We start from the raw sequence: 116,217 nt of genomic DNA on the forward strand, positions 1-116,217 counted from the left end.
CACGCCCCCTGCCTGTCCTCAATGCCAGACCTGAAAACTAGCCGGACTGGGCAACCCCTCCAGGTGCTTCTGCTTCCAGGTGTCTGCATTCTGGGCTCTGGAGGAGGGGGTTGGGTGTGGGGCTTGCAGAGCCAGTAGGGCCCTGGGCACGGTCCACAGGACAGATGAGGCCTGCTGTTGTCACAGGCCACGTGGCATTCACACTTCAAGTTGGGAAGCATTGCTGCAGAGCTTACGCTTTTCTGTTCTGTTTCTGTTTTTTCAATGCATTAAAATCCTTTAAGACCACAACTACTATAGGACACCTCTATCTCAAATCAGGCAGCGTAAAATGAAAGATTCAGGCGGCGTAATGCGTTATCAGGACTTCTCAGGGCCCTGCCACATTGCAGAATACATTTCAGGTCTCCACTGTACGGGCCAATCACGAAAATAACCTATCAGAATACTCAAAAATTTCCAGGAGTTGGAGGTAAATATAGATAGTTTTGAAAATACATTTTGGAAAGACATGTTTGAAGTTATAGAATTAGAAAATTGCAAGATTTGTAGACAACATTTTGTTTTAAATTTATAAAATCGGTAGCTAATTAGATAAATCATATGAAGGTGCTTTACTTCTTCAAAATGTCGATTATGTTATTTACAGTGATTGGAAATAGTTTGATTTCCAGAGAAAGCCCTTCATAAATACGGGTCATTTAAAGCTGCCCAGACAATATTTTTACGACTTTTTAAAGCCAACCCCAACCCCCAAAAGATAGTAATATGCCCATACAAGTCCTGAGAGCTCCACTAAGTGGGGTTAGAACTAATATTACTGGTATTTTGGTACTGGGGAGACCAGTGGAGTCCTACTCTGCTTTTTTTTTTTTTTTTTTTTTTTTTTGAAGTTTGACAGTGCTGTAAACTCAAAGTTGTTGGCCAGACCTCAGGGCTTAATGGTAGCGTTTGCAGCCCGGTCCTGTGGGGTCCCCGAGTGGCTCCTTCTGACGTCCCTGCCAGCACTTGGTCCTTTACCTTTGGTCCTTGCCTGAGAGCGGAGTGCCTGGCGGCTGCTGCCACCACCGCCCACCCCAGAAGCCTTTGCTTCGGAGGAATGGATAGGGAGCCCCCCACGTACAATGGTGAGTCCTGGCAGCAGGACTCCGGGTGGGAAGGTATTGGTGCAACTGCGTCGAATCCAATTTCTTGCACGGCTGGGGAAGAGAAAGTCGAGCCATCCGCATGTGCTCTGTCTCCCTCTCAGACAGCCCAGGCTGCCCAGAGAGGCCAAGGGCTCCTCTCCCCTTCCAGCCGCCCCCTGGCAACCTGTCCTGACTGCATTATGGCAGGTCGCTGCGGCTGCAGCCCCGGCTCTGGGGGGGGAGTCAGGAGCTCGTTTACAGGGAGCCCGCTCGGGCCGTTCAGCAGCACTGGGAGCCCCTGCGCTGCCTCAGAGCTGAACTTTCACCGCGTCCTCTCCCGGTGCCCACTTGATGCCCATCTCCCTGGGGCGGCAGCCCCAGAATAGCAGCTGGCGTGTTGCCTCTGAGCCGAAGGGAATCAAGACCTGTGAGGAGTGGTGCAGTCAGAGCCGGCAGAGGCTCCCCCTTTCCAGCCGGGCCAGGGGCTTTGCTTCCCCAAACCCGTTCCCCCCTCTGTAAAGAGGGTTGACGATGACCTCTCTGGGTACCTCTGGAATGTGGTCAGAATAACGTGAAGAGCAGATGCAAAACATACTCAGATTTCTAAGAAAAAGGGTGAGGATGTGGGGCAGTGTCCCCATTATTTACAAGCGATAGAAGCGGCATTCATGAAGAAACCCGTTTTTTCCTTTACACCCAGCTGGGGAGACGGCTAAGGAGCCCACAGAGCTGAAGGGCTCAGCCCTTTCTGACTTGGAACTCACACCTGGGTCCCAATGCCTCCACAGCGCCTTGCCAGCCGTGTGACCCTAGGCAAGTTACAGGGTTTTGTGGGGATTCATAAGAGAGCTCGGAGCACGGTGCCACTTGGCAAGGGTGGCTCCTTAGCTGCACGCTTCTTTGTGGGGGTCGGGGTGGGCATTGCAGGAGGGAGCAGAGAGAAGAGCAGTGGTGACCCAGAGGAAGCCGCGGCTCCGAAGGGTCAAGCCCACCAGCGGCCCCCCACAGGGGGCCCCATCCCTCCACCTGCACCAGGAGCTTAATGAACCTGCAGCTGGCCTCTTTGTCCTCGCTGTGTTTGCCCAGTGCCAGCTGCAAAGCCCCGGGGATGATAGATAACCCCGGCCGGGGCTGCGTGGAAAGGATGTTCTGGTGTTGTCACATTAATACCCGCTGCTCCGGTCAATAATTTACCGGAGGCTGGGGGTGAGAGAGGGGCTGGGTGGGCAGAGCCTGAGCCGCACCTGGCGCTCTTCCTGAGCCCGTGGGTGCCCGGGCTGTACGAACCCAACCGCAGACACCAGGGAGGCATGGCAGTGACCTGATTTTCTCTTATCAGGCACAAGGAAGAAGTCCCCACGGAGTCTTGCCCATTTCCAATATAAATAATGTAATTCCCCCGCCTGCCTGCTAGGGGAGGAAGGGGCAGTCTTTGATCTGAAGGAATTAAGTCGGTAAACAAAAGGGAAGAGGCTGCGGAGGTGTCTCCTTAAGGGCACCTGCTGTGCCATTTGCCCTGAGAGAGAGGAGTTAAATGCAGACAAGTGAAGTGGATCGGTGGGGGCAGCCTCGATCCCTCCCCCCCTCCCCCCCCATCTCCTTGAAGTCGCCCTTTGTCCCCAGCTGAGCCAGGGAGACACCTTCCCACGGTTCCAGCTGTGGCCCAGACTCTGCGTGGTGTCCCCCTCCCCCTCCCTGAACTGGCCCAGCGGGGACCCCGGGGCAATTTTCAATGGAGGATAATTCTGGGGGAAATATGTATGCCAAACCTGCTTGGTCTGGGATAGGCAGTTTAGCCCAGGGACCCCGGGGTTGGAGAAAGGCGCCCCCTCCCTCCCGCCTCCTCCGCCCTGGGGATGAAGGGGCTGTGGCTGGCAGAGCCACCCAGACTGTGTCCCACAGAGCACCAGCCACTCAGGCTTCCAGGAGAGCAGGCCCTGGAGCGTGGTCCTTGAGAGGCTCTGTGCGTACAGCTGTGCGGCCTTGAGTAAGACCCTCTACTCTCTGGGCTTCCAAGTCCTTGGCTATAAAAGGTCAGATTTGGGCCAGAGGAACTCTGAGGCCCTTGTCTGTTCCAATAGTCTTTGAATCTCATGTTTCTAAAGGAATTCCTCAGGCTGGTCTCCCTAGGCCCCTCCAGGGTGAGGGACCCACTCTCCCACCGGGGCAGTTGTGGCCCAGAGCTGGACTAGGACCGGGTGCCCCGCACGGCCAGCCAGCCTCGCCCCTGCGGGTCCCTTCTCCTAGCTCCACGCTCCTCTGGCACAAATGAGGGACTGGCGATTGTGGCGTCAGCCCCCAAGTTAACATGAAGGGCAGCGGGCACCGGGACAGGGCCCCCTGGACTTTCCCACTGCCTCCTCCCGAGTGGTGCCCCGGCTCCTGTCAGCCTCGGGGAGAGGGGATGAGGCGGCAGGAGCCGCACCGCTGCACGGTGGCAGTCGCTGTGCCCTGAAGCCCGCGGGGACCTCCCTTCTTTGCCCACGCCTACATCCCTCCCCCAGCCTTCTGCTCCCAGCCTGAAGTTCCCAAAGCTGAATCTATTAAGTCCTTCATATTAGCCAGCAAAGGGGGAAACAACCCTCTTTCATCTTAACTGGAGTGAATTTGCATTAACACCTGGGGAGTTCTGTTTGCCTTGAGAAAGCACATTGCTATTCTGAGCGGCACTCGCTGCGGAGTTAGTCGCAGTATCCTATTCTTTTATTAATACGGCTTTTCTCTCTCCTCCCTCCTCTTTCCCATGGAAGAGAGAGAGCGGCTGGGGATGCCAGGGCTCCCCGCCCCACGTAGGAGTGTCCAGGGAAGCGCTGGAAGGGGGAGCAGGAAGCAGCTGCCAGGTGGAGCGGGCACCGTTTCCCCACAAGGCAGGCCGGTGAGCTGGCCCCCTGCTCCGAGAGGCCAACCCGCTCCAGGGGCAGCCCGCTCCCCGGGCCAAACCCAGGACCCCCATCCGCCACTCTCTGCTGGAACCAGTCCGGCTGGGCGTAGGGTGGAGAGGCCCAGTAAGGCAGTGGGTGTCTTAGAACGCAAGGAGGAGCTCCTTGGGCGGGGGGGGGGGGGGGGGGGGGGAGATAACTCGGGGCTGGCTCCCACGGGGCTGAAGGGCCCCAGCGGTCACGCTGTGGAAGTCACGGCATTACAGGCAGGCCTGACTCCGGGGCTGCTGCGTGTCTGCCCCAGGGGCACGGGCCGGCCCCTCCAGCAGCAGACCTGGCCTCAGCCACCCTCACATCCTGTCAGCTGGTAACTCAGCCATGCAACTTAGGGAGGGGACACCTAGGAAATGTGGAGTCTAGGTTGGGTGTGGGTCGGACAGATCTTGGTTTGCAGAGGAGGCCCCGGGGGTGGGGGGCAGGGAACAGTAAGTGGTGACACGCCTGCCCTCAGCCCTTCTTGCTTTCTAGTTTTTCAGGAGGCCGAGCTCCTGCTCAGGTCCAGACCTGGAAGGGACTTGTGCCCCGTCTCCCTCCCCACAGCACTCATTGGCCCGCATTCGAAGGCTGAGGGCTGCTGAGAGTCCCAGATGAGCAGTGGAGGAGCCAGGCGGCAGATCACCTCCCATCCCACCTCCTGCTCCCTGGCAATCCCAGGAGACAGGCAAGGGGAAGACCAGGCAGGGCAGACAGGCGGGCCAGGCCCAGCTCCTCTGGGGTGGGGAGCTAGCAGAGGGAGGGTCCCTTGAGGACTCTAGGTGGCACAGCAGAGCCGGAGGTGGTGGTGGTGGGGGGTGGTCCTGCTTCTGGTGCTGCTCGGAGGAGAGGGCTTGGCCTCTCGACCCTCACATTCCTCCCCTGCACGATGGAATCAGTTCCCACTGACCACAGGGTCATCGTGGGAGATGAATGGGGTCACGGACATCAGGTTATGAGCCAGTGGCTGCCGCAGCGAGAGTTTATTAAACAAGACCAGTCACTGGGTGGTTACAGCTATTTGCTATTGGCTTGTTCTGGACTCAGTTATCAAAGGAGACAGCTCAGGGCAGCAGAGGCTGTCATGGGCCAGGAGGGGATCTCCCAGAGGTCAGCCTCCCACGTGTGTGTCCTGGGCAGCCATGCCTCTCTCCAGACCTCCCTGAGCTTACCCCAATGAAGTGGGGGGGGGGGGGTCGGGATGTGGCCAGTGGCAGGGGAAGCTCGCCCAGTGCTGAGCCTCAGGCCCTTTGTGGACTGACGCAGGAGAAGGGCTGGTGGTAGCAAAGGTCCCTGGGTGGGCGACAGCTGCAGCTGGTTGGCACAGACCCTTGGGACCTGGAGGGCCTGGGAACCCTGAGCCAGCATCAGCATTCCACGGGCATCCCCAGTCCCTCTGGCAGTCTGTCCGCCCCCACCCTCGACTGGGCCCATGCCAGGTGCCATGGCTGCTCTCTCCAGTGACATTTACCGGCTGGGAAGTGGCCGCCGAGACGTGAAATCAGTGCCAGCCTGGGGCTAGCCCACTTCATTACGGCCGGCTCTGCTCCACTGGGTCGGTGAGCACAGGCCAAGCACGGCCCCCTCCCAGAGCCCCCCACCTCCTTCCGGCCGGTCCAGCCCCAGGCCTGGCTCAGGAGACCAGGCTCTCAAACCCCACCCAAGCAGCAAGCCTGTGTGCCTGGGGTCAGGGCCACAGGGTCCCCTGAGCACCTGCTCTGGCCGTGCACCGAGGAGTGTGAAAATAATAGCACTGATCTGTGTTTGCTTGGCGTACTGGGTCTCTCTCTTTTATCCTCAGTGGCCCCAGGAGTGCCACGTTCACCACTGTGCATGCCAAGGCCCAGTTCATGGCAGCAGCTCCCAGATCCCTCCCTGGTGGCATCCTGAGGCCCCATGAGAGCCCTGTGTGGTTACCACTGCCCCATGTGAGACGGGAGGAGCCTGAGGCTCAGACGTGCCCACCCTATTCCCCCCCCCCACTCTTGTTCCCCCACCCCCCAGCCTGGGATCATTCTGCTTCTCAGCTTCAGAGGAGAGTCCCTCCCTCTGGCCCAGCTCAGAGTGGAGGGAACAGAGTCCCCCACCCCCCTTCACTGGGGTAAGCTCATGCGGGTGGCCATGTGCTTTCTGAGGGGGCTCAGCAGTGGGGCCAAGTCCAGGGCAGGACAGGCCAGGGAGGAGCTGTCTGGGGGGTGGGATCGGATTCCGGGAGGAGAGGCTCTGGGCCTGGATGTCACCCCCACAGCACAGGAGGAATTCAGGATTCCAGGCTGGGCTTAGCTCTGCTGGGTACCTGTACTTCTTCACTCCTGGGTCCCCCACTGGCAGCTCCTCACTGAGCCCAGCCTGGCCGGGATATGGGGCCCCGGGAGGGTGGAAAGAACCCAAATCCTGGGTGCACAGGTGGGCTCCACCTCATGCCAGCTGGGGGGCTCCAAGCAAGTCCCATTAGCGCTTTGAGCTCCAGTTCTTGAGGCTGGAAAAACAGGGTCACTGATGCCTGTCTTGGATGAGTGAATGAGACAATGCACCTTAAGTTCTCAGCACGGCGCCTGGCCCTGAGCGCGGCTGCCAGAGGGCATGCGCCACCCAGAGGGATGCTATGCTGCCACGTCCTCGTTTATGCAGCACGTGGGATGCAAAACTCAGTCCTGATCCACCTGTAACTTCCAGAATACCTGGGGGGAAGCAGGTGGCCAGAACCTTCTTGCCTGATTTCCCCGTGCCCAGCACAGAGTGAAGGAAAGGGTCTCAGTTTCCCTATCGGTGGAATGAGGATCTTAATGCCCAGGATCTTACCCCACTCCCTAGGCGGCTGTACAATTCAGGTGAAATGCTAGCTCAGAAAGCGTTTGCTTTTATAATTAAAATGCTGAGGAGGAGGGAGGCTGTGACTTCCCAGCAAATCAGCTGGGGGGCTGGGAGAGAGGGCACAATGTCCCCCTGGCCAGCTGGTCGGGTCAGCTGAGCTGTAATCACCTGGGACCTGGTCATCGCTCAGCCACCCCCTCCCCCAGCCCTTCTGGACCAGAGGAGCATCCATCAATGTCTCCTTCTCCCTGACGCCCAGACAATGAGCGGGTCTGCCCGAATCTGCTGGTCCTGTCACTTGCAGCCACTGCTGTCTCCTCCTCCGCCCGTCGGCTGAGGGAGCAGGGCCAGCCAGGTAAGGGGCGAGAGGCAGCCAGGGGGCTGCATCTCCAGGAACCCCCTCCTCTTCCGGGTGAGGGGGCACTGCTGTGTCCCCATTTTATGGATGAAGACATTGGCTCTGAGAGGTCAGAGACTTACCCAGGGTCGCGGAAGTGAGTCCCAGAGCTGTCACTCAAACACTGGTCGGTCTGGCCCCAGGGTCCCTGCTTTAAATTTCGGCCACCCTCTTCCAGACCTCAATTTCCCCCCATGCATGAGAGAGCTCTGCTGACTTCCTGAAGGTTCGGGCCCCACAGAGCCTGCCAGAGGGGGTGCCGCCTGCTCGTCCCATGCCAGCATCCCAGGGACAGCATGATGAATGGGGATCTCGTTGGGGGCAGGTGCGACACACCCACACACCCGCAGACCAACGGTTGGGTGATGGATCTTTTCTTCCTCTCCCCTCCCCAGGGGCTCCATGCCATCTGGTCAGGCGCAGAGCCAGGCTGATGGATAGGCCACCCACCGGGCCACGCTTACTGCAGCCACAGCCAGCACCCCCGCTGCTGTGTGCCAGGGGCAAGAGGGCAGCTCTGCGGCCCCTCCAGTCGTTCAACAAACACACATTTATCGAGGGCCTACTATGTGCTGGAATACAGGGCAGGCAAGACAGACTGGGAAGCTAGCTATCACCCTCCAAGGTGACGAATGTGGTCAGGGGCAAATAGAGGGAGGCCTCTGACCAGACCTGAGGGACCGGGGTGATGGCAGAGGCAGCAGCTTATACAAAGGCCTGGAAGCGAGGAAGGGCAAGGCGTGCTCAGGCCTATGGGACAAGTTCTGAATTTGGGAGGCATGGAGCTGGGATGGGGGCAGGGCGCCGAGGGGAGGTGTGGCGGAGGGAGCCGAGCCAGGTCAGCACTTCCAAAAGACCCTGTCACCTCAGGGCAGGGGGCTACGGAAGGTCTGCAGAAATGCGGGAGCAGCAGAGAGGGTCCTGGTGAAGAGACAGCAAAGGGCTGGATGTGAAAGCTGCCGGAGGAGACAGTGGCCAGTGCTGAAAGCCAGGGGTGATGGTACTGGCCCCACTTCATAGATGAGGAAACCGAGCCTCGGAAATGGGGAAGGGCTCGCCCAAGGTAACCCAGGGAGGGAGAAGCAGAGCTGGACTGGAGATGCAGTTGTGTGATGGCCAATGGCCCACAAACCCCCGGTATCCAGGCCTCGTCCCCAGACCCAGCCTGGCCGAGCTGTGGAGCCCGAGGACACCCTCCACCAGTACAGGCACCTCCTCATTCAAGGAGGCAGCTGTCCCCTTTGTGCTGCCACGGCCCAGAGCCAGGCAAGAAATATCACATCATTAAAATGACAAATCCCTTTACTAACTGAACTGGAAGGCCTGCCTCCCTGCCTCAGATCCCTTCAGTCTCCATCTTCCCTCGCACTGTACCCTCCCCCTCCCCGCCCCACTAGCTCATCTCCCCTCCCAGACTGGCAGGAGAGCATGCTAGGACCACCTGCTTGTCCCTGAGCTGACCTTGGGTCTCAGCCCTCCAGCAGGGCACCCCCTCCCAAAGGAGTAGAGGGGCTCTATTCTACAGGTGAGGAAGCAGCCTCCAAGGAGGAGGGGAGCAAGGCCCTCTAGCTGGGGCCCCCTCCTCTGCCAGGGTCCTGGCCATCGGCCCCCACGTTAGCCACAGAGGGCTGCCCCACGTGACCCCAATGGCCCATCCAACCCTGAGATTCCATGGCCCCCGCCCTGTCTCTACTCAGAAGAACAAGTCCAAAGCAAGCCTCACATTCCAGAATAGGGCCTGGGATCTGGACAGAGCCTTTTTTCGAGGTCAAACCTGTTTCCTACTTGGGTGGGACATTTTCTTGTCTGAGCCCCACCTGGAGGACAGGGCAAGGGTTGTTCTCCTGGATTTACAGGCAGGAACCCCAGTGGCCCCAGACAGGGTGCTGCCCTTGGTTTCCTCACTGACAATGGGAAGTTGACACCGCTCCTTTTGACTGAAGCCAAGGCCGAGCTTGTACAGGACCGTGTGGGTGTTGACTAAGCACATGTCTTTCCTCATACCCACTGTTTTTGTCATCTTCTCATCTACGTCTGAGTGTGCGGAGAGGCCCTCACGTGCAAAGTTCAATGCCCACATAGGTGCGTGCAATGCTCACACTGCCCTGCCCCGGCCCTGGCTTCTTGGGGCCCGGGCATTAAGACCCCTGCACGTGCATATCAACCCCCACACATGTGCACAAACCCAGCCACAGATGCACACGTCTGTGCTGACATGCCCACGTGCACCCATGCACGCCCACACCCCCTCACACCAGACCTGTCTGTGTACATCTGGGTCACATGCCCACAACCGCTGGGAGACCCACGTGAGATCCGGGCTCCTCTGGGGAGCAGGGCAGGTGAACAGATGCCGGGAGACGCCGCCTGGCCCTGCAGGCAGCCCCGGTTCCCAGAATGACCCCCCCCACTCCCCATCCCTCCTCCAGGACCAGCCAGCAAGGACATGCTGTCCGCCCGCCCAATGTCCTGGTCTCCTTGGACGCAGACAGAGCCCATGGCGGCGTCTGGCGCATCCTGACTTGGCCGAAGCAGCTGCACTGCACCCCCGCCCCCCAGCCCCCTTCCCTGTGCCCAGCACTGTCCTGCCTGCCCTTTCTCACCCGCTGGCAGCTGCATGAGCGTCCCGCTCACCGCCCTCCTGGGTCCATGGTGGGGAAGGTATTTCCCTCGTGGTGAGTCTTACAAGCCCTCCTAACTGACCTTGAGCATTTTAGGCACCTCTCTCAAGACCTCAGTTATCCCCTCTGGAAAATGGGAGGGAAGTCGAACTAGAAATTTGCCAAGATCCTGTCCATCTCTGGCTGTGTGATTCTCCCAAAGGCCGGGAGAGAGAAGATGGGGGAAAGGGGTCAGGCGAGGAGATACAGGGAGAAGAAAGCAGAGTTTTAGCGACAACCCCTCCCTGGCCCAGCACGAAGCCTAACAGGGTGGGTGGTTGGTGACTGGAGCACCCCTGAGTCTGGGGACCACACTTGGTGTGTGTTCTCTTGGTGTCCCTGCCACCTTCCAGGGGCTGCTCCACTGCCATTTTACAGATGAGGAAACTAAGGCCTGTAGAGATGCCCTGAGGCGCCAAGAGCCCCCCAGCTTCCCGCACTTCCGCACACGAAGGGCCCCTGCGTGGCAGCTATGCCTGAGACGACTCCGGTACTCCCCGTCCTGCCCTGGGTCAGGGAGGGTGGCATTCCGGGAATGGCTTTCTCTGGAGCCAGGCACCTCCCCCCTCCCTGCTCCCTGCTCTTGGCTCGGAGCCCACCCTTCGGCACTGCCCATCCATCTGCTGTCACTTCCTGGCAGGACCAGTGGGCCATACATCACCTGACGATGCCTGAGGCAGCCGCACCAGGCGGGTGGGCAGAGCACTGCTGAGAGCTCTGGACCCCGGCGCTCGGCCCAAGTGCGAGCCCCCTCGGTGCCAGTGGTGACATTTTAGGCACCATCCCCTGCCTGGGAATGGGGACCTGGGGCCAGCAGAGGAGGGGTCTCCTGGGAGTCCCTATGTCCCCCTCAGAGGTAGCCGCTTCTTGTGGGGGGAGCAGGACAGAGGCAGGCAGAGGCCACGGACAGACCTGGCAGAAAGGGAGTGGAGGCTGGGCTGATGGCCGTCAGGTGGGGGGCACCAACGACGTAGAGCATTTGGCAGGAGGACAGAGATTTGTCTCCCCCGCCCCCACCTGTCTAATTTGCTGATGTAGGTCGCTGGGGCGCCATCTCCTAACTGAGCTACTGCAGGGGTGGGAGCCAGGTCAGCCAAAGGGAAGGGCTCACAGCGAGGGGTACCTCAGCCACCACCCCCTCCTGGCCTCAGCCTCCTGCCCCCTCAACTGGCACACTTCCCACAACCGGCCCTCACCTCCCAGGGCCGCGTCTGACGGGAGCCTCGCATTCTTTATTCATTCATTCATGCATGCAACAAGTATGGATGAGCACCGACTGTATGTCACAACACTAGGGTTGCAGCAGTGAACAGAATCCAGCATCAGGCAAGAAGGAAGAGTCCACGGTGTTACACTGTGGCATGTGCAAGCCTGGACAAGCAGGTGGGAGGATAGGCGCTGTTTGTCTTTCTGTGTGTGTTTTTAAAAATATTTTAAGCTAGGGTGGTCAGGAAAGGCCCATTGGGAAGGTGATTTTTGAGTAAAAAGTTTACGGAGTGAGCGATGAAGATGTCTAGGGGGAGCGCATTCCTGGCAAACAGCACAGCCAGTGCAAAGGTCCTGGGGTAGGAGCATGCCTGGCAATCTGCCAGGAGCTGCCAGGTAAGGCAGCTGGAGCAGGGGAGTGGGTGGGGGCGGGGAGGTGAGGAGGGAGGTATTTGGGGCCCCTTGTGACTTTTACTCTCCCTTGGAATAAGGTGGATGCCATTGCAGGGCTGTAAGGGACCATGCCTGAGTTTAGGACAACCAGTGGTAGGTTAGGGGACTAAGGAGAGGGGCATGTGACAGAGGCCCTTAGCCCATGATCTCCCTGTCCTCCCTCCATCCCTCCCTCTCTTTTCTGTTTTTCTTTCTTTCCTTTATTAGTTAATACAGCAAATATTTATGGAGTGCCAGGCATGGTTCTAGGCTTTTGTGAATTCAATCCAAAGGACACTCCAGCCCACCTCCCCTGTACACTTCACAATATCTGCCCCAGGCGCCTGGGGTGGGGGCTGGGCCCACGTGTCAACCCACATGCCCCCTCACCCAGGTGCAGAACGGCAGCTGTGGAAAACCTACCAAACATTGGTGTTCAGGGCTGGTAAGCCTCACACGCACAGATGAGAGTAGCATGGAACACACACAAAATGTCCTCTCCCCTCCCTGGGCCTCAGTTTCCCCATGTGAGAAACGAGAGGGTGAGAGGGCCTAAGACCCTTTTCTATTTTACATGAAGTCACTTTCTGGTTACCAAGAGTCCTGGGGACCAGACTGCGAGGACGCAGGGCTGTGGCTCTCCCTGTGTGGACAGGGACATCAGTGTGTACAGTAAGCACATGGGAAGTCTGCACAGGGCCACACGAGCTCACATGAGCACAGGGGACAGCATATGAGGACAGGGGGAAGGATTGGGCTTGTGGGAACCCCTCCACCCTGCTCTATTGGGAGCCTGGGTGTGAGCTTTGCGTTCTTTTTGTGGAGTGGTCTCCAAGGCCTTCCTTCTCCTGACATGATGGGACTCTAGGTCTGGGAGGGACAGAAGCAGACCCCCAACTGGGACCGCCCTCACTCAGTAGCCCCAGGGGCCCTGCTGGGAAGGAGCAGTAGCTGAGCAGGAGATCCTAGTGATGACCCAGCTCCAGCCTGGGAAGGGGCCCTGCCTGCTGCTCCCTGCCCCTGGCCCCACATGGCCCCCCAGTTCACCCCGGCCCCCCACAGCTCCTCTAATTACACAGCCATAAAGCACAGATCTCTAACGATCCAATTAGTAACGCCATTACTGCTCTGTCCAGGATTAAAATTACCAATTAAACTGCTGTCGATTTTATCATCACTTAGGCTCGACATGACCAGGGCACTGTGGGCCGCAGAGGCCCATTAGCAGGCCTTTGGGTGGGGGGCTGGCTGGGGGCGGGGCAGGAGGCTTAGTTCAGCCTTGGAGGATAGAGACTCAGAAGGAAGTCTTCCATCCACCCGGGACCCTGCCCCAGCCCCACGTCTCCACATCAGGGACTCCAAGGGATCATAGCCTGCTTCCTTATAGAACTAGCAGGGGTCCAGGGCGAAAGGGGCTCAAACAAGGTGTTCATCTGAAAGCCTGGCCCCCACTTCCCTTGCCTCCTCTCTGCCACCATGGAGCCTTCTTCTTGGCCCACAGGCTTGAGGTGCCCTTCTTACTCCATGTCCCCACTGTAGGGGCAGGGGCGCCACTCTGATGAGCTGCTCCGAGGTCAGTACTGTCTCCCACATGACATACAAGGGCGCCTCTCCCTCAGAACAGGGGAGATCTTGGAGGACAAAGAGCCCAGGGAATAGGCAAGTGTTGGCTTTGCCTCGGGGGTGAGCTTCCCGTCCCTGGAGGTGAGCTTCCCATCCCTGGAGGTGTGCAAACACAAGCTACCACTTGGCACCTGGCAGCAGGTGGAGACAGCAGCTCACATGTGGGGAAGGTAAGCATAGGGCTAGATCATCGAAACCAGGTAAATAACTTGGTCCTCCTGAGAAAGAACTGGAGATGTCAGGGTCTGAGAATCCCTGAGGGCTCAGTCTTCTGTTCTCTACCTCTGCCCTGGAGGTGCCTCCACAGAATGAGAAGGCCAGGGGCCAGAGGAGGGGGCGGCGGGAGGGGTCCAGGCAACCAGAGAGAGATCTGGCAGGCACAAACCTGAAAACTCAGCCCAGGGGGGCGTGCCAAACACTGCCGGTCTGCAGCACCTCGAGGACCCCTCTGCAACACTGACGGAACAGTGATGCTGAGCCCTGGGCCCTGGGCTGAGCACCTCCCGTGCCTTCCTCTGTCCACGCTCATCCTCAGAAACAAATGCACCAAGACCAAGACACCGAGTTCCAATGACTTGCCTGAGGTCACACAGTTCTGGATATGCTCCAGCCCCCTGGAGGGGGCAGGGTATGCCAGGTGAGGTCGCAGACCCCACCCACAGGGTCTGCAAATCGCAGCACCCGTGTAGCTGCTTGTTCAAAGGGAAGTTTACACATAGCTCTTTATGTCACACAGAGAGATGCAGAGAGGAGGGGGCAGGCCCGTCGGGGGATTGCAGGGTCCCGGCCTCACCCTGCTCCAGAGGTGGCAAGACACTGCAAGGACAGGCAACTTCCCCCACCCACCCCCACGATGCCAGGGCCAGCCGGAGACGGAGCCTATTCTGGGCCGAGCAGCCACCCTGGGCAGGTCAGTCGAGTGTCTCATCAGAGGCAACAGACTGAGGCAGGGATCTGGGAGCCCAGAGCAATTAGGAGCTGGCTTGCACCTTGTCTCCTGCCAGCTGCCACAGCTGTCACTCAGGAAGTAGGGCTGGAGCAGGGGCTGGGCCAGAGGCACCCATGACCCACTCCCAGACAGCAGCCTGGCCATACCCTGTGCGTAGGCTCCCACTTCCCAGAAGGGGAGACAAAGGCCCAAAGGGGATGAGGGACAGGAATCTCTGTCATTTCCTGGTTGGGACATCTCCAAGTTCCTCTTACCCCTGCTCACACTCTTTCCCCCTCCAGGCCTTCTTCCCCTGGAGCAGTGGTTCTAACCCTGGCTATACCTTAGAAGCTCCTGAGGAGTATTTTAAAAAGACCCTTGCCCAGGCCCAAGACCAGCCCAGTGGGAGCTGACTCTCTGGGGTAGGGGGGCCTGGGTGAGTGCCCATGCCTGTCTCTTCTGGGCCAGGTTTTTGCATTTACTTACAGCAAACCCTGCCCTGAGGACTAGAAGATTCTCTACTTGTGAGGCCATGCCTCTCTCTGCCTTCTAGACCACTCCTGGGCTCAGGAGAGTCTGGGGGCCAGAGAAAGAGGCTCTATAGGTCCAGCCTTTCAGCAACAGGTCTCAGCACTGTGTGTGCCGGGGACAGAGGCACCGGGTACTGTCACCTTCTTCACCTCATCAGATCTCAGCAACCCTGGTTGTGTGGTGGCTGCATTAACCCCATTTCACAGGAGAGAAAACTGAGGCAGAACTGACATACTCAGGACATAGAACTGGTAACAGCAGTCAGGATTCATTCCAGCCACACCGGACTGTGAGTCCAGGGCTCTTTTTTCACCAAGTTTCTTCTCAAGGAGCAACAAATTCAAGGACTGTCCCCTTTGCTCTGTGTCCCTCTGATGGGCTCTGTCTCCTGCTCTGTCCTGTCTACCCCTGTCACCTACAGAGGCTGGACATCTGAAGGCTTAGAGGGGGTGCCCATGGCAGGGCAGGATCAGAGCAGACAGGGGCCTCTAGATTCCGGCCCACACACCCTCCCAGCTGGGTCGGCCTCTGCAAGTCTATAAATTCCATTATTCATCAAGTGACTGTGTGAGTTTGCCTAGACGATGAATATTTTATTCACCTCCAGACACTGTCCCCAGAGGGTTCTTGGAACAATATTGCTCCCTAGCCAAGGAGCAGAGGCCAGAGCCTCTGCCCTCCCTGGACACCTCCTTCTCCTCAACAGCTCCCAGCCTCTCCCCAGCAGGCCCCCCAGCTTGGAGAGGGCTGTGGTTAGTGGTCCTGGATTGACCTTGAGCTTGGCACTTGCCCTCCCTCCACTTTGATATCCTCTTCTGGACAGTGGGCTCATTTATTGCCTTGTCAGGCTCTCCATCCCTCCAGAACTGCACCCTACATGGCTGGGCCCAGGGCTTTGCCAGGAGCTCTCCCTGGTGCTGAATGTGGGTGGCAAGAGAATGCTGGCCTCGGAGGAGTGGTTTTCCAGCCAGCGAGCGTGGCAAGCCTGCTAGTTTTGAGAGGCGAGGGCTTCAGTCTCTGGGAGGGAGGCACCCAGCCTCTGGACAGGGTGGTCTCCATTTCTCTCCCCATCCTCCCTGCCACTTGGTGGATTCTCCCAGGATCACGGGTGGCTCACCTCTCCCAGTGTCTCTAGCACCCTGAGGCAAGGAGTAGTGGGCAAAGTCTGTGGAGACCCGTCTCCGGAGGGGCCCACGAGTTGAGTCTCCCGATGGCACCCCAGGGAGTGTAGTGTGATGGCGGCAGCACCTTCCCCAGATGGGGGAGCGACAGACATAATTCACACCCTGCAATCACGCCATCTGCTCCCCTGTGACGTGCAAAGGAGAGGACGGGGCTGCAATGCCGAAGGGCTGGTGGGTTGGTGGGCAATCATTCATTCATTCATTCATTCATTCATTCATTCATTCTCTCATTCATCCATCCAGCAGAGAGGTTCATCCAGCCCCTGCCAATTTCCCAAGCCCAGCCCAGCCCTGTGCCAGGCAGCAGATCTAAGGGATACAGATTGGGAGCCCGCCCTCCAGAGCTAAGAGTGGTCCTCTCACACTTCTAAGCTTTTGCTTACCCTGGCTTTTCCTCCTGGAGTTCCCTTTACTCATAGTAAGCACTATCATGTCCTGCGCACTGAACGTTTTACATGCAGGATCTAAGCATTCATTCTGGGAGCTAGATCTGTGCCTATTTAACAGGTGAGTAAGCTGAGGCTCAGAGGTGAGTGTAGCCACTCAGAGGCATATGCCCAGCTTTGGGTTCTCCATGCAGAGCTCGTGGCACTGTCTCACCCACCCCATGTCCGAGACTTTTCAAGCTGGTTTCATGACCTTCCTCTACAAACCTGCCCCCCTCCTCCCCGCTCTTCACCAGACAGTGAGCTGCCACCTCAACCGTGCTGCTCAGCATTCTGATGCTTGTTCTGTCATCGCCAGGGACAAGCAGCTCCCTCTCATCCTCTGACTCCTGGCCTGACTTGCTTGTAGGACCTAGCACCCAGGGGCTGCCCCGGGACCTGAGGCGCACAGTGCCGGAGGACTGAGGAGGTCTGTGATGGTTCCCAGAGGAGGCGGCATTCCTCTGAGCCTGGAAGGATGAGATCAGAATGGCCCAGAGCCTGGCCCCTGAAGCCCTCACCCCTACCCCAACCCAGCTCCTGCCTTGGGCTCAAACCCCAGCCCTGCCTCACAGTGATACATGACCCAATCTGGTCCCTAAGCAGGGGTGCCCTCAACCATGAATGGAGGCAAGAACAAACTGCTTTCAGAGGTTTAGGGGATGATGTTCAGGTTACACGCACAGCCCAAGTACCCACGGGCAGATCAAGGAGGGGGAGCAGTGAGGCTGGTGACACGTGCAAGTCCCCTAGGCCCACAGTCAGCTCTGTGGGTCATGGGTTGGCATCAGGGGAAAGACAGGGACTGGCCTGAGTCACCAGAGACAGGGATAGCCCAAGCAGTGGGGTGTACCGTGACCTTGGGGCTATAAACCCCATCAGGTCCTGTCGCTCTGACCTGGTGGGAGCCTGCCCCAGGGAGTAGCCTGAGCACAAGATGTAGAATCTGACCCCTTGGCCACAGACTGGAGGGAGGCCTGTGTCTCCACGGACAGTCATGCCCTCCCTCAGCACAAACCCTTAGGGCCTGGCTGTGTTGGGTAGGCCCATTCGCTTGAGTTTTGCTTAATTTACTCATGGACTCTTTCTGCCTTTACTTTGAAAATTCTCCACCGCTCAGGCTGGGCGCTACAGAGGACATAGCAGGAGCTGCCCCGCTGTCAGGCAAGCGGCAGCATGCTCTGTAGCAGCCTCTCTAGACGCCACCGGGAGCTGGGTTTCCCATCAGCCCCTTAGCAAGCTCCAGCCCAGCCTCCCTTGGTGCAGGGGTCCTGATTTGGAACTGGTTGGCCTGGCCACTCAGTAAACAGTGAAAGAGGGCTGCTACAGCTCGAGCTCTCAATCAATACACAGCAGCTATAATTATTATTAATTCATATTCCTTGGGGGAATTTTCATGCCAATAGGAAACTCCCAAGAGGTACAGGAAACACTGCCAGGCCCCTCTCCCATGTTACATCACTCCATCCTCACCACTGCCCGGGAGGTTGCATTGCCACCCTCACTTCACGAGGGGGAAACCAAGGCCCCGGGAGGCTAAGGGAGATGACTAAGGTCCCATGGCAGCAAGGAGGTGGTAGATGTAGGAGCCTCAGGTCTGCCTGGCTCCGAGTTCTGGGTTCTTTCCTCCCCACTCCTCTGCTGCACCAGAAGACCTGAGGGAGCTCAAAACACTCTTGTCCGATCGTCAGACCAGGACACAGGTGGATGAGGAGGGCTTCGGGGTAGTGCTTTTTGGGGACCTCTCCCACCCCTGGCCCTTTGTTCTAATGGGCACCCAGGTGATCCGTAGAGGCTGGGGAGACAGACAAACAGCTGGGGTCTTTCCTGGCACCTCTGCAGGTTGTGGACGCTGCTGGGATCCCCCTCCCGAGCCATGCCTGAGAAGCACTGGGGCCCAGGCCTGGCCCAGCCCTGCTCGGCCAGAGCTGGCATCTCTCCCTGAGCCCCCTCTCCCCAGGCCCCAAGATAGGGCTGTGATTAATCAACGACAAAAGCAGAAACAAACAGAAAAATGTAATCAGCTTGGGAAGGGCAGGGCCGGGTAGGGCCGTGGCAATCAGCTTTCCCACTGGGGCTGTTGGCTGATTGAAGGTGGTTCCGGTAAGGCCTCCGGGGACAGGTCCAGCAGCTGGGGCCATGGAGAGGCCAGGGTGTCAACCCCTCCTCCATATATACGCATGCACGTCTGTGCACCCATGCCCATGCCAATCCTAGCCCCTGGGCCTGCACACCGCCCCCCACCCGCCCATGGGCTCCTGCCCAGAAGCTCCTGCCCTCCCCTCCCCTGCCAGCTCACAGCCTTGGCACACGCAGGTTTCCATACACACTCCCAACATGCATCCATCTGCGTGTGGACTCAAAAACACATGAACACACCCTCCTGGGTAACAGATATATGCACACACATGCTGCTCCCACAGACACCTGCCCCCTCACTCTGATGTGCACACATGACTTGGGGCCTGCGTGAGCCTTGCACACTCATTAGGTCTAACCAGCCATGTGAACTGACAGGCTCTCACACCAATCCCTACAGGCACCCAGCCACCTCTCTGTTCTTCAATGCCCTGAGCTGGGGGTGGTGAGAGGCATGAGACAGACCCTTGGCAGCTCCCCAGGCAGAGTGGTGGGGCGTTTGGAAAGGAGCCAGGACTGGGGTTCTACTGTGGGGGGCAAGGTCAGCTGCCAAGTCTCAGCCAGGGATAGGGGAGCCTGCCCCAGATTTGTCCCAAGTTCCTGCCTGCCACCAGCGCCTTATGACCTTGGTCAACGCCCTTCTTTCTCAGCCTCAGTTTCCCCACCTTGGAGCCCCTCCTGGCACCAATACTGTATGATTCTCCTCCAGGACTCAGGAGCCTGGGGCCCATCTCACCTCGCGGCCAGGTCTCTGGTCCTCAGTTCCCTGCTCTGTTCTTGCGGGGTGGGGGCGGGCCAAGGGGCAGGAAGGAAGGGCCCCACCCCCACCTTGGTCCCGGTGGCTGCGGACTTGGGTCAGAGACAAGTGATCCTCCGCTGGGGGAAAGGGGAACCTGGGGCGAAGGGGAGAAGGAGCCCGCAGCGGGCTAGGTGCGACCGCGCAGGGGCCGGCGGCGGGAAGGGGCGGGGGGGGGGGGGTGGAGAGCGCAGAGGGGGCGGGCGGGCGGGGGAGGCGGGGAGCGCAGCCAGCGCGGCACAGAGCAAGCGAGAGAGCGAGCGAGCGAGCGAGCAGGGGAGGCGGCGAGAGCCGGAGCGGCTGGCCGGGCGGCCGCGCCGGCGAGCGGACTAGCGGGTGGCGAGCAGCGCGGAGCGCGCGGGGCACCGAGGAGCGGGCGCGGCGGGCGCAGCGCTCGGCGGCTGGAGCGGAGAGGCCGGAGCGGCGCCGCCCCCGCCGCCCCTGCGGGGCCCCGGCCGGGAGCCCGACGAGGGAGGGGGGCGGCATGGACCGGCGGCCCCGGGCGCGGGGGGGCTAGGCCCCCGGAGGGGCGCCCCCCGTCTCGCCACCGCTGCTGCCGCCGGGCCGCCCTCCGCAGCCGCGCGCCCCGCCCGCTCCAGCCGCCCCCGGGGCCGCCGCCGGCCCATGAGCCCCGACCTCAAAGTTTGCGGCGGGCGGGCGGGCGCGGATCCTCCAAGATGCCGTTCCACCCGGTGACGGCGGCGTTGATGTACCGGGGCATCTACACCGTGCCCAACCTGCTGTCGGAGCAGCGCCCTGTGGACATCCCTGAGGACGAACTAGAGGGTGAGTGCCCCGCTGGGACCCCTGCCCGCCGGCCCTCCTACCTGTGCGCCCAGGTGAAGCGCGGACTAGGGGCGCAGGGGGCGGGGGGCCGTCCGCAGGTGCCGGCTGCCAGGTGGGCGCTCCAGAGAGCAGCTGCGCGGGGAGTCAAGACCAACTCGCACCTCTGGGTGCCGCGGTGGGGGTAGCCAAGGCGGAGGGGCGGCGCAGCCCCTGCCCGCATGGTCCCCCGCGCTGCGGAAACTTGCCGAGCCCCGCAGCAGGGTCACGGGGCCGCGCAGTCCGCGGTGACGGTGCGGCAACGCGACGGTCTGGGTGGGGGTCCGAGCTGAGCCCCCCGCGCGGGCCCGGCCGGAGCACCCGCATCCTGATCCCCTCCGCGGCGCCTGCCCGTGGCTCTGCGCTTGAATTGACATTCCGCTCGTGTCGCTTTTAAAATCCAATCTGCTCGGGCAGCCGGAGCAGGGGAGAGGGCGACTGCCCTGCTCTTGCCGCCTGCGGGTCTGTCCCCAGTCCCTCCTGTGCCCTTAGCCCCTTCAGCACAGCCCTGCGGGGACCCCCAGCCCAGAGCGCTGGGAGAGCGGCCCAGGAGGTGGTGGCGACAACAAGTGGCCAGATTGGGCGGCTTGGTCGCGATAACCAAGCCTGGAAGGGAAAAGCAGAGGCTGGGTCCCAAATCTGTTCCCCCCTGGAGTCCCTCTGCCTCTCAGCATGAATGGGGACGTTAGGCAAGGGGCTAGGCGAGATCAAAGCAGAGGTCAAGGTCCGGGGTCCCTGGACCGAAGATTCTGCAGAGCAGTGAGACCCCTAGGGCCTGCAAGCTCTTTCCCTCCTGGGCTGGGGGCAGGTTCTCGGGCCTTCCATCCCCCAGACCTCCTAGGGCCCCATTTGGAGTGGAGTGGGGGTTCTGGGCTGATAGGAGCCTTGGACCCCTGGGATCCACTTATCTGCTGTTGGGTGAGGGACTGAGATCGCCCAGAAGCTGGGCCTCTCTTCGGTTATCTTGGGTTCGAGGGTCTCTGAGATCTGGGGCGCATCAGGGCTTGGGGGGTGCAGCTGAGACACCAGTGCAGTCAGGGATGATGATGGGAGCACTGGGGGAGGCATGGAGAGAGGTCTTCCCTCATCCCCAACCCTGGAGAGGGTAGACCTTGCGGGAGTCAGACTGGGTGAGGGGAAGTTCAAGAGGGAGAAGGTAGCTAACCACCGCCCCCACCCTGCACCATAGACGATGAGCCACCTGCTCCTCTCAAGTCCCCTGAAAGCCCCCAGAGGCTGGCAGAGCCACAGAGATGGGGTCTGGTGTCTGATGCAGGCAGAACAGAGACATGCGTGCTGCTGCTGGATCTCTGGCCTTGAACCCCAAAGCCCAAGTGTCTGCCCTGTCTGTCCAGGGCCTGGGAAAAGGAGGAGGTGCAATGAGGGCCAAGAGGGCAGGAGATGGGGCACAGGCCATCTCTTCCCCACCATTGTCTGTTCCTGCCCTGGGCCACCCCGAACCTCCTGCCAGTGTCTCCCTCCACGGACCCTCCTCTATCCCCTCCTCCTGGCCACTTGGGCAGGGGACAACGTTGTCCCCCCAAAACCCATGCAGCTTCCACCTCATTCCCTACCCTTGCTTCCAGCACCCCACCATGATGCTGGCAGCCCTGCTATGGGCCTGGCTGGGTCTCTCCTCTCTTGATCTCCCAACCCTGGGATGCAGACCCTGAGAATCTGAGAAGAGGCTGGGATGCAGAGGTGAGCGGGCACAGGGAGGGCAGTGCAGGGGTGAGGAGGCCGCAGGCTCCCCTCGGGCCGCCTGGTGGACACACTGGCAGGAACCCAGCAGCGTTAGTCACCAACCACACCAAACGCACTCCCTGCTTCTCTCCTGTCCCCTTCTACCGGGCCCTGAGGAGCAGAGGGACCCTATCGCAGGGGGCATCTGAAGGGCAGGGCCCTCCTTGGGGTGACCAGGTGGGGGTCGTGGAACAAGCAGATGCCTGGGTGGCCCCAGCCTATCTCCTAGCCTGTGGGCAGCTGTCCTCCACAGCTGACCCCCTTCTTGCCTATAGGCACCCCAAAAGCACTCCTGGGAGCCCACGTCTCTGCAGGCCCCGGTGGTCCTTTAGTGCTGGGGGTGGCTAGAAGAGGTGACACCCCTCCCCCCACCCCACCCAGTGCCCTGCACTTGTGCTCCTGCCCCAGGGCAGTCTGGGTAAGATCCAGGTCCTTTGCTGAGAGGACACCCACCGTGGGGGGGGGGGGGGACCCACATGTGCAGAGATGAGGAAGCCCGGCAGTTTGGGATGAAATGCTGCAGACATTACATGCCTGCCGCAGATATCCAGGGGGCGGTTAATCTGAAGGGGGAGTGGGACCAGTAAGGGAGGTGGAGAGCCCAGGGTGCACAGGGTGTCGATGAGGGCTTCCCAGCTGGGCAGCACCGGGCTCAAATCTCTACACCCTCAGCTCACAGAGTGACCTTGGACAATCACTTGTCTTTCTTGCCTCGGTGTCTCCATCTGTAAAAGGGGCTGCTGGCGACAGAGGACACAGCGGAGGCGCTTGTCGAGGGGCCTGGCACGCAGCGGGAGCCTGCGGACCCAGATGCTGCAGCAGGGAGGCCAAGGAGGGGGGTCTTGCAGGAGTAAGAGCGTGGAGTGTGGAGAGATTGGTGAAGCTCTTGAGTTAGGGACCCAGGATGTTCAAGGGGACGGGCCAGGAAGGTGGGCTCCGCGAAAGGCTGGGTAGAAGAGTCCTTGAAGGTCTGGCAAAGGCATCTGGGGACCTGTGGCCCCAGGGAGCCATGGGTGGCAGTTGGCAGGGTGGACGTGGCTAGGCAAAGCTGGCCTGGAGCCTGTCTGACCCTGGAGAAGGAGACACACAGGCTTTCCGCTTCCCCCGTTTCTCAGCCCCCCACCCCGGCCACGACACACACACCCAGCGAAGCCCCCCAGGGTCTGCAGGAGCACGGAGGCTAGCCCCTAGTGGCATCAATGGACTTGAGCCCCTGAGGGTAGGGGTGTGGTGGCCACAATCCCTAGCTCAGCCCTTTCTGGCCAGAGAGAAGAGGAGGGAGACAGACAGACAGACAGGCAGACAGCCACCAGGGCAGGGTTCTGGGGTTGGCACTTGGCCTGCTCAGTCAGACAGTGGAGCCCGCATTGAGAGTGGCCAAATAGGGCATTCAGAGTATGGGGGGGGATGGGGGAGTCCCCTATCCTGTCCCTTTCCCTGCAAGCCCAGCAGCCGCCTCTGCGCAGACCGGAAACTCAGGGCCGCCAAAGTGGTGGGGCGTGGGGCCAATGCCGCGGAGCATGGCGGCGGCTGCAGAGGACAGACGCTACCCCCCCTTCACGAGTGACCTCCAGCGTGTGCACCCTGTCTCTGGACTCCAGCTTCCCGATGGAGTGCAGATCCCCCTTGAGGCCTGTTGGGCTGCCTCAGGGTCTGTCACCTGCCCACATAATCCAAGATTCACCTGCCCTCCACTGTCTCCCGTCCAGCCCTGTGCGTTTCCTTTGGGCTTCCAGAAGAGCATGAGGGGCTCCAGTTGAAGCAGCCACACCCGGCCCCTGCCAGGGTGGGAGGGACAGCCTGGACCCCAGCTCCTTGCAGGGGAGGGGGCCAGCATCCCCTGCAGTCCCACTGTGTGTCGAGGGTTTTGCCATCCCAACTCGAGATTTCCCAGTGAGCCTCTGCAGAGCAGGAAACTGAGGGACCCAGAAAGAAAGAGTGCTTGACTCCGGGTTCCTCCTTCCAAAACCAGCCCCTCACCCAGAAATCTGGGGATGGTACCCTCAACCCAGCCTTCAGGATTCTCCTCTTCTGTGGTGGCCCGTAGGGTGGGTTGGGGTGGGATCCTTGGGGGGCTGGACAGGGGGACAGCATCCTCCACCTCCCCTCATGCTTCTCGCCTGCTTGGGGCGTGGAAAGCAAACGCTTACTCTTACCAGGATTGTTTGTAGACTAGGAGTAAATGGGCTCTGAATGATGGCCTCACACCAAGTAGCCCGTGAACTTCTGCTCAGCTCTTCTCTCTGGGTGCTCCGGAAGGGCAGGCTCTCCGGATCAGCCATTCATTCGTTTAATCACTAGTTCAGCAGATGTTCATGCTTGAAAGACAGGCCCTGTTCCAGGTCTCGGGGGCCCCGCGGTGGCCCCCGGCCTCATGGCACTCATAGTTCATCCACAGTCCCGTGTGATCAGTGCAAGGGCAGAGCGGGCTCTGTGGGAGCCCAGAAGAAGACCAGAGTCCTCTGGGGCGCAGGGAGGACATCAGGGAGGTGGTGCCGTCTGTGCTGGGAGCCTGAGATGCACCAGCGTTTGCCGCGAGGGGGAGACCTCCCCGGCAAAGGGAGCCCTGTGTTCAAAGGCCTGGACGTGGAGCGATTCTGGTGCTCACCGGGCTGAAAGGGCCCCTCGGGCTGGAGTTCAGGACACCTGAGGTGGCCAGAGCCTGGGGCTGGGTCAGGAGGGCAACACTGCCGGCCAGAAACCGAAGTGTGTGTGGTGGCGAAAGTGGTAGACGGTGTGCCTGTTGCGTAGTCCGAGCCTTAACCCCTACCTAGAGACTTCTAAGCCATAGGAGCCTGTTCCCGCCTCCGTGACTGCCGGCCCCCGTCACGTACCTCTGCTGGTGGGGAGCTCACCACCTTGTCAGTGGCCCAGGAGAACACTGGGTGGGCGTTGGCCTGGAGTTCCAAGTCCAGGGTTTATAGAAACCCCTGGGCCTGGGCCAGATCACCCACTGCGGCTGCTTTCTGTCCTAGGGGCCCCTGGTTAGATCAGATTCTCAGGCCCAGCCGAGGATGGGTGGGGAAGATCCAGAGTCAGAGGGCCTGGGGGCTCAGGCCACTCAGCTGAGGCCACCGTCTCTGTCTTGGCCTGCGTGTCATCTGGTCTAACCTCCAGGCCTTGCGTGCCGACACCAGGTAGGAAGAGCCTGATGAAGTTTGGGGCCTTGACGCACGCTACCCTGCCATGGCCCCTAGTCTGCGTTGGGGCCAGCGGGATGAGGGAATAACCCCATGGCACAGGATTCCACAGTCAGTTTTAGGGGTTCACAGACCTTTAAGGCCAGGCCTGGGCCGGCCAGATTCCTGCTCTCATCAGAAACAGCCTTGACCCCAAACTGACCCTGCACTGGCTGTTTTGCCTCTCCATGCCTCAGTTTCCAGGCCTGCAGTGTGGAGGAGTTTCATCTGTCTCTGCTTCCAGATACACCCACACCCATATCCAGGGGCAGGATTCTGCCTGCTGAAGTCCCAGCCAGGGTGAGAGCTCAGGCAAAGGCCAAGAGGCTGGCAGGTGAACCAGGATGCTGGAGCAGAGAGGGTAGGAGTGGGGTGAGTTTCCCTTCTCAGCCAAAGGAAGATGCTCTTTATGGCTCTTCCTGGGCTGAGTGACCACGAAGGGACAGCAGGTAGAGTGAAGGTGAGCAGGGAGAGGTTAGGACCCCAACAGCTCCTGAACATGTCTGGTAAAACCCTTGTCATACTCAGTCACTCCTGGGCATTCTACTGTGGGTGGGACTGAGTCTGGCCCTAAGTCACTCCCTGCTCCCAGACCAGAGCATTGCTCTCCACCCCTGAGTCACCCAGGTCCTCAGGCCTCCATCTCCCCTTCTGTACAATGCAGGGGACACTCTCCACATCTGAGCAGGCCTGGGCTTTCTGGGGCCCCTCCATCCAGCCTCCGCTTTCCCCCAAACCTTGGGCTGGGGAGGCAGTCTCTGCATGGAGCCATCGCCCCGTTAGCCCCATTAGCCCAGAGCTGGAGCTGGTGGCTGCCTCACGGGGTGCTGGGGTGCCCTTAAGGAGTGCCGGCTGGAGTTTCCAAGCCGAGTCCAGGGGAGGAAGCATGCGATGGGGAGGAGGGGAAGTGGGGGATGGAAGGAGTAAGGGGTGGACAGGGAAGCCTTTGGCAGCTCGAGGAGGCCACCGCTGCCAGGCCCCAGGAGCCATGCTTACCCGCCACACGGGGTCGTCGTGAGCCCACCCTGAGAGGCTGTTGGAGTCCGGTGCTTGGAGAAGACCCCACCCCCCCAAGGGTGCTCTCGGCAGTGCTGCAGGTCTGGGCATACCTTTGCTGCCCGGCTTAGCTGGCCCTGAACTCCCGGAAGGCAGCGCTGTGGTGGGCACTTGGGCCACCTGCCACTGGTCTCTGTAGTGGATTCTCAATGCTGGGCTCGGGCTGTGGGATTGGGGATCCTGGGGGCCTAGGGAGGGGGTGTTGGGGACAGAGGTGAGGTCCCAACCTGCTCTGCTCCCCCCACAGAGATCCGTGAGGCCTTCAAAGTCTTTGACCGCGATGGCAATGGCTTCATCTCCAAGCAGGAGCTGGGCACGGCCATGCGCTCCCTGGGCTACATGCCCAACGAGGTGGAGCTGGAAGTTATCATCCAGCGGCTGGACATGGATGGTGAGCGCCAACCCCTGCCTCTGCTTCCTCACCCCTCACCTGGGCCTCTGAGGCTGAGCCCACCCTGAGCCTCTCCCTCCAGGCACCTCCAAGCCCCAGGAAGGAGGCAGCCAGGTCTGGTCCCATTTCTCAGCCTGGAGAACAGAGGCTGGAGTGGGATAGCCCCAGCCACACCCACACACGGAGGTTAGGGGCTCTGCCTCTCTCGCTCCGCATTCTGACCAATTTCTTTTTTTTTTTTTGAGATTTTATTTGTAAGTCATCTCGACCAGCAACTTACAACCTTGAGATCAAGAGTTGCGTGCTTTACTGACTGAGCTGGCCAGGGGCCTCCCGAGCAATTTTTAAAGGTCCCCTCACCCCAAATAAAAAATCATTTAGTCATATTTGCCACCTGGCATTTTATTAAGGAAAACCTGGTAAAAAAGACCGGTGATGTCCAGTCCTCTCTTCTCAAATCCCCACCCCTGCCACGGGGCTCCAACCCTGTCTCCCCTCCACCCAGAGAGCAAGGAGCGGTCCGTGCGGACTGTGCCCTGAGCTTTAGTTCCTGTCTGTGTGGTGGGAATGTCAGGCCCCACACCTGCTGGGAAGCCACGTTTCTGAGTAAAATGTGAGGCTCTCCCACGTGCTCGGGCCCACCTGCTGCACTCCATCTCCACTTTGCCAGGTGGGGCCTCATCATATTTGGTGGTTTTACTCCCTGAAAATAACTCAAGGCTCAGAGAAGGTGGGACCTGCCCAAGGTACCACAGTGACCCAAGGTGGCCCAGACCCAGCCCAGTTTGTAGGCTGGCCCACTGATTGGACCTGTGCCTGCTCTAGGCGATGGCCAAGTGGACTTTGAGGAGTTTGTGACCCTCCTGGGACCCAAGCTTTCCACCTCGGGCATCCCAGAGAAGTTCCACGGCACTGACTTTGACACCGTCTTCTGGAAGGTATGCACTGGCTAGTTGGGACTTAGGGTTGTGCACACTGTGGAGGGCTGTATCGGGCCAGTGAACAGCCAGGGCCATACTGTAAAGGGGGATGACTATTCCAGGCTTTCGTCTCCTGGATGTCTTACCTCCCAGAGTGCCAAGGGCTCCCTGGAGGAGGCTGGTGTGGTCAAGGACTCAAGGAATGGAGTGAGTGGTTTCCAGTCCTCCAGAGTCTGGAGACATGTCACTGGGCTCGTGCAGGTGGAGGGTGCTGGGAGGCGGCCGTGGTGGTGGCAGTGGCCAAAGCACTGTGTCTCCTCCCCTTCCCAGTGCGACATGCAGAAGCTGACCGTGGACGAGCTGAAGCGGCTGCTCTACGACACCTTCTGTGAGCACCTGTCCATGAAGGACATCGAGAACATCATCATGACGGAGGAGGAAAGCCACCTGGGCACCGCTGAGGAGTGCCCCGTGGACGTGGAGAGTGAGTGACGGGCCCCCGGTACCCCCATGGGCAGGCCAACTGCTTGGGCGGTGGGGGGGAGCGACCAGGGTTTGCAGGGGCGGCTGGGGCTCCTGGCCCGCCCCACACCTTGCGTCCCTGCGTGTCCCGTGGGACGAGCCCACGTGCGGAAGTGCAGGCGGCTCCTGATGCCATGCTTCGCTGTCCCCGTCTGTCTCTCTCTGGTGCTCCCTGGCGGGCGGCCACAGCCTGCTCCAACCAGCAGATCCGCCAGACGTGCGTGCGCAAGAGTCTGATCTGCGCCTTCGCCATCGCCTTCATCATCAGCGTCATGCTCATCGCCGCCAACCAGGTGCTGCGCAGCGGCATGAAGTAGACGTGCGGGGCACGGGGCCCATCCGCACCCGCCAGCGCCCGCAGTCCTCTCCCGCACTGGGCTCCCGGGGCCACCGCGCGTCTATTTCGGGGCCTGGACATCCGGCAACCCCACCCCACCCCACCCGCCCCCGCGGGCCCTTGCATGGCGCCGTGGCCAGGGCCTGGCGGCGGCTCTGACACCAGTCCCCGGCCCCGCCTGCACCTTGCCCACCCCGGCCTGTATGTAGCACTAGCTCTTCCCTCGCACTGTCCAGGGGCCCCTGGGAAATTCAGGAGGCATTTGTACAGGGTTCAGGAGCTGATGCGGTCACTTAGGCAGGAAGAAGTACCCTGTGCCCAAGGCCACACAGCCAACCTGACCCTGGTCCCTGAGACTTGCCCAGGGCTGTGGGCAGGATGGAGATGGGGGCAGGAGGCTTCCTCCTGGAGAGGGGGTGAGCCTGGGGTCTCTGGGGCCCTATTCCCTGGCCAAGTCTGAGAAGGCCCCTGGCCTTCTGTGGGGTCCCCTTCTCTGACCCTCCTTAGACTCAAACCCAGCCTTCCTCCATGCACCTGCTGTGGCCAGAGAATTTGCCCATTTCACAGATGAAGACCCTAAGGCCCAGAGAGCCCCCAGATTCAGTACCCCCTTCAACAGGGATTTTCAGGAAGGGCAAAAACTCATAGCAGATGGGGCATCTGAGGTGGTCCTACAGTCTCTGTGCCCTCTGAGCCCCCAGTCTGAGGCCCGACGGCCTGAGGACCACATTGCCCACCACCCAGCAGAGTCTAGAACTGGAGTGCAGTGAGGAGGGAAGCAGACCAGGGCTTGGAGGCTCCATTTCACCTGAGCAGCCTGTGCGACCTCCCCATCAGCCCCGGCGGTCCTCCCGGGCAGAAGCCTTGGGAGGGGCCCTGTGTCATGCTGGGCTAAGGGGCTTGGTGTAGCCCAGCACTGTCCGCACCAGGAAGCTCAGCTGGGCCACTCCCCCAAGTCCAGGGCCTGTCCTCCCAGGACCCCAAGTTCTCTACACTGTCAGGCCAGAGACACAGCTCCCACCGTGCCCCAGCAGTGCCGTCTCACGTTCGGGCACCAGCTCTGCGTGGGCAGACTGAGTCCTCGAGCTCCTCTCCCAGATCTGGAGCCCCCTTTCACCTGGGTGACCATCCCCGCCACACTGGCGCACCCTCGGCCGGGCCGTGCGAGCCTCTGCCGGCCCTCCCGGGAGAAGGGCAACGGCACCCCTCACCCAGCAGAGGACCTCATCTCAAGCCCAGTCCTGCTGTCCTCTGACCAGGGGCCGAGGCGCAGAGCCGAGGGCGCCAGGAAGGGAGGAAGCCCCACCACCATGGTGACAGACTATCTTTATAAACATCCAGAAGGAAGTTTTCTCACTCATCTTCTCAAGACGTCCCATGAGGGAGGGAGGGTGGAGATGCGTGGAGCAGAGCTAGGACCAGGGCTGCACCTGGCAGGGAGACTCTGGGGCCTCTGCCCAGCCAGGCTGAGCCGGTGACTTCAGAGGCTCCCTAGGACGCAGCAGGTGGGGGCCTCAGAGTCCCCAGTAGGAGCCCTTATCTTTATTGTGACTGACATGAAAGCTGGTTGACCAGATGGGGGTCAGGCGGGGATGAGGGGCTCAGCCCCATTGGACGCTGGGCTGCAGGGGCCATCCCCCGGGTGGAGGTGCCCGCAGGGATGGAGGCAGCTCCTGGACTGGTGGCCAGCCTATGGGGTACTGGAAGATGGTGGTTCTCATGGGTTCGGCCCTAGAAAGAAGGAGAAAGAGAATTAGAATGGGGCCCAGCCCAGGGCACCTCCCCCCAGCGGCCCCTCTTCCCACCACCCCAGCTGCGGGAAAGGTCAGCCGCTCGCATGATCTTTCTGGAAGACAGAGCCTCAAAAACATGCAGACCCTTTGAGCCAGCAACCTCACCTCTAGGAACGAGCCCAAGTGAAACAGCAGGATTGTGGGCAGAGACTGAGCTACAAGCAGCAGAAAGAACCCGTGTCCACCTGTGGGACCGATTAAATCCACACGCACGGGCACAGCAGACAACGCTGTGCGGCCCGCATCAAGCGAAGCAGACTTGTGTGCACTGACAAGGAAAGGTTCGTGATGTACTGTGTGAGTAGAGAGAAAAAGCAGCTTATAAAATAATGTATATAGCATGATACTATTTTTGTTTAAAGATATATAACATATATAAATGCATAAAAAAAACCCTGGAAGACACAGCAAAATGTTAACAGTGGTTCTATCTGCGTGGTGTAGTTATGGGTGATTTTTTTTTACTTCTTTATACTTTTCAAGAAAAGTTTTACAAGCACGCAAGCCTTGGAAATCAGAAAAAAATATTGTCTAAAATGTTTTTAAAAGCCTCATTTCTCATGCTACTCACTCTCCTTCCCCTGGAGGTCTACCCCCCGGAGCTGCCGCCTGGGAATGCAGGGCCCATTTGCGGCATCCAGCCAGGGGCCACCCTGTCCTTAGGGAGCCAACTGAGGGGCAGAGGCAGCTCCCCGCCCCCCCTCATTCCAATGCTTCCGGACTTAATCCCCACTCGGTCCTCTGCTGCAGGGCTGCGCTGCCCTCACAGGCTACAGAGCACTCGGAACTCACCTGAGAGCTCAGGTCTCCCCTATGGGACTGAAGCTCTCACATGGAAGAGACCGGGGGGAGGGGCAGTGTCCATCTGTCCCCCAGGAGCCAGAGCCAGAGCCAGAGCCAGAACCAGGCCTGGCGTGGGGAGGCCACTCAGCGAAGGTCTGCTGATGACAAGTGGCAACACTGAGAGCTCTTACTGACTGGGCACTGCTCTGGGCCTGACACCAAGGTCTAGAGAAACCTCAAGCATCTTCACGTGAACCCCGTTTTATAGATGAGGCAACCGAGGTGCACAGAGTCAGTCATATGTCCAAGTGACAGAGTCTGGGATTGGGGGATTAGGGGCTAACGGGCAACGTACACGTGAGCTCCAGCCATCGCCCCCCAATCCGCAGGCCCAGCTTCCGGTGAAGGTGAGACCCTGGCAGCTTCAGTTAGGCTGGGATCCAGCGGCCAGCCCTCTGCCGAGAGGCAGAGTCCTGAGCCCTTCAGAGAGGCGGAGGTGGCGGCTGGGGTCAGGAGGCCCGGGAATCGGCCTTGCTGCCGCCCCCCAGCCCGCCCAGCCCGGGCCCTGACGTGAGGGAGAGAGCCCACTGGAGGACTTCAGGCAGCCTCCTGTTCCGAGAGGCCAGGGAAATGCCCTGCTTAGCCGCTTGCTGCCTGCTGGAGAGTGCAGAAAGCCGCTCCTGGCGTGATTTATGGCAATGGGGGAGACTTTATGCACTCCTCCGGCCGCAGAGAAGGGTGGAAGGGGGGGAGGCTGTGCAGTTGCTGGAAGGGAGTGCCCCAGCTGCCAGCCAACCCCCGCTTCCCGCAGCGCTAAGGTGACTGCAATTCTCGACAGAGAGAGTGTGATCCTGGAGAGCCCCTTCCCGTGAGCCTCAGACCCTTCTCTAGAAGATGGGGCAGATTCCTTGGCAGCTGGGCCTCCCACCAGGATGAGGGCACCCCCTTCATGTGCTCAGACACGGACACATTCCCTGGGCCCCTGAGCTCTTGGAGCACAGCCCCCCTGCCCTGCACAGAGCACACGGGGACACAGAGGGGCACAAGACCGCTCGTGGCCTCTCTCGTGGCCTGTTTGGCCCCGGTGCAAGGACAGGAGCAGTTCTGTTTTGCTTCTCCCCAGCCATGGTTCTGATCTGAAGAAAAGAGTCCTAGGGAAGCGCTGGGGCCGGAACAGTAGCGCCAGCCCAGAGAGGGGTGCAAAAGGGGAGATTACGAGGGATAAAGTCACAATCTGAAGAGCCAACAATGGAAAACGGACAAGCACTGGCCTTGCCGGGGGATTGGTCTGTGTGTCTGAGGCCGGCCTCTCCCTCTCACCACTGTCTGCTCTGGGCAGATTGCTCAGGGTCGGCTGGCTGAGGAGGAAGGTGCAATGTGCCAGCCTGGGGCCTCACAGGGCCTCCACTTCCCCCTTTTACAAGGAGGGCTGGTCTGGTTCACCTAGAAGGCGTGGCTCAGCCCGTCGGGTTAGAGCCCTCGGGTCTGGGTGGCCCCACGTGGACCGGGCAGCCGTCTTCACCCTGCACCTCAGGGGGGGAAACAGACACCCAGAGAAGAGGAGCCACCAGACTGGTCCCCACAAGGGGTCCACAGCACCAACATCTAGGGACTAGTGCTCCAGGCCAGGGACCCTGCTTCCGCAAACGCTCACACGTAGTCAACACGGCCTGAGCCTGCGCCAAGCCCGAATGACAACCATGTGAGCTCAGCGCCGTGGGGGGGCATCTTAGCTAAAGCTTGAAGAATGAGCCTGCCTTTGCCAGGCAGGGGTGGGGAGGCCATTCCAGGCAGACAGGATAGTGTGTACGTGGTGCACAAAAATCAGAAACGCCCACCACACCCAGGAAGCCGCCAGTGTCCAGTGGGACTGACAGAGGCCAGATGGGAGAGGTGAGGTGACCGCATGGGCTGGGGACGTGGCACGGAAACTCCCTGGGGTCCGTCGAGCTGGGTTGCAGAGTCCAGAGTCCCTGAGGTAGAGGAAGCCCGGGAGGGCTGACACAGGGGTCGGGGCCGGGCCAAGGGCAGGGAGCGTTTTAGAAGCTGGCTGGGGCCGTTCTGTGGAGGACGGTCAGGAAGAACAGGGGGAGGTGGGAAGCCAGGAGGGGCTGCTGTGGCCGTGGGGAAAGCCCGTGTGGGAGAAGGGCACAGAGGGAACTGTCTGCAGGGCTGCCTCCAGGGTAAGTGACTCAGGGAACAGGACAAAGTGGCTCTGGGCTTGAATCCACTTCCCCTGACCCTGCAGGGGCGCGGCAAGGGTGGAGGGGCAGAGCCCAAGTCTGTGGGCTGCGGCATAAGGGGGTTATTTTTCATGAGACCGGCCGACAGGAGAGGGCTGAGGAAGACCGAAGCAGTGATGGCGAAAGTAATCAATGGTCACCTCCCTTCCAACAAGCTTTTGCTCAAGGCCGGCCAGGCTTGCTCTGCCCTGAGCAATCCGTTCTGGCTCTGAGTCCTCCGGAGGTGGATGGAAAGGTACACAGGCGCAGAGGACAAGTGGTTGCCAGGAAAAGCAGGTAATCTGGAAGGGGCCAGGCCGGGTGGCCAGGGGGTGAGAGGCACAAAGGACAGGGTTAAGAATCCCTAGATCCTAGGGTGGTCCCCAGTTGCAGGCTCTACCCCAGAAATAGCTACTGCCATCCCAGCAGCTGGCTGCCGCGACGACCACTCCCAACCTCCAGCTGGACGGGGCTCTTGGTGACGGAGGTGTCCCAGGGTCTAGACCAAGCAGGGGCTTAAGCTCTCTCTCAAGTGACAGCTCAGTGCTGCTGAAGATAGCAGGTGTGTGACCAGGACAGTCACGAGCTCCTGGAGGGGTTGAGATTCCTCAGCCACAAACCAGGGGCACCAATGCCCTAAATGCCCAGGCCAAGGGCCAGGCCCACCACGGCACCAAACGCACCTGATTATCAGGCGCTCACCACCTCTACCTGGAGACTCTGGGCCTGTCATCCAGCCTCAGCTTCTCCACCTCATGCCCTAGTCCTCTGAGTCTCACGGTCACAGGCATCCTGCACGGGATAGCACTGGTGGGGACTTCTGGTCACCTGTCTCTACCCGCTCTTGCACTCAAGCCAGCCCAGGCACTGGGTCTCCCTGAGCCCCTGTGGAAAGCTCAGGAGGTGCCCAGGCTTTAGGTGCTCCCTCCCAACAGAGGAAGCACCAAGTCAGAGCAGGGAGGCGAGCTCGGAGCACAGCTGAGACGCACAGGCGGCCAGGTCCGAGCAGTGGGGGAGTGGAGAAGGCCTTAGAATCTCTGGTGCCTCCAACCAGCCCCAGCCCTCTGAAACAGCAGCCGATGGAGCCCGGGGCTTGGGACGGGGATCCCTGGACAAGTCCCAGAGGGGCACTCCCCTGACCAAAATCACAACCACCTTAGACAGGACCAGAAGGGACGGGGACATCACACTCCAACATATATGTCTGTACTGTACTAAGGTGAGGGGACAAAAATGACACAGATTTAAAACAAAGCTAAAAAACAACTAAAAGTTGGGGCGCCTGGGTGGCTCAGTCGGTTAAGTGTCTGTCTGACTCTTGATTTCGGCTCAGGTCATGATCTCAGGGTCCTGACATCGAGACTTGCATCGGGCTCCATGCTGGGCACAGAGGCTGCTTAGGATTCTCTCTCCCTCTCCCCCTGTCCCATCCCACCACACTTGCGACTCACGCTCTCTCTCTCTCTCAAAAGAAAAAAAAAACCAACACAACAAACCCAACAACAGCTAAAAGTTAATTTTAAAATAGTTTAACAAAAAGCTCTCTTCATGGGGGCACAGAGAAGGCAAGAAGCTTAGCTCCCACCTCCTGGCAGAGCTCAGAAGCAAGGCTTTACCCCCCAACTGTCCAACCAGGCTCCCTGGGCCCAGGCCAGGCCGCTGTCGCGTGAGACCACACCACAGAGACAGTCGGGTCTGAAGCCCCATTGCAAGACAGGCAAAGTGAGGCAGCCCGGTGCAGGCAGCTTTACGAAGTCGCAGGGAGCTCACAAGCACATCCGGTAGCCCCTTTGCTCCCTCTCGCTCCTTCAACACCCGGCGGAAGAGCCCGGGAGCCCTGGGACCGCACACAGTGCACACCTGAGGGCCCCTGACCCAGGTGCTCTACCCACCAGCGAGCATACCGAGTGCCAGGCCCCCACCCAGCCCCACGGAGGCAGTGAGACAGTGGGAGTCACATCTCTGGGCGATCCCAGCTCTGCCTCAGGAGCCACAATCAGGCCCCTCCCTCTGGCAAGGGACATGGTGCTATCCAGTCAAGCTGGCTTGGCCCCCTGCCTCCCCTTCAGCCAGCATAGGTGCTGATTAAGGGAGGAGCCATGCAGGCAGGAGGATGAGGCTCAGGAACCAGAAGCTTTAAACAAGTGCCCCTCTGCCTCTGGCCGGGGCCTGGGCACCCAAGAATCCCCCTGTGGCTCCTCCCTCCATGTCCGGCCCCTGGGCCGCGGCAGTTCATGCAGACTACTCAGCTTCCGGTGAGGGCAGGCTGGCTCGGGTACTCTCCCAGAGGGCACAGGAGACGGGGATCCGCGGGGCTTGTACCTGCTGCTTGGAGCTGAGCTCAGCCGCTTGGCTCTCTTTTCCAACCAGTCTTCCAGATGGCCCTCAGGGAGCTCGACGACATCTAGTGGCCACTCCCTGGCCCGCCTCTCCTCTGCAGAGATGGAAACAGAGGCAAGTGAGGGGCACATTCACCCCTGCCTGGACCCCACCCTCCCACAAAGCAGCCAGAACCTTCCTGGAGTTGAGGGCACAAGCTGGGAGGCCAGGAGCAGAGCCTCTGGGCAGTCCCTACCACACTGCTACCTTCCTACGCCTGCCCCTCTGAGCCTCACTCTGCTTCCTCATTAAGTGGAGATAAAACACTGGCTGCCTCCCAAGCTTTTTGCAGCTGGACACAGGATAAAGCGTGTAGAGAGCCTGGTCCTTAGGAGGGGCCCAGACCTGGGGGCAGAGAGGCACTGTGCGCTGCAGGTCAGGGCAGAGCGGGGGCTTGCATCTCTGCTCTACCGCTCGCCAGGTCTCTCTGACCCTGGGGAGGGGAAGGCCTCAGCTTTCCTGCTTTTCCTTTTCTTTCTTTCTTTTAAATTTTTATTTATTTATTTGACAGAGAGAGAGGGAGCACAAGCAGGGAAAGCAGCCAGCAGAGGGCAGAGGGAGAAGCAGACTCCCGGCTAAGCAGAGAGCCCCACGCGGGGCTCGATCCCAGAACCCTGGGATCACAACCTGAGACGAAGGGAGACGCTTAACTGACTGAGCCACCCAGGCGCCCCATCCTGGTTTTTCTTTTCATAAACTGCCCTGTTAAGAACCTTTGTTCAGTTAAAAGTGAGCCAACATTTCAAACAGTTCAAACAGCCTGCTGGGTGTGAGATAGGTCAGAGTGTCTGGGAGGCCTTGGGATGGGGCCTGGGGCCAGAGGAAAACAATCATACTTGGGGTCCGACAAGGGGGCCAGGGCCTGGGCTAGCACTGCACACACTTCATTCCACTTCACCTTTACAAGCAGTCACGTTCAACACGTCAGGGTACTGCCTCCAAGAGGTTTAGCCACGTGCCAAGGTCACAGGGGATGCGGCAGAGGCTGGACTATCTGAGCTGCCACCGGGGATGGGGGGGTGGGGGGTGGGCACACCTCTGCTTCCAGCCCCCTCGGGCTTCTCCCATCCCTGTCTCCACCAGGCATCGTCTCCAGCTGCAGGCCCACTGGCCTAGGCTCTCCCTGCCATGGGCCAGTTAACTGTTCCCTGAGAGCCCACGGCCAGTGAAGGGCTGGAGATGCCACCCCTGCCGGGACTCGCTGGCGAGGCCTCTGGGGCCTCACTTCTGCCCTGGGAGAGCTCCTGGAAACCCTGTGTCTGTGCCAGGGCTGCGGCTGCATTGCCATCAGCTCCCCGGAGCAGGGCATGGCCCAAGGTTATGACTGGTGAGGCCCCCTGGGGGACGAGGGCAAAGGCCAAGCTGCCCTGGACACTCACTGGCTGCCCTGAGGCTGCCCGGACAGAGGGAGGAGGGAGCAGCAGCACCCTGGGAGGGCAGAAGCCGCCTTTCACCTGCTGGGGCTCATGCGAGGCCCCTCCGCCCTAGGCTAGCTTCAGTTTCTCCATCTGTTCCGTGAGGGGCTTCATGAGAAGACTGATGAAGACCATCTAAGTGGAAATGTCCTTGTTCTCTAACTGGAGAAATGGGAAGTGAATTTCCCAAAAGCAAACATGGTAGTTTCCAGGGGGAGCTAAACTTGTTCTTCCCTGGAATTACCAGGCCTGAGAGTTCTGAGGGCAGAGAGGAAGGTGTCCTCTTCATCCTTTTGTCCCCAGAATGCAGTAGGGGATCTGCCTGGCGCCGAGTAAGGGCTCGAGATAGATGTTGCCTGATGGAGGGAGGGAGGAAGGACATGCACGAATGAGCACCCAGCAGGGCACAGATGAGGCTGAGGCATACCCTTCAGGGCTCCTGGACAGCAAAGCCCCACCTGCCACTTTAAACCCCGCCGAGGACACAGATGGGGGCTCCCCTGTTCCTTCTCCAGTCAAGCCTGCAGCGGTTTGGAGGCATTCCTGACACCCACCCCATCACCTGGGGCAGCCCTCAGCTTATTCCCACGAGGTGACCACAGAAGAGGAGGAGGGGGATGCCTGGGTGGCTCCGTCAGTTAAATGTCTGCCTTTGGCTCAGGTCATGACCCTAGGGTCCTGGGATCGAGTCCTGCATTCCGTGGGGAGCCTGCTTTTCCCTCTGTGTGCTGCTCCCGCTGTTTGTGCTTTCTCTCTCTCTCTCTGGCAAATAAATAAAATCTTTGAGAGAAAAAAAAAAGACTCTATGGGGAAAAAAAAAAGAGGAGGAGGTGGGGAGGCACAGGGCAGCTTCGTGGGTTTCAGATCTGGCACCCCCCTGCAGCCCGCTTCACACCCCAACCCGGGGTCCCCGCCAAACACACCCTCCACCTGGATGCTCAGCTCCTGGAGGTCTCTCTCTGACATGTGGGAAAATCTGCAGTTGGAGCCGAAGTCACACTGGCCTGCAACGGAAGGCAGCGAGGACGGAGTTACTCACCACTTGGAAGAGCTCCCACCACGCGCTGAGGGGCAGCCTGATGCGGGTGCAAAGCTTTGAACTCTACAGAGTAACAACCCCACCCCTCAAAGAAAAACTTGGAGTCTCTGTGGCCCCACCCACACAAGCAGCCAGAGCAACCTGTCTGGTCTACTCTGCCCTGTTCGTGACTCTGGGAAGCAAAGCCTGAAGCCTTCTGTGATCGGGGTGCACAGGGCTCAGTAGGCTTGTCTATTGTCACCACTCCCCTGGCCCCTAGCCCCTGTTCCCCAGCCTCAACAAACCACAGAGGGGGTCCCTGAAAGGGTCATCCTTCCTCTCTCCAATCCAGGCTGTGGCACATGCTGTGCCCTCTGCCTGGTGCCCACCTGCTCGCTTGGCTTGCATGAGCTGCTGGGCTGCTCCCCAGAAAGGGTTCAAGGGTAGCTTCATGAAGGAGGCACCAAAGCCCGGGGTAGCTTTCTGAATCTCAACTGGGGAGGCCAAATTGTGTCTCAAAACAACAGGAGACTGAAGGTATCTTAAGCCAGAGGAACCTACCTACCAGTGGCGTTTTCACCTCCAAGTGAAGTCTGTCGGGGAAGCCCTGACCTGCAGGCCTGGTGACCGTTCTAGGGGCAGCACCATCTGGGGGGAGTGTGGCCATTCACCTGGCTTCCCTAGGCCAACAGCACTCTCCCCAGGGCCGAGCTCTCTTACACACCATGGCAGTCACCATGGTTCTCCTCTTTGCCTCGGCCACTAGGAAGCTCAGGACCAAATCCCTAGAGACTATACAGGAACTCAAAGCAAACATGGAGGAAACGATTCATTCTCCCGGCTTTATTTTTCCTACCCTTATTTTCATCTGTTCTTGGTTCCTTCACTTACTGAGGTTTTTTATCTCTTTGAACTACGTGCACCTTTATTTGGTGGGTGTTAGGAAGTCAAATCAACACTTAGCAATCTTGGTTCTAATTCTAAAGCTTCTCGTCAAACCTGTTACTGTCTCCTCCAGCCCTGCCTGCTAGAGGATGGGCTCCCAGGCTATAACTTAATCAGCCAGTCAGTCACACCCATCAGTGTCTCCTAGATTTCCTTGCGATCTCCCCGTGCTTGTGCTAGGTGGGCCAATAAAATCACATTCTAGGTCCAAAGAGCTGAGGAACAAGGCCCTGGAAGTCAGTCCCAAGGCACAACCCTTGGGAAGGCCCCAACTGACCACCAAGACCACAAAGCGGTCTTCAGATGGTGGCTGGGGTAGGGAAAAGGTTCTGCAGAGGTCCAAGCAGGCCAGATGGGGCATGCTGGTCCCTGGGGGGACCCGAACTGAGGAGAACACATTACCTGTCAGTAGAAACTTCCTGCAGGGCCTCTTGTTCTGTTCATCTAGCAAGATGGCAGCTGCGTCTGCAAGAAGGACAAGGGTCCGGGCTCACACTTCAGCTGCGTATAGGCACTTCCTATCCCTGAGATCAGGACAGGAAAGCGTTCCCGTCCACAGAGGAGTGTAGGAGGGGATGGCCAGAGGTGGGGATGCTGGGAAGACATCTGAGCCTCTGGTGACCTCAACCCCTCCCTCCCCACCCAGACCTAGCCAAAGGCAAGAACCAGGTTTCAGGTCTAAGGTTCTTGGCTTTGACCACACAATGGAACCATCTGGGCAGTTTTTTGTTTCTGTTTTTTAATCCAGGTACCATAGACTTCTCCATACTGTCTTTGCAACTTCCTGTGAATCTGTAATTATTACAAAATAGAAAGCAAAAAAAAAAAAAAAACCAAACCCAAAAAAACCAACCCTCCTGGTGCCCAGGAAGCCCACCAGTAAGTCCCGGGGCTTGGGTGTCGCTCCCCGGCCAAGGTTGCAACCTGCTGCTCTCTGCTCCCCCCTTCCCCCTGCAAGCCACAGGCTCTCGGAGCCAGGCCAGCCGCCGGCCTCCACAGGACTTCCCAGCAATCTTTCCTGACGCGAACCGTAACCTTGGTTTCCTCCGGTTTTTCCGACCTTTATTTTCATCATATATTTATGGTTTAAGTTTTGTGTGTTTCTTGGTAGGTTAGGAATCAATCAGCCAAAATCTGTGAGGAAGACAGGAAGGTGCCCTGACTCAGAGGCCCTGATGTCGCCCTGGGGGCCCGGGCTGGGCACTTTCCCCATTGGTCCACTGCCTTTTCTAGAGGCCACTGGAGTAAAGACCATGGGTTTCGGAGTCCAGGTACACTTGACCCCAGGCGAGCTGCTTCATCTCTTCAAGTCTCTGTTGCACCGTATGTAAAATGGGAGGAAAATTCTCCTGCGGTAGGGCTGCTGTGAATGGACTCAAAGCGCTTAGCAGAGGCGCCCGGAGAATCCCCCCCTGAGGGCACATTAGAATTGCCAGGAAAGTGGGGCTGGGAGCGGCTTCAGCATCACATCCTCGGGTGACACTAACGTGAGGTGACCTGGTGGAGTGTGGGTGGGGCCGGCAGGATAGGGGGTGTCCATGTGTCAGCACTGGGCCTGTCGGACTCAGCCCATCCAGCTGGCGCCACAGACCTTCCCAGGGGAGGTAGGCTGGTGGGGGCATGTGAACGCTGCCCAGCCCTGCCTCCATGTCCCGGAAGGAAGACAGCTGAGCTGGGGCAGGGTCTGAGCCTGAGTCCTAGCCAACGCACCCTGGCTGGGGGACTCAGCGTGGCAGAAAAGTTCTGGGCTGCCCAGCATCTGGCCGGTAGTTCTCAAGCCCAGCCACATGCCAGAATCATCAGGCAGCCTTTAAAATACACGGATCCCCCGGCCCGTCCTTCTCGAGCTCTGCTTTAATTCATCTGAGGGGGAGAACATGAGAATTGTTAAAAGCTCCTCAGTGACTCTGAAGGGCACCCGGGACTGAGAGCCCAAGCCCAGGGCCTGCACAAAGAAGGCATGCTCTTACACCCGGCATTCAAGGCTCCCCGTGATCTGACCCCATTGGTCCTTCTTGCTTCATCTCGCAAAATTAACAGCTGCCCTGGTGCCTGGTGTTTGCTTGCTCACTCAGATATCCATCTAACAAACATTTACTGAGCACGTCCTGTGGGCCAGGCACCACGCCAGGATGAGGATTTAGCGCAGAATAAGTCAGACCTGCTTCTCGCCTCCAGTCCAACAGTCACACTAAGCCATGTGGACATAAACAGGGGAACAGCCAGCATGCAGTCAAGAGACCTGACCTCACCCGGGGATTGGGGAGGGCAACCCTGAGGACGCTTTGCCTGAGTTGAGTTCTGAGATGGAAGGGCTAGGCTGAGGGCAGGGAGGACAGCAGAAAAGGCATGCCCACACAGGGGACAGTACCTGTAATGGCCAGAGTGGCTGGAGCTTGGAGGGCAAGGTGGGCAGGGCACGGACGCCTGCACGAGACAGGGGTTCTGCCAAGAACATACTGTTATAACTGGGAGTGAGGTTGCCTATGAGAGGGACCCTGTTTTATTCACCTGTAAGTCTTCAGAGCCTGTCCAGGAGCCGAGGACATGCCAAGTGCTCACTGAGATAAAGGGCCTGAGGCCAATCCTTTTGTGGACCCACGCTGTTCCTACTGAGTGAACCCTTACGTGCCACACGGTCATCATGAAAATACTGAGCCCGTCACATCCCTGGGAGGTGGATACTGTTGTTACGGCTGTTTTACACATGGCAGAATGAGGGTCACACTGTTCGTGAGTGACACCTTGGGACGGATAGCGAGTCAGCCTAGCTCCAGACCTCATACTTGTCCGGGCCATGGCAGATGCAAGGTCAGCCCCTCTAGGGGTTAGGGGACTTGTCTAAGGCCACGAAGCCGGGAGCAAGGTGGGTGTTGAGTCCGAGCCCAGGCTGGGTACCATGCGCCTCCCCAGCGTCTGTGCTGTGCGGTTGGCTCACGTAAGCTGGAGCCCTGGGGAAGCCTCCGAGAGTGGAAGGAGCTCCTCTGCCAGCTGTGGACCCCCGGTGAGTATCATCTACCACTCTGGATTTTGAAGTCATCATCTTTGAGTAGGGTCGTCCACCCCGCCAGACTCCCTTGCAGAGCTGTTCTAAGGACTGAATGTGCCTGGGGATGTGAAAGGACGCTAGGAATGCAGGGCCCCCAAGAAGGGGCTTATGGAACCCACTCTTTTATCTTTAAGTAATACAAGAGCCTCTGCCAATCAGCCCTAGACCCAAAGACCCACCTGTTCTCAGCCGAGAATCTGGGGCTGGGAGCAAACACCAAGGTAATCTTGAGGCCTGGCTCCCGCCAGATCACAGTTCCCACTGGATTTGGGGGACAGGGAGCCATTGCCTGACACCCTAGTCAGAGGCCTCCCAGGCACCTAGGAGAGCCCTCTGCCCCTGAATTCCCCACTGTCCCCACTCCCAGCCCCTTGCGGCCTCAGCCATGCCTGGCCTGATGAGTGGCCTGGCCACCCTCCCTCGCCCACACCTCTGAGCCTCAGCTTCCTCCTCAAAAAAGTCTGTAAGAGTCTGGGAGAGCTTTGAAAATACCGTATCCAGGCCCCAGCCCAAACCTGCCTCTGGGGATGGGGTCAGGTGACCAGCGTTTTTTATTTCAAGGTCTCTAGGTGATTGTAACTTGAAGGGTGGAGCTCTGCCTTAGACGATTGCTGCTGAGGCAAATGACAAACCGCCACAGGCCCCTGGCAGGCAGCAGGCACTCTGTCAATGCCCACTCCCTTCTGGTGTGTTCTGAGTCTCAGACCAGGGAACCCTGTCTCCCCTTCTCCTCCCTTCTCGGCTGCTGAGACTCAGCCCCTTCCTTTTGCTCTGGGAATCCCGCTCCCCAACTCATGAAGCATTGGCCCTGCCCCAGCTCATTCTAGAAGCTCCGGGCCCACCCCTACCCCACCACCAGCTCCCTGTCTGTTTCATTGGCTCCTGGCTGTGGCCACCCCAACACCTGCCTCGGCGTTCCTCGGTGTCCAGTCTGCTCACAGCCCGGCAGCAGCAGCAGCCCCCCTGTAGCGAGCCGCTGGAAGGTGCCAGGCTCTGTGCTAGGTGCTCATGGCCTGAGCTCAGCTGCTGTGGTAGCGCCTGCTCTGAGCAGCCCTTCCCGGAAAAGCCCTCCCTCTGGCAGCTCGATGATGCATCTGGCCAGCCATTCCACAGCCATTTACTGCACCCCACACTCACGCAGCATCACCGTCAAACATATTCTTGGCCACTGCCTAAAGTCCTTCAAAGGCTGCCCTCGGCCCTCACCCTGGGGACAAACTACCCTCTTTGTGCATATGGCCTCCGCAGACTTCCACAATCTGGCCCCAGCCCAGCCCCCACCTTCAGCCCCTATCACCCTCCTTTGCTACTGGGTCCAGCCGCACCTCTCCTCTGCTTGGAGGCCCCTGATGCTTTGTTCACGGCCACCTGCTTCTGCATACCCTCTGCCCCGAAGTGCTGTGGCTGGCTTTTCCCTATCTCTCCAACTGTTGGCTCAAACACCATGGACAGTCCTTGGACAAGCCAGGGCCTGGCCGAATGGAGCCCTCCTTTTGGTCAGGATTACTGGGGGAAGGAGCTCACATTCCAGCCTGCCCACTGGCCAGCCCATCTGCCCCTAGGGCCTGGTGGCCCCAGCCTCCTCTCCTTGGCTCCTCCAAGAGCCCAGACCAAGACTGTCGCTGGCCCATGGTACTTCCTTGTCTGCCAGTTAGAAAGATCGGCAAGCTGGCCTCCACTGGCCCAGCCGTAGCCAGCCAGCACTCACCTCGAAACATGTCATACCAGACCTTCTTGGCCTTGAGATGCTGCAGCCCGTTCAGGTGCTTCTTGCGGTTGTGGAGGTTGTCTTGGAAGGAGCGGTTGCAGTAGTCACAGAAGTAGTGCTTCCCCATGGCCCTCGCGCCAGCTGCCACCGCCGCCTGGGAAACCACAAGCACTCAGTCAAGAGTAGGGAGGAAAGGCCACACACCAAAGCCCGCGGCGATGAGGGAGCGGAAGGCAAGCTGAGGACAAAGCATAAGCTGACACCCCCCACCCCTGGGTGGGATCTGTGTGACATTCCCCGGGTACTCCTGGCTGCCCTAAAACTCAGGGAAGGGAGAAACAAACGGCTGACAGAGGTCGCTGTCCTGCAGGACAGGAGTCTCCCTCAGTGTACAAATGTCTTAGTGACTCACAAGGAAAAAGCACTCTTATCAGCGGCCTAAATTTCAGAGACCCATAGACTCAATTTCCTGGAGCCCTAACATCACCCTCCCCTCCATCGGGATGTGGGAACCAAGGCAGAAGGGAATGTACATAAAATTACATTTCTTTATAACCTGCAGCCCATTGACAAATACTTGGGATAGGCAGAGTATAACATTCCTTCTGGAAACTCCCAACTTTCTTGACCCAACCATGTTGACATTAATGTCTTACTAGAGGGCAAAACAACCTTAGCTTGACAATAGCCAGGCCTCCAGGATTTCAAGGGTCTTCTTTAGCATACGAAAGTCCTTTTGGACACCTCCCTTTTTCCTTACACCCCCCAGCTCCCAAGTATATAATCAGCCACCCTCACAGCCCCGGGGCAGCAGCTCTTTCTGCCCACCGGTCCTGTCCCCGTGCTTTCATGAGATCACCTCTTTGCACCAAAGACGTGTCAAGCATTCTTTCTTGGCTGTGGGCTCTGGACCTCACCTGCATTCCGAAACTACATCACTCGGCACAGCACCCCAACTGAGCACTCCCCGAAGGCCGGTGTAAGGAAGGCTCTGGTTACACACGCCTCGTTTAACCCCCAGAACAGCCCGGGAGGAACTACACGGGCCGACTTGAGAGGCCTCATTCTGGGATGATCTTTTAAGAATTCTGATGCCCAGCCTCCACCTGGGGGCCAGTGACTGCAGAACTTCCGTGGGTGAGACCCAGGCGTCAGCATTTTTGTAAAGCTGCCCAGGGAGTTCTCCTATGCAGCCAGGCTGGAGAACCACCGCCTTGCACCCTCCAGCCACTTCCCCACCTCTCCCAGCCCTCGCTCCACCTCTGACCTCCTCTCCCCGCTTCTCCCCAACCCTGCCACATCAGCCTCATCCCTGCTCCTCACAGGGCCGGGGCCCGCCGGGCACCTGCCACCTCCTGCATTTGCCCCTGCTGGTCCCTCTGCCTGGATGCTCTTCCTCGCCACCCCTGCTCACTTGATTCTTCAATCTTCACTCAAATACTATCTTCTCAGTAATCTCCTGTGACAGCTTTATTTAAAATTGCAGAACGCTCTACTTAGCTTTCCCCATTCCCTGCTTCATTTTTATTACCTTTGAAATAATAAGCCACTTGTTATGCTTATTATCTTTTTCTCCCAACAGGAATATAAATCCACGCGGGCAGGGATATTTTTGTTTTGTTTACTCTGAAGCCCCAGTACCCAAAGTGGTGCACAGTACAGAGCAGACAACCAATATTTGTTGAGTAAATGGATTAATTCCCATTTTCCTTATGGGACAAGCGAGGTTCAGAGAAAGGAAGTGATCTGCCCAAGGTCACACAGCTGGTGAGCAGAAGGCAAACCCAGATGCCCTAAAAATCCAACTGCTGGGCGTCCTCTCTTCCAGAGCCAGCGCAAAGCTTACAGAAGCCAGAGGGCTCAAGGCAGAAATGCAAACAATTTCCCCAGGAGATTAGCTAAACTCTTAGGTGCCAGGTCCCTGCCAGTCAGAGAGGGAAATGAGAATGTTTCAAGGTCTTAAGACCTTTAAGACCCCTTAGCCATGGTGACCACAGCTGCCACACCTGACCCAGGCGATCTCTAGCCATAGGCAGGGAACAATTCTGAGTCTCGGGGCCAGCCCTTGGGTCCCCCAGTTTGCTGACACAAGACCAGAGGATGAGTGGGTCCACTCTGGGCTGTCAAGCGGGATCCGCAATGAGCCCAGACTAGCCCCTCACCCTTCAGGTCCTATAGTCTGATCCCTCTTCCCAGAGCAGGTTCCAGAAGAGGAAAGAAAGTGACTTCCCTAAGCGACCCAGGCTAACAGCAAAAGTGCGACTCCCAGGACTTGGCAAATTAAAAATATGGCCGGGACCACAGGGCAGACGGATGGGGGAATGCATCTTGGGAAGAAGAGAAGGGGGAGAGAGACAGAGACAAACAAGCCCCCTGGACAGTCCAGGCAGCCAGGTGGGTCGATGAAGAAGGCTGTATCTGCGGCAGGCAGGGACAGCGGCCATTAAGTCAAGGGCTGTAATGGGATCAGGAACAGACAGTCATTCAAAATGAAAACGTATAAAACCTCTCTCCTCCTATTACTGCTGAGAAACCGCATCCCAGACACACGGACTTGATATATTAAATTTGGCAGCTCTAATACACCCCGTCTTGCCAATAAACTTATAGGAATTGGATTGAAATTGTAAGAGATGCACGTTTAACGGCCAAGTGCTTAACCAAGCCATTCACGAAGCCTGAAGCTCTGAGGAGCTGGGGCTCTGGAGTCCCGGGGAGGGGAGGGCGTCCCTCTGGGAGACAGAGATGCAGCGGTGTCTCCGCGGCAGGCTTAGCCGGACAAAACCACAGCGGGCACTGCGAAGCCAGCCGCGTGACCTTGGACCTCTCTAGGCCTCTCCTTTCACCGCGGGAAGGTGAGACAGTGGGTCTGACAGGTTAGCTGACTGCCTGCGGAGCAGTAAACAGAAGTTTGCTAATCCAATGAATTGTTACTGAAAGAGTAATGGAAATACAAATGACACTAATAATGTCCAGCGTTTAGCAAGTGCTCAATGTTACCTCCTATTTGATTTACTGAGCACCTACTATGTGCTGGCACTAGGCTAAAAGCTTCATAATGAATGCATCATCTCATGTAATCCTCAGGACAACCTGTGAGGTAGGACCTACTCCACCTTTTCAGTTGAGGGCACTGAGGCTCCAAGAAGCCAAGTGACTTAGCCAAGGTCACGAGGCTGGAAAGCAGCCAAGCTGGGTTCAGAATCCAGGCAGGATGGCTCTAGAGCCCACAGTCCTAATCCCTGAGAAAAGCCTCCTCCCAACAAATCATACTCCTGACAGCTCTCCTTTCACATCACTCACTACAGCCCGGGGACCACGTGGCCCCTTCAAAACCCAAGAGGTAGGTATTATAATCCCGTTTGCGAAGGAGAAGACTGAGGCTCAGAGAGGTGCTGTGGGGTGCCCCGGGTCACACTTCCAGGAAAGGCAGGGGAAGTCTCCTCGTGCCTACACTCGCACCTGCTGGGAAAGCCTCCATGATGTCACATGACGAGCCTTCGGCAGTGGACTCTGTGTGTGTGTGTGTGTGTGTGTGTGTGTGTGTGTGTGTGTGTGTTCGCGTTTCCTCTTCTCTCTCACATGCACAAACCGGCCTCGGCAGAGAGGCACCGCAGCAGAGCCGCCCACCCACGTCTTCCTTCTTCTGCCCACCCTGCATCTGGCCGGGGGCGGTGCTCAGCTGTCCAGGGCGGGTGGCTGCACCCCGCGCTCTAGTCCCAGCTCTGCTAGGTGAGCCTGTGGCTCCGTCGCTTGCCCGCTCTAGGCCTCAGTCTCCCCATGTGTGAAGGGGGAGGCAGGCAGCTAGACCAGGCGATCTCTAAGGGCCTCTCCAGACAGCCAGGTTTAAATCCGGGTGCCACTGCTTTCTAATTCTATGATCGTGGGCCATTAATTAACCTCTGGCCTCAGTTTCCTCCTATGAAAACTGGGATGGTCACAGTGCCCACCTCAGAGATTGTTCTGGGAATCAGATCATCCACACACACACTTGACTTGGCAGAGCCCAGCCCCCAGGAGCCCCTCAAGAAACAACAGCCAGCATCACCGTCATTATTACTGGTCTCCAAAAGGCCCATATTTCAGAAAACTGATGCTCAGAGCAAGCAACAGGATGTCAGTGTCCAAGTGACAACTGGGGGCAGCTGGTCCATAAGAGAGATGAGGAAAGGTGAGGCCAGGAGGGGGGAAGTGAGTTGCCCAGAGTACACAGCACGAGGCAGAAGTGGGACTGGAACTTGAGCCTTCACGGTGGGCCCAGATGCCTGCCCTGAACAGCTGCTCTGCAGAGCGGCCTGGGGATGGTGTCAGGGCAGCAGACGAGCTCCAGGGCAGCCTGTGTGTCCCACCTCCCAGCAGGCCTGTCTCCAGGGAAGCAGAGGTCCTGGGCAGGAGCTGGGCTTCAGCAAGGTGACCTCCCCCAGGCAGCAGCCAGCTGTGAACTGCCAGCGCTCCTGACCCAACCGCCTCCCTCGCCGGTGCCTTGGCGCACATTAGGAAAAAGTGCGAGGGCAGAATCCTCCAGACAGACACAGTGCCCTGCCAGAGCGTCTCTGGCAATCTGGCAAGCAGAGCGTATTTCACTCCGACTCACCCCTCAGCCAGGTGTCCTTGCACAAGGCACAGCCTGCACCACCGCACTTGGCAGCCCTGAGCGGGAGGTCAGGGAAGGGGGGTGGAGACAGCTGGACATCTCCGATGGCGCCCGGACACCAGCACGGGGTGCTGACTAAGCTGGCCCTCTCGGCCGTGATTCATCCTCATCGTCTGGGGCTGGCGCGCTCAGCAGCACGTGAACAGGGCCCCGTCCGCAATACGAAACCACCCGGCCGCACTCCCTCGCTGGGAACGCAGACAGTGCCACCCGCCCACTCTCAGGGACCAGGTCCATGTTTGCAACAGCAGCTGCTGGCTCCCTGGAGCTTCGCCAGGTGACAAGGAGGTTCCTTGTGGCCTAAGGGCAGCAAGCGAGGCTAGTGGGACAACTGTCTGGGGTCACACAGGTGTGGGTTTGAATCCCAGCTCTGCCACTTACCAGCTAGGTGACCTCTAGAAAGTTATTTCATCTCCCTGCCTATGTCCTTAGCTATAAAATAGGGACCCCCACTACTACTGTGGATTGACCAAGGCAGTAGCATGTTAGGGTGCCTACCATATAGCTAGTGGTCTGAGAACGGGGGGCTGTAACTGCTGGTACTATGACCACCCAGGCGGCTCCCTCCCCCACCCTCCCGGTGGGCCTCCCTGACCGCTGGATTTAAGAGCGGCAGCTGCAGGCACTTCCCCGCCCCCCCCCCCCCCCCCCGCCCTCGCCTGCTGTTTTCCCCAGCTCGTGTCACCTCACCTGCTGCTTCCCTGTCATGTGTGTCTGCCTCCCCATGGAGGCGGAGAGTTCTGTCCGTCCTGCTGCACCCCAGCACCAGGAACAGGGCCTCGCACACACAACTGCTCCTGGAAGGAGCCACCCACAGAACCCGAGGCCTCTTGCCCTCTGCTCACCTACAGCTCCCAGGCCCTCTTCTCAAGTGTGGGTCTACGGAGCAGGACAAGGATGGACAGAGAAGAAAGATACACAGACCCTAAGACAGGTCTCTGGCTGCCACCACCGCCCTCCCCGCACTCCTGTCTCCAGCAGAGCGCTGCTCCAGACTTAACCCACGCCTGGCCATCCTGTGGCACCTGACCTCGGTCCCTGGGCCCACAGAAAAGATCACCTACTAGATGAGACACTGTGGGGTGGGAGTGGGAAGAAAAGAGAATGGGGGTGGGATGGGGTGAGGAAGATAGCATCGGATTCTTGCGTGCTAGGCACCTGGCTTTCATTCTCTTATTGAATCCTCACAGAGCTCCTCAGAGTAGATGTCAAGGTGTCCATTTCACAGACAAGCACAGGGGTTCAGAAATACTCTTCATGTGCTCAAAGCCAAGACTGAGACACTGATGGTAGTAATATCTCATCAGCCTGAGTGCGGCCGGTGGGCCAGTGGCACGGAGGACCGACCCCCACGTGCCCTCGTGGAGAGCCCTCCCCAGGACGCTGTGAAGCCATGTGCCAACGCCCTACAGCCAAGGCGTGGAGAGCCGGCACTGCCCCTGGGGTCCGGGTGAGCCCTGACCCCTCTCTCTCTCCATCCCACCGCTCTGCTGTGACGCTGCCGTGGGGCAGACATTTGGGCTTCATTGATATTCTTGGTTCCTTTCACCGTGTGTGTCTCAGGTACAGCGCTGTCTTTGGCACAAGGCTAAAACAAGCCAACAGCTCGGCCGTGGCCAGGGGCTGGGATGCGCACCGTAATGATCACCCAGCCTTGTGCTCACCACATGCTGCCCTCGAGCTCACCTGTCATCTCTTCTAATTATGGCACCGCCAGACCCCAGGTAAACAGTAAACGGCAGCCAGAGGACGGCCTTACTGCACACCCACTAGGAGCACAGCAATGTCCCAGTGCCGCGTATGCCTGCCGTCTGGAGTGGATGGCATCGGAACTGCCTGGGGGGTGGCCTGCGGACTACCCGCTCAGAGCCCAACTCCAACAGAAGTGCCAGGAAGATCCAGATGTCTTCCCCGATAGGAGCCCCATTATGTGAGGGGTCTCCCTCAGACGCCTCAGTGCTTAGTAGCGACCTCGCACCGCTGTCACCTGACCTTGTTTATGTGTTCCACCCCCTGGGGTGAGGCACATCTATCGTCACACCCCCGGCACCGTAAGGCAGTGGGGGCCCCACCCACGGCAATTCCTAACTCGGCAGGCCTGGGCCAGGGCCAGGATCTAAGGAAACTGAGGCACAGGCCACAGACCACACTCAGAGAAATGCTGGTCTGAGAGAGACGAGGGACTGAAGAACAGAGAGGGTGAGAGCTTACCCACAGTCACACAGACCACCCACGCCAATCCTTACTCGAATCATTCAACCCAGGTCTGAATCTCATCCCTGCCACTTCTAGGTGGTGAAACTCTCAGCAACTATTCACCCTCTGGGCCTCATCTGGGAGACAGGAGTAATAATTCTTATGTAATTATGGAATAAAACTATTCTGAAGGATTACTATGAGGATTGAATCATGGCTACTAGGAGCTTAGCAGAGCGCCTGGCAGGCCGATCGCGCTCAACACGCATCTGTGGAGGTGGCAGCCAGCCTCTGCGGCCCCCACCTTCTGGGGTTTGCACTTTGTGTTGTCTGCTGCCAAACCGTATCAGCACTGGTCTGTGTGACTAAGAGAATAGAGTAGACAGGATGGCACGTCCCTCCCAAAATCAAGTGATAAGACAATATGCCTTCCATCCTGGTGCCTCTTTCTCTGATCACTTACTCTGGGGGAAGGCAGCTGCCAGACCGCGAGCAACCCTGTGGGAAGGCCCATGCGGCAAGGAACTAAGACCTCCTGCTGGCAGCCGTGTGAGCAAGCTTAGAAGTGGACCCTCCAGCCCAGTCAAGCCTTCAGATGAATGCAGCCCCAGCAGATAGCCTGACTGCCACTTTGTGGGAGCTCTGAGTCAGAACCACCCAGCTAAGCTACTCCCAAATTCTTGACCCTCAGAAACTGTATGAGATATTTGTTGTGTTAAGTCGCGAAGTTTTGGGGGTAATCTGTTACGTAGCAATAGCTAATTGATACACTGAAATAAACAAATGAGAAAACGAAATCACTTTAAAATACGTGATGGCCACTGGTAAAAAGTGCCCCATATCCCAAAATACTCCTGAGTTGAGTCACAGGAGCCAGTTCCCCGACCCAGGCATAACCTTCCAGTTCTACGGTTCCCTTCAGCCATTTACTTACTAGCCAAACATTTGCTGACACGTCCACTCTGCCAGGATGGGGTTCACACCTCATGACACAAAGGCCCTGCTCTCACAAGAAGGTGCACTGAATATATGCTGGGATGGCTGGCTGATGTGCCCCCAGTAACAATGCTCGGTGATAAGCTGTGTGCCAGGGAGCACCAGGGAGGGGCAGCTACATCCAATAGGAATTCCTCCAAGGAAATGATCAGACAGGATCTCAAAGATCTATGTATCAAGATGGTCACTGCAACATAACTTGTCCGAAAACTGAAATCTAAATGTCTGACAGTAAGAACGGCTGACAGTTATACTCTGCTCACTACATGCAGGTGGGGAGCTCAGTTTCCCCAACAGGGTAGGAGTGGGGGGTTCAATGACACGACTCATATGACTCACATAAAAAAAACTGGACAGAGGGAGCCCACAGCTGGGAAGGATCAAGAGTAGGGCCTACCAGACAGACATTAAAAATCAAGTCAAAGGAGGGGCGCCTGGTAGTTTAACTCTTGGTTTTGGCTCAGGTCATGATCTCAGGGTCATAGGATCGACCCTGTGTCAGGCTCCACGCTCAGCGGGGAGTTTGCTTGAGACTCTCTCTCTCTCTCTCCCTCTGCTCCTCCCCCCCCCCCAATAATTAAATCTTTGGGAAAAAAAAGAAAAAAATCAAGTCAAAGGAGACTATTCCCTTTTTGCTAAATAAAAAACGGCTCCTTATCACAACAGTTTGTACAACATGATACCACTGTTTAAAGGAGAAAGAACGTCCTGCCCCAACACACCCACACACCTACACCCACATAAGCAGACAAAATATTTATTGTGACTGTCTGGATAATAGGATTATGTGAAGAATTTTTTTTCTCCTTTTTATTTTTCTAAGTTTCTACATTTAGTGTGTATTGTTTTAAATTTTCTCAAAAAATTCCCTTCAAAAAAGTGGGAAATTTGTCAAGCAAGGATAAATACGATCCCATCTCCCTTAGGAGGCTGCTGTGTCTGGTTCCAATGACCTGGTTCACCTGGATGGACCAGTCAGGGCTGGAGTGGAAAGAGCTCTACAGTAGACATTACCCCAGTCCCTGGCTGAAGGCGGACAGGGAGCACCATGATTCCAAGCAGACCTGGCTCAGCACAGGTTGGCGAAACCGGAATCTGGGCTCCAGGGAGCTGCAGGCTGGAGACACAGTTTCTCATCGGATAGTTACAGGTCCCAGGAGGCCAGAGCTTCCAAATAGGAAGGGTAAAAATAGTCTGATGGAGGCTTCTGAACCAGAAACCTAGACTCAGAACTGCCTCTGCTTCCCCGCTTTTCTGTCCCCAGGCTGGTCCTGTCACCGCCCTCACTTCTGCCCAAGTCAGGTCTCACCTTCTAGCACCTGAGCCAACCTCTTCAGTTCACCCCACCCTGGGCAACATCAGATCAACCCTCTCAGAACGACTCTTGCTCAAGATTTTCCCTGGCTCCTGGTGGGGAGCTTAATACAAATGAAGTCTCCTGGGTCAGATCTCCAGGAATTCAGACTCAGAGGGTCTGGAGCAGGGCCCGGAAATCTGCATTTTAATCAGTGAGTCTAGTACCCTCGAGTAGGTACCCCTTAAAATACAAAGGCTGGAGAACAAGCTTCTCCTGCTCATTGACCTCTCTATTCCCTGCATCCCAAAGGCAGCCACTGCTGGGGACAGTCACTCTAGGTAGACACAACCCCTGGGTTCTTGTCTCTGTCAGAAATCCGTCTGATTATAAATAACCTCAGCTCACTGAAATGGTAAACCCAACTTGATTGGAATGCTAAACACAATTCATTAGAATGGATAAAGCTGTTTCTTTAGTAGCTAAGTGTCCCGTCACACTCCAGGTAAGTTCGGAATTGAAAATAGAGGTAGTAAAATAAATCAAACTTATTGATGTTCCTGACCTAAGTTTAGTAATAATCAGCGTATACTTGGTATTTAAAAGTATCTATAACATTGAAAAGAATGTGACATGCTGAGTATGACAGATAAGCATTGTATTCCAATTTAAAATACAGAAGTTAGGAATTGAGAAACACATGGGGGCACCTGGTTAGCTCAGCTGGTAGAGCGTGCAACTCTTGATCTTGGGGTTGTAAGTTCGAGCCCCATGTTGACTGTAGAGATTACTTAATACAGAAGTTAGGGGCGCCTGGCTGGCTCTGTCTGTAGAACATGAGACTCTTGATCTGGAGGTCGTGAGTTCACTTATTTAAAAAAGAAATATAGGGGTGCCTGGGTGGCGCAGACGTTGAGCGTCTGCCTTCGGCTCAGGGCGTGATCCCAGCGTTACGGGATCGAGCCCCACATCAGGCTCCTCCGCTATGAGCCTGCTTCTTCCTCTCCCACTCCCCCTGCTTGTGTTCCCTCTCTCGCTGGCTGGCTATCTCTGTTAGATAAATAAATTTTAAAAAATCTAAAAAAAAAAAATACAGAAGTTCTAATATATAGTTGGGGGCACCTGGGTGGCTCAGACAGTTAAGTGTCTGACTTCTGCTCAGGTCATGGTATCAGGGTCCTGGGATTGAGCCCCGCAGGCTCAGTACTCCATGGGCAGTCGGCTTGTCCCTTTCCCTCCTCCTTTGCCCCTCCCCCTGCTTCTGCTACCTGTCTCCCTTTCAAATAAATATATAAAATCTTTAAGAAAAAAAAAAGATGCTTAATACATATACATATATATAGTTAGGTAATTGATAAAACATGTCAGTAACTGATATTAGATTTATCATTTCAAGTTGAAAGGTCAGCAATGATTAGAAACACTGGCTGCATGTTAGAATCATCTGGAGTGCTGTTACAGCTACTAATGGTGCCCCCCATATCCTAGTTTCTTGTCAGAGAAGGCACCTGTATTTTGTTTTGTTTTGTTTTTAGCTTTCCAGACTGCGAACCAGTGACATAAAAGAATTTAACTAAGTCGGTTAAAAGTATTGGACTGTTTACAAGAACTTGAAATTCATTATGTTTGTAAGTTTATTAGATTTTCTAGTGACATTTAAATATTCTTGGGAAATTATACTTGTTAGGTTATGTATCTGAAGTACTTAAAAAGAAAATCAAATATATTAAATTTATAAGTGAAATAAATGTGTAAGGGAATGTAATTAAGCTGTAAATGGGGCTGATTGTTTAAAGGAATTTAAGGTTAGTTCAGCTTGGGTTCAAACATCAAGGGAAAAGTGAAGGTCACTTTTCTTATTTTTCTAGATGTATATGGATAGAGTAATTTCTAAGTTGAAGTAAGCGGCTTAAAGAAAATTCGGTATTTCCCAATTGCTGCTCCAAAATGAAAATTAACTAAAAAAACAATAAAATAAAATGAGCGACACCTTAACTCCCCGTGGTCTTTCCTAACCCATCTTCCTTAAACCAATTCCTCCCTCCTCTGAACTTCCAAAAGTATTCTATCCTAGAAGCTTCTCACAATTTTCTGTCCCAAGGAGCTACCAGGATGCTCTGCAAATGGAAAATAACCCCAGTCATGGTTAACTCATCCTGGTTTTAGAGCTTCGAGCTTTTCACATTTTTCTTCCCAGTACCCAGTCAGGCGCTCCTGTTGCTTTTCCAAGTCAGATCCAGACCTCGAATCCCAGGCCTCTAATCCCCGGTTTTTAGTACCTATGCTGATGACTTATCTCCGGCTCAGACGTCTCCTCTGAACTCCAGATCCAAATCCCCACTGGCCTCCAGGCATCTCCACTTGATGTCTAAGGGGCAGCTCAAACCTAACATGACCAAACAGAGCTTAAGGTCATCCCCATGGATTTCAAGTTGTTAATGTCAAAATTTGAGAGATGTCATCCTCCATTCTTCTTTCCGGCACCCTCTACACACATCTGTCAGCTTGTTCCGTCTCTCCACCTCCCAAAATACACTGCAAATCTGATCACTACTCTAATCCATATCCTAATCTAAATTATCATCCTGTCTCAACTGACCCAACACAATAACTTCCCCTCTTCGATCTGTTCTCCAGGGAGCAGCCAGAATGATGACATTAAAATGTAAATTGGATCATGTCACATCCCAACTTAAAACCCTTCAGTGGCTTCCTAGAGCAACTGAAAAGAAATAAGACTCCCTACTCTGGGTTACGAGGCCTCATATGAGCTGACCTAAACCCACCTCTTCACAGTCTGCCCTACCGCTTCCCCTCAAGCACTCCAGGACTGCTGCAGCCACTGCCGCAGCCTCGAGTCCTTCGCACCAACCTTTTCCTGTTTGACCGACTTCCATTCATTCGGGTCTCTGACTAAAGTGTCACCCTAGGCACCGCCAGACTCTCCTCAATCAACCTGTCTTTTGCTTTTTAGAGTATTACTTGCTTGTGGTTACCACATCTTCCGATCTGCCCACACACTGATTGAGTGCTCCGCGACAACGGTGACTTGTTCACCGCTAGGTCCCCAGGCTATGGCCCAGAGGCAGCACTCAGAAAATACCAGTGGAACCACACTAGTACACCAAAGCTCCTATTTCTATCCCCAAGAAGGAATGAGTGGTCCCCAGATCTCCCCCTTCTAGGTCAGGGTTCTAGGGGGCGAAGCCCAGGGATGAGGGGAACAGGAGGCACGTGCAGAACCGCTCCTTCCCTAGACGCCCGGAAAAGGGGTTCAAGACCCAGGGCCCCACTTTGCCACAGGCTCCAACTCTAGGCTTGGACTTGGGGTTAACAGAGGAGACAGGCAGAGATGAGCTGGGGACCTGGACGCCCAGGCCCTCTCGCCCTTTTATTCACTCCCCGTTCCGTTAAGTGGTGCGGCCCACAGAGGGGGGAGGGACTTAAAAAGAAGAGCCCATGTCTTCCCCTTGGGGGAAGACGACTAACACTCGCCCCTGCCAAAGAGGGTACCTGGTTCCGCAGGGCCCGACGGCTCCGAGCTCCTCCTCCTTCTGCGCCCTCGTGTCGCGAACTGCTTGCTGGGATTCGTAGTCCTTCCTTGAGTATCAGTCTGCTCTTCCCAGAAACCTTTGGGAATCATAGCTGAGACCGCGCGGGGAAGGGGGAAGTAAAGGAAGCGCGAGGGCTTCTGGGTGTTGTAGTTCGGGATATTCACTCAGCAAGAAATGATTGAGGAGAAACATTGGGTAACAAATCTTACCATACTATTTGGGCGTCCTGATCTAAATCCTATGAGACTTTTCCTGCCCGCGAAGCCATCACTTACCTCTGTAGTTCAAAAAGATTAGCACTGAGCTTCAGAAAAACTACAAATCCCATAAAGCGTTGCACGCCGAGGGCTTTTGGAGCGCACGATCGGCTGCGGCGCAGGCGCGTGCTTGACAGCGGAGAAACATGGCGGCCCCGACGCTTACTGCGAGGTTGTACTCCCTGCTGTTCCGCAGGACCTCCACATTCGCCCTCACCATCGCCGTAGGCGCTTTGTTCTTCGAGCGCGCCTTCGATCAAGGCGCGGACGCGATCTACGAACACATCAACCAGGGGGTGAGGGACTGGGCCATCCCTGACCTTGAGCTTGCCTGAGGGGTGACAGTGGGAGTGGAGATGGGGTGGGACTCAGCCTGCCTTTACTAAGAGGGGGGAAAACCCTGGGCATCTTCTGTCGGTCAACTGCCCTATGTCCTCTCCGCCGGACGTGAATCCCAAAACATTAAATGATCCCACTTTGTGGGGGTTGTAAGTATTGATATCCACACCCCACATACCTTCTTGTCCATTTGCAGGAGCAAAAACTAAAGCCTAGTGAGAGCAAAGGACTTTGCTGCACCATCAGGAAGTCAGTGGCGAGTCTGGAACCCGGACCCACAGTCTCCTCTGAGAGTTTCAAGGGCAGATTTGAACGGGCAAGGGTCGTGACAAGGGCATCTCCTTAGATACTGTGGTTGGTCTGTTCAGATAGCACTCTTCACTTTCCCAGGCTTCCCACGCAGGCGTTGTGGTAGTAATAATGGTTAGGAGACGGGAATATAAAATCAGGGAGCCCTGGATGGGGATTCTGGGCCTTGTCACTTGATAACTGTGGCATTCAGTTGGGCAAGCTTCTTAACCTCTCTGAGCTTCACTTTTATCTGTGATGTCGAGATGATAGTAACTACAGTAGGCAGTTAGCGTGAGGATTTATAATGAGATACAGGCAAGGTGCCACAGTACCTGGTAGGTGGTGCCCTCAAAAGATAACATTTGTTACATTCCTTAGGAGAAAGTGAAAGCGGAAGATAGGGGATAACCACACCTTTTAGACTCGCTGTGTGCCAACGTGGTGCTAGCTGCACACCATGTAATGTCCATCATTACATCGTGGCTCATACTAGAGGAGGTCTCCTGCAGATCGCCCTGTTTACACCATTCACTTGTGTTTTTACTTTGAAGTTGTCTGTCCCTACAGCCCAGGCAGACCCTGTGCACTAATGCTGTACTGCCTGTGGCCAGGACCTCTTTCTGTCCCAATGTTCGGGAAAGCCATTTAAGTACGTTGTCAATTTACCAGTCTGTGCTTTTAGGGATGAGAATCAAGGGCACCTGTCTGGCTGAGTTGGTAGCGCGCACAAGCACCCGGTCTCGGGGTTTAATTTCAAGCCCCATGTTGGGTGTAGAGATTACTTAAAATCTTAAAAAAAAAAAAAAAAAAAGGAATGAGAATCCAACTAGTTCCTGACCCAAGGATCATAGGTTTAAGGAAATTAAAAAATGATTCAGTGTGAAGTATTTGGGGCTGTGCATTTAGGACCTCTTGAGTAATACCTGGAAGTTGAAGAATAAGACCTCTTCGAGGCTCTGTTCCTTAATGACTGTGTACTTTTGAGTAATTACCTCAGTCTCTCTACCTCAGTTTCCTGTAAAAGAAAGATCATCCTTTCCCACTTATCTTTACATGGCGATCGATAACATCAAAGCAGTTTACAAGTGTTAGGAATGCGCATCAAGCCTAGTGTTGCTTCCAGTTTGCCCACCCCAGCTTTCCAGACATGGTACATGTTTTAGAGACCAGGGCAGTGGGAGTCGCTGCAAAATGTGGGAGACAGAGCTAAAAGTTTGTGGTTCTTGTCTTGAAAATGCAGAAGCTGTGGAAACACATCAAGCACAAGTATGAGAATAAGGAATAGTTCCTCGGAGAGCCCTACCCGTGCCGAAAGGACCAGGCCCGCCTGCCAGCCGTTTGCCCAGAACCAGGGCCTCAGCCTGAAGGTGATGCTCAGATGACTCTTCATCGACCACCTTTAGCTGTTGGCAAGAAGCGGCTTCACCTAACAGACTCTCTAACTTCGGCTGTGTTTGACGTATGTTTAGTCAGAGTCATCAGCAAATAAATGTAAATTATCCTTGAGACATGGCTTCTGCATCCAGTACTTTGTTAATGCTGCCTGATCCACACTTGTTGGGTGAGACCACTTCAGAGCCCTCTTCTTAAATCTGAAGGGCGGATTCCATTATTTTGGGTTCCCCATTAACTTTCAGAGAACTGTGGTTTACAAAGCATGAGCTGTAATTGGAGGTGTTACTTTCAACTTTTGCTTCTAAATCAATAATTCCAGTCTTGTTTTTCCCCCCAACGTAAGCTCTGCCTCCAACGTGGGGCGCAAACTCACGACCCCGAGCTATCGAGAGTTGCATGCATAGGGTGCCTGGCTGGCTCAGTTAGTAGAACATGTGATTCTTGGTCTCAGGGTTGAGTCTGAGCCCCACAAATAAAAAAAAAACTTAAAAAAAAAAGATTAAAAAGAAAGTCGCATGCTTTACAGACTGAGTCAGCCAGGAGCCCCAATAATTCCATTTTTTTTTTTAAAGATTTTATTTATTTACGTGACAGAGAGACAGCCAGCGAGAGAGGGAACACAAGCAGGGGGAGTGGGAGAGGAAGAAGCAGGCTCCCAGCGGAGGAGCCCGATGTGGGGCTCGATCCCGGAACGCTGGGATCACGCCCTGAGCCAAAGGCAGACGCTTAACGACTGCGCCACCCAGGCGCCCCAATAATTCCATTTTTAAATCATACAGAAGAGAGCTGACTGGCTTAACCATAGGGAAGCCCTCAATTCAGCTGGGGGAAAGAACGCTGCCCCAGAGTCCCATCTCCATTCTGCCCTTAATTTGCTGAGTGTCTTTGGACAAGTTGGCATACGTCTCTGGGCCACAGCCCATGTTCTGATGATGAAGTTGGACCAGAACTCTGAGCATCCTGCCAGAGTTTAGTTTATTGTTGTGCTTGCTTGGTGGGTTTGAATCCTCTCTACCAGTTCTAGCTGTGTGAACCAAGGGCAAGGCACTTGACCTCTCTGAGCTTCAATTTCCTGGTCTTTTATATGGGGATAATGGGAGCGCCTTCTGTGTGGGTTCTTTGTATTAAAGGAGTTGTTAAATGCAGTTAACACAGTCACAGACCCTGGCACATGGACATAACTGCTGGCAGAGACACATGGGGGGATGTTTAAGGACCTGGAGAACCAGAAGATTATGCCAGAGTCTATGGAGCAGCGGGAATGTGAGGAAGAGGGGTTCAAGGAAAATGGTCCAGTCATTCATTCAACAAACGTTAGGCTGACCACTGTGAGGCACTGTGCTAGGTGCTGCTAGGCTTGTGGTGGCAAACATGAGGCTAGAGCTCCCACAGGAGATACTGTAAATGCCATTCTATATCAAAGATACATGGACATTAAGCAGGGCATGTGATATAATGAGCAGTGGGTATTCTATACGACTGAGGAATCACAGACCTGTACCTCTGAAACCAATAATACATTATATGTTAATTAACTGAATTAAAATAATTTAAATTAGAAAAAAGATCTTATGGGACCATGTACTATAGGAAAGCATGTGTGCACCATTTTCCTGAAGGATATTTAGTACCTATGTATTAAAATCTTTAATGTGCATACCTTTGACCCAAGAAATCCCACTTCTGGCAAATTTTCCTTAAAAATGTCCACAAGAGGGGCGCCTGGGTGGCACAGCGGTTGGGCGTCTGCCTTCGGCTCAGGGCGTGATCCCGGCGTTCTGGGATCGAACCCCACATCAGGCTCCTCTGCTATGAGCCTGCTTCTTCCTCTCCCACTCCCCCTGCTTGTGTTCCCTCCCTCTCTGGCTGTCTCTATCTCTGTCAAAGAAATAAATAAAATCTTTAAAGAAAAAAAAAATGTCCACAAGAGATGTCCGCCATGTGTTTTTTATAATGGCAAAAATAAAAATAGGATATCCAAAATAGGAATTACTACTGGGGTGAAAATGCAGTCATTTAAAACCTCGTTTTAACTAGAAGACAATACCCAAGAAATATGGCAAAGTACCAACCTCACTAATACATGAAGCAGTCTTCCAAATTAACAGGAAAAAGGTGAGTAACTGGGAAGCAGGGAAGTCCACACATGGCCACTGCAGCAATGGTTTTACAGAATATGTTAGTATGATCTATTTTAAATGTTTATTCCTTCCAAAAATACTTTGTGTGCATGTATTAAAATACACATCACAGGGGTGCCTGGGTGGCTCGCTCAGTTAAGCGTCCGACACTTGATGTTGGCCTGGGTCGTGATCTCAGGGTTGTGGGATTGAGCCCCAGAACTGGCTCTGTGCTCAGCATGGAACCTGCTTGGGATTCTCTCTCTCTCTCACTCTGCTCCTCCTCTGCCCCTCCTCGTGCCTGTGCGCGCTCTCTCTCTCTCTCTCTCTCGGTCTCAAAAAAAAAAAAATACACAACAAAACGTGTACACTTCAGTGGTATTAAATATACTCATATTGGGTGCAGCCATCACCGCTATCCATCCCCATCTTGTAAAACAAACTGTACCATTAAATAGCTCTCCAATCTCGCCTTCCCCAGCCCCTGGCAACCACCATTATACTTTCAGCGTCCTGGGATCAAGCCCCCACAGCGGGCTCCCTGCTCACTGGACAGTCTGATTCTCCCTCTGCCCCCTCCCCCCTGCTCATGCTCTCTCTCTCTCAAATAAAAAATAAAAAGAAGAAAATGACCTTCAATAAGGAAGTGGCGAACTAAAGAGGTAGATTATACTAGCACAGACATCTATGTGGACATTAAGAAGACTGAGGTGACTCTGTGTAGGGAGGGGTAAAGAAAGATGAAATGGAAAAAAACCAAGCTGCAAAATTTGTGTTTAATTTGATCCTGTGTATGTAAATTGATAGACATCGATTTGTGTGCACACAGAATACTGAAGGATGGGCACTGAACTTTTCATGGCCATTATCTCTGAGGGGTGGGATTCCAAAGAACTTCCACTTTGTGCCACAGATATTGTCTTTTTCTCTTACAACAAGCAGATATTGATATTCTAATAAAAGATATTTTATGAAAAAGCAAGTAAGGGGCACCTGGGTGGCTCAGTCAGTGAAGCAGTCAACTCCGGATTTCTGCTCAGGTCATGAACTCAGGGTGGTAAGATCGAGCCCTGCATCAGGCTCCGCACTCAGCGGGGAGTCGGAGGCTGCTTGAGATTCTCTTCCTCTCCTTCTGCCCCTCCCCCTGCTTGTGTGCACACTCATTCTCTCTCTAAAATAAATAAATCTTTTATTTTGTTAAAGATTTTATTTATGTATTTGACAGAGAGAGTGTGTGCACAGCAGGGGGAGTGGGAGAGGGAGAAGCAGGCTCCCTGCCGAGCTGGGAGCCTGATGTGGGGCTCGATCCCAGGACCGTGGGATCACGCCCTGAGCTGATTGAAGGCAGACACTCAACCGACTGAGCCACCCAGGCGCTTCATAAATAAATTTAAAAAAGAGAAAGAAAAGAAAGAAAGAAAGAAAGAAAGAAAGAAAGAAAGAAAGAAAGAAAAGAAAGAAGGAAGGAAAGAAAAAGAGAAGAAAGAAAGAAAATGGTTAAGAATGCTTACATAAAACAGTCAAAATATAAAGCTAAGTGAAAAAAACAAGCCACAAATTCATACACGATGCAATTTTTTGGAAAACGTGTGAGGAAAAAATTGGAAATGCTCACAGCAAATTGTTAATAGTGGTTAACTCTAGGCGAGTCATTTTCTGTTGTTATTTCTCTCTGATGTCTAAGTTTTCTGCATCGAGCATGTATTATTCTTATATTCGGGGAGGAATAAATTAAAAGGGAGCCGCCCAGAGAGAGTGTGAACACAGAGAAATCTAAAACGTGAGCCCCCAGCTCTGGCTCCAGGCCTAGAACCCAGCTGCTCGGAGGCCCAGGGTTCCCCTTCCTGAGCTCCCAATGAGGATTCGTCCTTGCCTGGCACTGCCAACTGGGGGCTGGGCCTCCCCAGAGCTCCCTGGGGGGGTGTGCCTCGCAGGTGGGGGAAATGAGGATTAGCACCCTCCTCAGACTGGCACCAAGAAGCTGTCCATTACTGGAAAAAGTTTCCTTCCCAAGCTCAGCCTGAGATATTTCCTGGAGTCAAGAGCTGGGACAGCCTTTGCAGTTAGAAAGCCCCAAGGACTCCGCACCTGCCCCCCTCACACAGGTGTCAGGAAAAGTAAATGCTTGGGTACCTCAAAAAGCAAGTTACGGGAGGCCTCTGAAATCCTTTTCTGGGAAGTTGGCATCCAGTATAGCTCTGCTCTGAGCAAGCAGGACCACGCTGTTGGCTAAGTGTATTTGACCTAATGTCCTGTTCTCCTCGCTTCTCTCTTGTTTTCAAAAATCTCTCCAAACTGATAAAATATTTGTTCAGTCAGTCAGTCTGTCAGTCAACCAATACATCTTTACCAAGTGCCTACTTTGCCTGCTCCTGGTCTAGACCCTGGGTACATAGCAGAGAACAAGGAAGATCCCTACCCTCTTGCAGCTTGCATTCTAGTAGGGGAGACAGATGGTAGACGAGAAATTAAATAAGAACTTCGGCTCATGTTCAGGGCTATGAATAAAGTAAAACTGGGTAACATGTAGGGGGTGACTCAGGTTTAGAGAGCAGCGTGCGATACTCAGGTGGGTAGTCAGGGAATATTTCTCTGTGGAGATGGCATTTGAGTAGAGATTCGAATGGAAATCTCAGCTAGGTAAAGATCAAGAGTATTTCAGGAAACAAGAACAGCCAAGTGCAAAGGCCCTGAGGTGGGTGTGAGTTTGGTTTAGTCGCAGAACTGAAGGAAGTGAGGCAGTAATAGATAGGGTCAGATACTGTGTGGTCTTGTAGGTCATGCTAAAAGAGTTTGGATTCCATTCTAGAAAGAAAGGTAAGCCTCTGGAGGGTTTCTGATGAACAGCTTACATTTATCAAGCAGTTACCATGAGCCAGGCATTGTACTAAGTGCTTTGCAGTTTATATGTCGCTTTATTTGAACAATGATCCCAGAGGTCGTTTTATTATTCCCACTGCACAACTCTAGTGAGGTGTAAAGAGCACTGATTTTAGAATGGACAGTCCTGGGTTAGAATTCAAGCCCCACCACTCACCGGCTCTGTAAATTTAGGCAAGTTACTTACTGTCCCTGAGCCACTTCCCTCATCTGTAAAATAGCCACCATGATATTGCGCAATGGCAGCTATGATTCTTGTTATTTCTGGAGATGTTGTCATCTTGGAGGGGTGTCAAGGGGAGTAAGGATTACTGTGCGGTAAATCCTCACCCAGCTGACTGCTTAATTAACCCAGCCAGGGGCTATCCAGGCTGGCACTCTAGGGCTGCCTGCCAAGGTTCAAAACTCTTCAGCTCTGGGTGGAGTCCAAGTTGTCCTGGCAGCTCAAAGAAGAAAGGTCCGGCCCTTGGAACGTTCTAGGCTTTTCCCCAGTAGACACAAGGATGCTGCCTATCACAGGCTGGGTTCCCCAGGAAGCAGACTCTGGGTTGGGGGTTAGTGGGCAGGAGGTTTATTTCTCAAGTCCATTTAATTTTTTTTAAAAGATTTTATTTATTTATTCGACAGAGAGAGAGAGAGAGAGAGCACAAGCAGGGGGAGCAGGAGAGGGAGAAGCAGGCTCCCGCCGAGCAGGGAGCCCAATGAGGGGCTCGATCCCAGAGCCCTAGGATCATGACCCGAGCGGAAGGCAGACGCTTAACCGACTGAGTCACCCAGGGGTCCCCATTTAATTTTTTTTAATTACTTTTGTTGTTTGACTGTAGCTGACACGCAGTGTTATATTAGTTTCAGGTGTAGAACACCGTGATTCGACAAGCTTATACATGATGCTGTGCTCACCACGAGTGTGGCTACCATCTGTCACCATACAATGCTATTATAATACCATTGACTATATTCCTTATGCTGCACCTTTTATTCCCATGATTTACTCATTCCAGACCTGGAAGCCGGTGTCTCCCCCTCCTCTTCACCCATTTTGCCCATCCCCCCACCCTCTCAGATCCATTTTACACCTGCATCTACTCCTCGAGGCTCTGCAAGAAGAGATTTGCAAAATAAAAATAGCTAGATAGCCTTTTCCTTATTAAACTGGTGAAGATTGTAAAAACTTCTAATACCCAGCGTGAGCAAGGATGCAGGAAATGATCCCTCTCAAATCCAGCTGGCGGAAGGGCCCATTCGACAGTCAGAAAACTTGACTCAGCCATTCTAAGAATTTACCCTGAGAAAATAATCATGGACGTGGACAAATATTTAGCCAGGAGGTTGTTCACCGCAGTTTAATAGCAAATAAGGAGAAACAAACAACACGCGCGGGTTGACCGAAGCACAGTATCACAAGAGAATTCCGCTAAGCCACGGAAGAGGGTGCGGATGCGAAAGGGAGACATGTTCGCAGTGTCCAACTAGCCGAGAAAACGGGGAGAACAGCATGTGCCGTGTGATCCCATTTTCGTGGAAAACGCGTATGTAAAAAAAGAAAAGAAAAAAAGAACATGCTTATGTATAGTCCTTTTTTCTAAAACAACGTCGGAAGGATAAGAGCTAAAATCCTAACGGCAGTTCTTTCCGGATGGTGGAAGTGTTCTTTCTCTTTGCTTACTGATGTGAACCCCACTGAGAAGTGTGTTACCGCTTTTGTCGTAAGAGGGGGGAGGCAATGTGAGTTATTAAAAAGAAATAGATTCCATCCCGTAACTCAGCCGGCTCTTCCAATAACAAGGAGCAAGGACTGTCCTACAAATGAATTTGAAGCCTTGCAAGGAAAGGACAGAAATCAATGAATTTAAAATGTCTGAGCAATGTGCAAAGTTGGAGGGAATACAAATTCCGCAGGCAGAGTGGAGGTTATGGCAGTCGCTTCAGTGTGAGCGAAGGATGAACACTGTAACAGGGGCAGACACTAGCCCACGCAGAGGATCTCTCTCTCTGTCTCTCTCTCTCTCTCTCTCTCTCACACACACACACACACACACACCTGCCTTCTCTAGGCACTCGCGCAGGGCCAGGCTTGGGCCTGGTACCATTAACATAACTTGTGTCACTAGATCCTTAACCCCAGGTGGACACTGCTCTCTACCCCATTTTACAGGTGGAAAATGAGGTTCAGAGAGGTTAAGTATCTTGCCCAGGGTAACACAGCTAGAGAAAGTAGAGTGGAGGTTCAAACACAGGACGGTTGGCCCCAGAGGCTATGCTCACATCCACAGCTCCGCGCTGTGTAAAAATCATTTCTCTCTCTTCACTGGGGCCTTGGCCTGATATGCTTGGATTTATACATAGACTGAATGCCAAGGGCAGACTCCAGCCGGCATCAAGGACAAGGCAATGATGGAATGTAGAGAAAGCATCAGCTGGGAGCCACTTAGGCGACAGTCTGTGAGTACAGGGGTACTGACTGCCTTCCTGCTGCTCCCGGCCTATCCTCCCTTCAAAACTCCCGCACAGAAAACTTCCTCGGCTGCTCTGGACACTTCTTCTCCATTGCACCTTCATAAGACTGCCAGGTCAACTCCCTTGCTCAAATACCTTCAATGGCTCCCCACTACTAAGATCAAGTTCAAATTCCATCAAGATCCACGCTACCTCAAATCTCACTTTACAAACATCCCAAATATGGTCCTTGCCGTGGGTCTCTCTGCTCTCCCGTCTGGTGTCTAGGCATGGGTCATGGAAAGAGCACATGCCTGGTTTTGAATTCTAGCTCTGCTACTCTCTGGCCAGGTGACCTTGGGTAGGTTGCTTTCCCTCCATGAGCCTCAGTTTCCTCCTGTGGAAAATGGGAGAATGACAGGAATACCTCACAGGGTGAAGTAATGCTTATAACGTTCTTAGCACATGCCTACCAGTGGTGGTTTCGTTACGTTGCTACTGTGAGTACATTAAGGGGGGGCCCCCTGCACAGTCTTCAGGGAACACTGCCTAATTAGCATATTTGATCCACAAAATGTGGGCCGAGAGCTTTGGGGATGACTGTTCAGCTGAAACATCTGCCCCACCCCTTGTCCCAGCTGTTTTGAAACCGTGTTCCTGAGAGCCTTTCTTTTTTTTTTTTTTAAAGATTTATTTATTTCTTTATTAGACAGAGACAGCCAGCGAGAGAGGGAACACAAGCAGGGGGAGTGGGAGAGGAAGAAGCAGGCTCCCAGTGGAGGAGCCCGATGTGGGGCTCGATCCCAGAACACCGGGATCACGCCCTGAGCCAAAGGCAGACGCTTAACGACTGCGCTACCCAGGCGCCCCACCTGACAGCCTTTCTATCCGTCTAAGGCCTGATCACTTTCTCGTGCTCCCCTGTGTGTCCTGTGATAATCTCGTTTTCAGTGTCTCTGACACTGTTTTTAAACTCCAGCCGACTTGTGCCTTCTTCTGGCGGTCCTTATCTCTTCCCCACGCCTTTAACCATGTAACGGACTCCTCTCTGCTTTCGTCTATCTTCCTCCTTTCCAGATGTCTGAGCACACTTCTGTCTCGCTCCTGTACAGGCCTCCAACAGAGAGGCTGCTTCCTGCCCCGGGGCTGCAAGTCTGTGTGATGTCTTATCTCCTTGGCTCACTAATCTTTCCTAATGAAACACCTCCTTCAAATTGGACCCTCTAAGGAGCAGCCCTTCCTTCCACTAGCAGGCAGGGAAAACTATGGCAAAGGGGAGATTTGGAAAATACATCCTGCCCAACTTCCTGGTCTCATCTCTGTCGATGGAATGACTTGATTATACGTTGTATTAATAGAAGTAGGGTGTTTAGAACAAAGGAGGTGATAGGTCCTCTTTTCCATGCTGAGCCAACCATGTATGGAGTAAGTGTCAAGCTGTAGGGAGGCAGGAAAGCCAGGAGGCTGAAAGTATGGACTTTGGAGGCTGGCGAACCTGGGTTCGAGTCTTGAGTCAGCCAGTGCTCAGCCATGAGCAAGAGGCCGAACCTCTAAATGAGGCTTATGTAATCACACTTATCACCTGGCTTTGTTTCAAGGCTTCAGTGATTTCCTGTCCCACAAAGCTGAGCAGGGTACCCCCCTTGCTCCCAGGGCACCCGCCACACACTTACCCGGCTGGATCATGCCCATCCTTTTCTCTTGCCAGCTCTTGTTTGCCCAGCTCATCCTGAGCCCAGAGGTTTCTGGGAGGACTGCTGTACAGGAGTCACGGCAGCCATGCTGAGAGGCTGAGAGGTGGGGTGCACGGAAATCTGACTGCGGCCCTGGTGGGAGGCACCTGCCACCCTTCTTGCTGAGCGGGGCCCTGGGAGTTCACTAGCCTGCCAGCACTCCCCACCTTACCCCAGCCATCCTGCCACCATCTCAATGTAGAGACAACTGCGGCTCAGAGAAATGAGGCCACCTCGCTCAGAGTCACAGAGCTTGCCAGCTTGGTTCCAGCCCCAGAGCTCAGCCCCTGCTCTAAATGGCGAAAGCCAAATAGGCCGCTGGCCATTCAGAGGACCCCGATCCCCAAGGAAAAGGTCTGGCATGGCCATTGCATGTTACTCTGAGTTAATACTCTGGGGGAGGAGCCCATGCCTTTCTGTGTAGCCCTCTCCTGAGTGGGGGAGACTGATTTTCCGGCTGTGACAGGCCGCGCACACCCCTGAGGCGGGTCACAGAGCGGGGCTGTTGCCCCTTTGCTGTGATACAGGCCAGCTGGACCTGGGGCTGCGTTCTGCCCATTGGGTCTGTCATGTGGCATCTGGTAGGTCTGTCAGAGGAAAGGGGCAACTGTCTCACCAGCCAGAGGGGTCCCAGTGTGACAGCTCCCGGGCTCCCCTAGAGGCAGGGGTCTAGAGGGGAGGCTGTTTCACGACAGAACTTGCTCATGGAGCCAAATAGCTTTGGATCCAGGCCATTCCCTGATTCTGTCCTTCTGGGGAGAACTGTCAGCAAAAATCCAGACAGAGGCAGCTCTCAAACTTTTCCTGGCCCTGCGACCCCGGCATTCCATTGGAAATGTGCCCGTTGAGAATGGGTGATTTGTGCAAAGAAGTTTCTGGCAGGGTGATAAAAAGAGAGACGTGGAAACTGCCTTAAATGCAGAGTAGCCAGAAAACTCCCATCAGTTTTCTTCTCTCCCCTTTGAACACGATTCACCACTTTCAGAGTGCCCTTTGCCCCCACCCAGCATGATCTCAGGTGAGCCTCACAATTATCCCCGCCCATGAGGCAAGAGAGGTGAGACGATGATCACCCCCATTTTCTATAAGAAGAAACTGAGGCCCAGAGAGGCCAAGGAACCGACCCAACGTTACATAGCTTGTTGAAATCTAAGGGCCTAGACCCTAGCCTCCTGACCCCCCAGACCACTGCTCTTTTCACCACCCTTTATGAACAAAACGACAATAAAAAGAATGGGCTCTTGAGGCCTGCAGATGTGCACATGAAAGAACGGAGTAAGCAGGTTCGACCACAGGATGGTAGATGGGGGCGGGAGCCTGCGTGTAAGCTCTGCACGTAAAATTCCTAAATGGGCAGGCAACCCACTGAAGGGCCCCCTTTCTGCCTGGCTCTTCTGTGAAAACCACTTTAAGAAGAAGAAAACCATAATTACCCCCTTGGGATGGCAGAGCACTTATGGGACCCGTCAGAGTGCTGAGGGTGGGTTCGTGCAGCCAGAGAGAGTATATTCAATGTCATAATTTCATACTTGGGAAACTAGAATTAAGTGCCTGTTGTTTTTGTAATTCAGACCACAGCAAGTAAAGCTCGATGATATAACCTCCATGGCTGGGAGAGCGCCACGGAAGCCCAGCGAATTCTTAAGCAGGGCGAAACTCCCCCCCCCCCCGCCCCAGGGGACGTGGGGGTAGCTGGACTCCCAGCGTCTGAGATTGGGGGGAGGGTTGGGGGGCTAAATAGGTTGAGAAACTCTGGACAAAATGCCCTTTAAGGCTCTCTGAGGTCTGCCAGCTGTGTAAAATTCTCTTGATGATTATCGATTGTTGGGAGAGAATTTCCAGTGTGATGTGAAGTCAGAATTTGATTCTCATTTTCAGACAGACATACCGCCCCCCGGGGGGGGGGCTGGAGATACTAACCTTTAGATTGCATTGGTTACCTCGCTTCGGGCTGTAGAATTGCAACACCAGCCTAGGACCGGCCGGCCGTAGTCAAGGTCCCTTCCTCCTGCCCCAGCACTCAGAGATCTAGCTAAGACCAGACACCAGGCTGACCTGGGAAGCTCCTGCTGGGGACTAGCCTTCCCCCAAGCGGAACTTCTAGAGCCCTGGTGCCTCCCCGGCTCCTTCTAGGCATCCCATCAACATGGTCTGGGTTCCAATTCTCCCTCCTCACCTCTGAGCTCCCTCTACCTCCTGATGCCAAGTTCCTTCAAAGAGGGGCCCACTCTCCTGCCGTCTCTTCCTCACCTTCCATTCTTTCCATGTGTCCCCATCACTTCCTGGCAAAGTGGGGCAGAGCCCCAGTGAGCCTCACTGACTTAGCCTGGTTGACCTCCCAGCTGCTGCCTGACACTCTGACCACCATCCTTTGCTGCTGCTTCTTTTTTTTTAAAGATTTTATTTATTTGAGAGAGTGCGAGCGAGCTAGTGGGGGAGAGGGAAGGGCAGAGGGAGAGGAAGAAGCAGGCTCCCGCCGAGCAGAGAGCCTTACTCACTTGGGGCTCAATCCCAGGACCCTGACCCGAGCCAAAGGCAGACGCATAACCAACTGAGCCACCCAAGCACCCTCACTACCCTCTGCTTCTGCAAAGTCTCTTTGCTCTTGGTTTCCTTCTGTTCACCGTGTCTGTTCATTTCTTCATTCTTTATTATTAGGGCTTAGTACAGCTGTGACTAAATCACTTTCCCAAAATGTCTTAACATCCAGTTCCCACCTTGGAATGTGAACACCGCGAGGGCAGGGGTCCGGTCTTTCTCACGCTGCGATCTTGGTAAAGTTTGCTGAGTGGATGCATTTAGCCTCTCCTCCCTTGGTCCTCCCAACCAGGCTGACCGTCCATGCCCCAAGTCCTGAGGGCAGGCAGTAAATCCTGGGAGCTGCTGCTCTCGACAAAGGTCTGGGCCATGGCCTGGCCTGTGGTCCTAATTCTGGGGCTCCCATCTTCCTTCCCAGCCTTCTTCCATACCCACCCTGGACCCTTTGGCCCCCTCCCAGGCCTCCGCGCTCCTTAGGCTCTGCTGTGCCCATCTCGGCTGAGAGAGCTCTACCCCTGGCTTTTTCTCTGCTTTCCCTAGACAGAGACTGGACATAAAAATGAAGAATCATTCAGTGGGCTTCACGGCAGACTGGACACAGAGAGGAAAGGACAAACGAATCTGGAAACAAAGTGAAACAAAAAACAGGGCATCTGAGATCTGTGGGACAGTATCCGCGGGTATGTGATACATACAAGTGGGGGTCCATCAACCTGTCTGATGAGCGGGGATTTCCCATCCTCCTCTTCTATAGCGATTTGACTTCCATTTTCTCCTTTCTTTGTTAAGAACAGTAGTGACAAGGATGCGAATGCGGGGGAAAGAAAGGAATGGCACGTGGTGTAGGGGTTAAGAGCGTGGGCTCTAGGAGGCAATCCTGCCACCGAAGCCCTCCTTGGTCACGTGGTAAATGTGTAACCTCAGACAGGTCCCCTACCCTCTCCGACCTTGGTTTTCTCATCTGTATCTACCTGGTGAGAGTTAGACAAGATAACACAAGGAAAGAGCCCAGCAGAAACTATGGCCACGGTAAGTACTCGGTAAGCACTTTTATTCTCATTACAAATATCAAGGTCTTACTGTCATTTTCGTTTTGCACATTCCTTTCCAGACTTGGTCTGTATGCAAATTTTTCATAAGTATTTTCACAATCATGGAGCATTACCATCCAGTTTATTCTCTTAAAAAGACAACACAACAACAAACTGACTCTTCAATATTTAGTTTCTCACGTTGCTACCAAGTGTTCATTGACATCATTTTAGAGACGGGGGCTCCACAAGCACCCCCTGCATTTTTGGTGGGTTTACTTTTGTTTGTGGTTTTGGTGGTCTCCCTCCCTGCATTATTTAGCCCAAGTTCCCGGTGTGAGAGGGACAGGCAGTTTCCTGCTAATCGCCTACGTTTCCAGACTGCACCTGGAGCTAAGAAAGGACCTGCATCCAGGCTCTGCTGCTAACTTGCCGCCCTGGGCTCCCGGGTCCCTTTTTATCAATGACAGGCTCTGCCCCTCCCCTCCTCACAGAGGCGCAGAAACACTGTTCAGACTAACACATCTGCCATCATTGCCACCCGTGAGCTAGAAACCATGGCACTCAAAGTCCTAGATTCTCTTGGAGGCACTGGGTCGTAAGAGCTTCCTGGGAAATGCCTGTGATAGTCGTGTTCTCTAACAGGGTGCAGAGAAGGCACTTAGAGATTCCTGTTAGGAGCAGTGGTGGGGTGGTGGGCCCAGTGATCAAGGGAGCAGGGTTTGGGGCTCCCACCCCACTTCACTTGTAACACTTCTGCCATTGGCCATCTTAAACCTTGGGGCCTCCTCGGAGGATTTAATTGGCACCAAGTGAAAACAACTCACCTGGCCCAACATACCCACTTTGCAGATGGGAAAACTGAGGCCCTGAGCGGTGAAGGGATGTGCCTACCAGCACTGCTCTGGATGACTCCTGAGTGAGGTGTTTGCAAAGCATCCCTGAAGGGATGCCCTCAAGATCTGAAACGAGGAAGAATAGAGTTCTTCAAGGGAGATCAAGTTTGACCTGGCAGTACATTCTGGAAAGTTTGAAAAATCGCTTGTCTTCTCTAATTCTTAAAACCGGGATGCCTAGGGGAGGCCTGAACACCCCTCCCAGCGGTCAGGAGGTATGTACGACAAAAGGAAGGCGAGAGGGGCTGTGTGAACAGTAACAGGTAAGGTAGGTAAAGCCCAGAGCGCCCCCAACTCACCTCGTCTTGCTCCAGGGCCAAGAGCTGGGTCTGAGGAGCTCAGGGAGAGAGAAAAGAAATGACCCTCGCCTGTACGGTCCCTGGCAAATGCGTCTAGGAGGAAACACAGGCTTCCCGCTGCCTGTCAGAGTGGCTGACCCCGAGCCTGATCTCCGCTAATTCAGCAGCTCGAGGGGAAGGCACCGCTCCCTTATCTGCTCGGCATCTCAAATGCGCCAAGGGAATGGCGCGACTCAGAGGAATCGCTATTGATTTTCACTTGTGCGGCTGACCTAACAAAACCAATTCGTCAAGGGCCTGTCTGCCTCGCTGCTCCAGACACTCATCCTAACCATGTGCAAAGAAATTACACAAGCATCCAGGGTGATTTGTCAAGGTCCGGCTGGGCAGGGGCCAGGCCGGGGAGGATAGGGCAGCAAAGACCCCACGGTCGATCCTCTGATGATCGGCAACATTCAGGGGGGCCCAGGCATCGGGCTGCCTGGCAGCTGCTGCCACACCGTGAACTGACCGGCCACGCCCGGGGAGGGGTGGTTTGAGGAACTGGGCCCAAGTCCTTCAACAGGGCTTGGCAGGGACACCCTCACTGGTGTCTTCTGGTCTCCGACCCCTTGACTCTGGAGGAACTGACGGACTGTGCACACCACCAGGAGGCACCAAGCTCTGGTATTGGCTCTGCTATTAGACAGATGTCCTTGGGTCAGCGATGAGATGGTGATGACACCACCTACGGGGGTCTATGACACTATCAAGGCCAGGGGTCAGACCGAGGGTCTAATCCTTGTTCTCCCACTCCCTGCCTGTTGTCTGGGCAGGCAGCTTCAGCTCTCAGTGTCTCATCTACACCGTGGGGCTGGAAATTCTCCCCACCTCCGACGGTGGAGGTTGTAGGGACTGATCGAGCACATGGAAAGGACCAGAGGGTCTCACACCCTCATCTCTTCCTTCCATAAGCAGGGACTACAGGTTCAGAGGAGGGAGTAATGTGCTCAGGGCCACACAGCAAAGCCGGGCAACATCAAGAGGCGTTAAAATGAGAGGCAAGCAGGAAAGGCTGAGGAGTAGAGCAGGTGACCATTCTGCTCTCTTGCTCTCCTGATGGTGGCCGTCACTGGATAAGGGGATGTAGGGGGAGCAGGCCAGGGGCACATCATGGATCATTGCTTGAAAGGGTCAAAAACTTTTATTTGCAGGCCTTTTCTGTTTTAGTTTTTGAATTTACAGGTTTCCTGCCATCTAGGCAGGAAACCACCAAGAGAAGTGGCGTCTTACTGCATGAGGTTTTGGGGCTTGCCTTGGGGCTCTCTGTCCCCATCCCTGTCGCCTGCTCGCTGGCCCCAGGGGTTCCTCCCCTGTGGGCTAAGGCACTGTGTGTCTGCAAGAAGGCGCTCACGGCTGGCTGGTGGACGACGAGGCGGCCTTCTCAGGGGCTGCGAAGCTGAGGCTGTTGAGGGGTGGAGTTGAACTTGGCCCTGGCAGGAGGCCAACTGGTGAGGGGACCCAAGGCTATGGTAACTCGGCCTGGCAGGTCTGGTGCTGCTGCCTCCCGGCTGGCCCTGACATGGTGGCCTCAGGATGGAATCATGCCCTTGCTTCTTTTGCGGTCAGCCATGGTTCTCCGGTTGTGGTTGGCTCGTGTTGCCTTGCTGGCTTCCTTCTTCCTGCGTTCCTGGGTTGTCTCACGGCTCTGCCCATGGCCCCGGGGGCTGCCGGCCACTGCCGTCGAGCTGTCATGCCGGTACCTGAGGGAAGAACAACCCAGCCCAGGGGATGGGAAGAGCCCACTGCATTTCTCAGAGGTCCCTGGGAGAGGACACACAGCTTGGGCCAGGACACCCCAGTCCCCACTTCCAGTGGGAGAAGAAATGCAGCCCAGCAAGGGCAGGGCTCTGGCCGGTCCTGTGTCTGGTGAATTCTCTTCTCTGAGCTCTGCCTCCACATAGGTCCCTGGCTTCGCTGCGGGAAGGACCAGCTGACCACAGCCCACAGCAAGGAGAGGAGGGCTTGGGGATGGGGATGGGGATGGCCCTATTTCTTCCTCTATAAAATGAGAATGATGATATAGTGGCTTCATAGGGCTGTCGTGAGGGTTAAATTAACACACATGACGCATTTGGGGTATATGTGTGGGCTTCCCAGGTGCTTGGCTGAGCCTTCCCCAGATGGGTCCCCCCCACCAGAAACAGCTCGTTAAAATGCTCACCCCTTCCTGGCGAGGAAGGCCATCCGCCTGGCTTCTGCCTTCTCCCGCAGCACCGCAGGGTCCTGCACAAAATGGTCGGGCTGTGGAGGGGAGGGGAGAAAAAAAAAATCTAGAGTCATGAGCTGCCCCATTTGCCCAAGCTGTGCTGGGGCTGCACTGGACTGAGTCTTGTTGACGCCTCCAGGCCCGAACTGGGGGAAAGCCACAGTGTGGCAGGGTGATGCCCTAGAATGGAGCCGCCCTTGCTTGGGTCCAAGCTTCCCATTAGAAGCCTCTCTCCTCCTTTAGAAGCAGCCAAAGGGACTAAGGCTTCCTGCACAGGTATGGTGAGGCAGGTGGACCAGAGCCGGAGCATGGATGACAAATGGGGCACAGGCCAGATGGCCACCATGAGAGGCCACACAGAGCCTTGAGGGCCAAGAGAGCTGCCCCTCGGAGCTGCCTCATCCTCACTCTAGGACGCCACCAATGTGCTCTGGGAGTAGCCACTCTTGAAGACCATTTTTTGGCCAATAAGCAAAGGAGCCTGGACTAGCAGCGGGGAGAACTGTGACTTAAGGATCACACACAGGCTTTAGTGGCCTGTACTGTTTAAAGAAACACAAACAAAACAAGTGCAACTGGTAACATTTGTAAACTGGAAGATTTTACAGAAAAATCTGGGCTGACCCCTTGCCTGGCAAGAAGAGAAAGCCCTGGAAGCTCCGAGGCACACGTTTCTGCTGAGAAGCCCCTCGGGCAGGGTGTGTGTGTGCTTTTACCCCACTAGCCTCGGGCTCCATCAGTCTGCGCCACTTGTTTACCTCGGGAGCCCGGCCTGGATACATCGGGATTTGTCACCCTGGTGGGAGGGCACGAGGGGATCCAGGGGTCCCAGGGGTCACTCCATTCAACCTGAGCAAGACTGCCCTAATCTGTTTTATATGCTGAGGTTCTAGTTGAGGCTTCATTTGAAGAGAAAGTTCAGCTGCCGAAAAATAGAATTTTCAAACCCACCAGCCCAGATGACCTCCAAGGGCCCTGGGGTTCCAACATCTCTGCAACATCTCTGTGAGTTCCAGAATTGCCATCCTGAGCACGGTGGCCGAGAGCTGCCCTTCTCTCAGCCCCCAGGCTCCTGGGTCTAATGAACCCAGCAACTCAAAGGCTTGGCCTCTAATCCGTCCCCAAAGCCCTCGCTGGGCAGTGAAGGTGAGTTTGAAGGCAGCAACTCTCCAAGCAGGCACCCTAGGTTCAAAGGAACTCCTCTTCTCCCGGGCAGTGACGCTAGGGCCACCTCAAAGCCAGCGGCAGGCAAGCAGGGGCGCAGTGGTCCCGCTCTGCCTTTCAGAATTGCGCCCTCCCCTTCATCAGCCACCTGCCAAGGAGGCACCTTGGGAGCCTCGTCCTCAGCCTCCTCCTCTTCCTCCTCTTCCTCCTCTTCCTGCCCTTCTCCGGGCACTTTGGTTCTCAGCACCTGAGGGATGGTGAAGGGCCTGAGGGTTTAGAGAGAAAGTGAGATCAAAGACTGGATTAAACCTGGAGAGGGAGCCTCAGGGAGGAGGGGATCGGGCTGGGTGAGAGCGGGGTGTCAGCATGCGGATGGGCTCAGGCAGCTGGAAAACACCAAAGTGCTTTTCAAGCCAGCTTTGCTCCAGCGCCCAGACTCTCTGAGGGTACCAGAGTCTGATGTGGGGCCTTACGGGAGGCTGAGCTGGGGCAGCTGTCCTTTTATCTGCACTGGGAAATCTACCATTGCATGGTGGAGAGTTTTCTGCCGTTAAGAAGAACAATCTGAAAGGACTGCATGAAACCAAATAAATGCTGCCCCACTCAGGACGGGTTGGACCAACTGGCCGAGGGGGTGTCTGGGGGTGGAGGGAGCGCTGCACTAGGAATCAGGAGGGCTCAGTTTGGGCCCTGGCTCCACCACTGACTTGCTCACGTGATCATGGCCTCGGCCTCCCCATCTGTATAAACAAGAGGCTTCAGGAACGCCACTGTGGCCCCCCCCTCCCAAACTCTGCCCTCTCAGCGCCCTGCAGCCTCACCTGCGGCTGATGAGCTCATCATCCGAGTCGGCATCGTTAGCGCCCACCTGGTTGCCATCGTACGTGTCATCGTACTCGTCCTCGTAGTCGTCACCGCGGTAGGGCAGGCCCTCGCCAGGCTGTAGGGGCACCTGCAATGGCAGGAGTGTGGGCCCGAGGGGCCCGGGGTGGCCGGCTCCCCCCTGCCCGGCGGCCCGGGGCCCCCTACCTCCTCCACCACCACGCTGTACTGCTCGTAGCGCTGCCGCTGCTCCGCCACCTCCCGCTTGTCGTTCACGAGGCTCCGCGTGTTCTCCTCCTTCCTGGAGGCGGGGGGGACAGCGGGTAGACAGGAAGGAAAGCCATCAGGCTTTGAAGGCTGCGAGAGCGAGGGTCCAAGGCACCACGGGCTCGGGCTGGTGCAAAGTGCCACAAAGGGTGTCGAGCACCGGGGAGGAGGGGGCAGCGGTGCAGGCAGGTGGGACTCGCCGCTGCTGGTACTCCTGTGACCGGGTCCAGCCGCTCCGGAAGGCATCCCAAACCGGCTGCTGCCATGTAAAACGTGCCCACCCTTTGGCCGCGAAATTCCTCTCGGAGGCGCCCACCCTAGGGAAACGCTGGCCAGGGACATACAGAGGTCTGATGGGGAATTTTCTTTTCAACGTCGTTGTGACAGTGAAGAATGGAAAACAACTAGTGTCCATCACAGGTGACATGGCCAAATGAAGTGCCACATCTATATTAGAACGCTGGGCGGCTGCTATCAAGAATGACATTCATCTATTTTGCTGATGCAGAAAGAATTCTAAGACTTACCCCTGAGGGAAAAAGCAAGCTACAGAAAAATGTATACAGTATGACCCCAACTGTATAAAAAGCAGAAAGCAAACCAGACAAACTACCTGTTCCTTTGAGCACACAGATTATAATTTACATATGTTACCGCACAGAGAGAGCTAGTAAGTCCCCCACCAAATGACAACGGTTACTCCTAGGTAGGGCCTGGGATTATTTGAACCTTTTAAAAAAACAAAAATTTGGGGGTGCCTGGGTGGCACAGTTGGTTAAGCCTCCGACTCTTGGTTTCGGCTCAGGTCATGGTCTCAGGGTCCTGGGATGGAGCCCCTCATCGGGCTCTATGCTCAGCATGGAGTCTGCTGAAGATTCTCTCTCTTCCTCTGCCCCTCCCGCTCATGCTGTCTCTCTCTAAAATAAATAAAATCTTTAAAAAATAAAAACCAAAATTATAAGAAAGAACAAGGTCACATCTGGCCCTCTTACTGAGCTCAGGGGAGCCACAGGAGAGAGCCCTCAGGGGGGTGAAGAGCGAGCAGGGGTGGCCGCCTTCTTCCTCCCGTCCGTTTCATCACGGTGGCTTTCGATCTGTTCTACAGTTCAATCTTCCATGTCAGATTGCACTGGAAGAAAAAGTCCAAAGGCTCAACTCCTGCTATATATCACAGGTGAGGAAATTCGGGTGCGGTGGAGGGAAGGAGAGGCACGTGCTTGGGAGCAGTGAACTGTAGCCCAGCCTCAGTGGGGACTCAGGCCTCTTGACTGTGGCTTTGCAAATCTGTAGAGAAATCTGGCTTGTCAGACACACAGGCCTGTGGAATGTAGTTTCGAGCCCTGCAGGGGAAAATCAATACAAGATGCCGGGCAAGAAAATCCAGCTTAGCTGTGAAATCAGTTTTCTGGAATGTATCAAGGGTGGGGGGGGGGGAGAAAAAAGAAGAAGAAAAAGAGATACAAAGTCATACACAGCTTTCACAGAAATCTATTAACTGGCTTTTGATGCAGGGAAGGACAGGGGCCTGAGTCTCTCAGGCTGTCTGCCTGGGAGCCTGGGGCAGGTCAGGATTTGGCTTCCTCCAACAGTTTTTACTAAGGGCCTACTATGTGCCAGGCAGGGTACTAAGGCTGAGCTGCGGGAGAGATTAAAAAAAGAGTAAGATCTGGATCTGTCCTTGTGGAACTCACAGTCTAGTGAGGGTCACGGGTGAACGGCAGCTAACATGAAATGTGCCGAATGGAGGTAAGCATGCCCTGGGAACAGACAGAAAGGAAACATGACCTGGCTTAGGGGGTCTAGTGGGGTGGGGTGGGAGGAGAGGAAATGGAGGCTCTGTGGGGTGGGGGGCATTGGGTCTAGACCAGGGAAAATTCTTGGTCCAGAGGAAAATTTTATATCATGCCGGAAAAGGGGGCCTGTGACTGTGGCCCTGGCCCTTATCTGGCTCTCTTCACCAGGCCGGGGGCTGATGAGGAGAGAGGCAGGGAGCAAGGGAAACGGGCCCGAGCTCATTCAGGCAGTTGGTGCCACTGGAAGGAGCACATCCCCTCTTTCCACGCACATTTCCTGAGGGCCTGCTAGGTGCTAGGACCTGTGCCGAGCCAGGCATCCAAGGATGAATGAGAGGTGTCACTGTCCTTTCTGCCACCCCCACAGCTCCTGGTCCATCCGGTCCCCAGTTCTTGTGCGTAAGGTCCCGCTGTGGGCCTCTGGTTATGTTGTTCCCTCGCAGGGCTGGAGAAGCCTTGCCAACTCTACCCACGCAGGGTCCTAGAGACGGCACAGGCAGGGACAGTGGAGCCTGGTGCCCTGGGCATCCCATCCAGGGAGGTGCGGCTTTGGCCCCATGACCCCATTCAGAGCCAAGAAGGAAAAGAAAGGTCAGAGGCAAAGCCAGCTAGGAAAAGATCCATCAGAGGGCCAGAACTCCAGAAAAGTCTGGAAACACAGGCAACAATGGCTTCAGAGACTTTGGAGCAGGTGCTTCCTCGGCCTCCTACAAGATGACAGGAAGCTCAGGGAACATGTGGGCTCCCCTGAAGCCCAGACACTTTTCCCCTCCTTTCTTCCAGCGTATCCTTCAAGGCCCAACTCAAACTGACCCTTCGGGGGTGACTCCCACCTCTGAATTCCTAAAGGACCTGTACAGGGAGGAAACGGAGATCCCAAGAGGCAGAGCGCCTTTCCCAAGGTCACCCAGCTTCTACCAGCCAAGCCAGGGCCAGAACACGGGTCTACCACCAACTCAAGTCAGCTCAGATGTTACCTGAGCTGTGCGATCCATCACAAGCAAACCTCTTATCCTTGCCAAGTCTTAATTCCGCATCCCAGGGATGAAATAAGATGATGACTAAAAGTGAACCTGGCACCTGCTGAGCTCAACAAAGTGAATCCTGGTTTTTCTTTTTTTACTGCAGGACTTGTCAGAGCCTTTAATGTGCTAATGTGCTCTGTACCTCTCCAAGAAGCCGAGTGCGCAGACATTTTTTTGGCCACACACCCGTTTCTGAGGGAGAACACTCATAATCTTCCAGGGCGCCTCTGCTCAGTCCAAAGGAGTTTTGGGACCCCACCTTATCCACACGGCCTCCTTCACTTGGCTATCATATACCTGCAGCACATGTGCCTGGCATATCCAACAGCCACCATCCACCTCACCTCAGTCCTAACAGACCCTCATTTGGTTCGGGTCTTTCCACTTTTCCCCCTTCTCCTGGAGCCCTGGACTTCGGCCCTGTGACCCAGCTCCTTGATGAGATGTGAGTGGAGTCTGGAGACTTCTGGGAAAGTCCTCCTAGTCTCTAAGAGAAATGTAGGAAGATCTGGTCCAGACTTCCTCTTGGCACTGTCACTTCTGGAGGTCACGGCTGAAACAGTTGCAGCCAGCCGCCCCGTGGCTTTGAAGGAACTAGCTCTGAGAGATGGCAAGGATGTATCCTTGATGATGAGGCTACACCATTGGTTAACCAAGCCTAGATTGCCCTACCTTGCAACTCCCTGTCATGCAAGGAACAGATTTCCCTATTACTTGAGCCACTAGTGCAACCTATTTGATTTAATCACACACATACCTTTTAACTCAAGTGTGACCTGCCTTGTGCTACTTTTCTCCTGTGCCTGCTGACTGCCCTGCCCAGATTAGGACAGGTGTCCCCACTGAGGTCCCTGTGTGCCCCACCCCAGCACTTCTCCCACTCTGTTGCTATTTGTTTAATGGTCTGAGTCTTTCCCACGGTCTCTGTGCCATTTGAGAGTGCAGCCCGGGTGCCCTGCTCACCTTGTCTCCCTGGGGTCTAGCACAGGATCTGGAGCTAGTAAATCACTCAATAAATATTTGCTGAATGAATAAATAAATAATGAACACATAAATGGAGGCTTTGCCTCTTTGCAATCCCCAGGCCCCAGGCTACCCAGCACGACAAGTTCAGTAAACATTTGCCGCCCGGTCTCTCCTCCTGGCGGTTTGGAATGCCCTAGGAGCAGGGCGCAGCCCTCCTCATCTGCCCCAGGAGCTGCAGAGGGTCATTCTGGTCTGGAACAGCGGCCACTGATGCAGGATAACATCTCTAGCTCAGGATCTGGGGATGTCGCAATGTGCGTGACTAAGCAGTTTACAATTGCTTCCTGTCCAGCCAGCCAGATGGCTTTACAGCTGCCCTGAGCCCACTCCCCCAAGCCCTCAGCCAGCCAAGCTTCCAGCAGCGATGACCCTGGGGACAGCGAGCAGCACGGGGCCATCGCTGAAGCAGCAGCTTGCAATTCTGCCACGGGGGCTCCTATCACAAGAAGGGGGCAGGTCTCCCACCGCCTCTCTCTGAACCTCACTGTCTCCATATGCATGATGGGGGAGAGAGGGGGGCCACTGCACTTGTCCAGCAGTTCCTAGATTTGCAGATTTCATGAACCAATACCATTTATGGGGAGCCTGGGGGCTAGCAGTGTTGTCAACGTCTTACTTTGCCTTTTATATCGAACCCACTTTCATCACTACTGACTCATGGTGCCCTCCCATGGGCCTCTACTCCAAAGCCAGGTCCTCTTTCCAAAGCATAAAATGTGTCAGCTCATGGGACCCCTACCATGCTCCCCACGACCTCGGGCTCACTGCCCTGTTGTTTGCTCTGCCTGGAAAGTTTCTCCTTCCCCCCTCTTGGCAGAATTGGCCCTTTGACCCTTCCTCATCCTTCCACTCTTGGTCCCATTGGCATCTCCTCAGAGGAACCCTCCTGTCCAGGTCGAACGCCCTACCGGAGGCTCAGAGGTCTGCACACCTTCACCTTACAGAGCCTGTTAGATCTGCAATGTTACTTTGCTTGTTTGACCAACTGATTAGTGCAGACTCCACAGGGCCAGGGGCCGTGTCTGTTTCACTGCCCACTACGTCTCCAGCACCAAATAAACCCAGGACCTTGTACGCTGTAAGCACCAAGCAAATATTTGTTGAATGAATGAATAAATCATAAATGGACTTTTCAATGCCAAAAAAGTAGAAAGGACATAAGCTAAAAATAAGCAGAAAGACCTTAAAATAGAATATGTTCACCCTCTGAAAAGCTCACTTAGTACAGGTCCTTAATTTTCTCATTTTGTCACAGAATGGAGAAAATCACGTGGAGCGGCGGCACCTGGGAAGTACCGCTCAGCTCTATCGCCCAGAGATTTGGTGGTTGACATATCTGAAGATATAAGAACGGAAGAGGGGGACAGCTTAGGTCCCTCTGGCCTTTTGCTATCAACAAGGGGATTCATTAAAAAACCACCCTGTGCCGTCAGAGCCTAACGTATAACCATTAGAGAACCCGGTCCTGCCTGCTGGGAGTACGCAGGTCCTGGACTGCTTGGGGGGACCCTAAGCCAAAACTCAGGCTAGTTCTGTAAAGCGCCCTGACTTTCTATTTTCTCACTGCACTTACAGAGTTGGGGTGCCTGGCACCCCACAGCCCACTGCACTCACCTCTTGCCCTTGTGCACCCGGCTCAGGTCCACTGAATCTCTGCTAAACACGTCAAACTCGTCATTCTGGAAGATGTTGTGACGAGATGTCAGCAGGGGTGTCGGGTCTGGCTTCACCTGCCTGGGGGGTGACACGGAAATCAGTTTAAGGGGGACTGGTCAGCTGATGCCTGCCTGCGCCCGACTGACCCCGTACCATGTTACATCCATCAGATTCTCCCCTCCCTTCGGCAGCCACATGAGACACGATCTAAAACCCTGCACTGTCTGGCCCCTCCCTGGGTACGCAGCCGTCCCTCACACGAAACTCCCCCTTGGTCCCACGTGCCATTCACACAGATTTTCTTAAAAGTTCCCTCCCTCACCGAACACTCACAACAGTCTGATGAGATGGCTAGCTAAGATCACTCAACCTTTCTGTGCCTCTGCGCCCTCCTCTGTAAAATGGGCACAAAGTGGCTAAGGAACTTGTCCAAAGACAGAGCTAACTTCACTCGACCAGTAAACATAATTTGTTCGTGGAAGAAACACCCATGTGTGCACCCATTTCTGCGGCCCTTCAGAGAAGCAGTGGGCCAACCTCCGAAAGGTAGGTGTGAGGAAAGTGAGAAGCGCTGGCCGTCCTCCCTCAGGAATCTACTGGAAAGGTGACAGGGACAGGCCAGAAACTTCAGAGCTCTGAAAGGCTCAGCAACCCCTCTGTCACATCCCACGTTTCTAATCCGTCCTCCAGCAAGGTGCAGCAGAGCCGTGGGACTGTGCACACTCTCCGCCCTGCAGGGGGCATGTGAGGACCTCCCGGGGGCCTGAAGTTTTGATGTTTTGCCAAGGAGGCCATTCATTTGTATGGCGAATGCTACCGTGGGGAAGAGACGGAGGGCTGAGTTCTGGCACCGGAGTGGGAAGCAGAGGAGCTAAGAAGGGGCCGGGACAGAGGCCCCAGAGCGCCTCCGCCAGGGCCTGACACAGCCTGGGCGCCATGAGCCACCTCTACCTATGTGTCCCACCTGTCTAGGCTGCGGTCCAGCTGGCTGAGGGCCGGCGCCAGGCGCTCCTCCAGGATGTTGTTGATCACCTGCTCCGGGTTATAGTCGCAGTGCTCCAGGCAGGCCAGGATGAAGCCCTCGCCGAGGTCCGGCAGCAGGTCCTTCACTTGGGAGATGAGCGAGTCCAGCTCCACGCCACACACGGGGGGGCCCAGCGCAGCCGCCGCCCCCATGCACTGCGGAGAGAGCGGGAGTGAAGGTGGGGAAGGCCAGGCCAGCTGGGTGATAGGGCCACAGGCCCCGAGGCGCACAGGACCGGGAATCAGGGGACCCGGTATGAGTCCTGGCCCTGTCGCTCCTGGGCCGAGGATCTCGGCCCCGTGACTCAGGTCTCTTGAGTCTTCCTTTCCTCCCCTGGGAAAAGGGGGGTTTCTATGATTTACTGGTACAGCTACTTCTGGCTGTGTGACTTTGGGCACAGTGCTTAAACACTCTGAACCCCAGCTTCTTCCACACAAAATAGGCATACCACCATCCACCCCATGGGGTGGTTTCAGATGATTCAGAGAATCATGCTCCCGAAGCGCCGAGCACAGTGCCTGGAGAAGACCATAAATGGCCACGGCTTTTACTCATCCTTATCCAGCTCTAACAAGTTGACGGCTGACATTGGAGAGGAACGGCAATCACCAGCCCTGGACTGTGGGGAGCTGCTCCCCTTTAATTATATTCTTTTTAAGAGGGGGGATTCAGGGGCGCCTGGGTGGCTCAGTCGTTAAGCGTCTGCCTTCGGCTCAGGGCGTGATCCCGGCGTTCCGGGATCGAGTCCCACATCGGGCTCCTCCGCTGGGAGCCTGCTTCTTCCTCTCCCACTCCCCCTGCCTGTGTTCCCTCTCTCGCTGGCTGTCTCTCTGTCAAATGAATAAATAAAATCTTAAAAAAAAAAAAAAAAAAAAGAGGGGGGATTCAGTCCGTATCCTGCTTGATGTGAGTGGATGCTGTTAGGTTTTTCATTTCAGGAAATTCGCAAATCTTGTAAACAAACGATAAAAATCATCCATGTCTCAGCTAAGAAACCAAATTGGGGAAGGGGGTGGGAAAGGTGGAGAGGACTGTCACTTTCCAAGGCCCAGTGACAGTCATGGGCCTGAGTCTAACAGGAAGGAGAGTAGCGTCTGTTAACAGAGCACAGAGGGCCAGCTGGGCTTGGGGCTCTCCACACAACCGCTCTGGGAATCCCAACAAACTTGTGGAGGCAGGGATGGTGACTGGCCCCACTTGTAGATGGGGAACGGAGGCTAGAGGTGAAGGCCACACAGCTGGTGAGTGGCAGAAGCCGGTACACCCCAGAGCTGTCTGACCCCAGAGGCCGGGTGGCCTTAGTCCCTACGTCATGCTGCCTCCCACATTCAGGGAAGAGTCCTGGGCTCAAGGGCCAATCTGTACAGCTGTAGAATGGGCGAGTTCTGGAGAGGCCTGGAGAGAAAGTACTAGATCAGGGGCTTCCAAACCGGCTCAGTGGAGCCCTACAGTCCCATGGCGGGGCATCCAGGCTGGCCCAGCAGGGGGACCGGAGCAGCACCACCGTGATCCGCTGAGAGGAGAGCTCCAGGGAGGACCTCACCGGGAGAAAGCTCCATCGCTTCCCTTTATAGGGGGAAACTCGCGTTTTGGCAGCTGAAGCGACTCGCAGGGCTCTCTAAAGGCAGCTCGAGGCTGTCAATTCCAAAAGAAACCTTTTTCTCTGAGAGCAGAAACCAAGAAGGGAGAGGTTTCCGGGAAGGGGCAGGGGAAGCAGGGGAAAACGGCGCTCCAGACACACACCTCCTCTTCCTCTGAGTTTTCCAGACGTGAGGACGGGCCACCGACTGGCCCCGCTGGCGCAATGACCCCGTTAGGATCCTCGGCCGCCGGTGGGTCTTTCGCATCTGTGGCTTTCCGTCGGTCCACCCCTTCCCACGCACTCTCGACCGCATGGAGGATGTAGGCAGTGCGGGTCTCGTCCCTGTGACACGTGTTAAGGCGGCTCTCTCTTGGGTGCCAGCGTCTCTTCTGCCTCCCTCGCTCTGAGGCAGCGTAATTTCTCATTCCCTCGCCAGCATCTGACGCTATGACTTGTGTTAGGGGCTGGCTGGGCTGTACCCAGTGGACATGACGGGCACCCGGGATGCGTGGGGAAACAGGCCAGACCATGACCACACTGGTCTTGAAACCTAGTACCTGCCACACAGCAGGAAGCAGCTCGGGATGAAGACAGGGCCAGGGGCATCCTGGGACGTGATATTTGGGTGAACCAGCAGCTCCACTTCTGCACTGACCCCCAGGAGGAGGGCCTAAGGGGGGTACTGCCACCCGGCTTCCTGTCCAACTAGCTGAGGGCTTCCTGAAAAGGCTGGGGGCCCAGAGGGTATCCCTGAGGCGAGACTGAGCAACCTCACCCAGCCTCCAAAATGGCCCACGGGCCCTCCTCCCTGTCATTCCTTCCTCTCTCTCTACCAGTCTGGACACTGCCAAGCCGGACATCTGAGAGTTGTCCTAGACTCCCTCCTTCCCCTTTGAATCCACACCCCCACTGGCCATGCCTGGATGCCAGCAACAGCACTCTTACCAGCCACTGGGCCTCACAGAGGTCCCAGGCCAGTCTGTTCTCCTCCCTGTGCCAGACAGAGCTTTCCCAAAGTATAAAACTGACCCTGTTCCTCCCTGTTTCACACCCTTCCATGACACTCCAGTGCTTATAGGACAGAGTCCAAGCTCAGTGACGGTCACCCCAGAGCTGTGCAGGTCTGCTGAGCCCCAGCTCATCTGCGATGCCATAGGCTCCTCCCACTAGATCCCAGCCCCACCCTGCGATCTACACAAAATGTCTGTGGGCTCCCCAGTTGGGCCTCTCTGTCCTCCATCCACTGGGAACACTTCGCTCTGGGCTTGGCCTCCTCTACTTTCTTCTGCGGTTCTCAGCTCGGCTATCACTTCTGTCTCATAGCCTAACCCTGAGCTTGCTTGTTTACTTGTCTGTCTCCCCTCCTGCAATGAGGTCTGTGAGAGCAGGGCCGAGTCCACGTTGGTCACACAGGCCCAGACACTCAGTAAACACCTACAGAACACAGGACTCCAACCCCACCCAGCTCTGAGGATCAGAGTAGTCACCTCCTCCAGAAACAGGGACTGGGGCTTTGGCAGGCACTCTGGGGACAGCTGGCTGACCGGTGGGTTCTGGGGCTAAACCTCCCTCTGCTCCTCTGGGTCCTAGCAGCCCATCTCCAACCTGGTCAGGCCAGGTCCTGTCCCAGGGGCTGTGGAAGAAGGATACAAGACGGCGGAGGCCTGCTGTAGCAAGCTGACATCATCGGCCACAGGGAAGAGGGTGTCGTAGTCCCGGAGGAACCTGCTGGGCAGAGAGCAGACAGAAGGGACAAGGCTGGGGCAACAGGCGCGCTGGTCTGCTGCCCAACCACAAATCTCAGAACCTTAGACCATGGTGAGCTTATGGCAGAGGCTTTAGTATGTAAGGCCTTGTGCAGACTGGTCCTGGCTCAGCCACACTCACCTCTTCTCCTGCAGCAAGGAGCTGAAGATCTGAAGGAACTCTTCAATGAAGCCCTGAATGTTGTCACAGCTGGAACAGGACACCAGGGAAGATGAGCTCACTCGATGCAAATGATCTGTAGCTCCCCTCCCTGCCGCCGGCCCAGCTCCTCTGCGAGGCCTCAGGCCAGTTAGAGGAAAAGAAGCCTGTGTCTCTTTTCCCCATCTCCGCTGAGCAGGGGAGGGGGCAGATGAAGTGAGGGGGCCGCCTCTGCTAGGCTTGGGAAGGGGGCTCTTCCGCCCAGGCAGCTGCTCCCAAGGACTCACCTGCTTTCCAGGACAGGGAGAAGGCAGATCTGGTTTATGAGGATGTGAAAAATCTCCAGCAGCTTCTTCCTGGAATGGGACAGCCTCTGCCACAGGTCACCTAGCAGCCTTTGAAGGCCAGAGAGAGAAAGGGAAAAAAAATAGAGATTTAGGAGATAAAAAGGCCCAGAGGGAGCTTATTCTCAACAGTTGCAGGTGCCCCTCCCCAGGGCTAAGACAGCTTCACAATTCAGTGTGGACAGCGGTTGGCAAAAGGTTACAGGCTCTGAGAGGCCAGCTGATTCCAGGGCCGCCTCTCGTTTAAACAGTGGGGGGGAAACCAGCGCGCTGACTAACAAGAGCTCGCAGCAACATCTGAGGGGGAAAGGCGAGGACGCAGTGGCCGGGGGGGCTGCTCGGCAGGGACACTGAAGCTGGAGCTCCGTGGGCCACCCCATCGTTCTTCGAGATGGGGACGCTCTCTCCACCACGACGAGTAACTCAGTTTTGTCCCCTGCTCACTTGCTGTCTTCCAGCCTCCTCTTCTTCATCGCGGACTCCAGCTCAGGAATGGCGATTTCATAAAAGGAAGCCAGTCTGTGGAGGCGCACATGGGGAGAAGGTGGGCTTAGTTCATAAACACCACACTTCATCAGAAAATCACAGCAACCCGTGGGAAGGGGGAAGGCCCATCTCTTGCTCCCAAGTTGTCACCACAGCAGTTTGCTCCCAGCACCACCCCGGCTCTTCCCCAAGTTCACCCCAGATTGGGCCCACTGTGGCTGGTCCAGGGAGAGCCTCGTGAGAAGCGATCTGTAGCTACAGCCCCCTTTCACTCGGGACACCGAGGCCCAGACAGGCTCCCTCTCACAGAGCAATGAGAGGGCTAGTCGGAACTCACCGAGGCTTGAGAAACAAACGAGATCACTCTTTTTGTTTGCTCAAGCCTGGCAGCAGCTCCCTACCTCCCATGACATCAGACTGTAACTCCTTTCTCTGGTATACCCATAGCTGGCACAGAGTAGCCAACCTTGCTTCTCACCTCGGCAACCTCACACCCACCCCCCTTCCCAACCCAGATCCTAACTCTCTGCCCCAGGCACACGCTTCCTGGTGACGCTCACCCACGTGATGACTCCTTCCCCAAACTAGGTGTGCAGAACTCCGAATATGTTACCCTTGCAACTGAAAATGCAGCTGCCTCTCTTCTGTGGCCCGGCTCTTCCTCTGAATAGCGTAGGCTTCCCAAAGCCGGACCTGTAGCCTCAGGGCCTAGGACCGCTCCTGAATGCGTAGCAGGTGCTCTGTAAACACTTCACTATCGACTCGCTGGATTCTGGCAACTTCTATGCTAGAGTAGTCCCGTACGCAGGAGAGGGTACCTAGGCCCAAAGAGGCAGGCTTTCTAGGCCCACAGCATGGCACCCAGAAAAAGGCAGAGTGGGCAGTTTGGCCCAAAGAGACTCAGGTGTTGCCAGGATACACTGCTGGTGGGAGGGGTAAACTGGAACAACCCCTGTGGAGGGCGATTTGGCGAGATCTATGAAAACTTTAAATGCACAAACCATCTGTTCTTGTGAGTCTACTTCTAGGAATATATTCCTCAGATGTACTTGCAAAGGTGCAAAATGATGTACGTACAAATATTCTTTGTGACATTTTTCTGTAAGAGCAAACAACTGAAAAAAATCTCCAGGTCGATCTCTGGGGTCCGGTATTCCATACGGTACAATGGAATTCTATCTAGCCATACCAAAGATTGAGGTTGCTTTGTGTACTGATACATATTAAATTTAAAAATAAAAGCACCCAGCCTGTAGAACTGTGAGAAATAAATTCGTTGTTTAACAAATAATTTAATTAAATAAAATGCAAACAGTACATATAGTACTCATAATACGTCGGCAGTTAATTTAAAAGGCAGGGGGTGGGGGTGGGTACCTGGGTGGCTCAGTCGATTAAGCATCTGACTCTAGGTTTCAGCTCAGGTCATGATCGCAGGTTCATGGGGTCGAGCCCCACATCAGGCTCTGTGCCCAGCAGGGAATCTCCTTGAGATTCTTGCTCTCCCTCTGCCCCTCTCCCTGCTCGCCCTCTCCCTTTCTAAAAATAAATAAAATCTTAAAAGAAATAATAAAAATAAAAGGCAGAGGGGGTGATATGTAATGTGCACATTTGCTTATATTTATATGCATATCTCTGGAAAACTCCACGAAAAACCCCTAACAACAATGGTGGTGTGTGAGAATGGGACCTGGGGAAGGGGAAGAGGTAGACTGTATTTTATATATACATATATATTTTATTATTATTATTATTATTATTAGTTTTATTTAAGTAAGCTCTACACCAAATATAGGGCTTGAACTCATGACCCAGAGATCAAGAGTTGCATGCTCTACTGACTGAGCCAGCCAGGTGCCCCTCATTATATATTTCATATCTTTTGAGTTTTGAACCATGTGAACATATTATTCATTCATAAAATTAAGTAACAGACAGAGATAGTCCGATATACCTGAGGATGTCTGGGAGGAAGGAGATTGTTCTGAGAGGATTAACCACAGAGCTGCTTGGTGACTGTAGCCCGTTCCAGAAAGTTGCGGGCACTGAGGTGGAGGCATTTGCTCAGCGGGCGTTCCTGGCCTCCAGCACAGTGTGAACAGGCTGGGCCAGCCCGGGGCTGTTTGTGGGTCAAAGGCTTGTAGTCAACCCTGTTTTCCTTTCTTCCTCCTCACCCTGAGATGGGTGGAGCCGCTCGCCTGCCTTCACTGTCCCTTGCAGGAAAGTTAGTTTTTCCAAAAATTGCCCTGTTTCCAAAGACCCTTTCAAAAGCAATCTGTGCCACGTCTGGGAAGATGCTTTAACAAAATGGGAAAATGCCTACAGGGGCGCCTGGCGGGCTCAGTCAGCAGAGCATGTGACTCTTGATCACGGGGTTGAGAGTTTGAACCTCACATCGGGGGCAGTTTACTTTAAAAAAAAGAAAAGAAAAGAAAATGCCTATGGTAAGTGAAGAGAAGCAGGATACAAAACCCTAAGAACAGCATGATCTCTCAAGGTGATTTTAATTTTCTACCTTTGGGGATTTTCCAAATTTCCTATGAGCGCCTGCCACTTTAACCATGAGAAAAGATACCTTTTCCAAAAGGGGACAGCTACAGGCCCAGCCTAACCCCTTTCTTCCGGGCAGAGCGCCGACTGGCGCTTTATTCTAACATCCTCACGGGCCGATCAGTCCTCGCATGTGATGTTCTCGAGCTCAGGAGACCCAGGAGGGGTCAGAGTGCCAGCTGCCGCCTCTGACACAGGTCAGTGCTATATACATGTTTTGTTGAATGGGCAAGAAATGACTGAATGGACTGACGGCTCAGCGCACAGAGCTGGGCAGCTCCCAGGAGCTCCTGCAAACGGTGGGGAGAGATGTCTGGCAAGAGCAACAGCCAGAGGCCACTAAGAACAGGCCAGCATCCCCCCACACACTGTTGCCAGGCAACGTGCAGGTTACCAGCCCAGGCCCGGGCACCCCTTTCTCACTGCACAAGGAATGGGCAGATGCTCGTGATGCTAAGTGGGGAAGGAGGGTCTCCCTCCCTACATCTTCCCTCATCCTGGCAGGATCTTTCTGTAACTCCGTTGGATAAAAGCTCCCAGCTTCTCCCTCTGCTCCTACAGAATAAAGACCCCACTCCCTGCCAGCAAGGTCAGGGCTCCTCACAATCTGGCTTCTACCAACCTCTCCAGAGCGTCTCTTGCTGTTAGCTGCTCCTTTTCCTGCTGATTTGGGCCCTGCCTCACCCCACTCCACTCCCTGGCTCTCCCCTGGACACCCTCTGGGTCTTCCCACCTTCACACCGCCTGCCTGGAATGCCCGTCCTGCCACTGTAATCCTTCTGTCTGGAAGGTTCCTGTCCATTCTCACTCAAGGGCCTTCATGAAACTTCTTACTTCCCCAGGCAGAATTCTGCCTCCCTCCTCTGTGTTCCCAGAGTGCTTCATACTATGGCCACAGCAGCCGGCCCCACATGTGAGCATATCTGCTTGTTTCTTTGCATGTGCTCCACTCTAGACCAGATGCTGAACTCCTCAGACCACTTCTTACGATCTGTTACTGCTTTGTGCCTGCCCATGAGAGGGGCTTTGAAACAACGGAACTGAACTAAAATTGCCCTATTCTTGGTTGGTGGTTTTTTTTTCCCCCTTCCCTACTTAGTTGTTAGCCAAAAATGGGAATGCTTCTAAAATGCAGGTTCCAGGGAGCCTGGGTGGCTCAGTCATTAAGTATCTGCCTTTGGCTCAGGTCATGATCCCAGGGTCCTGGGATTGAGTCCCACATCGGGCACCTTGCTCAGCAGGGAGTCTGCTTCTTCCTCTCCCTCTGCCCCTCCTCCCTGCTCGTGCGTGCTCTCCCTCTCTCTCACATAAATTTAAAAAAAAAAAATCTTAAAAAAAAAAAAGATAAAATGCAGGTTCCACACAAGCAGGAGCCTCACCTGTCCTCTTCACTACTGTATCCCCAGGTTGGAAGAGCGCCCGACACATTCTAAGTACCCAGTAAATATCTGCTGCATGTGGACGGCAACTAGACCCTCTACTTCGGCAGTCGGACTACTGCAGTACCTGTAACAGAAGTCGTGTTTCTGGAAGGTCTGGCAAGCCAAGGGGAAGATATCCAGAAAGGCCCAGAGCGTAGTGCAGGTATCACAAAGGTAGAGAACAATGTCTTTTAATTCCTGTTGCCAAAAGAAAACACTGCATTATTCTCCTCCGCCCCCATACACAGCTCTGTGGTGGCTATGAGACAAAGTTGACATGGAAACCAGTGGGAGGCAACAGGCAGATGCCGTGTGGAGGGGAAGGGATCACTGGAGGTCTGCATGAAGCCTGGCCGGTCCATCTCCAGGAGCACGATCTGGACCAGTTACTCAATCGCCCTGCCTTAGGTCTCCCTACCGTAGCCCCAATGGGCACCCGCCCGAGGATCTCTGGGGTTACTTCTAGTTCTAAGATAATACAGTTCTCTCTTCTAAGCTGAAGGAGCACCAACCCCTGAACCTCAAGACAATGCCTGTGGTCCTACGTAGAAGGTATATCCCACCGAGGACAAGAACATCCAGCCCACGCTTTCTGTACATTTTAAAGAGGGTACACAGAACATGGAGCGCTTTCTTATACATGTTCCAGAGTCTCTTGACAACTCTAAAAAGTAGGCTGAGCAGCTGTACGGGTCTCTAGTTTACAGATTAGGAAACAGGTTCAGGCAGGTAAAATGACTTGCGCCCCCAGAACTCAGTGTGTCTCTTTCTGAAACACCTGATTAATGTCCATTTTCCCATGAGATTGCAAGTTCCAAGAAGACAGCTCACGGTGCCTCTTTCCCGTTCTATCTCCAGTACTTATGAGCATAAGGCCTGACGCATGTCTGTGCTCCTTATTCACCTGTCTTAGACTGCAAGTCCCATGAGAGCAGGTGCCCCGTCTGCCTTTGCCTGCTGCTTTCTCCCGAAGGCTCGGCACACACGGGAGCCTCATCAGTACAAATATGTGGACTGAACACAGGGCTCAATGAGTAACATGAATGAGCTCATTGTGCTGAGCTATGTGAAGACTGAACCTCCATCCTCTGAACTCTAGTTCCCTGTTCTTTCCACTACCCCATAAAGGAAGCTCCCAGAGAACAATAAAAAGCCTGCTGAAATGCTCTAAGCCTGTGTGATGGGAATAGCTGTTTCCGGAGTTGGGGAAGAGGGCCACGAGCAGGGGAAGAAGCTGTCGGGTCCTGTGCTAGACAGAAAGAGGCTGGGCTGAAGGGCAACCTCACCAGGAGAGGCATGTCGCTGGGGGTCAACCGGCCCCTCTCCTCGAGTTTCTGGGGTGTGGCGCTGGCCCCGTCCCCTTGCAAACCACAGTGCTGAAGGATATTGCTGAAAACCTGTGAAACACAAGAAGGGTTTCTCCCACATCCTGTCGAACCAGCAGCTAGGACCCCTGACCTGCAGTCGGGGACGGGTGATCTGAAAGCTGCCTTGGAATCTTTCAAATACGTGCCAGTGTTCCCAAGAAACCAGCTGAGATAACGACAGGGCACGGGGTCAGAGTGGAAACTGTAAGATGCGGATGATGGGGGTTATTCTTACAGCATTGTGGTGAGGATTAAACAGACAAAAAAGGGGCACCTGGCTGGCTCAGTCGCAAGAGCTTGCGGCTCTTGATCTCGGGGTCGTGAGTTCGAGCCCCACGATGGGCGCAGAGGTTACTTAAATAAAACTTAAAAAAAAAAACCAAAAAAAAGACAAAATGTATGAAAAGTCCCCAGATTCCTATAGAAATTATCTGAATGGATATGCTGGGCAAGTGTATGGTAATGAAATTGAAGATACATATTCAACAATATATGTTTTGGATCCTCTGGAGATGGTGATTTACGGAAATATACTGAAATCAAAGACAAATCAACAGTGAGGAGGAAACAGAGCCCAATGTAAAATCATGTAAGTCTCGCACTCGTTGCGCCATCTTTAAGTACGCCAGCACGTAAGCACCCTAAATGTTATCGTGAATAGAACTGCTTGGTGGTGGTGGGATGATGGGTTAATCTTCCTCTTTCTGTTTTTTATTTTTTATTTTCCAAATTTTCTACAATGAACATTATTATATTCTAAAACAGTTTTATAGAACTTTAAAGCTCTTATTTGAGAAACATAGGTCTCTTAGAGGGGTGTCCTTAGAGGCTTATGGCTGTTGGCAAGCAGCACACAATTTAAGCTCTTTTTGTATGAGTGCTAGACAGCCCTTAGATTTCAGTTCTGTTCAAGTGCGGAAAAGGGCTAATTTGAAAGGGTGTGCTGAGGGGCAGGACACAGAGACTGTCTGGAGATGGGGCTGGAGAGGGGTGGGGAGTAAACATTTCTACGGCTCTTCCAGGAAAGTCCAGGGACATACCATCAGGTTGGGGAGGGGATCTGGGCAGGGCTGAGAGCTGGTACCTGAAGGATGGTGGGCATGGTTTCATCCAGGTCATTATAGTAACTTGGCTGCTGGGTAAAGATGTTTCCTGAAAAGAGAAAAAAAAAGGTAGGAATTGGGAAAAGAGGGTGGGGGAGGGGAGGACACATTACAAATGGTTGCCAGCATGTTCTGTGACCTTTCTCCCCTTTCCTAAGCCTGTCTGCACCAGAGCAGTCCTGGCCCCAGGCCCTGCTGGCACAGAGCTTTGGCCCAGCCTAGAAACTTCCCCAGCATGAGGGAGGACTTTACTCAGTACAATTTAACCTTTTAAGCACCTCTGCCTAGAGAATTACATAAAAGGCCTGCCCTGGGAGTGCCTGGGTGGCTCAGTCAGTTAAGTGTCTGCCTTCAGCTCAGGTCATAATCCCAGGGCCCTCAGATCGAGCCCCACGTTGGGCTCTCTGCTCAATGGGGAGTCTGCTTCTCCCTCTGCTCCTGCTTCTGCCCCTACTTGTGTTCTCTCTCTCTCAAATTAAAAAAAAAAAAAAAAAATCTTAAAAAAAAAAATAAAAGGCCTGCCCTGGTCAAACCAGCTCACCCTGATGTCCCCAGGGAGTGATCATACTTGGGCACCGTGCCTTGTATGACAGCATTGGCTTTGGAAGTGGGAGTTAGTCATCCAGGAAAATCAGGAGATATGATCTCTTTGCTCAAGAAACCTGGATGCTACAATCCAGGATTCTTGCCAGGCCACGCCTCTAATAATGTTAGGAGACTCTAGAGAGAAATTTGTCTGGAAATTCTCTTACCCTCTGTTTTTGAATATGTTAGCCATATTAATCCGTCCTCCTCCAAGTGGAGAGACCTGAGAGGGACCTAGAGACAGGTTTACCACACATTTGCAGTGGTTCCTATAAAACAAAGCTCCTTTCCGAATGTTTACGACCTCCAAGCGCTGCTGCTGCTCTGAGTGCGTAGGTTAGAGCATATGGTAACTGGAACAGAAACCAAGTGTTCCGGCTGCCCAAACGGCGAGGGAGGAAGGGAAAATCATAGCTAGCCAGGAGACATGCTGATGCAAAATACCAACACCCTTAAGAAGAGGCCAGGGTTCTTCAGCCCGCTACGATCCAACGTCTAAGGCTGTCTGTCAGGCTGTGCTGAATTCTAGGCGTCCTTCGTCTTTGTGCAGGTCTGTCCTTGGTTTCCTTAATGAAAACCAAGGGGAGCCCTTGCCCCATCCCAGAGGATTTGAAAATCAATGAGCTCAAAGGCCAGGTGGGACTGGATGAGGAAGAAAGTCACTATGTAGCTGGACTTTCTGTAAATACTTTCTTGGATGCCACTTTGTTCCTTGACTCCAGAAGCCAGAGTTTTACCAGCATGAGCTTGGTCAGTGCATCCCACCTCCAGATGGGTCCTGATCCCTCAACCTGTGAAGGTACTCCCTGACCATCTGTGCCCGCCTCCTATCGTTGACAGCAAGGAGGGACTGAGCTGTCTCCCCATCAACCTCTGTTCTTTCTCCCAAACTCTCCCATCCGATGGTATCCTCAAGGTCAAGTCTGAACTCCTGACCAGAGCACAGAGGGCCATGTGAGATCCGGCCCAGAGAGCATCTCCAGCCACCCTCTCCCCATTTCCTGGGCTGCATTCCTCTCTCGTACCTCTTCAACCTCAGAGAACAAGCCCTGTCCCCTCTGCCTGGAGTGATCTCCCAGAATTAAGTCCACCATAAGGCAGGTGTCACCTTCTCCAGGCAGTGCTCCTGACTCAGGCGTCAGGAGCCAGTCTCCCCCCAGTACCGTACGGTAGACCCCACTGCGCCCTAACCACCTGGCCCAGGGTAGGGCACTCTTTCATAATCCTTCTAGTGCTTATGCCTGAGTAACAGGGATGTTTTACAAGCATCGAAACAGATAACATTTCACAACTGACCCTTTCCTCTCCTTTATCTGATCGAGTGATGCAAAGATCTGACTTTCGATCTCTTAAAGAAACAATTAAGAAGTAAGGGACAACAGCAGCATCCTTCTCAGACTAAAGCAGTTCAGAAACCCAGGGTGAAGGGAAGGTATTGCCAAAGAGATCAGTGCAGTCCTCGATGGGGCCAAGGCCTGACGTACTCCTGCTTTCACAAAGCGGCTCCAAGAGTCTAACTGAAAGGCCCTGCTTTCAGAATTACACTTACTGACTCAGAATACCAATCTTGAGGTTAAAAAAAAGTAAGGTGTGTTTGTGCAGAAAGGTTGAGGCGGGTGGGAGAGTGCCAGGTAAGGACTGGGCTTCCGCCCAAAGGACGATTGGCCAATCCGCTTGTTCCCTCCTTCTCTCCCTTGTCAACATTGTTACTATAGCTGATCTGCTTTGCTCAAGAGCTTCTGTGGTAGAGACAGTGGAGGCTGCCCCTTGTTGTGCCTTCTGCTCAAGGGTTGGAAAGAGAGCTGCTGTGTGTGTGTATGTGTGTGTGTGTGTGTGTGCGCGCATGTGCGCATGTGTGTCCACAGGCCCCTCCTCCACACCCCCTCAACACCTCCCCCCCCAATACACACACGATGAAGGGGCTCCCAATGCCTGGCCTGCCTTCTTTTTCATGAACCACCCTCTAGGAGCCAAAGAAAGGGCTCTCCTAAATAAGCCATTCAGGGGTTCTCCATCTGGGGGATAAAAACATCCTAAAACACCTCAAAATCTATAAGGGGGTATGTTTTTCTGGGGACGAGCTTTCATCCGATTCTCAAAGAAGTCAGTGACTCAAAGGTTTAGGAGCTTTCTCACTCCACCCTTGCCCACCTGGAACTGGGGCCAGAAATCCTCTCCCCCTGAATCTGCACGGCATCTCGCACCCCGCAGATCTAACACTGACTGTGCCTCCACTTGCAACATCCCCACCCCCGCCCCGCCCGAAAGGCCCTTTTCCTGCGCCCGACACCAGTTTTCTCTAGAATTGTTGACTTTTCCCTCTAGCTGACCTCCCTAAAGCCTGCTTTATTCTACCTCCAGGATGTCCTCTTCAGCCCAACCAGGCTCTCACCTTCGAACCCACGCTAAAGCACTGGCCTCCTCCTAGGTTTCTGGCCACCACCCTTCCCACCAGCATGCTACCAAATTAACCTTGACACCAGGCAGCTCCTCCTCGCAGCTCCCATGGCCTCATCACAGTAAGAGCTACAGTCACCAGGCGCTTATAATGAGCCAGGCACCGTGCTAATCCTCACAACCATCCTATAAGGTAGATATAACATCAGTCTTCCCATTCTTCAGATGTGACAACTGAGGCTAGAGTGGGTAACTGACTTGGACAAAGTAACACAGCCAGGAATAGGGCTGGGGTGTGAACTGGGCAGGGCCTGCCTTCTGAGTGCACCAAGCGATGCTCTCCCCAAGTGTTGCTAATGGTTGGCACAGAGCCCTCCCCGATCTGGCCCCAGCTTCCTCTTCCCCATCTCCTGCTGCTGCCCTCCTAGAATGCTCCACTTTAACCAAACTGGCCTAATAATGGTTTCTCTAACCGGGCCTGGTTTTGCTCACTCACCCTGTGCCCTCGGCCTACAGTAACATCATGAAGAGTCTTTCTCTGGGAAAGTAAAAGAAATGAACTGATGATCAGGGAATAATTAGATTTGAACGAGAAACCAGACGCTGTTCTAATGAAAAGGCTGGATGTGAAATTTCGTATACGTTATGCTCTGACATGTTTTTGAAAAACATGCAGAGAAAAGACTGGAAGGAAATAATCACCAAATGATTGTCTCTGGGTGCAGGAATTTGGTAACTGCTTTCCTGCTTCTTTATGCTTTATATTCTCCCCAAACTTTTTTTCCTTTTTTTTTTTTTTAACAATTTTATTTATTTATTTGACAGAGAGAGAGAGACAGCCAGTGAGAGAGGGAACACAAGCAGGGGAAGTGGGAGAGGAAGAAGCAGGCTCCCACCGGAGGAGCCCGATGCGGGGCTCGATCCCAGGACTCTGGGATCATGTCCTGAGCCAAAGGCAGACGCTTAACGACTGAGCCATCCAGGCGCCCCTCTCCCCAAACTTTCTAAATTAACCTATACTACCTTTATTATTACCTTTTTTATTAGGAGGAAGGAAGGAAACCATTTCAAGGGACAACTTAGCTTTGAAATCGGGCATTTGGGAAGACTGTGTCCTATAATCCCAGGATGAGGAGGGCTGACAGTGGTGTCCGGTCTCCGTGTCTGGCCCAACACTGGGGTGCGGCTCCCTCTGCAGCATCCCAACCAAACTTCAGTCTCTGATCGAACCCTCCAGCCCACTGCCTCCTGACGGGATTCAACTGCTGAAGCCATTCCTTTCTCAACCCAGAAGAGTCCTCTCTGAAAGCGGTCTCTGACTGTTCTCAGCAACACTGCAAATCATGAGACTTTTGAGGCAGCCCCATTATCCCCGAGGCAGGGAGTGACAAAGAGGAAGAGCTCGAGAGTCAGCCCTACGCGACACAAACCCCAACTTGGCCACTTGTTAGTTATGGGCTCTTAGGCAAGTTCCTTACATTTTAACCTGTTTCCTTGCCTGTAAATAGGGATGATTACAGAGTCCTATCACAGGGCTGCCGTGAGGATCAATTAAGATCACATACAAGGAGCTCAGCAGAGTGCCGGGCCCCCAGTGAGCACTCACCTAAAGGTTAGCAATCACTGCTGTTCCTACTTTCACCGCCAAAGCGGTTCCCCACTCCTTCAACTGTTTGACATTTGGCCTAATACTAAGATCCTTGAGGGACCGTGGGGTACAGTGTTGTCTCCACTCCCCCATGGCCACCTAGGTGTGTCTTTCGGAGTTGACACGCATATATCTGCAGAGTCACGTCCAAGCCACTGTAGTTCTGAATCCCCCTCCGCTCATCTAGGTGCTCTAGTCTGGCCTGTGGGGACCATCGCTGTGCAGCCCGCCAGGCCCTGTGCCCTACGTACCTATCATCTTCTGGAGCAAAGGCGAGTTGCCTTTTCCAAAGAGCACGCAGAGGTCCAGGATCTTTGGGATGTCAAACAGGAAGTTATTGTAGAGGATTTCTCCAAATGCCGAAGGGGAAATGAAGTGTTCCTAGGGAACAGTGCAGAGAGAGAGGATGAGAGACTTTCCAAAAGCATGCTCTTCGTAAAGTAATAGCAAACTCACAAGGAACAACGGGGGACTGGCTAACAACTGAAGGTCTATCCATACTGCAGACACATCTGAGCTTCACATATTGACCCGGAGCAATAGCTATTCTTCATTTTAATGTACAAAGAAGCAAAAATATGCTATTAAATAGTTGGTTGGTGGGGCGCCTGGGTGGCACAGCGGCTGGGCGTCTGCCTTCGGCTCAGGGCGTGATCCCGGCGTTATGGGATCAAGCCCCACATCAGGCTCCTCCACTAGGAGCCTGCTTCTTCCTCTCCCACTCCCCCTGCTTGTGTTCCCTCTCTCGCTGGCTGTCTCTATCTCTGTCGAATAAATAAATAAAATCTTTAAAAATAAATAAATAAATGGTTGGTTGGGCATTCATTCTAAAATACTCATGGGTTGGGGCGCCTGGCTGGCTCAGGCGGTACAGCATGCAACTTTTGATCTTGGGGGTCTTGAGTTCAAACCCCACACTGGGTGTAGAGCTTACTTAAAAAAAATAAAATAAAAATAAAATATTTATGGAATGTTTGGAATTGCTTTATGGATGTTTGGAACTGCTTTAAAATACTCCAGGAAAGGGGCGCCTGGGTGGCTCAGTCAGTTAAGTGTCCAGCTCTTGATCTTGGCTCAGGTCATGATCTCGGGATCATGAGACTGAACCCCGTGCTGGGCTCTGTGCTGGGTATGGAGCCTGCTTAAGATTCTCTCTCTCCCTCTGCCCACACCCCCTAGCCCCTGCACTCGAACTCTCTCTCTCTCCCTCAAAAAAACCCCAAAGCCCCCCCAAAATGAAAAACCTCCAGGAAAAATAAAATAAAATACTCTAGGAAGAAAAAACTCAGGGGAAGAAAGAAAATAAGATTGGCAAAATATTGATAATTGTTGAAGCTGGGTGATAGGTACATGGGGTTCATTATGCTTTGGCATATATTTGAAAATTTCCATATTACAAAAGTTAAAAAAAAAAAGGCAAGATCCTATTGTAAAAATAAATATGCACTCAAACACACACAAATAGATTAAAAGGAAAAAAGTTCCCTGAAGGAACATGCACCATAATGGTGGTTATTTTTGGGAAAAGGGATTTTGTGGTGACTTTCACTATCTACAAAATATTTCTGTAATGTTTGAGTTGTTTAGAGACGGTGTTATTTTTAAAACCGGGGGGAGAAAAATAAAGTTATTTAAAAAGCACATAAAAGTTCCTTTAACAAATCAGAATCAATGTTTTCACCCTCTGACGCATGAAAAAAGGCACAGTCACCCGTCAACTGGCAAAGGGCCCTCAGCTCCCACTGATGAAATTACTGGATGTAACGCAGACCCAGTGAATTCACAGATAAGGGGGGTGGCCACAGATTTCTTCCCCAAAGGTGGGAATGAAGGCAGAGCAGAGACAAAGAGGAAACACGATACTTCCAGAGCCTTCCTTCCCAGGGCGGGAGAGTCTGGCACAGAGGTGCTGGGTGTCGGGTGGCATCCTGTCGCGGGATCAGGGGCTTACTTTGGATTCCTTGTGAGTGGACATGCGGAGGAAAGTGAGGAAAACACTTCGATGGAGGCGCTTCTGCATGTCAACAACCTCAGGGGCCGGGGCCACCCACTCATCGAACTTTCGGGGGACATAGCGCAGATAGGAGTCCAGGCACTTCTGCAGGGTTTCATCGAAGATAACCTATGCCAGACAACAGATCAGAGCGAGGATTTGTCACTGAGGCCCGAGGGCTTGTGGGTGGACTGCGCAGGGGCTCACGGCCTACCAGCCCTGGCCTAAGGCAAACACTCCAACCCCAAGGGACTAAGGAGGTATGAATGAGCAGAGGGCTAAACACAAGTTTCTAAAAATGACACGTTGGAAGGCGCTGTGTAAACATCATTAAGATTGTGATACAAGACAGAGCAATCCAAACCACAATTTGCTGTTAAGGATCCAGTGTAAGAAGTAGGGAAAAAAGCACCTCCTAGGGGGAGAAAAACAACAACAGCAACCAACCAAGGGCATGTCATGTGCTTTGTCTTAGTGTTAATTTTGATAGAATGTTACCTGGCACCAGAATTTATCGTGAGGCAAGGCCAGGAGCCAGTCGAGGTCATTGGCTACGAAGGTGGCGCGTTCCAGGTACTCCTCCACTAGGGCGGGAATGTTGTCTTTAGGGGGCGGTTTGTATAACACAAAATACCGGTCTGCCTTCTGCTCGGGGTGCTACGGATCCAAAAACCACGTGTTAACGTGGCAGAGGTTAGTCAGCGAGGGCCCATTTGCCAACCCACAGCAATGACAACACTTGGCTGTTCCAACCGGTGACCCTCCAAGGAGTTTTTAAGCATAAAGAACCAAGTGTCTCTAACAAAGGGGGCTTGGTTGCATCCAGGGAATGCTAGGCAGGCATTAAAAACCTGTTTTGGAGGATATTTAATGACATGGGGAAAGGTCAAGGGAAGAGAAAGCAGGATATAAACCTATTTAATATAACCAGTTTGGGGATTTTTAAAGAAGTATATATTTTTAACACAGGTTAAAAAAAAAAAAAAACGGCTGGGGGCGGGGGGGTCAACATACCAAAGCTAATAATGGTGGTCTTGGGTGGGGGGGAATCAGGATTCAAATATATTTTCCAATTTAAAAAACATATGCATGTATTACTTTTTAAGTTATTTCATAATTGTACAAGGGAGACATGCACATCTTTTCTTTCAAAACTTACAACCCTGCAGAGAAGGTGAGTGTCCTTGGGACCACACTCCCACTCCCCACATCCTCCCAGGAGTGACCACTCACCATCAGATGAGTGTCCTTGCAGACCTTTTCTAGGCTTTTACATGAAAATATATCCATAGAAGGTATTTTAATCTGTTTTCATCTTTCTTACATAAATAGTACCATACTGTATATATCATGCTATATCCTTCTTAGAATCAGAAGAAAAAAAAAAAAAACCTCGGTAACTTTTTTCTTTTAAAGAAAAGATGCTGATCAAGTAATTGCAGGTCTCTGCTTGGAATCACAAGTTCTCTCTCCCAACCCTTACCTTGCCATGAACAAACCTTACTTTGTTCACCATAAAGAAGAGATGATGAGCTCAGTTTTCTCCTCTGCCTACGTAAGGGCTGCTTTCTCCGGGGCAAGTGGTAATAGGAGGAAGGCTGGGCAACGTCTCAGCAGTTATCAACCACAATCCACCCACTTCCAGGTCTGTCAGTCCAGGGGGACAGGAAAATCATGACTGATTGGTCGGTTTCCTCAAGAACCCCCTATGACTCCCTATTGCCTGATACAAGTTTTCAAACTGTGAAGTCTTTGGGTCCCATAAGGATTCCTCGGGGGCCCCTATTAGGTGGGTCTTCAGGACCCCTCCCATTGAAATCAGAATTTATACAGTGGGCTTCCAGGGACAAACTTTTTGAAAAAGGGAATCCTGCTGACTGAAACAAGATCAATACGACTCTGTAGGCCCTAAATTCATCTCCTCGGTTTCTGAGCTCCTCCCCTCGTCTTTCTGTTGACACCTCATCTCTTAGGTCACTTCTCAGGCACGGCCACTCATCGCTCCCTACTCCTCTGACCGGCCGACAGACAGACAGACAGACACACGCACACGCATCCTGAGATTCTACCGTCCTTACATTCCTACATTTACTGGCACACCATTGTGCCAGGTATGGTGAGGCACATGGAGAAAACGTCTGCTGGGCCTTGGAAAATGAGAAGGATTTTCTGATGAAGGAAATGGTGCCTCCGTAATGGAGGCATAAAAATGGGCTGTGAAAAGAAAGGGCCCAGGTTGCACTGGGTGGTGGGAAATAGATGTGGAGGGAGAGAACACTGGAATGGTGACAATAAAAGCCACCACTTACTAAGGACCTGCCCTGTGCCCGCTGCTGAGTAGGTATGTCCCATAGCTTATTTCTTTTTCATCTGTAACTATTTAAAATGGAGATAGTATTCTCCCCATTTTACAGAGGAGGAAACGAAGCATCAGTAAGGTTCAGGAATTTGGCTAAGGTCATAGGGCTAAGGAGGCAACCGAGGCAGGATTTGAACCAAAGCTTGTACTACAGACCTGCTGAATGACTTACAGTACCCACATGCTATCCTGGTCTCGCTACTTCACCTTCTGATACCAGCTCTGACCTCACCTACTCCAGGAAGTCTCCCCAAATCCCTCCTTGACCAGGTTAGGTGTTCACCCGGGCTCCTCCAATTCCTGCACTCTGCACTGCTGAACTGCATTAGAAGTACTTTCAGTTCAGCGGCTGCTGCACATGGGGAGAGAAGAAAGGATGGATCACAGAAGGGCACAAGGGAACTTTCTGGCAGTGGCAGAAATGTTCGTTATCTTGATCATGATGACAACATATGTCAACACCAACCAAACTGTATACTTTCAATATGTGTAGTTTATTGTCTTTCAATCATGGCCCACACAGTTATATGAAAAGGAAGGGCCTGCCTTCTCTGTCTCCCCCGCTAGCTTGTAGGTCTCCAAGCACTGTGGGCCTTGCTCTCTACAGCATTCCCAGTCCCTAGAACAGTGTCTGGCATCGAGCAGACTCTCCGTATACATTTGTGGGCTGGACAAAGCATGAAAGTGGGTAATGAAGGACCAGATCCCACCAAGTTCTTTGAAGGACCCTGAATGCCAAACTCAAGAGTGGGGACTTTATTCTGTAGGTAACAGGAGCCATGGGAGAGTTGAGGACAGAGACTAGCAGGCCCCAGCTGTATCTTCCACCCTTCAAGCTTGGCTCAGGTTCCACTTGCTCTGTGAAGCTTTCTGGACATTCTCTGCCCATCAAACTTCTGTTCTGCTGATCTCGATAAGAAACCATTTCACACTGTTCTCCACATGTTCCACTTACATGAGTTTTGTCTTCCTCAAGAGCTCATTCACCCACTGTGGCCCAAGATTTTATTTCTTTTGGATCTTCAATAGCACCAAGTGTGTGCCGTGTGCACAGTAGCTACTCGATAAACATTAATCCCACCTATCATCCTGCAAAGGCAGTGTGGTGGCTGTCCCTTGGCTAGGGATCTCCTTGTCCTAAGTTGGGACTAAAGAGACAAATATACAGTGGTTACAAGTCTTTTCAAAAAGACCACTCCTTCATCAGGCAGCTGTCTCCTTCAGCTCGTCCCTCTTCTCACCCTATTCCCCATTCGAACCTTCTGCTACTGTCACTGTTATCATCATCATCACTGAGTGTTACTATGTTCTAGTTACGTGGCTAAGTACATGTGAGACTTAACACAAAGGTTGTGTTCCTTAACTCAATGATACTGCTTCCACCCCAAGTGACTGGTGGTTGGCGTAGGAGATGGGCTCTCAAGACTCCGGGCCTGTATACTTGGGTCCTCCTGCCAGGTTCATCCTTCTCCCATTGCTCTGCATGGCCAGTGTCTATTCCCCCTTCGATACCCAGCCCAGCTCAGGAAGCCTTCCCTAGCTGCCCATGCCCTCGCACCAGCCCCAAGACCTCCCTGTCCCACCCACTCCTTCGGCCTGGATCAGTGGCCTGGGCTCTGCACTCATGTAGCCGCTTCTAACACAACCCTGATCACACTGTAGAGAAACTACTGGTCGGCTTTTCCACAGACCCCTCAAGGGCAGGAACCATATTTTTTTTCTCTGTAGCTCCAGGGTCTGGTACAAGGCCTAGCTGGAGCCCTTGACTCATTTACTGAATGTTTCCTGAAAGAAATGCACCTGCCACTGTGAAACCAGAATGAAGGGAAGGGACCAGTTCCTGTTCTCAAGGAGCCCACAGCCTAGCAACCTAGGTATTAAGTACACAGGGAAGGACCGAGGTGGAAAACCAGAGTCAACTACTTAAGGAGTCCGTCTCCCCCAGCCCAAAAGAACCTTCCGTGTTAATGGTACTGTTCTGTATCTGTACTGGCAAATAACAGTAGGCACTCACTGCATGGACTATTTTAATTTAAATTCAACTAAAATTAAGTAAAGAATGCAGTTGCTCAAACTGTCTACATCTCAAGTGTGTAATCCCTATTTGTGGCGAATGACTACTGCACGGGGTGGCTACCATGTTGAGCAGAACAGATCTAGATTTTCTGATAAATACCCTTCTTGCATAAAAAGGTTATAAAAAAGAAATGGCAGGCTTTATAGCAGAAAGATTAAGGGTATGTGATCCAGGGTCAATCTAGCTGGCTTCCTATCCTGGCTCCCTTAATTTCCTAGGTCTGTGACCTTGAACTTTCAGTTTCCTCATCTGTAAAATGGGGGCAATCAAAATACCTACTCACGGGGCTTAAACGAGATAATCCAGGTGAAGTGTTTAGAAAGGTTTGGCCCAGAGCAAGTGCTCTATAAATGTTACGTCCTATTATCAGAGAGGAGTTAGGAAGTAATAAGAAGCCATCCAGAAAGCAGGAAATACAACACCAAGCTCTTGTTTCCCACGACTTTACTCAAGCCCCCCTAGAAAACACTTCCTCCCACCTTGCTCAAGTAAGCTCATATTCTTGGGAAACAGTAAGTGGGTGTGGGGACTCCAGTCCCCACGTCTGTCTCCTTCAGCAGCCTGGCACCTCTCTGCAGCCCTAATCTCACTCTGCAGCTGGTAATCGGCACGCTCACAGCCTCCTTATTTTTCAGTCTCCCAAGCCCTGCGGAGCTGGTATGGGGCAGGTGGCGCGTCTTAGCCCACTGTGATAAAAGACAGCCTGACCTCTGAAACTGGTGTTCCCCCTGAAGTGTGGATAGCAGGGGAGATAGCTCTGAAAAAGGCCGACCTGAAACTTGAACGTTTCCCGCAGGGTCAAATCCCCAAACCTGGCTTTGGGCTGGATCCTTTTCTAGGCCAGCTCAGGTTGAGTCACAACTGCCATCGGACTCTGATTCAAAATGAAATGCTTTGGGGGCACGGTGTGGAGTGGCAACATGGAAAATACTACTCAAATTCAAGCTGCTGCTCAGAAAGGCAACTTCTGCACTGGGCCTGGGAGGACCTAGTAGTATCCCAGCTGCTGAATTCCTGACTGTGGCCCTCGGGTCATTCTTGGAACAGATATAGGAGGAATTTGCTTTTTGCTTCTGAAATTGCAAGAATGATAGTATCAGGCTGAACGGCCTCAAGGTACCGGCTCACCAGCGCTGGTGAAGTCCTCAGTTTTCCTGTCTTCAGGTCCGTGTGGGTGATCTGGCGTTGGTCCAAGGGCAGAGCTGGCATTGTGCTGCGTGACCCTCCTGAAAGGAATATGGATGGGAAGAAGAGAGCAGACACATAGGCTCCTGGTGGCAGGGGCCTGCCCTGGAACGGATCCCAGAGCCAGGAGAGAAGCTTCACCCTCTGGCCTCAGGAGGCTCCTGACTTGAGTCTCGAAGGCCTGGTGCCTCTCCTACTACCCCAGACTAAGGTGACTTTTCTGCCTAAAGCAAGAGCTCTCAACTGAGGAGAAGAACACTTGCCAGGTGACTCCTGCTACATTCCCACCCTCTTTGTGAAGTCCTGGCTAAAAGCACCTGGATTATCTTTATTATGGCTCCAGCTCTGTGCCCTCCTTGGCCTGTGAGCTCTGTGAAGACAGTGCCTGGCCTCTCCTTTTGTTATCATTTCCATGACGAACACAGGCCTGGTATGGGGTCGGCCTCACCAACTGTTTGATGAGTGACTGAATATAAGGACACTTTCCTTACAATTCTAAGCAGATCGGCAGTCTTTTCAGGGCTGGAGGAATGGGCCTTTCCTCACTTGTAGAGGGTTTTAAGATTTTACAACCTCCCTAGGCTTCAGGAAGGCAGGATGTGGATGAACAGAAGGACCAGAAAGGACGACAGAATTCACAGAAAACTGCCAGTGTGAGCTCTCTTCTGAAGAGGCCCAAACCCGCCTCCGAGTCAGTGAGTGGTAGACACCATGTTTCTTGGTCTTCCCATCCAATGTTCTTTCCATAATTCTACTTGGCCTGCCCCATAGAAGGGACCCGCATATTGGGAATGGAAGTGAATGAGGCCCGTTGGAAGACATGCCATGTAAGGCCAGCACAGTCTCAACGACAACACAAAGACATACTGCGGCTGGGGTGAGGAAACCGTCCCTCATCTCCTGAGAACCTCCTAGATGAGCTGAGGGGCACGGTCAGCCGTGAGCTACAGGGTGTCCCCTATCTCAGATATCAGGCCAGGCCCTCGTGTTACTAAGACAGAGTGATAATGCAGGGCCTCTGCCCCACAGGGGCTTATGGCCCAATCATTACAACAATAATGGCAGCAGCAGCAACATGCTTATCACGTGCTGGTGCTTTCCCTAGAGCATTCCTCAGCATTAACTCGCTCTGCATATATCAATACTCACGACAACTCTAAGGGTAGGTCTATTTTTATCTCCATTTTATCAGTAAGGAAATAAGAGACTCAGAGAAGATAAGAAACTTGCCCTAGGACTCAGTTAGTAGCCGGTGAAGCTGGCGGGCTCTTAACCATTCGCTGTACAGAGTCTAGTGTACTTGAGCTTGCAGGGGGTGTTGCTGTCAGGAAAGCACTTCTGGGGAGGCGAAATGATCAGGAGGGCCTGAACTGAATCTTGAGAGTGGAGATTAGTCAGGCTGGAGCGTGCTCCAGGCAGAGGAAACACCAGGAGTAAAAGTAAGGAGGTAGGAAGCAGCTTGGTACACAAGGAACCTTAGTTTGTGGGCTGTTTTAAAGACTGTGAAGATAACCATTCTAGAAGGATGTAAAAGAGACAAGACCACTCCGTCTAGTCCTCAAGGCCTGTTCCAGCTCTAGGATCTCTGTGGGTCAGGCATGTGGTCCCTGCACACGTGAGGTGGCCTCAAAAAAATCATAAGGTGCGAAGTAATGAAAGGGGCTTGGGTGAGTTTTCACCTTTCAGCTTTCCAAAATGTAGATAATATACACATGTTGTACGGACGTTGTTTCTAATCGAGTTACTATCGTACTAGCCTCTCACAACAACCTAGTTATGGACAACAAGGATTATTATGCTCAGATGTCCAAAGAGGGGTTCTGATTTGCTCAAGGCAGATATATTAGTGGCTAAGTTGAAACTGAAGCCCAGCCCTTCTGCCTTGGCACCTGGATCTCTTGCGCTGAATAGACTAAAAATATTTCTTTCCTAAACCCCTAGTGATGCTGGGAGGGCAGCTGGAAAACACCAGGGGTCTGCTCGCCAGTCCAGAAGTCTAAATGACTCACAGGCCCAGTTCTTTCCATGTTCACCTGCCAAAGATGGTTGTGGGAGTGTCCAATGTAGGGACCTAGGTTGGGGAAAGAGCCATAGTAGGTGGTGGCTCTTCATCCTTTAACTTTTAGGCCCCAGAGGCCAGGCCTAGACAGGCAGAGACAGCACCCGATTTCAGAAGAAATTCACTCCCACAAGCCAATGCCTGTAAAGGCAGCTCAGACTCAGGCTGGTGTGGTGGTTAAAAGACAGCTTTATAGTTCTGCAGCCTGGATTCATATCCCGGCTCCACCTTTTCCTACCCCTGCTTGAGACCTGGAGACAGTTCCTTAAACTCTCTAAGCCTTGATTTCCTCATCTGTAAAACTGAGATGTGAGAAGTAATTAATGCTAAGTGTTCAACACAGTCGTTGGCACATAATAAGCACTCAATAAAGTTTACTTGTCCCAACCATAGGCAGAACACTTTGGACTTCCTCCTTTACTCAGCAAAGGCTGACTGAATACATCCCAGGTCCTGGGCATGTAAAATGACTGATTTGGTGTGATCAGAGCTGTAACAGGAAATTTCCAAAACAAGCACAACAGAGAAAGGGAGGTCTCTGAGAAGGTGACCCATAACCTGGTTGTTGAAGGACAGGAGAAAAAGATGGGGAGGAAGGGCATTCCAAGCAAAGAGCAAGTGTGAACACAGGCTCAGAACCAGTGGCTTTGAAGCAAGAGGGAGATATTTGGTATGGCTGAAAACACAAGGTCAGGTAGGGGATGATGGAAGTTGAGAAGAGGAGATTGGATGGGAAAGATGAAGACATTTTAAGAAGAGCCTCCCACGTGATGCTAAAGATTTTGGCCTTTCACCTAAAGGCAGTGCGGAGTCATTTAAGTAGAGAAGAGATATAATCAGAAAGAAAAGACAATAACCCAGTGACAGAGAGACTGCCTATAAACCACTGGGGAGCAAAGACCATGTTAATAATTTCACTCAGCCGTTCAAAAAGTTTTTGAGCACCTGCTATGTGCCAGGCACTGAAGCCTGGAGAATACCAAGGTGGGCAAAAAACAGATTTGGTCCTGCCCTTCACAGAGCTTACAGTCTTTATGGGAAAGACAGATGTGAATCAAACAGCCATACAGACTAATAAAATACCATGATGTATGCTATGTAGATCGGGCCCATGGGGCTGTGACAGCATTTAACAGAGAGAACAGACTTGAGGAAGGGAGCATGTCAAGGAAGATCTGAGTTTTCATCTAAAGTATGGGTAGAAATTAATTAGGCAAAGATGAGCCTCTAAGTTCCAAAAGGAAAAGGACATTGATCATGATGACATCTGTGCCCACCGCTGCATCCTTCATGCCAAGCAGGGCAGCAGAAACCAAAACTTAGAAAAGGGCTTTCTTTAGAAGGTGAGCTTGGGGCAAGCGCCAATTATAGTAAGGCCTGGGAGCATTCCCAGGGCCACTGCTGCCTCAGTTTCTCTGACTGTCATCACCCTTCTGGTTTCAATTCCATATTACTTTCCTCAAAGGCCTTCCCAGACTGCCCAATCTAAAGTATTCACTTCGCAGTTATTGTCATATCTTTAATTATCTTGTGCCTTTATTTGTCGTTGACTGTCTATCTCCTCCCACTGGACTGTATGCTCCATGAGGGAGGGTGCCTTATCTGTCTTGCTGTTTGTATCCCCAGTGCTTAGATCTGTGCCTGACATAGGAGGCGATGGACATATATTTGTTGAACGAATGAATGAACTCCAAAGAAACTAAAATCCGGAGTGAGGGTAGGAGGATTGTGACTCGTCCAAGGTGACTCTGGGGCTGAGCCTCGAACCCGAGACTCCCGGCTCTAGCGGCCTGCCCTCAGGGGCGACTCACGGCCCCTCCTGCAGCGTCAGTCTCGGCCCCGCCACGGAGGCGGGGAGGCCCGCGGCCGCCTGAGGCTTGGCCGCGGCTCGTCCCAGGCCCGATGCCCCCTATTCGGCAGGGCCCAGCCACGCACTCACCTCGGCGGCTCCACTACCGGCGCTGTGCCGCCGCCACCGCCACCGCCGCCGCCACCGCCGCCGCCGCTGTCGCGGTCCACGGTGACAGCTCCCAGTGCGCCGGCACTTCCGGGGTCAAACGGCGATTCCGCAGGCGCAGACAGGAAGCCTCTGCCCCGCCCCGCCCCCGGTGCTAACTGCCGCCGGGAAGCCGGGCCCTGGCCACGCCCCCAGTCTTAAGACTCCGCCCCCACGAGAAAAAAGGCGGCCTGTAACCAGGCCCCTCCCCTCCTATCTTCCAGGAGATTCCACCTCTTGGAAAATCCAAGTATGGTACCTGGATACGGGATCTCAGGCTTCCATCTCCTTCCTAACCTTCTCAGTCATCGTTTCACACATTTAATAAAACTCCTGCTAAGAGTAGTTTTAACAAGTCAGAAGCAGGAACATGATGTTGAGCAAAAGAAAGCAAAGTAGTACAGACTATAATTTTGTTTGTAGAAAGTTCTAGAACAGGCAAAACTAGGGAGTGCTGATGGGGTTAGAATGGTGGTTACCTCTGGGGCTGGTGACTGGAAGGGGCCACAGGTGACACTGGGACATCCCATGTCTTCATCTTTGGGTAGCTACATAGATGTGTTAAATTTGGAAAAGTCGTCAAATTGAACACCTGTGAGCTGTGCACATTTCTGTGTGTATGCAATACAAAAGGGTTTTGTTTTGTGTTTTGTTTTAAATCGAAAAGGCTGTGTTATAGCTATCTTTTTTTATTTAAGATTTTGTTCATTTGAAAGAAAGAGAGAGAGCACAAGCAAGAAGAGCAGCAGGCAGAGGCAGAAGCAGGCTCCTGGCTCAGCAGGGAGCCAGATGTGGAGCTCCATCCCAGGACCCTGGGATCATGACCTGAGCTGACACCCAACTGACTGAGCCACCCAGGCTCCCCATGTGGTATAGCTATCTTAAAAGCAAAATGCAAATTTTCCACAGAATGTCTTAGGTGGTATAGGGTTGGTATTCCCAAAACCAGCTGTGCATCAGAATCGTCAAAGAAAGCTAGTTAAAAATACACAACCCTGGGGCGCCTGGGTGGCACAGCGGTTAAGTGTCTGCCTTCAGCTCAGGGCGTGATCCCGGCGTTGTGGGATCGAGCCCCACATCAGGCTCCTCCACTGTGAGCCTGCTTCTTCCTCTCCCACTCCCCCTGCTTGTGTTCCTTCTCTCTCTGGCTGTCTCTATCTCTGTCAAATAAATAAATAAAATCGTAAAAAAAAAAAAAATACACAACCCTGGCTTCATCTCAGTGGCTAGCACACAGTAAGGACGAAAACCCCACCACTGCCAGGGCACCGGGGTGGCTCAGTTGGTTAAGCGTCTGCCTTCTGCTCGGGTCATAATCTCAGGGCCCTGGGATTGGGCCCATGTTGGGCACACTGCTCATTGGAGAGTCTGCTTCTCCCTCTCCTCGGCCCCTCACCCACTCATGCATGTGCGTGTGTGTGTGTGTGTGTGTATGTGTTGCGTGTGATGCTCTCTCTCTCTCAAATAAATAAACACAATCTTAAGAAAACAAAAAGGGGGGTGCCTGGGTGGCTCAGTCAGTTAAGCATCTGCCTTCAGCTCAGGTCACGATCCTGGAGTCCTGGGATCAAGCCCCACACTGGGCTCTTTGCTCAGCGGGGAGCCCGCTTCTCCTTCTCCCTCTGCCTGCCACTCCCCCTGCTTGTGCTCTATCAACTAAATAAATAAAATTAAAAAAAAAAAAAGAATTACAAGGGATGCCTGGCTGGCTCAGTTGGTAGAGCATATGACTCTTGATCTTGGGGTCATAAGTTTGAGGCCCATGTTGGGTGTAGAGATTATTTAAAAATAAAATCTTAAAAAAAAAAAAAGAACTGTAAGGGAGATAAACTATTACTATTACATTTTATAGAGAGGTTTAGAGACCAAACCAGGGTCACAAAGCTTGTAAGTTGATGGACTGGGGATTTGAACCCAGCTTTGTCTAGCTCCAGAGTTTGCTCTCATAACCGCTCTACAAGGGCTTGCCCAAGTTCTATGAAACAAGTTTGGGGGTCTCAAGTCCAGGAATAATTCTGGGGCTAAATGCTGCAAACTGTGTCAAAACAGTGGGTACTTGCCTTAATTGCCATCATTTTTCAGGCAAAGCTGGTCATCTACTGATATGGAAGTGTCACCAGCCTGACCCAGGAACTCAGGAAATTTCTAGTAGAAGTTTCTGCTTCACTGTCAGTCTTACCTTTTAGGAACTAAACTCTTAGCAGCTTCTGCCTGTCTACCTTACTTTTTCGAAACAAATTAACAAACTACCAGAATTTTGAAAAAGAAACATTTGAGGAGGATGCCTGCACAGATGAATCAGAAAGTGCCAGAAGTGACCAACAGTTACCTCAGCCTCATTGCAATGTTGAAATCCCCTTTTGAATATTCATCCCAAGCTCTAATCAAAGGACCCTGCTTTCCCTTGTTTGGAGAGTCATGGCTTTGGAAATTATTTCCCATAATCTCCTTATTTGTACAAATAAAGATGATGTGTATGGCAGTTCCATCTAATGTAGTCTCTGTCTTATAACTCACCAAGGAGTATACCCACTTTGGTCTGGTAACAGAAGGGGCAGAAAAGGTGCCAGGAACTCCATGTTTTTTCCCTCTGGCACCACACACATTGAGCACACAGGAAACATAATCTGTATCCTGGTGATTGGTTGGAAGGAAAACATGAGTAGCAGCCTTTGGCACAAAGAAAACTTAAGATTTCTGGCAAAGGGGCGCCTGGGTGGCACAGCGGTTAAGCGTCTGCCTTCGGCTCAGGGCGTGATCCTGGCGATCTGGGATCGAGCCCCACATCAGGCTCTTCTGCTGTGAGCCTGCTTCTTCCTCTCCCACTCCCCTGCTTGTGTTCCCTCTCTCGCTGACTGTCTCTCTCTCTGTCGAATATGTGTATTAATATCATCAGTGTCTTGGAGCTCAATAACAGAACTGTAAAAAGACAAATCAACTAATAAGACAACTAACTTTTCCAAATGTGTCTCAGTTTCCTCAACTATTAAAAGGGGTCCTTAATACCGACTTCATGACCATCAGAAGGTTTAATGAGATAATATAGACAATGCTGGGCACATGGTAGGTGCTCAAGAAATTTATTGGGGAGGGAGGGAGGGAGGGAGGAAGGAAGGAAGGAAGGAAGGAAGGAAGGAAGGAAGGAAGGAAGGAAGGAAAGAAGAAAAGAGACTCCTTATCAATTGGAGTATTAACACTTAGACTTCTTTTATCTCTGTTTTCTCTTCTTTGCCAGAAGAAATTAATAAGGAATACGAATTTCCAAAAGAGACATCTTTGTCTAAGCTAACATATGTCCAACTGAAATTAAATTAAAAAGCCATTTTAACAGAAGAAGCCTTAAGCCATACATTAGTCACACAATGTGGAGAAATTTGGGGGCTTCAATACTTTAGATTAAAAGGAAAACAATAAATAGCTTACTTTAAGAGCAAGTGTTTGGGTTGGCAATGAAGGTATCTGTGGTGCCCATAACCAATCAAGTCTAGGGATAACTTGGGAGAAAAACTGTCAGTAGTTGGAGCTGGAAAATCCGCATAGGAATATCCGGGCCTGAATCCCCCTGGCCCAGATGCTTGGAGTCACCTAAAATGAATTAGTATCATCTTAGTGCTTCACTCTTCCAGCAAGTATATGTCCATGGAGAACCCATTGTTGGGTTAGCAATTGTGTGGCCCACCCAATGGTCATTCCCCTCTTCACCTTCCCACTAGCAGCAACTTGATTACTCCTCAGGGAATCATTTCTTCCACTTCAGTCCATATGGAGTAGGACTGATTCCTTACCCAGAGTTGAGGGATAAGCAATTGTGTTAGTCATGTCCTGCTGTTCAACAAATCACCCCAAAACTCAGTGACTTAAGACAATAATAATCATGGGACACCTGGCTGGCTCAGTCAGAAGAGCACACGACTTTTGGTCTCAGGGTCGTGAGTTTGAGCCCCACGTTGGGTATGGAGATTACTTAAAAAAAAAAAAAGAAATTAAGAAAACACTTCTATTTACAGTAGCATCAAAAAGAATAAAATACTGGGGCACCTAGGTGGCTCAGTTGGTTAAGCATCCAACTCTTTTTTTTGGCTCAGGTCATGATCTCAAGGTTGTGAGATCCAGCCCTGCATCAGGCTCACGCTGGGCATGGAGGCTGCTTAAGATTCTCTCTCTCCTTGGGGCGCCTGGGTGGTGCAGTCAGTTAAGTGTCCGACTCTTGATTTCAGCCCAGGTCATGATCTCAGGGTTCTGGGATCAAGCCCAGCATCAGGCTCCACGCTCAGTGGGGCCTCTACTTGAGATTCTCTCTCTCCCTCTTCCTCTGCCCCTCTCCCTGTTTGGATGCACTCTCTCACTCTCTCAAATAAATAAATAAATAAATAAATAAATAAATAAATAAATAAAATCTTTAAAAAAAAAGAAGCAGCAACACCTCTAGGACCTAGCCTGGAAAGTCACATGGCATCACTTCCGCTGTATTTCTGTTGTTCACATAGCCTTGGATTAGTGTAGGAGGGGACCATATAAGGGCAGGGATATCTGAAGGCAAGGTCAGTGGGGGCCATTTCAGAAGCTGGCCACCAAATCCATCTCAGGTGAACCTGGCCAATTGGCATTTTCCAAACCCACAGCCATAGTGATTGGCTGAAGAATGGTTGGGTCAAGAATGGATACATGATACCTAATTCGGGATCTTTGCTGGAGTTAAAGTGATAGAAAACTCTCTGATGAGATTGATAGCAGTAAGAAAGAACTAAACCTAGAGCAGCCAGAGGCCACTACCTGCAGCTTAAGAATGAAGCCACTACAAAGGAAGCAGAGCTGGGGGGGGAAATGGCAAGCGGGGGGAGGGGAGGATGAAAGAGCCTGATGATATCATTTGATCCCTGGATCCAGGTGCACCTGAATCCAGTTCCCCAGACTTTTCTCATTCCTGTTTTCCCTAAGCCATTTTGAGTTGGGCTTCTGTTCTATACACCTTCTAGATGCAGAGTGCTTATGTCTAGTTTCATTAGCTTTTGCTGAAGATTACGACTGGCACCCACTGGGACAAGAAGGACGAGGTTGCTTGTTAACTGTTCAAGCTTAGGAGTTGCTGGCGTTACAAGTCACAGCAGAGTGATGAGAAGTCAGCTTGCGGATTGACCCTGTACACTTCGGGTAGGCACCAACTGGTATTCTTTAACTAGACCAAGCGTGTTCAGAAGTAAAGTGAGCTAAGAAGTGGGAAATTGGTGGTGAAGCCTGAAGACCTGGTTTGTGCCACCTACTCACCGGGCAACTTTGGACAAGTTGCTTAGCATTTCTGACCCCTCATTTCCTTATCTACATAACGGAAATAGTAATACTTGTTCAACCTACTATGTGCACTCAGCAAACATTTATTGAGGACCTATGATGTGCCAGGTACTGTCGACAAAGCTACAAAAAACTCAGTTCTAGCTTTCAAGGTTTTCACAGTCTCGCCAGAAGTATGAATAAGACAGGGAGCCCCTGGCTGGCTCAGTCAGTAGAGCATGTGACTCCTGATCCTGGGGTTGTGAGTTTGAGCCCCACGCTGGCTGTAGAGATTACTTGAAAATAAAATCTAAAAAAAAAGAAAAAGAAGTATGAATAAAACATGAAATGCAACGTGGTTCGAGGTAGATATACATAGTGTGAGATATATACATGGTTATTTTGAGGTCATGAGGGAGAAAGCAGCTCAGACGGTGGGATCTGAGTGGACTTTCTGAAGAGGATGCTATTTAATCTGAATTTTCAAGGAGTGTGGGAATTT

General features: G+C 53.8%; 4 protein-coding genes across 15 annotated transcripts; 2 read left to right on the top strand and 2 right to left on the bottom strand.

The window, feature by feature from the left end:
- Window positions 1-19,833: 19,833 nt before the first annotated feature.
- Window positions 19,834-28,213, top strand: CABP7 (calcium binding protein 7). Its single transcript, XM_044379028.3, has 5 exons — window positions 19,834-19,960; window positions 26,222-26,365; window positions 27,191-27,303; window positions 27,616-27,769; window positions 27,997-28,213. The coding sequence occupies exons 1-5, from the start codon at window positions 19,852-19,854 to the stop codon at window positions 28,122-28,124; spliced, it is 648 nt and encodes a 215-aa protein (XP_044234963.1). The 5' UTR covers window positions 19,834-19,851; the 3' UTR covers window positions 28,125-28,213.
- Window positions 28,214-29,664: 1,451 nt separating this feature from the next.
- On the bottom strand, window positions 29,665-56,531 carry ZMAT5 (zinc finger matrin-type 5). Of its 2 annotated transcripts, XM_044379005.3 has the most exons (7): window positions 56,110-56,215; window positions 54,876-54,982; window positions 43,457-43,610; window positions 39,102-39,164; window positions 37,660-37,740; window positions 35,265-35,376; window positions 29,665-29,875 (listed from the first exon to the last, which is right to left on the bottom strand). In XM_044379005.3, the coding sequence occupies exons 3-7, from the start codon at window positions 43,581-43,583 to the stop codon at window positions 29,746-29,748; spliced, it is 513 nt and encodes a 170-aa protein (XP_044234940.1). In that variant the 5' UTR covers window positions 43,584-43,610; window positions 54,876-54,982; window positions 56,110-56,215; the 3' UTR covers window positions 29,665-29,745. The 2 variants fall into 2 exon arrangements, with proteins under 2 accessions (XP_044234940.1, XP_026340563.1); XM_026484778.4 differs by lacking the exon at window positions 54,876-54,982 and having other exon boundaries at window positions 56,110-56,531.
- Window positions 56,532-56,553: 22 nt separating this feature from the next.
- LOC113245020 (cytochrome b-c1 complex subunit 9) lies at window positions 56,554-58,550 on the top strand. The gene is made up of 2 exons (XM_026484779.4): window positions 56,554-56,703; window positions 58,278-58,550. Exons 1-2 carry the CDS (start codon window positions 56,554-56,556, stop codon window positions 58,320-58,322), a joined length of 195 nt encoding a protein of 64 aa, XP_026340564.1. The 3' UTR covers window positions 58,323-58,550.
- Window positions 58,551-71,164: 12,614 nt separating this feature from the next.
- ASCC2 (activating signal cointegrator 1 complex subunit 2) lies at window positions 71,165-110,527 on the bottom strand. 11 transcript variants are annotated; one of them, XM_026484782.4, is made up of 20 exons: window positions 110,391-110,516; window positions 106,336-106,433; window positions 101,270-101,428; window positions 100,730-100,900; window positions 99,030-99,159; window positions 94,130-94,197; window positions 92,965-93,075; window positions 91,764-91,876; window positions 87,666-87,740; window positions 87,165-87,272; window positions 86,860-86,928; window positions 86,623-86,697; window positions 85,134-85,314; window positions 83,331-83,545; window positions 82,325-82,444; window positions 76,807-76,900; window positions 76,599-76,729; window positions 75,926-76,043; window positions 74,569-74,648; window positions 71,165-74,107 (listed from the first exon to the last, which is right to left on the bottom strand). In XM_026484782.4, the coding sequence occupies exons 2-20, from the start codon at window positions 106,414-106,416 to the stop codon at window positions 73,936-73,938; spliced, it is 2,271 nt and encodes a 756-aa protein (XP_026340567.2). In that variant the 5' UTR covers window positions 106,417-106,433; window positions 110,391-110,516; the 3' UTR covers window positions 71,165-73,935. The 11 variants fall into 11 exon arrangements, with proteins under 11 accessions (XP_026340567.2, XP_026340569.2, XP_026340568.2 ...); XM_026484784.4 differs by having other exon boundaries at window positions 75,941-76,043; window positions 110,391-110,510; XM_026484783.4 differs by having other exon boundaries at window positions 75,941-76,043; window positions 86,623-86,700; window positions 110,391-110,510.
- Between the last annotated feature and the right edge of the window lie 5,690 nt (window positions 110,528-116,217).

This window comes from Ursus arctos, unplaced genomic scaffold (assembly GCF_023065955.2).
Source record: "Ursus arctos isolate Adak ecotype North America unplaced genomic scaffold, UrsArc2.0 scaffold_34, whole genome shotgun sequence".
NCBI classification, from domain to species: domain Eukaryota; kingdom Metazoa; phylum Chordata; class Mammalia; order Carnivora; family Ursidae; genus Ursus; species Ursus arctos.

Excerpts from the sequence above, each read along its gene's own strand:
- ASCC2 (XM_026484780.4), bottom strand. The coding sequence starts at position 106,416 with ATGCCAGCTCTGCCCTTGGACCAACGCCAGATCACCCACACGGACCTG. Across the intron at positions 93,076-94,129 it reads CCATGCCCACCATCCTTCAG|GTTTTCAGCAATATCCTTCA; the intron begins GTACCAGCTCTC and ends TGTGTTTCACAG. Across the intron at positions 76,730-76,806 it reads ACAGCGTGGTGGTGGAGGAG|GTGCCCCTACAGCCTGGCGA; the intron begins GTAGGGGGCCCC and ends CTGCCATTGCAG.
- LOC113245020 (XM_026484779.4), top strand. The coding sequence starts at position 56,554 with ATGGCGGCCCCGACGCTTACTGCGAGGTTGTACTCCCTGCTGTTCCGC. Across the intron at positions 56,704-58,277 it reads ACGAACACATCAACCAGGGG|AAGCTGTGGAAACACATCAA; the intron begins GTGAGGGACTGG and ends TTGAAAATGCAG.
- CABP7 (XM_044379028.3), top strand. The coding sequence starts at position 19,852 with ATGCCGTTCCACCCGGTGACGGCGGCGTTGATGTACCGGGGCATCTAC. Across the intron at positions 26,366-27,190 it reads CCAGCGGCTGGACATGGATG|GCGATGGCCAAGTGGACTTT; the intron begins GTGAGCGCCAAC and ends TGCCTGCTCTAG. Across the intron at positions 27,770-27,996 it reads GTGCCCCGTGGACGTGGAGA|CCTGCTCCAACCAGCAGATC; the intron begins GTGAGTGACGGG and ends GGGCGGCCACAG.
- ZMAT5 (XM_026484778.4), bottom strand. The coding sequence starts at position 43,583 with ATGGGGAAGCACTACTTCTGTGACTACTGCAACCGCTCCTTCCAAGAC. Across the intron at positions 39,165-43,456 it reads CTGGTATGACATGTTTCGAG|ACGCAGCTGCCATCTTGCTA; the intron begins GTGAGTGCTGGC and ends TCCTTCTTGCAG. Across the intron at positions 37,741-39,101 it reads CAGGAAGTTTCTACTGACAG|GCCAGTGTGACTTCGGCTCC; the intron begins GTAATGTGTTCT and ends CTTCCGTTGCAG.